The sequence below is a fragment of the Ostrinia nubilalis genome, chromosome 8, assembly GCF_963855985.1.
Source record: "Ostrinia nubilalis chromosome 8, ilOstNubi1.1, whole genome shotgun sequence".
Lineage (NCBI taxonomy): Eukaryota > Metazoa > Arthropoda > Insecta > Lepidoptera > Crambidae > Ostrinia > Ostrinia nubilalis.
Window position 1 is genome coordinate 944,165 of NC_087095.1, and position 144,179 is coordinate 1,088,343.

Below are 144,179 nucleotides of genomic sequence, written 5' to 3' on the forward strand. Positions count from 1 at the left end.
GTGCCTGAGCTAACTAGATGCAATTTAGTAAAAGGTTGTACTAGTCTATTTCTATGTCTTAAGTTTCTTTCTTGTGAATAAAGATCTTTTGCTTGGGCATATTCATGGAGATTTTTCCTGAGAAATTTACAAATTTCTAATATTTACATTGTACAAGTACATTGAAGCAAGTGTAAGAATATTTAGTTTTATGAAGTGAGATCTGCAACTTTCCCTATCTGTGATGTTAACAAGAATTCTAAGGCATCTCTTTTGCAAAATAAATAACTGACTTACTTCCGTACTGTTACCCCAAAGAATGATCCCGTAATTCAACCAAGCATTAGCGTAGGCATAATAGGCAATGGTAGCAGTTTTTAAGTCCGTGCATTTTTTTAACTCGTACAGTGCATAAGTAAATTTTGAGAGTTTAGCGGCAATTTTTACTATATGTGGTTTCCAATTAATATTTGAATCTAATTCTATTCCTAATAGGGTACATGAGGTCACGAATTTTATGCTATTATTATTTAATGTAATATTTGTTTGGAGGGGTTGTTTTTGCCTTGGTTTAAATTGTATCAATGATGTCTTAGCTATATTAATTTCTAAGTTGTGGTCTTGTAACCATTCTAATATTTTGTCTATTGTACTATATAGTTGGTGTTGCAGGTCTTGGCTGTTGTTACATGGAAAAACTATAGATATATCATCAGCGTATATTATGCATTTCTTATCAATACAAGTTACCACGTCGTTGATATAGGATGACTACGAGTGTGAAAGTCACTGGTTGTAACTAAACTGCAAAGATTGCAAGCTCAGTTTCCAACATGGCGATGAAAAGCGTGGGGTTTGTAATTGGTTAGGCAGGCACGATATACCGGGAATGTCGGGACGACAGCAATCAGCCAAATTACAGGATCACACCTTCCATTGGCGGCGGTGAATGCGCTGATTGAGTACCTTGTGATTTTCCAGCGCCGGAGTTAGTGTAACCTAGCATTATCTGGCTGGTGATTACCTTGATCTTACCTACTGATGTTGTCCGTAATTAATGTTATTCAGTTATTCGAGGATCAAATGCGAATAGATTCCTTTTTTCCATCTCCTCAATAACATTAAGAGGGTAGGTATGTAAAATGAAAGGTATCATTATTTTAATTTTGCCAAAAGGACTCTAAATATAAATAAAAAACTTGCGTGAAATCTCAATGAGTTAGATACTGATACCACAGTTTATTACTAGCTGATACTTAACTAACACTATTATTACGCACAAAAAGTCTAGGTAAGCAATTGTTCACTCGAACAATAGTTTGGAGTGCACCAAGCTTGGTAATGAATTTCTTACTTACCTTTGAAAAGCAATAGGTATATAACTCTCCTCGTCTCCTGAACTTATTGCACCTAATCACCTGTTTTTACTTAAATGTTCAATTGTTTACTTCCGTAACACCTGTCCCCGTCGCTACAGGCCCCACAGCATCCACAAATCCCTTCAAGTGGGGTCCGGTGGAACGCACCCCAGGGGCACGTCAGGTGTACACGCACGCACGGAGTTACTTTCTTATCACCCGCCCTCTGGGAGTGCGGAGTTATAGGATAGTCGAGTTGGAACTTGATTGTTGGAAGTTCATGAAAAGTATTTTCGGAAAAGTTGTTTAGATGTGACTACTTAGAGGTAAGATCGTCCTGAAAATAGAACCCATTGACCCTTCAAAATAAGTAAACACTTTTCAAAAGCGCGTATCTTTAGCGTTCGTCATACATTATCTTGTTCAACATACGAATCGTTCCGGTCACTTCTCTTCAAAAACCTTTTAGCCTAGGCGCAGACCACCGACTTTTAGTTGTCCGATAGTTTTGTCGGTCTGTTAATCAGAATGATGGACATGTATGAAAGTGCGCACATTACACCGATTTGATATCGGCCGATTCTTCATACAAATTCATAAAATCGGTCCCAACTTTCGGCCGACTAAAATTCAGTGGTCTGCGCCTAGGCTCGGAGTAAAAAAATGCATCTCTTTAGGGATTATTTGAAATTGAAAGAGATCGAATTGATTAGAAAATGAATCTGTACCTCTAGCATGAACAACTTTCGTCTTCGAATCGTTTGCGTACTCGATAAAATTCGATACTCAATCTTCCAAAAAAACGATAACGTGACAATTTTGATTCTCAAAATAAGTTTCGTGCAACCACATCTCATACTAAGTTCACTTTACGACACGTTCACAAGGGCGCTGTTGTAGTTTTCTTACTAAATCTTTTGATGGCGATTCGAGTACGCAAACGATCTGAACTCGAAAGTTTTTCGTGCTAGCCGTACTGATCATGACTTAAAACTTCAATCTCGAAGAGTGCACTCGAAAAATCTGAAATACCTACCTACGTATGGCTAACGTGGCATTTTGTTCCACGCCAGCCGTACAACAAAACAGAAGGCCTAACCTAGCCCTACCTGTCCCAGTAACCCACTAAGCGCCCTAACGGCTAAAAGGTGGCTGAGGGCCGGCGCGTGCTCGATGGCCGATGTATCGAGCTTCCAGGTCAATCTGCCACTTACGCTAGAGCTGTGCCGGTGCTCTATAATTCGTCGATATCGTTAACCGAACGATATGTGAACTTTTAGAACACAACTTCGCATGCAAGTTACTGAATCAGAAGACGAAGACTTCAATGTTCTTACAGTGAAGTCTCTATCACTCTGTAACTGCATCTGTACTATTGAAGACCTAGTTTTTTACAGGGGAAAATAAGTCATTGGACCCGTAACGTGGTCACTCAGAAGGAAATAACTACAAGGTCCAACTTAAGGTTTAAAGGTGTAGATTGCTCTCATTTACTGTTGCATTGTATTATTGGCTTATTGTGTAACTTGAACTGATGTTCCTTTTGTAAGTTATAACTGTCTAAAACACTGGGTATCGTATCGATATTGTTGCGGTCCGCCCCTGTTGCACACGTGTCGAGAGACCAGCCGTCAGCGGTTCGCAAACGGGTTAAGAGCGCAGGTGCTTAGCGCCCTTCAGCGCTAAACTGCACTACGACTAACACGTTAAAAACGCTTTCTTTTTTTTTCTCTTTTGTTATTTTTGGAGTGCTTTCGTGTTACATTCGTGGTTATACAGTGACAGGGTCCGCTACGCTAGTCGCCTGAACGTATTAGATAGCTTCCAAGGTATACTAATTAAGTAATTCCAATCAGTTACTTACTTCAGTTACTTTGAATTAAATAAATAGCTAGTCAAATTGATGTATTGTAAATATCCTGGCAAACTTGTTTAAAAAACGTCATGTTTACGAACAACTTAAATCAATAAATCATATTATTTCATTACGTGATAAGGTAATTAAAATCGGTAAATAAATAAACATTTTATTTTAAGAGAACACGTGGCGCTACCAATTCAACTTAATTCTATTGACCTATAATGTTGGTATTCAAATAAAACAAGTGATTATTTATGGAAAATTTATTCGTGATTCCGAAGTAGTAAAATAAAAACTCTACTCTCAACACACTACGAGTCCGTGAGCGACCGTCGCCATAGCACGGATTAAGGCACGGGACCTTCGCGTTATGACGTCACGGGTACCATCACACTACAGGGCTGGTGCGAATGAAAACTATTAAAGAAAAAAAGTTAAACGCGACTATTATTTGTTATATTTTTTTCCGTTTTGTTTAATATTTTGCAAAAATTTCAACCTTGGAGTGTGACAGTACCCTACTAGGTCTTCGCTCATCTGACAACTTACCGCCTCGTTATTTTCGTTTCATGAAAGTTTATAGTCGTCACTTCATTTAGTACAACTCAAGCTGTCAGATGAGCAATGACCTTAAAATGGCCTAATTAGAGTACGATCCGTGGCGGAACAACTATAGAAATCTTTCATGAACATAATATACATAAAATTAGACCAATTTCATATAAGTACTTATTCTGGAATCTAATAACCTTTGTGTAATACATTGTTGCCGCCACGGGGTGTGCATATACAATAATAAACGATATAATATCTGTAACATTTTTTACCATTAACTGGAATACATTACGGCAAAAATTGTCACAGCTATGTAAGCTACATAATAAATATAAACTTATTAAAATACAAAGTATAAAATGTCTATAAGTAACACAAATATTTAGTGCGATACAAATAATAAATTGTCATTTCTTGATTGCTTCGAAATAAAATGATCACATCATTTCAAACAACAATCAGCATTTGTTTTGGACGGAGAAACAAAAAGAAAACTCACACAAACTTAAGATTAGCAGTCTAAATAAAAAACCATACAGAGATTCTAATGTGTCGTACAATCTAAATTACCTTAACACTAATTTGTAATTTATTGATGATCACGATTGTTCACCGCTGTCCGATGACATTCCACCTTGTCCAATGACAGTTTGCTGAACTTTAAAGTCGAGATCGAAATTTTATTTAATCCGTTGAAAAAATACGTCTACTCTGTCCTACGTAGTATGCAACAATTTGAAAGAGAAAGAAGCTGAATTTGAAATTACATACTTTTGGAAGCATTACAATAGTTGGATTAATTTAATAAAAGCAGCCGAATGGCACATTGTGGGAGAGGAATTTAGAGAGAGATAATGCTAGTCAGTTTGAGATGGTAAGAGAAAACGTTTAATGGTAAAGCCTGGTCCGTGAGCACGTAGAATCCCGTCCAATGACCCCAAGCTACCCACATCCCTATCGCTCGCGCGTAATTATGTTGCGGTCGCGCTCGCACACTCACTGCGGGTGCCCGTCGCACAGTCGCGACAGCACTATAATTACGCGCGAGCGATAAGGATGGGTAGCTTGGGGTCATTGGACAAAATTCTACGTGCTCACGGACCAGGCTTTATAATTTTTAAGTAATTTACCCAACTATGGATAATCAAATATCATATAACTGAATATTATACACTATTAAATAATTGCTCAAAAACTTTAAAATAAAAATAATTAAGTGGTTATACACTAAAAATAATAATATCTATGTGACTGATAAGTATAAGTATAGTGTGATCTTAAACTAAGTGGCTAATAGTTATTAGCACTCGAGTGAAGGGAAGTACATAGTTCATAATCACTAAGTAGGTACAATAATTCATGATATGGCAATGGGTTAAATGAAATGTCAGTTAAATAGGACATAAATGGGTTTAGGTGTGAACTTCCTTGGCGGATATAATATGGTTCACTTGATAGTATTCAAGATACACAGAAAGCTTAGACAAAATAAATTTATGTTGTGTAGAAATAACTATTTTGGACGAGTTGTTCTTGTTGTATTGCTTTCAGGAACATTATTGTTTTAGTGTCAATATTTTTAAATTTATCTTTGGGCACTTGTGTGATCTGCGTATTATGTATAATTATTACTATCTACTATAGTAATTTATAAGCATATACAGGATTGATACTTCAGAAACAAAGAGAATAATGTATGTGTAGGCAATTCATTGGGTGATTCATTTTGCGCGCATTGAGCATATTGTCTGGCATCAAGATATAATTTATGTATGATGCATTTCCATACATCTTAGTAGTGATGATGTTATTTAGTGGAACACAGTGCAACTAGCACATGGAATACAATGCAACTAGCACTGATTCTGTAAGTGCATATTTTTAACTTACAATAAGTTGCGCGCACTTTATTCGGATGAAAAACTAATTGTGTATTTTGTCGTTATTAAAATTCATGAGTCGTATGCCCCCAGTAGGGACGTATTTTGAAATTTTTGAAGCTACCAGTGTAGTAGCAGAGTAAATACAAATGAGTAGATCATCTGCATAGAAATGCACCGAGCGCAGTTTGTATGCGGCGCGCACGCACACACTGACAAAATTTAGCGTGGATACGCGCATACGTGTTGGCGCGCTCACAAGCCACGCCCGTGCGTTTCTATGAAGATGACCTACTCATTTGTATTTACTCTGGTAGTAGTGAGTGTTGGCTCGCTAGCGGCGCGATCCTAGGTTGTAGGTGTGTGGGCGCTAGATGAAGAACTCGCGGCGCTTGGTGACATTTTTGACTTACAATAAGTTGCGCGCACTTTTTTTGGATGCAAAACTAATTGTGTATTTTGTTACTGGTCATTAAAGTCGTATGCTCCCAGTGGGGTCGTATGAAGCTACCAGTGTAGTAGTGAGTGTTGGCTCGCTAGCGGCCCGACCCTAGGAGGGTGTATGTAGGTATGTGTGTAGGTAGGTGTTTTGTGGCCGCTAGATGAAGAACTCGCGGCGCACTTTATGTGTTTGAAAAACTAATTGTGTATTTTGTCGTTATTGAGATGTATGATTCGTATGCCCCCAGTAGGGGCGTATTTTGAAAGTTTTGTAGCTACCGGTGTAGTAGTGAGTGTTGGCTCACTAGCGTTACGACCCTAGGAGGGTGATAGGTGTGTGGCCGCTAGATGAAGAACTCGCGGCGCTTGGTGACGTCTTTGACTTACAATAAGTTGCGCGCACTTTATTTGGATGCAAAACTAATTGTGTATTTTGTTACTAGTCATTATTAAGATTCATGAGTCGTATTTAAGCTACCGGTGTAGTAGTGAGTGTTGGCTCATTAGCAGCGCGACCCTAGGAGGGTGTAGGTAGGTGTTGTGTGGCCGCTAGATGAAGAACTCGCGGCGCACTTTATGTGTTTGAAAAACTAATTGTGTATTTTGTCGTTATTGAGATGTATGATTCGTATGCCCCCAGTAGGGGCGTATTTTGAAATTTTTGTGGCTACCGGTGTAGTAGTGAGTGTTGGCTCACTAGTGGTGCGACCTTAAGAGGGTGATAAGTGTGTGGCCGCTAGATGAAGAACTCGCGTCGCTTGGTGACGCGCGGTCCCGTAGCGGCCGCCAGCGCCGCGGCGTCGGGGTCGGCCGCGCCGTCTGCGCCGCGCTCCTCCTAAAGACGCCATAATTGTTAGATTGTTAAAGCCTGGTCCGTGAGCACGTACAATTTTGTCCAATGACCCCAAGCTACCCATCCTTATCGCTCGCGTGTAATTATATTGCTGTCGCGACTGTGCGACGGGCGCCCGCAGTGAGTGTGCGAGCGCGACAGCAACATAATTACGCGCGAACGATAAGGATGGGTAGCTTGGGGTAATTGGACTAAATTCTACGTGCTCACGGACCAGGCTTTAGATAGATATCACAGTCGTGAACTTAGCATGATAGAATGGCACTTGCAGCGTTATAGTCTGCTCACAGACCGGGCTATAGATAATGGGTTGTCGTAATCTAGCTAAGCAATGGTGTTTTAGGGGCTAGTAACTATTGATTATCTTCAATCATTAAATAAATTTTTCCAATCTAAATTATGGTGAGTCGTGTAAGATCACAGAATAATAATAAGTACTACGTACAGAAGTTTTACTTCGCGAAGGTATTTAAAAAGATGTATGCTCAATGTCATTAACAATATGGTGTAATTTAGCCTGTCTCAAGAGTCAAGCACCATTTTGTTGACAAACGTCAGTGATCGGCACTGCGCCGAAGCTATAGGGCTGACTTCGGTAAAATGATGTGACGTGAGGTGCCAAACTGCGGAAAATGGCGGAGAAAATACATGATTTAGCATGAATTATCATGAATAATATTAACTACTCATTTACCTCTCAGTGTCTTGAGGCAACTTAAAAAAGTACATTCTGTGTTTTTATTATTATTTAGGCACTTAAATACTGCACAGTATTTAGTACACCATTTTCTTTATTTTCTTCCCTCATACACAAGAATACGCGTGCGTGAGTCAATGTTCGCTCGTATGTGAGGCCTTGTCGAATAGTATCCTGTAGGTGGGCCATCGTGCGTGTTTTATTTTCGATGTAAACTCGCGGAGATGAACAGGCCTGGTAAGATGCCTTTTTTGAGTAAAATGAGTTTATTGAGAAATGAAAAAAAAAAACTCATTTAAATGGAGTTTTACAGTTTTGTTTTTCTTAAAATAACATATTATAAGATATAATTAGTATTTTTGTAATTCAAATAATGTACCTGCGTGAGATATTCTCCCTTGTGTCGCGATAGTGCGCGCACCAGCACCACGGCTACAATGACCAGTAGTAAGAAGATGAATGCCAGCACCGCTGCAAGACACAAATTCAAAATATTAAGATTATTTTGTTATAAAACTATGCATGATGCACGGGTTGCTTTCAATTTGACATGACCGCAGAACGTATCCAGTGTGGCAAATGCTATAACAATAAAACTTCTATTGTGTCTGGGTTACTCTATCGCGTAAAGAGTTTAGCCCTTTGTCGACAATTTTTTTTCGGAACGCGCAATGCGTTTGATATTATTATGCAGCAGTTTTTCAAGTTTAAAAGCACCGTTAGCAGCGTTCGTGTCTTTTTTATAAAAGTCGTATGATAGGTTCCTGAAGTATACAGTCAGTACAGTCAGGAGTTCATAACTATGTCGCACGGATAGCAACTGCCAAAAAATTTGCTGATATCGTGCCGCCGACAAAGTTTTCCAACTAGAACAAGATTGAAGTCTTGGGTTTGGTGTGTAGGCTGTATTATCACAGAATAATAATAAGTACTACGTACAAAAGGTTTGCTTCGCGAAGGTATTTAAAAAAATGTATGCTCAATGTCATTAACAATATGGTGTAATTTAGCTTGTCTCAAGAGTCAAGCACCATTTTGTTGACAAACGTCAGTGATCGGTACTGCGCCGAAGCCATATGGCTGACTTCGGTAAAATGATGTGTGACGTGAGGTGCCACACTGCAGAAAATGGCGGAGGAAATACATGATTAAGCATGAATTATCATGAATAATGTTAACCACTTATTTACCTCTCAGTGTCTTCAGGCAACTTAAAAAAGTACATTCTATGTTTTTATTATTATTTAGGCAGTTATATACTGCACAGTATTTAGTACACCATTTTCTTTATTTTTTTCCATTATACACAAGAATACGCGTGCGTGAGCCAATGCTCGCTCGTATGTGAGGCCTTGTCGAATAGTAATCCTGTAGGGGGCCATCGTGCTTGTTTTGTTTTCGATGTAAACTCGCTGAGATGAACAGGCCTGGTATTATGATTATTGAGAGGAGCACTCACTGCCGAGGATGGCCTCGTCGGTCTTGTGGTAGTCGCGCTCGGCCTGCAGGTCGGTCCGCGGCGGCGGGCGCGTCTCCATCGGCTCGGGCGGGTGCGTCACCGGCTCCACGCCGCAGAAGTCTTCGTGCAATACGCCGCCTGCGGGAAACAATATATATATATATATATATATGTGTGTGCATAACAAGGCAGGTATTTGACCACAATCGCACCTGATGATAAGTGGGATGCAGTCTAGGATGGTACATATCTGCCCTGTAAATGCTTATTCACTCTCGCCTTGAAGAGGCCCGGATTATAGTTTTCGGGAAAGACAGCAGCAGGCAACGAATTCCAGTCCCTAGCTGTTCGCATTATAAAAGAGTCATCGAAACGCTTAGTGCGAGCTGGTGGAATGATAAGAACTGAGCAGTGGCTGAGGGCCAGGGCTTCGTAAGAAGGCTTAAGCCCGTTTTCACTATCAATCCCTAATTTTTAAGTGACTACTATGAAAACAAAATTCCTGTTATGTGTTGCCATAGGGGTCACTTAAAAATGAGGAATTTATTGTAAAAACATGTAAATGATTTTCATGTAATTACTTTGTGTGTTAGTCAGTGGCGGATTAACGTATAAGCACTACAAGCACGTGCTTGGGGCCCCTGTTCTCCAGGGGCCTCCATCCTCTGCTGGCGCGCCAGCGCCAGGCGTTTCATTTCATACCTACATTTTATAGAGATTTAGCCTATGTTACTCGTAAGTAATGTAGCTTTCAAATGGTGAAAGAATTTTTAAAAACGGTCCAGTAGTTTTTGAGCCTATTCATTACAACCAAACAAACAAAGTTTTCCTCTTTATAATATTATAGTGTAGATAAAGTAAAGCGCGTTTTCCCAAATATACAAGTGGCGTTTAAAGAAAGAAAGAAAGAAAAATTTATTACGATGAACATCACATACATGACAGAGAAAAAGACAGAAATGGCACATAAATATTACAAGGAAATAAAAAGTGAACTGAGCAGTGAGCAGTGCTATCCTGTCGCAACAGCGATGCCCATCGCAATGGGATTCCACTCAGCATATGCCGTGGCCCACGGTGGGGAAGGCCACGACGCTGGTTTTCAGTGGGCCCCATGCCGAGTGGAAGTCACGGACACTAACCTAAACTGCATATCAACAAGGCCGTTTAAATCCTACTAATATTATAAATGCGAAAGTTTGGATGTCATGATGTCTGGATGTTTGGACGTTTGTTACTCTTTCACGCAAAAACTACTGAACGGATTTTGTTGAAACTTTACAGTATTACTGTTTATAACCCAGATTAACATATAGGCTATAATTTATGACGATCTGTGACATACTAAATTTCACGCGGGTGAAACCGCGGGCAAAAGCTAGTATAAATATATAACAATAATAATAATGTGCAAACATTTGTTGAATAAACATAATTATAGTAAATTAATCCTTCAAGGCCCGCGAATAGACACAATAGATAATCAATTGTTATGACATTAATTAATGCCGTCTGGGCACAGAATAAGTAATAGTACAGGTACAGAAGGATTACTCCGCAAGACGATTTAAATAAATGCAAGTCTTGCTACGACGCGATACAGTGGAATTCAGCTCGCACAGCACTACGTACCTACAATTTTATTCACCTACAAGTTTTGTCTCTTTCTATCGCGTGCCTCTGAACTCTTCTTACGCTGTTAGGGTTGCTGTCTAGTGAAAAAATAATTAATCTACTTATTTGTAATGAGGTACGTATGTAGGTAAGTACGCATTCATTATGGAAAACCTTGGGGGAGGCCTTTGTCCAGCAGTGGACGTCATTTGGCTGAAACGAACGAACGCATTCTGAGCAGTAGTCATAGTAGGTTAGGTTCCTATACTATCCTAAGAATTATTGATTACCTACATGGCCAACATACCTTTCAGCATCTTTGGGAAGCGAAATAAAAGATGAATCCGGTAGATTACTTTTCGAATTTAAACACCCGAACGCCGCACAATATTTCTTTCTCTTTATGTCCATTTTTAAATAATACTTCGATCATAGAATTATAATCATACTACAACGCACGCCAGCGTCCTGATGAGCGCGCGCGTGACACTCGACTGATATAATACCCGCCGGCGGGGCGCTTCGCTGTAGGTAATTATCGGATGTACCGCGCGGAGTGAGCCAGGCCTGGTCTGGGACTCAAGCGGTTAAAGATGCTACATAATAAAATAATACCCGTATTAAAATAATAATAATTGTGTATACAGGGTGTCCCGTAATGCAACGTCAAGCCGTAACTGGGTGTTGAGGCAAGTTATGCTGGTTATCAGAAAAATATAAAAAACAATCTATGTGGCATTTTGTCAAAGTAATAGGCATTAAAAAAAAACAAGAAAATCTACTCCCGGTGACGGTCTTTTTACTCGTGTTGCCACAAATCTTCACTTTTTCCAAAATTTTTTGTTTGTTAAGTAACCCTGAATAATGCTTCTCTAAATTGTTATCAAAATTACGAAACCAGCTTCTCCAGCTTGGATGAAAAAAATACATTATTCCCAAAAAAAAATTCAAAATAAACATTTTGCCTAGTTTAAACTGACTGTACTGAAATAAAATTGTACTACGCGAGTATGGCAAGTGAAGTCATAATTTGGCGCATTTAGTAAGGATTCCAAAATGGTATAACACTTGGTAAATTCTTGCTGTAATTGTCGACAATTTTGTTTTTTTGGAAATAATCCCGTTTTTAACTTTATCTACCTTGGTTAAATATTATTATTCTAATGTGCCCAAAATTAAAGTTTCTGGCTTAAGTGAGGTGGAGAAGCCATTTTAAAAGGTATGAGCGGAACGGAGAGGGCCATCTTACCAAGCAGGGATGTTATGGATATCCGTAACCGTAACCGATACTATCGGATATCCGAAATAAAAAAATATCCATAACCGTAACCGAAACTGATTCAAAAGTTACGGATAGTTTCGGATAAAGGCGGAGTCTTAAGGGTACAATAAATTCCAAACAGAAGCATTATTCAGGGTTACATAAAAAAAAATTAGAAAAAGTGAAGATTTGTGGCAACACGAGTAAAAAGACCGTCACCGGGAGTAATTTTTTTGTTTTTTTTTTAAATGCCTATTATTTTGACAAAATGACACATATTTTTTTTTTGATAACCAGCATAACTTGCCTCAACACCCAGTTCCGGCTTGACGTTGCATTACGGGACACCCTGTATGTGTATATATTTATAAATATACATATTAAAATAAACATGCGATGTGAAAAAAGAAGAGAAACAAAAGAAGTGTGCTAGTGTAAGACTAATATCATTGTGGTTGCGTTTAGAATCTTTCACAGCTTAATGATTACTAACTGCTTTGCTGAACGATCCTTCTCACAACTAAAAAGGTTAAAAAACCCGCAAAGAACAAAAATCCGTCCAGACAAGCTTAATTATTTAGCATTAATGTGTATTGAGGCAGACATACTTCGTCGGATAAATTTCGACGATGTAATCTCGGAGTTTGCTCTGATTAAGGCAAGGAAAATAATGTTTTAAGTTTTACATTTTACCTACTACACTTTCTATTTTGATGAACTTTCATTTTATACTTTATACCTTCCATTCCATTCCTTCCATTTCCATTTAAGCAATAGAGGGCCTACACAGGCTCTGTGCTTAAGGCCTCGGATACTCTTAATCCGCCACTGGTGTTAGTTAATGTTGTTGGTATACCTCAATAAATTAAAACAGGCATTTGGGCTTCCGCTAAAACTCACGCGAGCGTCCGCGCTTGTTTGTATTGAAAATCAGTATGAGCAGTACTTCCATTTCCCACATAAACCGCTCCCGCACCGTGCTCCCACGCGAATTTTTTAGCGCAGTCTCTTCAAAGGACGATGGAGCGAATTATGCTCAGTTTCCCTGCATGATCGACTCAAATGTGGAAATCCACAGGAAAACCAAAGTGAAGGCAATAGCCCGTAGACTTGCCAAACTTAAGTGGCAATCGGCGAAGCACAGCACGTAGAACTGATGGCCGTTGGGCAAAAAGTTTGTAATATAGGCAGTCGCTCACTCGGCAAATTAAGGATCTGGTGAAGGTCGAGGGAAATACCTAGATGCGGGCAGTGCAGGACCGCTCGTTGTGGAAATCCTTGGGGGAAACCTTTGTCTAGCAGTAGACGTCATTTGGCTGACACGAACGAACGAATCTAATGTCAGGCCTGCCATAACCATCATGAAAATGGATGGTATACTCGGTTGGCCTCTGATGAATTAAGAGGTGAACTGAATAATGCTTCTGGTGAGTTGAGAGGGTTGTACTCCAGCAATGGAGATTGAAGACCTGATGGTGCCTCGGTAGATGTCGTCGAACTCGACGCGGGACACGCGGCCCAGGAACACTGCTGACGACGATGATGACGCGTCTCACCTCCAAGGCTGCGCACATTGGGCGGCGGGTCCTGCTGGAACAGCAGCTTGAGCGGGTAGATGTCGTCGAACTCGACGCGGGACACGCGGCCCAGGAACACTGCTGACGATGACGATGACGCGCCTCACCTCCGAGGCTTCGCACGTTGGGCGGTGGGTCCTGCTGGAACAGCAGCTTGAGCGGGTAGATGTCGTCGAACTCGACGCGGGACACGCGGCCCAGGAACACTGCTGACGACGATGATGACGCGTCTCACCTCCGAGGCTTCGCACGTTGGGCGGCGGGTCCTGCTGGAACAGCAGCTTGAGCGGGTAGATGTCGTCGAACTCGACGCGGGACACGCGGCCCAGGAACACTGCTGACGACGATGATGACGCGTCTCACCTCCGAGGCTTCGCACGTTGGGCGGCGGGTCCTGCTGGAACAGCAGCTTGAGCGGGTAGATGTCGTCGAACTCGACGCGGGACACGCGGCCCAGGAACACTGCTGACGATGACGATGACGCGCCTCACCTCCGAGGCTTCGCACGTTGGGCGGTGGGTCCTGCTGGAACAGCAGCTTGAGCGGGTAGATGTCGTCGAACTCGACGCGGGACACGCGGCCCAGGAACACTGCTGACGACGATGATGACGCGTCTCACCTCCGAGGCTTCGCACGTTGGGCGGCGGGTCCTGCTGGAACAGCAGCTTGAGCGGGTAGATGTCGTCGAACTCGACGCGGGACACGCGGCCCAGGAACACTGCTGACGACGATGATGACGCGTCTCACCTCCGAGGCTTCGCACGTTGGGCGGCGGGTCCTGCTGGAACAGCAGCTTGAGCGGGTAGATGTCGTCGAACTCGACGCGGGACACGCGGCCCAGGAACACTGCTGACGATGACGATGACGCGCCTCACCTCCGAGGCTTCGCACGTTGGGCGGTGGGTCCTGCTGGAACAGCAGCTTGAGCGGGTAGATGTCGTCGAACTCGACGCGGGACACGCGGCCCAGGAACACTGCTGACGATGACGATGACGCGTCTCACCTCCGAGGCTTCGCACGTTGGGCGGTGGGTCCTGCTGGAACAGCAGCTTGAGCGGGTAGATGTCGTCGAACTCGACGCGGGACACGCGGCCCAGGAACACTGCTGACGACGATGATGACGCGTCTCACCTCCGAGGCTTCTCACGTTGGGCGGTGGGTCCTGCTGGAACAGCAGCTTGAGCGGGTAGATGTCGTCGAACTCGACGCGGGACACGCGGCCCAGGAACACTGCTGACGACGATGATGACGCGTCTCACCTCCGAGGCTTCGCACGTTGGGCGGTGGGTCCTGCTGGAACAGCAGCTTGAGCGGGTAGATGTCGTCGAACTCGACGCGGGACACGCGGCCCAGGAACACTGCTGACGACGATGATGACGCGTCTCACCTCCGAGGCTTCGCACGTTGGGCGGTGGGTCCTGCTGGAACAGCAGCTTGAGCGGGTAGATGTCGTCGAACTCGACGCGGGACACGCGGCCCAGGAACACTGCTGACGATGACGATGACGCGTCTCACCTCCGAGGCTTCGCACGTTGGGCGGTGGGTCCTGCTGGAACAGCAGCTTGAGCGGGTAGATGTCGTCGAACTCGACGCGGGACACGCGGCCCAGGAACACTGCTGACGATGACGATGACGCGTCTCACCTCCGAGGCTTCGCACGTTGGGCGGCGGGTCCTGCTGGAACAGCAGCTTGAGCGGGTAGATGTCGTCGAACTCGACGCGGGACACGCGGCCCAGGAACACTGCTGACGATGACGATGACGCGTCTCACCTCCGAGGCTTCGCACGTTGGGCGGTGGGTCCTGCTGGAACAGCAGCTTGAGCGGGTAGATGTCGTCGAACTCGACGCGGGACACGCGGCCCAGGAACACTGCTGACGACGATGATGACGCGTCTCACCTCCGAGGCTTCGCACGTTGGGCGGCGGGTCCTGCTGGAACAGCAGCTTGAGCGGGTAGATGTCGTCGAACTCGACGCGGGACACGCGGCCCAGGAACACTGCTGACGACGATGATGACGCGTCTCACCTCCAAGGCTGCGCACGTTGGGCGGCGGGTCCTGCTGGAACAGCAGCTTGAGCGGGTAGATGTCGTCGAACTCGACGCGGGACACGCGGCCCAGGAACACTGCTGACGACGATGATGACGCGTCTCACCTCCAAGGCTGCGCACATTGGGCGGTGGGTCCTGCTGGAACAGCAGCTTGAGCGGGTAGATGTCGTCGAACTCGACGCGGGACACGCAGCCCACGAAGCCTTCCGCCATAGACTCGTTGCGGCCGACGTACATGTACTGGATGTTGTTGAACTGCGCGTCCGCAGACTCCTTGATGTTGAAGCGGTATTCTTGCGTCTCGTAGTTGTCCACCTGCGGACAAACAATGAGTCGTGTACTAATTCTGGAAAGGGTCTCGTGCGCATGTTACTAACATAAAACGTAAGCGCAAACATGTTTAGCAACTCTTTGATGTTAACGCGGCACTCTTGCGTCTCATAGTTGTTCACTAACCGTGCATTATTGAGTGTTAGTTTTCTAACAGTTTTGTGCGCGTCTCACGGCCGAATACTGAAACGCCATTTAAATATTTGACGGCTTCTCAAATAGTTAAGCAGCTCCTAAACTTACATTTCGCATACTCAAAACAATATCTGAGCAGTTCTCAATTTTTAAGCACCTCTCAAATTAAGTTGCACTCAAACGCCACTTAAATGAATTTTCGCATACTGAAACGCCATTCAACGCTAAGCATTACTCAAACAACTGTCAAATCGTCTTAAGCAGCTGTTAAATTTGAGAGTGCTTGCGCGGTATCTTAAATCCTATTGTTATACCTAAAACGACCTAAATAGTGGTAAATAATGTGTGTCATCGTTATCATTTCTTTCGAGCCTCGAGGAAATACCTAGATCTAATCGCAGGAACGCAATAAGGCTGAACGCTATTGAAAAATATTATTATAATGACATGCAATTCCGAGCGAGGTTCCGCGTCTCTAAAGAAACGGTGTTGTTTCTGGATTCATAATTTGGAAGCTCTTTTAAACCCCTCACCAAACGCCATACAACCAGTGGACCAAATACTTATTATAACCCAACGCAACGGGAAGTTATGAACGTGTACTAGGTGATATCTTCCACATCTAACAGCCAACTGTGCATCGTATAGTGCACGAAGTAACAACCAAAATAGCTGCTATGAAATCGCTTTACATAAACATGCCTATTTCTGAGGATTAAGGGGACATCGCATAGCAGCATTTCCAAGAGTTGTTGATTTGTCAATTTGATGCTCTGTCAACAATGATAAATGTCAATTGTGGTTACGTTTCGGTCCACGATCGCCACTTAATAGATTTCAACAATAAAAAGTATCATATTTAAAATTATTTTTTTAATTAAATAAAAATGCAAGCATTATTATTTTTATATGATAAAACGAGATTTATATATAATAGAAACTAAAAATAAACTGTTCTATGTTAAGTTGATTGAGTATATTTCCATAAAAGACAATACATAACCAAACGATGCTGCGTGTAAAAGACGTAAAGTTATCATTTGTGTAAATGAAAACATACTTTTTTTGGTAAATGTTGCCATTATGTAAACATTTGAGAGCTGCTTAGCTGATCACGGCTTCAAATCCGTTGAGTAGCGTTTGAGAATACCATTTAAAATTGAAGGATACTTAAATTTAGGAGCCCGTTAGCTGAGTGACAGATTTGAGTAGTGTTTCAGTATTCGGCCGTCAGGCACGTAAATGGGGAAGTTTCGGCTATTGCAAAGTTGCATTCCTAATGTTGGCAAGTCACCGTTGTCGTTACATTAGTGAGTGACATCCCACATGTTCTGAAGCTAGCGTTGTGACCACAGTCACAGTTGTGTTAAATTGTCAGTGATATCCCGTTCAGAAACCTTGTTTATATCTTAGAAACATCCCAAGCGTTCGGGAGCCGGCATTGAGACATTAATGACATTTCACATGATTGCTGGCCACATTGTGACTTAAATGAAACCCGGGATGGGAAGCGTTTAGGGATCTTAATGATATCCCATGACATCAGAAGTCAGCGTTGCGACTTTAATGACATCCCACATCTTATCTAGAAGCCAGTTTTATAACCCAAACATCACAAAAAAGAGGTAACGACTAACCTGTAACACCATAGTGGCACCACTGTCCTTCCTCGAGAGCCGCACGTCGTGGTACTGGCCGAGCCCGAAGTGCTTGCCTTGGAAGATGATCTCCTGCCGCTCGAAGCCGAAGTCGAACACCACTCGCAAATGACCTGCGCAATACATTTGAAGGTTAATAAGGTTAATTGCACCGTGATACGAAACGTTATAAGACCAAGCTAAAACACGGTCTGTGAGCACGTAGAACTTTGTCCAATGACCCCAAGCTACCCATCCTTATCGCTCGCTCGTAATTATATTCCTGTCGCGCTCGCACACTCACTGCGGGCGCCCGTCACACAGTCGCGACAGCAATATAATTACGCGCGAGCGATAAGGATGGGTAGCTTGAGGTCATTGGACAAAATTCTACGTGATCACAGACCAGACTATAGTTGATTATCTAACTGGAATATGTACAAACCTTTGGACTCGCCCCTATTTCAAGTACTTAAGATGCTACAGTACAGTGTTTAGCTTGACGAACCGTAGTCTTAAAGACAATTTGTAAGAGTATAGGATGACAATGATGACATTATGTATTGGAAGGGTTTCATTCTTTCTAGTATCAAGAACGCATAAGGAAATGGCTTGGCTCGTACTTGTCTTATCAATTGGTCATGAAAAATTAGTCTAATGATCCGTGAAGACGAGTGAAGAAATGAATTAAGACTAGACTGAGTTTTTTGGTAAGCAGTTTTATCGACATGATTGGCAACAGTCGTGAATATTTTTTATGGCAGTTCTCAATGTTCAAAGTTTTGATAAATGATAAATAGTTCAACGAACACTCACCTGAATTAGACACCATGAGCGTGAGATACTCGGCAGAGATATTCGAGTAGAAGCCGAGCAGGAAGCCCTTGGGGTTGGTGGTGGTGAAGCCCACGCGGATCTTCTCGGCGATGGTCGATCTCCAGGAGCCGAGGAAATCGTACTTCACCATGGAGTTGGGCCGGAGGTTCACGCCGATTTCTGGGAAAAAAAGTATGACAATTATTACGAACACATGATTTCAAAATGTTTCTGTATTTCAGTTTGTGAATAAACAATTAATCTTTGTCTAAACGCTATAAAAAGATAAAGTGCATGAATCAAAATATTGCGGCGTAAAAATAACGTTTATTTTAAACTAGCTGACCCGGCGAACTTTGTTCCGCCTTAATGGCAATAAATAACGGGATAAAAAGTATCCTATGTCCTTCTCCTGGCTCTAAACTACCTCCCTGACAATTTTCAGCTAAATCGGTTCAGCCGTTCTTGAGTTATAAGCGAAGTAACTAACACGACTTTCTTTTATATATATAGATTTTTCAGTGTGTTTAGTGTGAGTTTGCAATTAATGTCGTCACTAGCAAGTGTGTCAAAAAAATCTATGAAAATTTTAGTTATTGAAAGTATCCGCTAGAGACGCTGTCATACAATCTGTCATACATTAAATGTATTTTTTTTACAGTCGCTAGCGAAGACGTAAGCCTCGACGTAATGAGACCACTACTTCACGTGATATAATGACACAATGTCATGACATTCGACTACGTAAGCCACAATTTTTCTAAACAACTACTTGATATTTTCACATCGGGGTCGCGTCGCCTTTATCGCGTCGCCGCGTTTATCGTGCACCTAAGACAACGGGTTAACTTTAACCAGCGACATGACACTCACCGTCGGCGCAGATGGGCCCCTTGAAGGCGGTCCAGCGGCAGTCGCAGGAGTAGGAGTCGTAGCCCTCCAGGCACGTGCCGTTGTTGAGGCACGGCGACGAGCCGCACTTGCCCACGCAGCCCAGCGAGATGCCGTACAGACCTGAAATAAGGTACAAATGTGACCATGATTCATGAACACAACACAAGTATTAAATTATTAATTTAATTTTACATTGACATTTTCTTAATTATTTGACATTTATATTATTGAATCCTGTAATTTTTGCACGTCTGCGAGCAGACTAAACACATGATCCTATTTTAATATTGTCACACTGTATTACTGTGTTTTTGGCAAATAAACGTTTTGAATTTGAATTTGAATTTATGGGCTTGAATAATATGAACATCCAAAAAATTATTTTTATTCAGTGCTTTGTAGAGCACGTCAAGCCTTCAAGGTTTGTTGAATTGATGTATGTTATATGTCAATGGTGGTTTATTAAATTAGAAAACTGGGTTAGGACATGAATGTAGAGATCGATAAATTGAGCTTGAAAATTAGAAATTATCGACAGTTATTAGGCATCTCTAACGGTCGTTTTCGTGCATAATCAACGCGTTCATTGTGATCATTCAACATTACTGAACGTATTGATTTGGTTGTAGGTTTAATAGTTTTTATATTTTTAGTTCATTTAAAAAAAAACAAACGACAGAAACGCGTCGTAAAAAGTGATGTTGGAAAGCCTCTCGGTGGAACGACAGTCTAATGAAGGTTGCGGTAAGCACCTAGATACCCGGGCAGCGCAGGACTGGTCGTTGTGGAAAACCGTGGGGCCTTTGTCCGGCAGTGGAGTTCCGCCGCCAGGTTTCGCGCGCCCTGGGTCTTGAAGCTCAGGTCCTGTCATTGTGACGTCACTGTGTGTTACCCCTGCGAGCGTGGGCTGCCAGGTCGACGGGCCGGCCGTTGAGTAGCAGAGCCCGCATGCAGCCCACGAAGCCGCCGCTGCGGTCCAGCGCCGCGCCCAGTACCAAAGCCGATGTCAGTCGCAGCTCAGTATGACGTCACTGTGTAGTTACGGGGCGTGGATATGGCCGCATGACGTCACAGTATAGTTACCCCTGCGAGCGTGGGCCGCCAGGTCGACGGGTACCAGTGCCGTTGTTAGTCGCAGCGCGCGCGCCGGGTCTTAGAACTCGGATCCCGTCAGTATGACGTCCCTGTGTAAAGCCTGGTCCGTGAGCACGTAGAATCCCGTCCAATGACCCCAAGCTACCCATCCTTATCTCTCGCGCGTAATTATGTTTCTATCGCGCTCGCACACTCACTGCGGGCGCCCGTCGCACAGTCGCGACAGCAATATAATTACGCGCGAGCGATAAGGATGGGTAGCTAGGGGTCATTGGACAAAATTCTACGTGCTCAAGGACCGGGCTTTAGTTGGAATCTCTCTTTATCTCTATGGACGTCACAGTATATTACCCCTGCGAGCGTGGGCCGCCAGGTCGACGGGCCGGCCGTTGAGCAGCAGAGCCCGCATGCAGCCCACGAAGCCGCCGCTGCGGTCCAGCGCCGCGCCCAGTACCAAAGCCGTTGTCAGTCGCAGCGCGCGCGCCGGGTCGGCTGGTGCTCGGATCTCGTTCTTTAGGGCTCCGTCCACTACTACTCGTGCCTCTTTCCTGATGGAATAACATGAAGAAAGTCAGATCTAATCAACATTACTCCAAAACTTCAATTTACTCATGCGCAAGAGTGCAAGCGTGCAATTTTGTTCTTTAGCGCGCTGTCGACTACTACGCAAGTATTACTGGTGGAATTGAAAACAAATTGTCAAAAGAAATATCGAAACAAGGTTATTGAACTAACGCGCAGGATTTTGCGAGCACGCAATTTCGTTCTCTAGAGCACCGTTCACTACCACTTACACTTCTGTGATTAGTCACAAAATACATAGATTCAGAACATCTAAGTTGGTCTTTCCGATGATGGACAGCTTGAAATGAAACCTTAACACGAGAGCCACAAGTACCTGATTCGCTCGACGAAGACGCCAAGCTGCGTGTAGCCTACTTGAAACTGGAACTGAGCTGGTCTCTTCGATGATGGACAGCTTGAAATGAAACCTTAACACGAGAGCTACAAGTACCTGTTTCGCTCGACGTAGACGCCGAGCGGTGTGTCGCCTACTTGAAACTAGAACTGAGCTGGTCTCCACTAATGATGGACAGCTTAGAATGGAACCTTAACACGAGGGCCACAAGTACCTGTTTCGCTCGACGAAGACGCCAAGCGGTGTGTCACCCTCTTGTAACTGGAACTGAGCTGCTCTCTGCTAATGGACAGCTTGAAATGAAACCTTAACACTAAAGCCTCAAGTACCTGTTTCGCTCGATGGAGACGGAGTGCCAGTTGTTGTCGGCGAGGCGGCTGGAGGTCTCGACGTAGACGCCGAGCGGTGTGTCGCCCACTTGGAACTGGAACTGAGCTGGTCTCTGCTAATGGACAGCTTGAAATGGAACCTTAACACGAGGGCCACAAGTACCTGTTTCGCTCGATGGAGACGGAATGCCAGTTGTTGTCGGCGAGGCGGCTGGAGGTCTCAACGGAGACGCCTAGCGGTGTGTCTCCTACTTGAAACTGGAACTGGAGTTGGTCTCCGCCAATGATCGACAGCTTTATGTAGTCTTGCGGGCCCTGGGAACATACAAACATGTCTACATAAGAAGAAAATTCTTATAGTGAAGAGAAACTCATAGATATAATTTGTGTCTATGAGCTTCACAGTTCTGAAGATTACGGCAGTTATGGAATTTGTCGCAACTGTCATTTGTTGTTCAAAACGAGCCACCATAAAGGCAAACTGAAACGGCAAAAGCAACAGAAGATTTAAGAACACACCTATTTATTGTGAACTAGCTTTCCGCCCGCGGCTTCGCGCGCGTGGACTACATTATCAACATATTTTACGGAACCCTATTTTTTTCCAAAATAAAATTTAACCTATGTTACTCGTGGATAATGTAGCTTTCGAATGCTGAAAGAATTTTTAAAAACGGTCCAGTAGTTTTTGACTTTTTGAGCCTATTCATTACAACCAAACAAACAAGCAAACAAAGTTTTCCTCTTTATAATATTAGTGTAGATAAAAATTGTGTATTATTTAAATCATATTATTTTTAACATCATTAAAGACTGATACAATTTAAATTGGTTACCTTTGAATGAAGCAACACAGCGTTCTCCTTAGTGGTCCTGAACTCGAAGTAGATGTCGCCACTGTGGCCTAAGTCGAATGTTGGCAGGGAAATGATGGCATCCGATACGCGGAACGTCACGGTGTTGCTGAATAGATCTAGATAACAAACAAATTACCCTTAATTAATGAAAAAGTATACGGTCCGCCATTTTGCTCCTAAATGTTTACAAAACCACACTGTTACTTTTACACAAAGACTGCAATCGTGAACTTAAAGTAAACGATAAGTTTTTTGTGCCGAAGGGAGTAGCAGGCCCAAAGGATCCTTACTCCCTCTTCTAGCCTTAAATTTGAAAATTTGAGTACAATTTTCTGTTGCTGTGATACAAAAAAAATATAACAACCGAATTGAGAACCTCCTCCTTTTGTGAAAGTCGGTTAAAAAAGGATTAAGACACAGCAAAAAGTTTTCTGCGGTCCTTACACCGGCGCTTACAACCAAAGTAGGTATCTTAAAATAAAAAACTTACCGTCTCCTTCACACAGAAGCGGGCCGAGAGTGTACCGTCCCTCTTTCTCGTCGAGATGGCTGCCCGTGTCTCCGAAGCGAAGCTGCTTCACTGGCAGGAACTCTTTGTCAGTGATGTCCCCTCCGTCGGATTGGAATTCTGTCATAACGATAGTAATGTTATTTTTCTGCTAATTGATTGATGATTTTTCCAGTAGACAATGTAGATAGGTAGAAAACATTCTGTAAGAAAAGTTGTTTTGATCATTAAAAGATTCAATATAAAACTTGAGGCCTTATTGACAATAGTGACTGTGTTTCTTGCGCGCTGCTTCTTTTCATCAATGGTCCATTACTGTCCCGAAGCAGTGGTAGGGATGTGTAAAAGTGCTCTTTAGGAATTTACTTGCAAATAAATAATTATGAAATGAATCTCGAAAATAGATTCAAAGTATAACACTAAGCTCGTGGTTGGTATTGTATCTGTTTTTATGTGTATTGATAACATGTATAGCCTGACCAGGAACATAAAAACCCTGGCATAGAGGCGCGTCAATTGCATTTGATAGTGCAACACTGAGTACAGTCGTACATGTGTTAAATTAAAATAGGCTAAATTTATGTATGGATTCAGGATTAGGGGCTAATCTGATATTTTCATAAATTAACGAAAAAATATTATTAAAGGTTTAAATAAATTAAATGAAACCATCAATCTAGCTAGTAGGATTTATTTTATTATTCATCAATAATCAAATTCAGAACTTGAATATTCAACTGCAATGTTTGCTCATTAACGCTTCAAACTCGGTACTTCTTTCCCAATTCCATAAAATTCAAAACTTAGAAAGTGACAAAAAACTTTAAAATAGGTAGTTGAAACAGACTACAGCTAATTTTCATAGTGGACTGTACTATACGATAAACATGTCAGTCAATTTGACAACCTTTGTCGGAAACATTAATCAATGAAAATATTGTCCGAACCCTTAGTATTTCTCTTCGACAAATACATTAACACATTGTGAACCACTTTTCTTTCACGACTATAAAAATATTTTAGCAATTTAATTCACAAAATCAATTGCACACATTTAAAATAAAGTTTGTTTACACTTTGACAACAATAGACTGACATGCAAGGTGACATGTCAATGAAGTTTTCAGTAACTGTTGCCATTAAAAGAAATTAGTACCATTAGTTTTCCGCAACATGGCGAGGGTTTTTATGTTCCTGGTCAGGCTATATGCTATTTGCTATTTTAATCAGGCTATGTAGACGCGGGACTTGACTGGCATGTTCAAATTGAAAAAACTACGGAAAGAGTTCGGAAACTTATATACATTTTTAAAAATCTTCGCAATTCAGCTGACCGAAGCACACTTTTCACCGTCTACCTTGGATTATGCCAGTCAGTCATCTCATACTGTGTTCCTGTATGGGGCGGTGCTGACAAAACTGCACTGATAAAACTTGAACGTGCTCAACGTGCTGTCCTCAAGGTCATGACCCGGAAGAAGCGTATGTTCCCAACCAAAGAACTGTACGCCGATTGTAAAGTTCTCACAGTGCGGCAACTTGCTATTCTCCGTTTGGTTCTGCGCCGACACCGGACTCTGCCGTTCAACCGCCTGATCGCAGCACGGCGAAAGGGAGCAATGAGAGCGTGCCCCCTGATTCGGTGCCGTACGTCGTGGGCAAAAAGACAGCACAAAGCCTTAAGCTCTAAATTGTATAATACAATTAATAACTCTACGAACATTTATTCCCTGACCACACACGAGGTCAAACGAGTAGTAAAGGAACTATTACTTGCTCTAAATTACAATGAGACTGAAAATCTTGTAATATAAATACAACACAACAATAACACATTCCCAAACCCACTTCTACCTTGACTCAGACACACACACACACAGACACACACACACACACACACACACACACACACACACACACACACACACACACACACACACACACACACACACACACACACACACACACACACACACACACACACACACACACACACACACACACACACACACACACACACACACACACACACACACACACACACACACACACACACACACACACACACACACACACACACACACACACACACACACACACACACACACACACACACACACACACACACACACACACACACACACACACACACACACACACACACACACACACACACACACACACACACACACACACACACACACACACACACACACACACACACACACACACACACACACACACACACACACACACACACACACACACACACACACACACACACACACACACACACACACACACACACACACACACACACACACACACACACACACACACACACACACACACACACACACACACACACACACACACACACACACACACACACACACACATAGTGAGCAGCAAGCATAACATAAAAGCCACATGTAAAATTAAATTTAAGTAATTACAATGTCTCCAGAGGAATCACTGTTCTCTAAGATACAGGATCTATCCTAGTTTAGAGGACAGGGGCATGCCATTCTACCGACTTGTACCTACTGTACTAAAATACTTATGTATTAAGTTCTGTTAACACTGTGTACATATTTCTGATATGGTGAATAAAATTTTTTATTATTATTATTATTATATAATGTACAAAACGCTTAACGCTTTACGGAACTAACTATTCATTTCGCCTCATGGACATTTTTTACGTATACCCCTGATTTTGAGGCTGCACAAGTGAAATAATTGTATTAGCTGCAATCTTAGGTTACAAATTAGGTGTAGACTTACTCTGTTATGTACTTGTATCAGAAGATGTCGCTCTTCCATAGCTCAATACATTGTACAAAACCTTGGTAAAGGGAAGTTCCTCTATCAAGGTTCCCTTGGAAGCGCGGGGTGCGGGGAGTTTGATCCGGGCAATCCGAGCGTCATTATTGTAGTGTGCGTATGCACTCATGGATAATTTTAGCGTGTACTGATAACACTCAAACTTTCGCGGAAGAATGGTGGGGCGCGTCTTCGTGGATGAATCTAAATATATAAAAGGAGAAAGTGACTGACATATCAACGCACAGCCTAAACGGCTAAACGTAGGCACTTGAAATTTGGAAGGGACGTAGCTTAGGTACCGTAGAGGTGCACTAAGAAAGGAATTCCCGAAATTCCCACGGGAGCGGGAATTAGCGGGAAAATCCTTTTGTATGAAAAATCTGCGCCGCTTAAGTTAGACGCTTGAAATTTGGCATGCAGGTACCTTAGTAAGCTTAAAGTTTAGTTACAACAGGATATTGCAAAATTCCCACGGGAACGGGAGTTAGCGGGAAAAAAGCATTTGTATGAAAAAATCTAAACCGCGTAAGATAGATGAAGGGGGTAAAACGGGATCCACGCGTACGAAGTCGCGGGCGGCCGCTAGTCGATCTAACTTGTCCCATACCTGCGGGGCTGAGCGGCGCGTGCTCGGCGTCGCAGTTGCACCACTTGGTGCTGTCGACGCAGGCGCCGAGCACGCCGCAGCGACACATGCGCGAGCCGGCCGGCGCGCCCGCCCAGTAGTCCATGCGCTGCCCGTGAGACACCCGCCACTAGTCACGTACCTGCGGGGCTGAGCGGCGCGTGCTCGGCGTCGCAGTTGCACCACTTGGTGCTGTCGACGCAGGCGCCGAGCACGCCGCAGCGACACATGCGCGAGCCGGCCGGCGCGCCCGCCCAGTAGTCCATGCGCTGCCCGTGAGACACCCGCCACTAGTCACGTACCTGCGGGGCTGAGCGGCGCGTGCTCGGCGTCGCAGTTGCACCACTTGGTGCTGTCGACGCAGGCGCCGAGCACGCCGCAGCGACACATGCGCGAGCCGGCCGGCGCGCCCGCCCAGTAGTCCATGCGCTGCCCGTGAGACACCCGCCACTAGTCACGTACCTGCGGGGCTGAGCGGCGCGTGCTCGGCGTCGCAGTTGCACCACTTGGTGCTGTCGACGCAGGCGCCGAGCACGCCGCAGCGACACATGCGCGAGCCGGCCGGCGCGCCCGCCCAGTAGTCCATGCGCTGCCCGTGAGACACCCGCCACTAGTCACGTACCTGCGGGGCTGAGCGGCGCGTGCTCGGCGTCGCAGTTGCACCACTTGGTGCTGTCGACGCAGGCGCCGAGCACGCCGCAGCGACACATGCGCGAGCCGGCCGGCGCGCCCGCCCAGTAGTCCATGCGCTGCCCGTGAGACACCCGCCACTAGTCACGTACCTGCGGGGCTGAGCGGCGCGTGCTCGGCGTCGCAGTTGCACCACTTGGTGCTGTCGACGCAGGCGCCGAGCACGCCGCAGCGACACATGCGCGAGCCGGCCGGCGCGCCCGCCCAGTAGTCCATGCGCTGCCCGTGAGACACCCGCCACTAGTCACGTACCTGCGGGGCTGAGCGGCGCGTGCTCGGCGTCGCAGTTGCACCACTTGGTGCTGTCGACGCAGGCGCCGAGCACGCCGCAGCGACACATGCGCGAGCCGGCCGGCGCGCCCGCCCAGTAGTCCATGCGCTGCCCGTGAGACACCCGCCACTAGTCACGTACCTGCGGGGCTGAGCGGCGCGTGCTCGGCGTCGCAGTTGCACCACTTGGTGCTGTCGACGCAGGCGCCGAGCACGCCGCAGCGACACATGCGCGAGCCGGCCGGCGCGCCCGCCCAGTAGTCCATGCGCTGCCCGTGAGACACCCGCCACTAGTCACGTACCTGCGGGGCTGAGCGGCGCGTGCTCGGCGTCGCAGTTGCACCACTTGGTGCTGTCGACGCAGGCGCCGAGCACGCCGCAGCGACACATGCGCGAGCCGGCCGGCGCGCCCGCCCAGTAGTCCATGCGCTGCCCGTGAGACACCCGCCACTAGTCACGTACCTGCGGGGCTGAGCGGCGCGTGCTCGGCGTCGCAGTTGCACCACTTGGTGCTGTCGACGCAGGCGCCGAGCACGCCGCAGCGACACATGCGCGAGCCGGCCGGCGCGCCCGCCCAGTAGTCCATGCGCTGCCCTGTGCGCGACACCCACCACGCGTAAGGGTGGAACGAGCTCTCGTCGCCTGCAACACAAGACGTTAAAATTTATTTATTTATTTATTTTATGGAAAACAAACAGCATATATGTATTATTAATAGATGAGGCGGTTAAGATAAAAAATGCCTTACATAGTTTTCACATAGCATATCAAGATACAATCCAAAACAAAACCATTTAGCATGCAGTATAACTACAATATATGAAAAAAGTTACAACAATACAGAAAATACCTACTAAAGCCATACCAAAATAGCAGAATATTAAGCAGTAAACAGATACTTCAACTTTTTACCGGGAGAGTGCTAAGTAGTGTCACCAAAGAATTCTCTATTACTTTGATTTTTGAAGTAGTTTGGTCTCACAATATGAAAAAGGTCAACATTTTCAGAATAATTGCTGTTAAAAGTTTTGAAAACTCTGTTAAAGAAGGAATTGCGTCCATAATTAGTGGTACATGCATCAACGTGAAGTCTAAGATAATTTCTCCTGACATTGGCACGAGTTGGCACCTGTAACTTGATTCGCGAAAGAAGCTCACTGCAGATGGTATGATTATTCCGTCATTGTTGTTGTGCTGAAATGGTGGTGGTGAGATTCGTAAACGTACTATTGTCGCTGACATAGACCGACGGATTGACCAGCGTAAGTGGCTGTTAGCAAGGCACATAGCAGAACTGACAACCGATGGGACAGCATGGTTCTGGAGTACACAAGATAGTCAACGACTTTTACGAGGACGTCGAAAGGCAGCGCTGGATGCAGGCAACTACCAACCGGGAGATATGAAAATCATTGGGGGATCATGTTCAGCAGTGGACGTCCTGCGTCTGAAATGATGATGATGGTGAAGTGGTGGTAGAACCAGTTATTTGAGACGTGTATAAGTTCCCTGAAAACGGCCTACGTGTTAAGAGTTTGAATGATTAGCGATTCCGTGTTAGGCGTGTGCATTGCGCCAGGGTTGCGACATCTGAACATGACACGTGACACACAGTGCGCTAAAACATTAACACACTCACTGGGCGAATTGAGCAGGCGCGAATGTCGGCAGCGATACTCGAGGCGTTGCGAGCAGGAGCGACTCCGGTTGAGCAGCGCCTCGAGCTGTGCGCGGTCGGCGTCGTACGTGATGTCCTGACGGAAGCTACCCGGCTCCTGGTGCCCGTCCACCACGCTGCTGGACAGCGACTCGTGCCGGACCGACGTCAGCACGCGCCCGTCCGCTGTGGAGGAAACGTAATGAGGGCTATCGTTTTAGCGCTCACCAGTTTGCGCCACTGTAGAGTAAGGTCCTGTCACTTGCTAGTAGCGAAGACAGTGGCACCAACAGGTGAGAGCTAAAGTGGTAGCAGGACTATCGCATTTGCACTCATCAAGATGGCGCCGCTGTAGAGTAAGGTCCTGTCTGCCAGGGGTGCCAACTGTTAAGTATAAAAACGATAGCCCTCATTGGATGCAACTCTCAAAAAAGGCGGTGCCCTGAGTCAGCGACGCGCGACTCAACACTTTACGACTCGATGATACGTCGCTTGATCGCAGATCTGACTGTCAAGAAAGGCTTGAATGGTGTCCTGGATCGCGTAAGAGCGTGTCTTGACGCTGTGCGACGCGATGATACGTCGCTTACCGCAAGTAAAGGATGCCTTTAGTTTGATAGCGCTCGTCACGCTTGCCGCGTCGCATCGCTCTCGAAGCTGACTTAGGACACCGCGAAAGAAGTCTATATTAAACATTTTCCTTTACATATACTCGTATTGTTTAAGAGTCGATATTCTTCTCAGGATCCTGGAAGACAAGTCTTTAGAATATGCTGTATTACTGTCACTTGAGATTTAAGACGGCTGAGATTCAGATAAATATGCAAAAAAACTATAAGAAGGTAAATTCAATAAATGACATTAAAAAATCCATAGCTTCCTTTTCTGCTCAAGTCAACACTACCAAGTTATCTTCCTGTACATACCGTTACGTCATAGCGTTAAGAATAACCGCATCCACTCACATAGGAACTCGCAGGTGACTGGAAAGGCGGGCAGCGGGCCGGAGCCGTCCACGTCGATGTGCAGGTCCACGGAGCGCGACACCGACATCACGTTCTTGTAGGCCTGGCACGACAGGGGGTGCACCGCTGGGGGACCATAGGGTATTCATATTTACACACACAAGGCTAGGAGATTTTTTAAACAAATAGACACATAAATAAAAAGGAATAAAAAAGACAGTTAAGTCAGAGTAAATACAAATGAGTAGGTCATCTTCATAGAAACGCACCAAGCGTGGTGTTTGTATGTGAGCGCGCCAATACGTAAGCAGCGCGCACGCACACACTGACAAAATTTAGCGTGGATTAACGGGGAGTTGCGCCGAGATGGGCTAGGAGAATTTTCACACAATAGACACATAATTAAAAAAGAATAAAACAAACTGTCTTTTTTGCACGAGGGATCCGTATCCTCACAAATCTACAACCTCTTTGGCTTGCGTCGAAAGCGTGGGCGTCTAGCGAAGCAGTTGCAGCGAAGACCAAATGATCTAATGATGGTGATCCTCGCTCATTTCTTTGCATATTTTTTTGAGTCTAATGTGAATGATGTAAGAGGGATCTTACATGGTTTATAGAGCTACTGACCTGCGTCCGAAGTCTATTTAAAAGATTTTTATGTAGGCCAGGGGAGCTCATGTCCAGGCGGAGGACTCTCAGACATAGGGACAAAAGGGCAGGGAAGATCAGCTCTCTCACGCCATAACCTGCATCTCTCTTGCAATTTACATATAGGTACGTTCTTCCATACTTCCTAACTGAACATTTCAGTTTTTTGTAATAACCAAATTGTGTCGTACTCCTTTTCCGTATCGACCTTTCTCCGTTTAGATTTTATTGCGAATATAATTTAGTTTATTATATTTTAGTTCTCTGAATAAAGAAAAATAATAATAATCGAATACGGATATGACTGAAATAGACGATGAAGCGTGTGTAACACAAGATGTATTGCAATAATTGATAAAGCCCGGTCCGTGAGCACGTAGAATTTTTTCCAATGACCCCTAGCTACCCATCCTTATCGCTCGCGCGTAATTATGTTGCTGTCGCGACTGTGCGACTGGCACCCGCAATGAGTGTGCGAGCGCGATAGCAACATAATTGCGCGCGAGCAATAAGGATGGGTAGCTTGGGGTCATTGGACAAAATTCTACGTGCTCACGGACCAGACTATAGTGTGAAACATACACGTGTGGCAGACGGCGCCCGCGTAGCCGGTGCCGTGGCAGTCGCACGTGAACTCCTCCGCTGTTTGCGTGCACTCGCCGTTGTGCTCGCACGGGTTCGGGTTGCATCTGCAAAATAAATCATTCTTAGGACGCGATTGTGTTACAAACTTTTTGGTCACTTTGGATGTCACGAACTATTTAATGCTGACTATAATAACTTTAGTTAGTCTAGACTCTAGGATGTGAGGCACGATTATAATCTTGAAAATTATAAATAACTTGAAAAAATCGAACTGCCTAAGGCGGGAATTGAACCCACGACCTTCCGCTTGCCGGGCGACTGCTCTTCCAACTGAGCTACTTAAACACTGGATGAACCCGTCGAAATTTTCAAGTGTAATACGCTGTTACGATTATAATCTTGTCGATTTTTGACGACAAATGTATGGATTTGTCATCTAGGATAAAAAGTCTCGATAAGACGATATAATAGCGCGTATACCAGGCAGGTAGGATAGGCGATATCTTACGAGGGGGTGTAAAGTACGGCCAACGAGAAGCGATACCAAATGTAAACAAACCTAATGTCATGGGTGAACCCGTCTGACTTTGACATATTTGGCGGGGGAGAACGAGACATTACGACAAATACACAAGATGGGAAGAGACAGAATATATTGTCAACTCGACAGTCGTATCGACCTTTTGTATCGCTGCTAGTTGGCCGTACTTTACTTTACATAACGTTATGAAGGCAATTTTATCGATTAGTTTGGTGATATTCAAACTGATCTATATCAACTTCCAGGATGACTGTTTTCTGCTAAGGGTCTATGTAAGCGCCCCTGATATGTTCTGATCTTGTTGCTATGTGAGAGCTAAATAATCGCAGTTTGGGCACCAAGGGTGAAATCAAAACGAATTTAGGGCCGTAAGAGACTTTAGTACGGATGGGACATTCTAAAGGCCGCCGAAAAGCCTCTAATGTGAGAGTTTGTGAGTTGCATTTATGTCCACTAAACTGTATTACTTACCTGTCGATCATCTGGCAGGCGTCGAAGACGACCTCGTTGGGGCAGCAGTACTCGTCCTTCTTCCAGTCGGTGGGCTGGCGGTAGTTGCCGTCCACCGCGATGCGCCGCATGCAGCCCACGAAGCCGCGCGGCGGAGCCTTGCCGCCTGGGGACACGAGGACAATTAAATTATAAGGTTTTTGATTTTTAGGCCTAGTTTAGACACGGCGGAATCCACAAGGTTGCTGGGGAGTTCTCGAACAGTTTGCACCGAACCGTAACCGCACGGTCTTCACCTCAGTGCCTCTCCAATGAGAACCACCCATAAACCTCGCGGTGTCTGAACAAGGCAAGGCCTTAGAGAATGGGTTTAGTAGAGGGGTCAGGGGTAGAGGGATTGCGCGCTTGGTGGGAACTAACGGGATTCCAATGGATATTGTAGATCTTTTCTATAGAGTAGTGTAGTAGCTGGACTGTCTCGAGTGCAATTCTCAAAAGGATTTTACATTTGTTTTGGTAATTGCAGGCTTGAATAAACGTTCTACAACCCGATCTAGTTAACTGCTCACCTGGCAGTCGTAAAGTCAAGTCGACGGTCTGGTATGGACGGGGCGAACGCGGGGAAGTGTGCGGGTGAGTAGGAGGGAAAGTCGCATTCCAACCAGGTGCGCAGTTAGCTCGATCGGGTTGTAAAAGTTGTCAGGCTTGTCAGATCAAACAGTCTGTTAAAGTCTAAGCTTAAGATTTCCGTTGATACAAGATCATTGTCATGACTAGAGATGGGTTTGTAGCCAGCTAGTTTGGATAATAACTGATTATTATCTATTAATAGCCATTATTAGCCATCCATTGGCTAGTAACCCTGCTATTAATAGTTTCTTACGTTTTTTCTTCCACCTTTAAAATCAAATCAATATTAAAATCAAATATTACTCAAAGAAACAAAAAAGAACTAAAATATTAAAAAACATCAATGTAATTTATATAAACGACATTGTAGTTAAAAAAGAACATAATATATTTTATAAAAGGAGACTGACTGACTTAGTGACAGATCAACGCACAGCCTAAACGGCTAAACGTAGGCACTTGAAATTTGGAAGGGACGTAGCTTAAATACCGTAGAGGTGCAATAAGAAAGGAATTACCGAAATTCCCAAGGGAACGGGAATTAGCGGGAAAATATTTTTGTATGATAAATCTAAACCGCTTAAGTTAGACGCTTGAAATTTGGCATGTAGGTACATTAGTAAACTTAAAGCTTAGTTACAACAAGGAATTTCCGAAATTCCCACGGGAACGGGAATTATCGGGAAAATCCTTTTGTATGAAAAATCTAAACCGCTTAAGTCAGACGCTTGAAATTTGGCATGTAGGTACATTAGTAAACTTATAGCTTAGTTACAACAAGGAATTCCCGAAATTCCCACGGTAACTGGAATTAGCTGGAAAATCCTTTTGTATGAAAAAAGTAAACCGCTTAAGTTAGACGCTTGAAATGTGGCATGTAGTTGTAGGTACCTTAGTAAACTGAAAGCTTAGTTACAACAAGAAATTCCCGAAATTCCCACGGGAACGGGAATGAGCGGGAAAATCCTTTTGTATGCAAAATCTAAACCGCTTAAGTTAGACGCTTGAAATTTGGCATGCAGGTACCTTAGTAAACTTAAAGCTTAGTTACAACAGGATTTTCCAAAATTCCCACGGGAACGGGAGTTAGGAAAAAACATTTGTATGAAAAAATCTAAACCGCGTAAGATAGATGAAGGGGGTAAAACGGGATCCACGCGTACGAAGTCGTGGGCGGCCGCTAGTGCTTAATAACAGGCGATACTAAAAAAATACATAAAATACCCAGAAAAATGTCAATAAATCATAAAAACTCAGATGTTATTTGACTTTTTTTGTCGATAAAAATAGGTTTAGTAGTTCCGCATATTTTCATATGTGCACTTTCTCAAGACTCATACTGTACTAGAGGCCGCCCGCGACTTCGTTCGCGTGGATTCCGTTTTACCCCCTTCATCTATCTTACGCGGTTTAGATTTTTTCATACAAATGTTTTTTCCCGCTAACTCTTGTTCCCGTGGGAATTTTGCAATATCCTGTTGTAACTAAGCTTTAAGTTTACTAAGGTACCTGCATGCCAAATTTCAAGCGTCTAACTTAGGCGGTTTAGATTTTTCATACAAAAGGATTTTCCCGATAATTCCCGTTCCCGTGGGAATTTCGGGAATTCCTTGTTGTAACTAAGCTTTCAGTTTACTAAGGTACCTACATGCCAAATTTCAAGCGTCTATCTTACGCGGTTTAGATTTTTCATACAAAAGGATTTTCCCGATAATTCCCGTTCCCGTGGGAATTTCAGGAATTCCTTGTTGTAACTAAGCTTTCAGTTTACTAAGGTACCTGCATGCCAAATTTCAAGCGTCTAACTTAAGCGGTTTAGATTTTTCATACAAAAGGATTTTCCCGCTAATTCCCGTTCCCGTTAGAATTTCGGGAATTCCTTTCTTAGTGCACCTCTACGGTACCTAAGCTACGTCCCTTCCAAATTTCAAGTGCATACGTTTAGCCGTTTAGGCTGTGCGTTGATATGTCACTAAGTCAGTCAGTTTCTCCTTTTATACAATATTTAGACTAGCGGCCGCCCGCGACTTCGTACGCGTGGATCCCGTTTTACCCCCTACATCTATCTCACGCGGTTTAGATTTTTTCAAACAAATGTTTTTTCCCGCTAACTCCCGTTCCCGTGGGAATTTTGCAATATCCTCTTGTAACTAAGCTTTGAGTTTACTAAGGTACCTGCATGCCAAATTTCAAGCGTCTATCTTACGTGGTTTAGATTTTTTCATACAAATGTTTTTTCCCGCTAACTCCCGTTCCCGTGGGAATTTTGCAATATCCTCTTGTAACTAAGCTTTGACTTTACTAAGGTACTTGCATGCCAAATTTCAAGCGTCTATCTTACGTGGTTTAGATTTTTTCATACAAATGTTTTTTTCCCGCTAACTCCCGTTCCCGTGGGAATTTTGCAATATCCTCTTGTAACTAAGCTTTAAGTTTACTAAGGTACCTGCATGCCAAATTTCAAGCGTCTAACTTAAGCGGTTTAGATTTTTCATACAAAAGGATTTTCCCGCTAATTCCCGTGCCCGTGGGAATTTCGGGTATTCCTTTCTTAATGCACCTCTACGGTACCTAAGCTACGTCCCTTCTAAATTTCAAGTGCTAAATTTGTAAACTATGAAGGGATATGTTTAATCATTAGTATAACATTAATAGCAGGGTTACCATCTGAAATCGGCTATTATTGGCTATTAATGGCTAATAACTGCTTTTAATCCGTTATTAGCCAATTGCTATTAATCGGATTATTAGCACTTACCCATCTCTAGTCATGACCCATACAAGCCCCATTGGAGTCTCTAGGACAGTACCTGCGCGATGTAGTAGGTGCCTCCAGTCAGGAAGCGCAGGCGCTTGGTGGTTCGCACGGGCCGCTTGTCCACAGCTAACACAAGACTGTCGGGGCCCATAGTGAGCGGCCGTCGTTGAAGGTTAAGGTAGTCTTAGTTGATCTGAGTCCAGTGTCATGGCCTATAAGCCCCTATGGAGCCTCGGTGACAAGTTACCAGCGATATAGTAGGTGCCTCCGGTAAGGAAGCGCAGACGCTTGGTGGTGCGCACGGGCCGCTTGTCCACAGCTAGCACCAGACTGTCAGGCCCCATGGTAAGTGACAGCGCGCGCCAGCGGCCGTCGTTGAAGGTCAAGGTGATCTTAGTTGATCTGAGTCCATTGTCATGGCCTACAAGCCCCTATGGAGCCTCGGTGGCAAGTTACCAGCGATATAGTAGGTGCCTCCGGTAAGGAAGCGCAGACGCTTGGTGGTGCGCACGGGCCGCTTGTCTACAGCTAGCACCAGACTGTCAGGCCCCATGGTAAGTGACAGCGCGCGCCAGCGGCCGTCGTTGAAGGTCAAGGTAGTCTTAGTTGATCTGAGTCCATTGTCATGGCATACAAGCCCCAATGGAGCCTCGGTGACAAGTTACCTGCAATGTAGTAGGTGCCGCCAGTCAGGAACCGCAGGCGCTTGGTGGTGCGCACGGGCCGCTTGTCCACAGCTAGCACCAGACTGTCGGGCCCCATAGTGAGTGACAGCGCGCGCCAGCGGCCGTCGTTGAAGGTCAAGGTAGTCTTAGTTGATCTGAGTCCATTATCATGGCATACAAGCCCCTATGGAGCCTCGGTAGCAAGTTACCTGCGATGTAGTAGGTGCCGCCGGTAAGGAAGCGCAGGCGCTTGGTGGTGCGCACGGGCCGCTTGTCCACAGCTAAAGCCTGGTCCGTGAGCACGTAGAATCCCGTCTAATGACCCCAAGCTACCCATCCTTATCGCTCGCGCGTAATTATATTGCTGTCGCGACTGTGCGACGCGCGCCCGCAGTGAGTGTGCGAGCGCGACAGCAACATAATTACGTGCGAGCTACAAGGTTGGACAGCTTGGGGTCATTGGACGGGATTCTACGTGCTCACGGACCAGGCTTTAGCACCAGGCTGTCAGGCCCCATAGTGAGCGACAGTGGTAGTCTTAGTTGATCTGAGTCCATTGTCATAGCCTACAAGCCCCTATAGAGCCACTAGGACAGGTTAAGTTACCTGCGATATAGTAGGTGCCTCCGGTAAGGAAGCGCAGGCGCTTGGTGGTGCGCACGGGCCGCTTGTCCACAGCAAGCACCAGACTGTCAGGCCCCATGGTGAGTGACAGCGCGCGCCAGCGGCCGTCGTTGAAGGTCAAGGTAGTCTTATGCCCATTTTCACCATCAATCCCCAATTTCTAAGTGACCCCTATGGTAACACTTAGCAGGCATTTTGTATGAATAGGGGTCACTTTAAAATTAGGTATTAATGGTGAAAACGGACATTAGTTGATCTGAGTCCAGTGTCATGGCCTACAAGCCCCTATAGAGCCTCGGTGGCAAGTTACCTGCGATGTAGTAGGTGCCGCCGGTAAGGAAGCGCAGGCGCTTGGTGGTGCGCACAGGCCGCTTGTCCACAGCTAAAACCTGGTCCGTGAGCACGTAGAATCCCGTCTAATGACCCCAAGCTACCCATCCTTATCGCTCGCGCGTAATTATATTGCTGTCGCGACTGTGCGACGCGCGCCCGCAGTGAGTGTGCGAGCGCGACAGCAACATAATTACGTGCGAGCGACAAGGTTGGACAGCTTGGGGTCATTGGACGGGATTCTACGTGCTCACGAACCAGGCTTTAGCACCAGGCTGTCAGGCCCCATAGTGAGCGACAGTCGTTTAAGGCCAAGGTAGTCTTAGTTGATCTGAGTCCAGTGTCATGGCCTATACAAACCCCTGTAGTCACTAGGACAGGTTAAGTTACCTGCGATGTAGTAGGTGCCGCCAGTCAAGAAGCGAAGACGCTTGGTGGTGCGCACGGGCCGCTTGTCCACAGCTAACACAAGACTGTCAGGCCCCATGGTAAGTGATAGCGCGCGCCAGCGGCCGTCGTTGAAGGTCAATGTGATCTTAGTTGATCTGAGTCCATTGTGATGGCCTACAAGCCCCTATGGAGCCTCGGTGGCAAGTAACCTGCGATGTAGTAGGTGCCGCCAGTCAAGAAGCGCAGGCGCTTGGTGGTGCGCACAGGCCGCTTGTCCACAGCTAAAGCCTGGTCCGTGAGCACGTAGAATCCCGTCTAATGACCCCAAGCTACCCATCCTTATCGCTCGCGCGTAATTATATTGCTGTCGCGACTGTGCGACGCGCGCCCGCAGTGAGTGTGCGAGCGCGACAGCAACATAATTACGTGCGAGCGACAAGGTTGGACAGCTTGGGGTCATTGGACGGGATTCTACGTGCTCACGGACAAGGCTTTAGCACCAGGCTGTCAGGCCCCATAGTGAGCGACAGTCGTTGAAGGCCAAGGTGATCTTAGTTGAATCTGAGTCCAGTGTCATGGCCTATACAAGCCCCTGTAGATCCACTAGGACAAGTTAGGTTACCTGCGATGTAGTAGGTGCCTCCGGTAAGGAAGCGCAGGCGCTTGGTGGTGCGCACGGGCCGCTTGTCCACAGCTAGCACCAGACTGTCAGGCCCCATAGTGAGCGACAGCGCGCGCCAGCGGCCGTCGTTGAAGGTCAAGGTGATCTTAGTTGATCTGAGTCCATTATCATGGCCTACAAGCCCCTATAGAGCCACTAGGACAGGTTAAGTTACCTGCGATGTAGTAGGTGCCTCCGGTAAGGAAGCGCAGTCGCTTGGTGGTGCGCACGGGCCGCTTGTCCACAGCTAGCACCAGACTGTCAGGCCCCATAGTGAGCGACAGCGCGCGCCAGCGGCCGTCGTTGAAGGTCAATGTGATCTTAGTTGATCCGAGTCCACTGTCATGGCCTATAAGCCCCATTGGAGCCACTAGGACAGGTTAAGTTACCTGCGATATAGTAGGTGCCTCCGGTAAGGAAGCGCAGACGCTTGGTGGTGCGCACAGGCCGCTTGTCCACAGCTAAAGCCTGGTCTGTGAGCACGTAGAATCCCGTCTAATGACCCCAAGCTACCCATCCTTATCGCTCGCGCGTAATTATATTGCTGTCGCGACTGTGCGACGGGCGCCCGCAGTGTGTGCGAGCGCGACAGCAACATAATTACGTGCGAGCGACAAGGTTGGACAGCTTGGGGTCATTGGACGGGATTCTACGTGCTCACGGACCAGGCTTTAGCACCAGGCTGTCAGGCCCCATAGTGAGCGACAGTCGTTGAAGGTCAAGGTAGTCTTAGTTGATCTGAGTCCATTGTGATGATCTATACAAGCCCCTATAGAGCCACTAGGACAGGTTAAGTTACCTGCGATGTAGTAGGTGCCGCCAGTCAAGAAGCGAAGACGCTTGGTGGTGCGCACAGGCCGCTTGTCCACAGCTAGAACCAGACTGTCGGGCCCCATAGTGAGCGACAGCGCGCGCCAGCGGCCGTCGTTGAAGGTATCCGCGTAGTTGTCAAGCTTCACGCGTGGCGCGCCTGGCGTGTCAAGTTCCACTTTGATCTTGCCCTCTTCTAGGAACACCTGGAAAATAGAAAGTTGAATAGCGGAATGTGTTTGAGCCTTACAATGAAGGCTACATAAGAAGTGCAACACCATTGAAAAACGACTCGCGATTACCAAAGTCATTTGTCTATTGCCAACTTCACCAGCCGAGCTAGGATGCGCGCCTTATTTTTGTTCTTTTTTTTAGAAGTCAGAATGTATGGGCTTATCGCGTAAAATCGATAGAATGACGCGATAAACGGTTGTCGCAATCGATATCCTAGGCCTACAGGACGACGAGAACGAAATGACGGCAAATAACGATGCTTGCTTCAACTATGGCCACCCGCTGATCGCCGTCATCGCTTCAGGCGAATCGAGTACTACGCGAGTGCTCCAATCCCAAGACTATGACGAAACACACCTTATGCAGTTGTAATAGACTATACAGGGTGTTAGGTAAATGGGTATAATTATGAGCCGACACTAGCCCATGTTAACATGGTCATATAAATGGTATGGTGAAGTCAGAAAATTGATATCTTCATTTAAATTATTTTATTTTTCATACAAATTGGATTTTATAAAATTAATTTTGTATGAAAATAAAAAAAAAATGATATAAAATTTCTGACTTCACCATACCATTTATAATATGCCCATGTTAACATGGGCTAGTGTCGGCTCATATACCCATTTACCTAACACCTTGTATTTTACAACAGTCTATAATTACCTTGACGTGTCCCTCGGTCTTGAACTTGTGGTAGATGAGCAGGCCGTGGTTCTCGTAGGTGCGGAATTCCAGCGAGATGTTGAGCGTGTTGGCTCCTGAGTATCCACGCAGTTTCGCGTACGAGCCTTCTTTCAGGAACGTCACCGGGACTATTATTGGCTCCTGAAAACAACATTCAAATTCTAATTCTTTATCACTTAGATGTCTACTAAGTGGCTATTGATATGCAACGGGGCTGGCAATGGAGGAATAGTTGTGTCAAGTTGAACAAACTAGAGTGCGAATATCGATTCAGTGCTTAACAGGCTGTGTGGATCTGCTGTCTCGTAATATTGAAGAAGATTTTCAACAAATTGACAGCCACCAGACTAGGTGGTTCACGTTCTGATTCTGAACTGTGCATGCACATAATCTTGGATCAATGCTTGACACTTGATAGCATTCTTCTTCTTTTCAACTAAAATAGTAAGACACGGGTCTTAGCGCGGCGTTTATTAATGAGTTACATTATGTACTCACGGCTTGACGTTTCGGATGCGATGCTGCAGCCGTGGTCACAAGGAAATGGAACGCGAAAGTTTAAAATCTTATAAGTTCTTTTATTTTCAGCCGGAAAACTGGACGAAGGTGGAAGATCGACCAGAGATTACCACAGCAATTTGTCCTGCGCTGCCAGAATTCAGGCGTAATCTAATCCAGGTAAAATTTCCTCGGATATTTATTTATTACTAAAGTATTGTACTGACCGACATAGCTCGCAGAATTGCTAAAATCAAGTGGCAGTGGGCGGGGCACATAGCTCGTAGAGACGATGGCCGTTGGGGCAGGAAAGTTCTCGAGTGGCGACCACGGGCTGGAAGACGTAGCGTGGGCAGGCCTCCTACTAGGTGGACCGACGATCTGGTGAAGGTCGCGGGAAGAGCCTGGATGCGGGCAGCGCAGGACCGTTCATTGTGGAAAACCTTGGGGGAGGCCTTTGTCCAGCAGTGGACGTCATTTGGCTGAAACGATGATTGTACTGACCGGGCAGGCGTAGAGCGTGTTGACCTTCTGGTACTTGAAGGGCTCGCCGGCCTCGAGCCCGCCCTTGACCTGCTGGATGACGTTGGTGGCGTTGAGGTACAGGTTTTCGATGCAGCCCGTGAAGTTCTGGTTCACCACTAAACCGTCTTGGAAGTTGGGCACGCCGCCGATGAAGAACTGAAAAGGATTTGGAAAATAATATTATGTTTAGTTTTATTTTTATTTGCAATCAGCCCAGCGGCTTTAATCAGATTTGATGTTGATTGATAATTCGACTTTTGGGGAGTGCACGTCCTGTGATGTGTCATCTGTCATCCCTGCTCTTTTTCTTCCTGAGAAGTTTTATATGGAAGCCAATCGCATTCTTTTTAACCGAAACAGGCAGTTGTTTGTATTCACGAGCTGTGTAGCCAGATGGTTGCTATGTCGTTCAAGGCGTTGCTTGTAGGATACAGAAGAACTTTCTATTTCCCCCCTAACTGTAGGGATTTCTAGGTACTCGTGTACTTCCGTGTTCCGTGTGATCCATGGGGCATTGATCAGGATCTTTAACACTTTATTCTGGTAGCGCTGCAGGATTTCAACATTTGAGTGACTAGCTGACCCCCAGAGTTGTATGCCATATGTCCAAATCGGTTTCAGGATAGACTTGTAAATTAGGACTTTGGTTTCCAGTTTTAGCGTTGACTGTCTGCCTAGCAGCCAGTATATTATGTTTAGTGAAGATAGAAACGTTATAACCGAAGGTTCTCTCAACAGCTCACAATATCTAACAACCACTTTTTGAGCTGATGAATCAGACCACTTGCAACTATTTTCAAGCGCTTAACTCAGTAGTGCCTTAAGTATGGGAGCGGCTCGGTGGTGTTTTTGAAACTTCAAACGTCAGTGAGACTTTAGATAATGCTTCAGAGTTGTATGCTCTGTCACGTCATAATAATTAGGTCACTTCATAATAATAGCAAAAGATACATTTCGTTTGTTTCGAAACTTTGTATCTTTCCTGTAAAATACATGTATTTTTCGAAAAAGAAAACAAATGGGAGGTTCGTCTGAAAAAAACAAATTCGTAGTAATCTTATACCCGTTTTCACCATCAATCCCTAATTTTTAAGTGACCCCTTTGAAAACAAAATTCCTGTAAGTACCACCATTAGGTGTCACTTAAAAATTAGGGATTGATGGTGAAAACGGGCATTAGTATCACTTCTCTAGTTGGTGCATTCTGAGACACTTACCGCCCGATTCAAATTAAGCCTCGAGAACTCGCCCTTGATGCGGTCCTGCACGACCACTCGGTCGACGGAGAACAAAACTTCCCTCCTATTGCGTGAGATCACCACGTCGTGCCAGATGTTATCGTCTAGGAGACTGCCAACCGCCATTGAGGTGGGGGTGCCAGAACCTGGAGGAAGAAAATTAAATCAATATCCATTAAAACCATTAAAAGTCAGCGTACACAGAGGCGGGAAGGGCGGTTAAAAGCGATCCGCCGTATCGCGCTGGGAAGCGTCCACTTTCTATGTGACTGATTTTATACAAACTAGATCATTACAAAAAATATCGTCCCGGATCGCCACCGCTTTCCCGCGCTTCCCAGCTCTGTGTGTGCTGAGCTTTAGGACTTTAAACTTTAGATTGGTTGGTACAGCCGACAGCACATTCATCATCAGACTGTATTGTTGTATCTATTGTAAAATGCAAAGTATTAGCTTGATGTGGTGTCATGTGTAAATCATTGGAGAAATATTATGTCATTGTAGTGTACAGTGTCAACAGTACAAGTCGCAAATAGAGCACAGGACTGCACTGAGGTTCAGTTTTCCAAACCCAAGGGTTCAATATCGAGGCGCACAATATTAAAGATTGCGAGCACTGTGTTAGTTGCTGATATTTATTTAGCAGTAAAAATACGAGGAGGCTACAGCTTTCTTAGGGGTAGGTTTGCCCTCCTTTAAGCCTCTTGACGACCTTTAAAAATCTTTCTGAAATTAAAAAAATACTCACCTAAGTCTATATTCAGCACCAGCCTGTTATCTCTCAGCTGCAACGCAATATAGTCGCCCTGCGTGCCCCTAGAGTAAAGCAAGGCCCCTGACGCGGTACTGGTCTTGAATCGGAACCGCACCACCTCTCGTGACGCTGAGATAGGGTCTCGAAGCAGGTCGACTTTAATGAGCGATGTGCCGTTGAAGTAGAGGGTGTCGGCGACTGGAAAATAAAACGTAATTCTACTAAAGCTACAATTTTAGGACTACAATTTTCCCCTACAGGGTATAGGAATTCAGAAAGCTACAATTCTATCGAACGGAGTATTTTTATTTTACTGCTTGTTCCGACATTGTCCTGTTTTGTATGCCTAATAAAATAAATATCCCTATGATGACCAGACCCATCAGATAACAATAGACCAAAACATATAAGGGACATTGGACAGCAGAGCCTGTTAACTATTTATAGGTGCCGGTTCATTAAGTGAAAGTTTTCATTGACCACCCGGTAAAAACACTAAGCAAATGTAAGCTGTATTGTAACGAAATACGTACCATAATCGCATCCATACACCTCCACCCTCATCGAAATCTTGTCGCGCCATCGCATGGGGTTGACGCGCAAGTACTGCGCTATGATGGGCACCTCGAATTCGTTCTTGTGTTCTGTGTTTCCGTCTTGGTTGCCTTCGAACATCTGCGGACATGTCCAAAACAATGAGAATTACTTTGCTAATATAAGGCCCTCAAAACAGTGGGATCTTTGTAATTTATGATATTTTGCAATTTGGATCATCTATAGGTACTTCAGATTTATTATGATTCATGACATAAAGACTGTCTCATTGCATTGCATTAGCAGAGGTAATAAAAGAAGCTTTGAACTTTCAGTAAACAAATCTTATTCAACATTATCTGTTGTTGAGTTAGAGTAGGCGGCTAGGCGCACACCGTTGATTTTTCGTCGGCCGATAGTTTAGTCGGGCAGTTAATCAGTATGGGCATGTATGGGAGTGCGCACACTACGCCGATTCGATTTGGCCGATTCTTCATACAAATTAAAATCGGGCACAACTATCGGCCAACTAAAAATCAACGGTGTGCGCCTACTCTTAATCTGTGATCATCTCGAAGGAAAATTAGATGTTTGGTCTGTTTACCGTCAGATTCAACACGGATCGATGTAAACAAATATCTTGCCGATATCTGTTTACAAATGAAGATTTTACGACTGCTATTTATGGCAGCAAGAAAAATGTTTGCGATCACTTCAACAGGAAGCAAAATACAGTGCGCTATAAATCAAATTTATTTCAGTAAAACTGGATGAATATTTGATTTATTATACTTCGAAAAAGCAACTATTTTCTACCTTGGTCAACCAGTAACTCAATATAACAATTTTAACACAATGCAACTGGTTAACGTTGACCTACATAGGAGTCGAATAACCGCTAATCTTCTTTTAATCCCTTCACTTCGGTCTACAACAACAAAAGGGGAAGGGGTGGGGTGCATTTGCAACCCCACACATTTAGGCAGTAAATTGGAATGAACTTTGTAAAACAAATTACAAAAACCATATTCAGCTTCGCCGGCGGCTTTATGCATGAGATACAGGGTGTTAGCCAAAGACAGTCAAATACGAAAAGTGAGAAAGATTAGCCTAACTCACATTACAAAACACTTTTGTAAGCATTTGAAAAGGAGTCTGACAATAGTGACTGAGTCCTTGCGCTGCTTCTTTTCAGCACCTGCCCTCTTTATTGACCCACTAGTAGGGTCTAACTGGGACGTGTAAAAGTGCCTAATTCCAAGAAATAATTGACTTTTATTAAAAAAAACTCATAAAGGTAGCGGGAAGGCGCTGGATGCAGGCCGCCACCAACCAGCCATTGTGGAAATCATTGGGGTAGGCCTATGTTCACCAGTGGACGTCCTATGGCTGAAATGATGATTATGATTAAAAAAGCCAGTCATTTAGATATTTCCTTGGAATAATACAGACCTGTGTATATCCATCGGCGGTAGGTATAGCTCGCCAGCTCTCGCCATTGTCAGAATACTGGAGCATATACTCCGTGACGTATTCGTCGGTAGCGTAGCGCCCCCTGGTGACGATTCCGCGAAGCTCCATGCGTTTGCGCAGGTTTATGGTCAGGTGCTGGTAGTACGAGCTCTCTTGCGACGTCCAACTTGAGGTCCCTTCACCGTTATTGTTAGTTAGTGCTGTACAGTTAGTCCGAATCTACTGGGTATTGAGTATTTGTGTCGTCAAGTTGTAGAGTTATAATTTTACGAGAATCAAATTAAATTGAATAATAATAAAGCCTGGTCCGTGAGCACGTAGAATCCCGTCCAATGACCCCAACCTACCCATCCTTATCGCTCGCGCGTAATTATATTGCTGTCGCGACTGTGCGACGCGCGCCCGCAGTGAGTGTGCGAGCGCGACAGCAACATAATTACGTGCGAGCGACAAGGATGGGCAACTTGGGGTCATTGGACGGGATTCTACGTGCTCACGGATCAGGCTTTAGAAAAATACAGTGTTACTTTCAAATCCCTTAAGATTTAGTGAGAACAAATAATTATCAGTAGGGCCAACCCAACTTTAAATTAAATATTTGAAAAATGAACTTTATTCAGTCTTCAGAAACACAAACAAGAAGCTATGCACTTAATGCAATTAACTAGACGACACAAATAATCGTAAGCTGTTTTGTATAAGTAGACTTGAACCACCTTGTGAATTAGTAGAGAAAACTTGTTATTGATGAAGTACCAAACATTATATTTTAGTAGTGATAGTATTTGAGAATGGTATTTACATAAATATTTGTAATTCTATTGAAATGGGAGCATTATCGATCATTGCTTTGTTCAATAATTTAACAATGGATTTTGCAAAGTAGATTTCTAATTACTTACATAATTTACTTACTTTAGAAATCAAGGTAGGATTTTGATAAAATAAAATAATATACTAATGGAATGAGATTTATAAATGAATAGTGTGTAGGTATGACTATACTACAATACAATACTACAATAAAAAAACAATTTTGTAGTAAAAATGAGTTATTATGATTATTAATTAAAAAGTCCAAGGTTATTAATAGATAGTGAACTGATAACCCGTGAATCCCCAAACTATCTACAAAGCGTGAAGCACACTACTGCCAAAACGTGCAAGTCTGCCTACAAGCCCAAGCCATCACCACCCTTCACCTGAGCTAATTTCAGAGTTCACAACGCACCCTGAAATGAGCGTGAACCTTGTTACGTCCCTATAGCGTCGACTTTACCTTGACTTCGCCTTCCGCCGCCTTGTACTGCACATAATCGAGTCCGTTCGACCCGTAGCTGATGCGGTACTCCTGTACATACTCTCGCGAGTGCGCACGGCCCTGCGTAGCGATGCGAGTGATGTTCTTCACCGACCCGAAGTCGATGACGAACTGCTGGTCGAAGTCGTTCTCCGACGCCGTCCACGCGTTCAAACCTTACACCGAAACTCACATTCAAGGCGTTGCCAGCGGCACAGCGACGTGTTAGTACTCTGATGGTATGTTAGCGGAAATGAATGGTCGGTTCGGTTTTACTGTTTATTTCTCAAACATGCCTATGACAATGCTTGTGATATAGCTTAAGCCTAGTTTTAAACATCGATACATCCCAGCCGCGCCACAACACTTAACAACAACTAAAAACCCCATTATCCCATTTGTAATAATAAAATAAAATGTAGTATTTCTTAAATTAAACACTTCTATCAGTATTTAAACTTCTTCTTCATAAAGTCTCTGCTAAAGTCTGAGTCACTTTCATGTAAAGGTTTATTTTCCTTGATGATATCTTCAAAGGTCAGTTGTGTAAAGGGCACAACAGGAAGCTCAGGATCCTTCCCCATTTGAATAGACACCGCTACAGCATGTGATTCATCCAGTAATGTCTCCTCAAACACCCAATCTTGCTTCAAAATCCCCCTCACATATAAACTTGTATCTTTAACAAACTTCCCAACTTCTAACTTCATTGTCTTCACATCAAAACTTATTTCGTGAAGGGGAACAGTAATGCCAAAACCTGTGTTCTTCACGTAACTCTCTTTCAAACACCACAGGCGATAAAAACATGCAACTTGCTCTATCTCTGTTGTAAAACTTTTGATAGTTTTCCACTCTTGGTGGGAGAACTGTTTATTCATCAAACGAAAGAACTCTGGAACATCTTTGTTGGTTGGTGGCTCTATTCTCATGATGTCAACACCAACATTATGATTGCCACAGCCAGCCAACACCACATAGTCACCTTGATGTGACACATTGAAGCTCAATGGCATTTCTCCTGCACCCATCAGATAAGGCTTCCCATGACCATCTCTGCCCAGTTTAATATCCTCATATGGTATTGAAGTAGACAAATGCACAAACTTCCTCATCATAAGGCGACCAATCAGAGATGACTTAGCATCATCTTGGAAGAAAAACCTTGATATTCTCTGTTTTTCTTCAGGCTGTACACAGCTTGAAGCCAGGAGGATGTCTTGTTCGTTTGGCTTCCATGCTGAAGCATTAAATGCCCATCTTACGTTGTATGCTTTCAGCATTTTGAAGTTGTTTTTTATTCTAGTAAAGAGATTATGTCTCCAAATATTACTTATGGTCCAAATGCTCACTTTATTAGATACTTTGTGGACCTGTTGAGGAATTAATTAACAGCATTAATTCCTCATTTATAATCCCTCCATATTTTTCAATACATTTTGTGAAAAAGCACTAAATTATTTTGACACACCTAGAAGCTTCTAGACAGCAAAATTCTAGCAACTATAGAAAACACTGTCTTTGTTCTATTTACATGCAAATCAAAAACTTATTTACAATCTAATCCAAACGCATATTGTCTTTCTTTTTAATGTCCAAGAGTTTGAGCTACTAGTTATCATTTGGACTAAAGTTTTAACAAACAAAGTTAAACTTTGGACATGAAAAAGATTACTGAAATTGCAAATTAAAAAGTGAAAAATATTTTGCCATTAAGCTCAACTGTGTTTAAAATACAAGAAACTTTACCAAACTATTTGTGTAACAAATGAACACTTACCATACAGTTTAGCATTTTCTGGCCCTCTGTCCCTGAGACTGGATGTGGCGGTCAACTTAGCATTTGCTACCAATGGCTCGTTGCATTCATAGTCGAAATAGTATCTTACGGAGTCTGTAATCATAAAATTTATAATGATGTCTTTACAGAAACTATCATTCTGATCTCCACTTCCATTAAATTCAGTAACTTAAGTATTTTGTGATTACTATATGGAGAGATAGGAATGGGAATAATGACAATAGAAACCAGGGGTACCCTTGGTTACGACGCTAACACCGTAACATTCTTAATTTCAGAAAAAGTACTTGTGAACTTGTGAGTCTTTTGATCAACACATATTATGACGCTAAAAAATAATACTCTTACTTAGTCCATGACACAGAAAATATAATTAATTCTTCAATAAGTAAAATTCCAACTGAGAGAACTACAAAATACAGCCAGAAATTACTTCAAAAATTGAAATAAATAACGTACAACTAACCTGCATATAGATTTGAAGTGCCATAGCAAAGCAACACAACTAAATAACACACAAAATTACTCATCATAATTTCATTATTGTTTCAACCAAAAGCAAGAAACAGAAACAACCGAATCAGAGAAGAAAATTAATAAAATTGTTTGATCATTACGTTAGCGTTGTCACAAAACTCATCAAGCCGGACAACACCCTATTAAAGTCTGTTTTTTTCAACGAATATTCAAATGGAAATTTTACAACTGTCAGATTAACGAAATAGCATTGGTTGATAGAAAAGTCATGGAATTAGCAGCCAATCACAAATAAGTATACCGAAATTTAAAATTTGACTTTTTCAAGGAAAACAGCCTTCATAAAAATCTGCTCAAATACTAAAATATGTTCCAATTGGTGCAAAAATATTTATTTGCTTTATTTTCATTTATCATATTGTATAAATTATACTATCTTTTTTTTTTTTGTTTTTTAGTCGATAAATTTTATAATAATACATTACATTAACTTAAAATGACTTAAAAACTAAAATTTAAAAATTACTAATGATAAAAACTATTTACAAAAATAAAGTTATTAATAACAAGTTTAATGCAATATTAAAAATGTGCACGTAAATGAAATTTAATGCGTAATTTAAAATCTAAAAATAAGCGTAAAAATTATTTTGTAGACTTTTGAACGTTTTCGTAACAAGTGTTTCCATGTTAAAACTATTAGACGATTTGGTAGAATTTATTAAAACTGAACAAACAAAAACAAAATGAAATGAGACGAGAGTGAAAAAATCAGCAAAGGGTACCTCAAGTTTTGGCTTTTTTTTTATTTTTAGAATTATAGGGCGCTTTTATTTTTGAAGAATTATTGATTGAGTAGAAATGATCAAAAACTAGTGGTAGCAACCTAGCAACACCGTAATTTTCTTCCAACTTCCATTATTTTTTTTTTACAAAAGGAAATGTCCAATTGATTGATTGTGTACCTGCTTCGACTTTCTCCGGTTTTCCAAGTTTTTCTGAAACTGTATTGGCACAAATCTGCCACGAACTAACTGTAATAGAATCACATAAAGTGTGTTTCGTGAATTCTTCAAACTCCTGTATAAAGTTCCTGTCGATTACCCCTCCTAATTCCCGTTATCCCTAAGTATATTTTCTGCCACGTTCTGCTGGTGTTCTTGAGGATGTGAAATGTTTTTGTAACATCTTACAATAACAGAGAAAGGTGAGTAATAAGATGCTTAAATAAAGTGAATTTTAATGTGAATCATAGATCGAGATCGATCAGTGAAATGATGACATCAGACTGGAAGACATCGCATCGCATACATTCTTGACATCTTCCATGTAAGGAACAATCAAATCAATGTATTATTCCAACACAGGTGTGTTGCAGTTTTAAATATTATTAATAATACTACACCACGAATTATAGTCTTTTTCACCTAAGATGATCCGTATGACGTTTCGAGTTTGAAAGATTTAGAGATGTCACATAACTAAACCATAGCGATTTGTCTATCGATTTTTTTCGAAGAGTTAGTAAAACCTACTTTTAGAGAAATATTTTGTATAGGTGTTATTTAACAAAAAAACATGTTTTTTTTTTAATTACAAATATTATTGTAACAATTTTTTATTGATAATATTCAAATTTCATGGTTCGTGTTAAAAAAACGATTCCTAAAAAGTACTGGTTCTGTTTCTTTAAATTAAAAACTTTAATTTATTTTCAATGCGTTTATTAAAGTCAATAATCGAAAAATATAGTTGATTTTTGTGATGTTTTTAATAACTAAGTATTCACTGCAATCGATTAATGAACCGCGGAAATAATCGATTTTATTATACATGAAATACCCCAGCACTAAATCTATTCCGTTTCACACATTGCGTACATTAAATAAAAAATATTTTTACATCGTATTTAATGAAAATATAATCAATAGACTCAGATTTTACTATATATTTCAAGACAAGTAGTAATTTTTTTTTTATTATATTGCTAATAAAATACAAATATTTTTTCAAAAATATTCTGCATATGTAGTATGCGTAATATGGATAACCTTGAAGTGTCATACGGATCATCTTACGTGAAAAAGACTATAGGTGCTGAGACTAGGCAAAAATAAAGTTGGTTATTTTTTTATCTTTGCTCGCGGTGCGCTCGGCTCCGCCTGTAATGTTTGTTTTTCGAATTATTGTTATTTCCTTTCTATTCAAATGGTTTCAAAGATTACCTTGTGCCATAAAGTATAAACTATTCAAAATCACACAAATCAGCTGGAGTTTGATAAAGTTATTGTTTATTTTAGTTTCCTACCTGCTCACTTTGGAAAAATACATCTTTTTGTTGTTTATTTACTCTGACAAACAAATGCAATTGAAAACTGAATTCCTTGCATTATCAGTGTAATATTATAATAATATGTAAACATTGAGGAGACAAAATCTAACTTTAATGTTTTATATTCTTAGTATTTATAATATTTATTGATCATAATTTACACACGATTTGCAGAAGCAACCATGTCAAGCATGTCAGACAGAAAGGCGGAGCTGGAGCGCAAGAAGGCCAAGCTCCAGGCTCTCCGCGAAGAGAAGGATCGCCGTCGGAGGGAAAAAGAACAGAAAGATGCAGAAGAGGCCTTGGTAAGTGTGAGAAATGAATGAAATTATGCATTTCATTAATTCGCTTGTTTCAGTGATGTCCACTGCTGGTCAAAGGATTACCACAATGACTGGTTCTTTACTGATTGCATCGAAGCACTCTAGTGGGAATGTGAAATGTTTTTATCCTAATTTTTTGTTAGTATTCTAAATAAATGATCAGCTAAAAAATGTTTCAATATTTTGTAAATCGTAATAATATCGGTATAACCTCTATCAGTAATATTATGCAGCTGCTTAATTGCTTATTAACTTACATCAACTATAAATACAAAACTTTCACACATGTATAAAATTAAATAAATGTTACATTTAACATTTAATTTAGAATAGAATAGAAAACTTTTTATTTGCAAGAAAGGTATACAAGCAGGTAAGACATAGATTAAAACAGAGAGAAATAAACAAGTGGACAATTAACTGCTTGTGCCCCTCTGACAAATTAAAAGGCACCCGCTCAGCGTACATCAAGACCGCTAGGGCTTGTCTTGAAACTGATTTTCAGCGGGGCCCTAATAATTTAGTTATGCTATGACAATTTAAACTGAAACCACTTTGAAAATCTATTATCCTTTTGTAATAATCTTAATAAGTGTCCTCAATGTAATAATCTTACTAGGTATTTTGCTTTTGCAGTACCTTTAAAAAAAAAGATAAATTTTTATTTGTTTCAGCAAAGAGCATCGGCCGCATCCAGCTTGGACAGCCGTCGCGACCTGGACGAGATGCTGTCCTCGCTGGGAGTGGCTCCGGTGAAGGACGTGCTGTCGTCACTGTCCTCCATGACGTCACTGACGCCGCCGCAGACCGTCTCGCCTGACGCTAGCCTGCCGCACACCGATAAGTCCAGCCTGCCGTCGCACGGGTCAGTACTTTGTTTCTTCAGCAAAGAGCTTCAGCCGCATCCAGCCTGGACAGCCGCCGCGACCTGGACGAGATGCTGTCCTCGCTGGGAGTGGCTCCGGTGAAGGACGTGCTGTCGTCACTGTCCTCCATGACGTCACTGACGCCGCCGCAGACCGCGTCGCCCGATGCCAGCTTGCCGCACACCGATAAGTCCAGCCTGCCATCGCATGGGTCAGTACTTTGTTTCTTCAGCAAAGAGCATCAGCCGCATCCAGCCTGGACAGCCGCCGGGACCTGGACGAGATGCTGTCCTCGCTGGGAGTGGCTCCAGTCAAGGACGTGCTGTCGTCGCTGTCCTCCATGACGTCACTGACGCCGCCGCAGACCGTCTCGCCTGACGCTAGCCTGCCGCACACCGATAAGTCCAGCCTGCCGTCGCACGGGTCAGTACTTTGTTTCTTCAGCAAAGAGCATCGGCTGCATCCAGCCTGGACAGCCGTCGCGACCTGGACGAGATGCTGTCGTCGCTGGGAGTTGCTCCGGTGAAGGACGTGCTGTCGTCACTGTCCTCCATGACGTCACTGACGCCGCCGCAGACCGCCTCGCCTGACGCCAGCCTGCCGCACACTGATAAGTCCAGCCTGCCGTCGCATGGGTCAGTATTTTGTTTCTTCAGCAAAGAGCATCGGCCGCATCCAGCCGCCGGGACCTGCGGGGCTACTCCGAAACACCGTTTACGTTCTTTCGGATCTATCTGTTACCGTCGCTCACGCTGGCATATCGCTTTGCGTAAGAGGGATAGCAACATGCGAAAGTTCGGATAACGTTTTTCGGAGTAACCCCGCTGGACGAGATGCTGTCGTCGGAATCCGGAGGAGCTGTCGTCGTCGAGCTGAGCCACCTGGGCGTGGCTCCGGTGAAGGACGTGCTGTCGCACACCGATAAGTCCAGCCATGCTGTCGCATGGTTCAGTATTTTAAACACTAGTAGTTCCTTCAGATTTCGAGCGCTCCATTGAGGACTATTGTTAGAGTTGGCATTATTTTGATATGGAGCCTAGCCTAAGGATGAATGCGAAAGTAACTGTCTGTCCGTCTTATGTGGCTTTCACGCCTAAACCACTGAACCGATTTTGATGAAATTTGGCATAGAGATAGTGTGAGTCCCGTGAAAGAACAAAGGATAGTTTTTATCCCGGTTTTTGAAACAGGGACACGCGCGGTAAAGTTTTTCTGTGACGGACAAAATGTCACGCGGGCTAAGCAGCGGGCGGAAATCTAGTAAATTATACGTACACGTTTTTTTGTAGGTTTGGTTTGGTAGGTTTTGTCAACTTTCAACATGTCTTTTACAGTGGTGTGAAGAAGCCCAACCTGTTGCAAGTCGTGTCTGTCCAGTCCACGGACATTCCTCCTAAAGAGAATGTCACGTACGCCAAGCAGACTCAGACCACTGCCTCCGGTGTCACCGAGCTCAGAGATGGTAAGTTTGAATTTTACTATTACCCTAGAATTTCAATGAAATATTTCTCATTAAACTATGTTAAAAAATTGGGATTTAAAAGACCAGAGGATTTTAACATATCCATACTTATAAACTTAAAACTGACAGGAGCTTGGTTATTCTACATGCTCCTTATTTAGATTTAAAAGTAGTCCTGCTTTTAAAAGTACAGTAGAATCCCGATTATCCGGATCAATTAAAACCAGGGGTGTTCCGGATAATCGAAAATCCGGATAATCGATTTCAAAGTAAAATCAAACAATTATGAACATTCTTCAATAGAAAGGGTTTCCAAAACATCATTTTAGAGTCTATAAATCTAAATTTTACACTATTGGATGAATCCATTTCTTTTAACAATGAACTAAGACGACGTTCGTACCGTGTTACGGTGGCGGACCTTCGGTTTTTATGGGTCCAGAACCTAAATCGGTAATTAGAAACCGTGAAGAATGAGTCCGGATAATCGGATATCCGGATAATCGAAGTCCGGATAATCGAGATTCTACTGTATAATAATCTTCTCTTATGTTTTAGATTTTTGATAAGCATGAAAAACCCAAGTTCCTTTCTAGTTTAAACAAAGACTGTAAACATTTGTAAAAAGAGAGAATGTCCTTTTGTGGATTTATAAAATTGACCATCCCCTTTGCAATTTAATAAAATAAAATGATTGTGCAAATTCTCATAATATTGAAAAATTTGGTTACAAATCTTATGGTTAACAATATTATAACTTAAATTATATGCACTGTCTGTTTTCATGTGTGGAACTAATTTATTATATTTTTATCTTATGTAGAATTTTATTGTTTTCCAGACTTATATTTCGACAATCACATATATTATTGTATGTTTTTGTGTTCTTTTTCTTTATGATTTGAGAATTTGCATTTACACTGTGAAGTTTATAACCTCGTGTTTAACTGTGATGTCTGGGTGCTGGTTAACCGTGTCATTTGCAAACTATGTGGATTAGATATTGTTTACAAAAACATGTGTCTAACATTTTTTCTAACTTAAACAATATCTGAACCATCACTATCCTAAAACTATTGAAAATCAACTTTTTTGTTTATAAGTTTACAATTTCAAAGTAACATGATCATGTGTGGATTTTATTTGATAAAAGATATTCTAATGAAATGGAGTTCTCAGTGTGATTTGCAAATGATTTGACTCATTGTAACCAACGACATCTGTAGTTATTGCAGTATTTACTTTTCATTCACGTTTTATTTTATTTGGCCTTCGGCTTGTTGCCTGAATTGACTAACTAACACAACTAACTTCACACACATATTGTTAAAAAATAAAATTAAAAATGTACAGCGTGTTTGTTTTCTTTGTGATAGTTTAGCTTTAGATTTAGATAATATTATCTATAACTTTTTTGACTTTTTCCTACTTATTTATTAAAAAAGAAAATTAGTAAGCTTCACAGCACAATATCTTTCTATCTTGCTGTTACGAAATAGTTTTCGCGCGTTGTGCGCTTCTGAAAATTATATGAAAACTAGTAAAAGCGCGCCCCAGTGGCGCCACTGCAGCGCTTCCTATGGCCTCTAATTTGAAAGCGAGCCAAGCGATTATTGATTTACTGTTCCGAGCGTAATAATAAAATTAAATCCGTCAGGAATCGATTTTAATTACGATATGAATATTGTTAGAATCATCAAGGTATCCAATAAAAAGAAACACGCTACATTCATTCGATTCAGGCCGCAGCCTCCTTAGATGCGAAGTTTAGTTTCTGTCAGCTTATACCGTGCTGTCTCTCACTTCGTGCTGTCCACCTCACGATTGATAACAAAAGTAAATACTGTATGAGTTTCGGTGCAATGTTTGTGTTCGTGCTACCATAAAAAAGGCTGCTCTTCCAATGCCTCACCGCTTGCAGGATACATGGAGGACTGGTGGCGGCCGCGCAAAGGTAAAACAACTCATTAACTTATTTATATCCATGTTTTTTGCGACCACGAACAAGGTACAGCTTAAAAATAGATGCTAAATTGTTCAATTGTTTTATGACGTCATTATTTCAATTTATTCCGTTTCCTTTTTGTTTTAATTATCTTTTACGATTTATTCTTTTCTTATGCGTATTTTAGACTTCGGAAAAAATAAGTTCATTCATTAATTTCATTTTAAATTATATTTATGTTTACATAAAAAACTGATATGGTTTCCATTTCGTACTTTGTTCGTGGTAGCCATCAAAATTTTGTCCATATCATAAAATCACATTAAAACTTTTTATTAATCTGAAGGACAATCATTTCAAAATGCTTAGCCAATCCGTGTTAAAAAGAGAAAATTGTTTATTTAATAGTTTATTTCATTCTAGTCTATTCATACATAAAAATGTATAAAAGTCTAAATGTTAGTGTGAAAATGTCTGACAGGTTTGGCTAGGCATAGAAATATTAAAATTGCATGCGTTTTTTAAATAACAAACACTTATTAATTATTTACGTGGGGTTGAAATTTTGGATTCATTGATTGGTCCAAGCATGTTTCATTATTAACGCACACGAGAAACATTCGCATGGGCTCATGAAAATAAATAACAAAACCTCATTGTTAATATCACTCCGTTTGTTTTGTTGTATATGGGTATAATAAGTATCTGTGTAAATATAATTTATATTTGAAAAGAGATGTTCACTTGGGATTTATTAAGACACAATATTTTTAGCAGTCTCCTATGTATACACGTCGCTGAATCACAATTGTTGACTGACGTAATGTTTTTATTTTTTGTCCTTTTTTAGCACACGCAACCGACTACTACGGTAAGTCATTATTCCTCCCGGTCGCTTTCTGTCGTTTTCTTAACGTTAACTATCTTTCATGTCGTGATTAACTGGTGTCGGTTGTAATATATCCCTCATATCGGTTTAGACCTGTACATAGACAATCCTTTCTTTCACGCTTCTAGTTATTTCTTACTAACAAGGTCTAGGCGCGATTAGTCACAGTCATAGACAAATAGATGTCACGATATCATACATCATACAGTTGTTTATCAAGAAATCTGGAATAGGTTGTCTTGACTTGCGGGGGTTGAGTGACACGCAGATTAATACTCTAGTTTGTTGTGATGTCCATTTAATATAAAAAAAAAATATAATGTGGCCTTCCAGAGTTCTCCACGGGGCTTCCCAAGCCCGCAGATATGGCCGCAAATTATTTTAAAAGAAGAAAAATAATATAGAATATAATAATTATATTGTGTATATCGTTTATGGTGGTAGTATGGGGTTCGCCATATCATCTCACGCTGACTTACCCTTCCAATTCTACTAACAAACACTGCACAGGTCTTAACACATCAGCTCGGGACTGGTGGAACTCGTAGACTTGTGAGGACCGCTGAGAAATTAATTTGCTTTCATTTGAAATGTGGATATACGATAATGTCTCTGTCGTCTTTCCAATGGTCAAGATAAAAGCAAAAGCGTTTTTCAGTGATCTATAAAGTAGAGACGTATTTTTGAAGCATTCGAACTGTATTTCGCACACGCGTTCGCACACATTGCATATGTATTCCTGTATGTATTGTGCAAATGATTAGGCGAATTGTAATTCGTACTATTCAAAAATAGGCCTCATGGTTGACGAGCAGTCGTTTGACTCTTTGCTTCAAGTCCAAAGTTCCACAAGCGAGCCACGTTAGGTCATGCTGTAAATGAGAGCACTGTGGATATGCTAATCTATGTATAGTCTGAATATTTTTTATATATATAATGGTCAAAAAATACTGACATATTTTTGTTTTTCCTCCCTTTTTCAAGATGAGTACAATCTAAACCCGGGTTTAGAGTGGGAGGACGAGTTCACAGGTAGGTTTCAAATCCGAAACATAATCAATCATTATTGAACTAAATTTGCCCTTGTAGAGCCTGTGCCACTGTCACTTAGCATGTTTTTGTTTGGTTACTTACCTTATTCTTCATATATGTAACGCTATTTATGAGTATAATAGCTAACAACAACATTTAACTCTAGCACATACAGTATCTAATATATTCGGATCGTATACAGGTTGATGAGAAAGTCTTTATATTTTGAAACTTGTAAATCTTAATTAATAATAATGGAACAGCCTGTATACGGTCCAGTTATTTAATGTAGCCCTGACAAGTACCATTTTATTTCATACATTACATACGACTAATATTTGAGCTAAAATGACCTTGTCAGCCCCGTTATAATTTTATAGTTTTGAGACATTGTGCATGTGACAGAAATTATTTTCATGTGTTGCATGAAAGTCCGTCATATTGTTTTTAATTATTTGAAAATGGTTATATTTTATTATGGTTATATTTATTTTTATTATAGTGAGACATGTATCTCTCTAGTGGAGAGCTCGGGAAGTTGTGATTTTTTGCATATTTTTTTTAAGTAATTCAAAGCTTTCTGTCACTTAATAATTGACGCTTAATTTAATTATTTGTGTGATGAGTTGCAAACGCAGTAATGAACTTGTAGATTAGACCAGACTGAGTTCAAGGTGATATTAAAATCCATCGCTGATTTAACTGTAAGGTTACATAGTAATACCAGATTTCGATATTGCTTTTATTAATTGTAGGACAACCGTACACAACTTTCAGTTTTCCGTTGCTGTCAGTAGCATCAGTAGCTTGGTTACTTTTAAGTTAAATTTTGCCTTTTTATTACGGCTTCTGAAAACTGAAATAATGATTCATGAGAGTATAGTTACAGTAATGCTTTCTCGTTTAATGCTGCTAACATAGAAGGTACACAAGAACGTGGTATGAGTCCGCTTCGGTCGGTCAGCGCTGCATGGACGTAGTTCTCACAGTAGATTAGTCGTCATCTAAACGCGCTTTATTAATTGGTTTTAATGTGTTTTAGAACTAAGATTCGCTAGATTTTTACAAAAGATGTTTTCATTTTATCATATTTAGAAATAGCCTAAGTTTACAGCCAAGTAGGTAGTTGATTGAACGGTTAATTAATTTAACGTTTATTAAATGTCTGTATTCAATTGTATTTCTAAGCTAGAAGTAAACTAGAATCATACACCGCTTAATTATTTGCCTGTTTGAATTGTAGATAGGCCTTTTACTGTTGAGTGATTCGTATTTAGTTAATTATTTGGCCACTTGGAGCGCTAGTAGTCATTATAACAACATTACTCGATGTTCTGTCTTGTTTAAAATTATTAAACTGCGCAAAATTTAATAAAATATTGAATTCAAAAACTGAGTTATCATCTTCAGCACTTCCGTTCATCTCTGAAACAAAAAAGTTTTTATTGATATAGTAAATCTTAACTCTTACTAACTAAATTGCGTGAAAAAGCACACGCAGTAAATGGTTCTGTAGAGTTCCGCAGTAAATGGCTATAAAAATAGAAAGTGCTAAACATACAAAATACTCTGTTTGCAGAATTACAGATCTTGAAAAACTTTTATCAAAATGGCTGTGAAAATGTGTAGAACTAAAGTATTCTCGAGTTACGACGGAACCCTTAAAGCCCATTAAATGCTGAGATTTTTACTGTAACTATCAATCTCATCATACATTGACACTACATACAAACTTTCGCTTCATTCGCATTAAATATGTTGTGGTCTGTCAAGTTGTTTTGATATCTGATAAAGTCAAAGTACTGATTTTAAATATGAAAAGAAAATATCATAGTTAAAAGTAAAAAAGTACTTACAATTACATATTTCCAAAAGATGTCACAAAATGTACGATCTTAGACTAGCGGTCTCTGCACTAAGCATATGCTTGTATCGCAGTGGCCAGAAATTGAACAGAATGTTTGAAATTTAGCGCGAAACGAATCACCAATAAACCAGCAGGCATATTGATCTTTAGACCCTGGCTATGAGGCTAGTAAAAAAATAAGAAAAGATTCCAGCCTGCGAGTAGTTTCTTTCTTCTCTTGACCGACCACAACGGTTCGTTAGCAGTCGTGTGTGTCATGTGAAACCTCGCGCTTAAGTTGTGCTAATATTTCCGACCATAGTCTAATACACTCGATCATCATCACCCATGAACACGTAGTTATCATGGTTTGCTTAATATGTAAGCAGTTTGTTGCATTATACATTCCTACTTGTGATAATAATCTTTGGATTTTTAATTTTTGCATTACATTTGCTAGCCTATCAATTTACATTAATATTTCCATTTACAATACTTATTTTAGTGCTACTGATCCATTTTTTAATCTGTATCTCCATGCCATTAATCTGACACTAACTTGCCAACTGCTTACGTATTACCGAACTAAATCATCTAGTTAGGGCACAAAAGTAGTTATCATGTAGTGCAACGATTGATTTTACACGATCTATTTTCATGAAGTTCTCAAAACCTTTTAATTAACGTTTATCAGGAGCCTTACCATTTCAATTATCCACTCAAAAACAAAATATAACTTCCTATACAGGGTGTTAGGTAAATGGGTATATGAGCCGACACTAGCCTATGTTAACATGGGCATATAAATGGCATGGTGAAGTCAGACAATTGATATCTTCATTTTAATTATTTTAATTTTCATACAAATCGGATTTTATAAAATTTATTTTGTATGAAAATTTATTTTTTATTTTATTTATTTAATAGGACAACCAACAAGACATACACTGGAAGACAATCAATATTTACAACATTTAAAAAATTAAAATGATAAGATCAAATTTCTGACTTCACCATGCCATTTATATGCCCATGTTAACATAGGCTAGTGTCGGCTCATATACCCATTTTACCTCACACCCTGTATATCCATGAATTGTCCTACAAGAGATAGAATTTGACCAAATATCTGTCTCTAATAGAGCATCGTGGATAGTTTGGCCGTTAAAGGTAAAAATGAGTAACTTCATGGAATTAAATTCTTTATTACGCACGGCCGATTTACGCAAACGTAAACTAATTCTGATTGGAGCCTCCACCGTATGAAATTAGCAAGCATTCTGCAGTTGTCAACATAAATTAATTGAGGCCTGTTTCCACCAAAGTAAAGTAACATATCGTCAAGATAACCGTTGATTAGTAAATCAGCCGTGCGCAACAGGCTGTAGCTTCCCGCGCGCGCGGCAAGGGCCATTCTTATTCACCGTCCAGTGCTTACATTCGACGGCGACGGCGCGCGGCAAGGCGACGACGAGGAGGCGGCGTTCCACGGCAAACTGCCGCCCGGCATCCTGCCGCACGGCCTGCCCACCGTCAAGGAGGTGCAGCCAGCTGTTACCGCCGCGCCGGTGGAGAAAAAAGAAGAGGAGAAGGAGAAAAAAGGTGCGTTATTATTTAATTATAGTTTTAGGCTGGTTTTAGAGTCACGCTGACCGTCAGCGCTGACAGCCGAAATGTATGAAGCGTCGGCGCCGAGCGATCAGCGTCACTCAGGAACGTTCCCTTCAATTATATACATATTGATCTGTCAGCGCCGACGATCAGCGAGCGGTCAGCGCGATTCTAAAACCCGCCTTAGGCTCGATTTTCCACCAAGGCGAAGCTGAGTGTTTTGAATAACCAATTAGATTTCAATATTCAGGAAACTAGGAAATCTGATTGGTAATTCACAACACTTCTCCAGTCTGCCATGGTGGAAACCAAACCTTAGGAAATTTACGTGCGGCGTAGCCCGCGTGGGTTTCGTTAATTTATAGCCTACCTATGTCACCTATGTGCTATTCTGATGTACATTAAGTTATCACATTGACTAGTTTAATTGCTTTCATAATCTTAACCTAACGATTTCGACTCGCGGCTCTTTGATGGTAATCCCTTCTCCACCCCTGTTTTTACCTCGCGGCATACCAATCGAAACAAGGGAGTATGCGTAGGTACTTTAGGGTAAATGTCAAAATGCAAAGCCACTATGTGTATGAACACAGCCAGAACGCACACAGTAACGTAGGCATGTTTTCCAGTGCGCGAGCTGAGCGTGGATGAGAAGCAGACGATCATGCTGTCAGCGGAATTCCAGCGGTTCATCAGCCGCGCCGGCCGCGTCATCGAGCGCGCGCTGGCCGAGTCCGTCGACATCTACACCGACTACACCGGCGGCGGCGACGCCGAGAACGCGCTGTGAGTTATAGTTCCAGTGACATAGTTCCAGCGAGTCATCAGACGCGCCGGCCGCGTCATCGAGCGCGCGCTGGCCGAGTCCGTCGACATCTACACCGACTACACCGGCGGCGGCGACGCCGAGAACGCGCTGTGAGTTATAGTTTTAGTTCCATAGTTCCAGTGAGTCATCAGACGCGCCGGCTGCGTCATGAAGTCGACATAATCCGTAAACCAGATGGTGTTTGAGAACGGCCCACCCCTAGCCACCTCAATCCAATGGCTTTGACGCAGATCGTCCCATTCGAAAATGGGTCACACTCAAATAAAAGTTGTTTAACATTTTCTACCTACAAGTATCTGAGTGTAACCATTTTGCGGTCTGCTTCAAACCCAATCCAATGTCTCTAAATAATAATTACTCTTTTGTTTTTCAGGGACGACAAGTCCGACGCCCGCCTATCCCTCGTCCGCACATTCTACGACGAGCGCTGGTCTCGCGGACGTTGCGTCACGTGCCTGGACTGGTCGGCGGCTCATCCCGAACTCATGCTGGCGTCCTACCACAACAGCGACGACGCGCCGCACGACCCCGACGGCGTGTGCCTCGTGTGGAACACCAAGTTCAAGAAGAACACGCCCGAGGACATCTTCCACTGCCAGTCGCCCGTCATGAGCGCCACCTTCGCTAGGTGAGTGCCACACTAGGCACACCCGGGCCCATGCTGGCGTCCTATCACACAGAGATCATGTGACGTTTAGAGACAAGATTACATTGTGATCTAATGAACAGTATTTATTGATTTGTTCTTCAATCAGTTCTAAACAATCATTCCTGGATGCAGAAATACATCTGAATCAGTCACCAGAATAAAATCATGTTAAGACAATTTGTCACAAAAAACGCATGTCCTACGATCGAGAACACTTTATTTCTTATCGAAAGTATAAATTGTTTTATTCTTACGTAATAAGTGAAGGCATAATCTATCTATATCTATATATCTATCTATATAAATAAATATGAATTGATGTTCGTTAGTCTGATTAAAACTCGAGAACGGCTGGGCCGATTGATTGATGTTTGTCGTAGTCCAGGGTAGGTCTAAACGGTGAGCAAATACGCGCGCGATATTGTTTTTCTGTGACAGACAAAATTCCACGCGGGCGAAGCCGCGGGCGGAAAGCTAGTATCATTTAAAAAAATCATAACTCTTGTAGCCAGCCCCCTAAGCTAAACTAAGCTAACTAGCTAAACTCCTTACCAAAATTGCTTCAAAGTTTCCACCAACCCCACCCGAGTCGCAAACTACTTACAGACTAGCGAATAATGATTCGATTGATGTCAGGTTCCACCCGAACCTGGTCCCGAATGAACAATGGTTCTGTCGTTGGCAGGTTCCACCCGAACCTGATCCTGGGCGGCACGTACTCGGGGCAGATCGTGCTGTGGGACAACCGCGTGCAGAAACGCACGCCTGTACAGCGCACGCCGCTCTCCTCGCTCGCGCACACGGTAACTATACAAGTGCACTGCTGTTTTCGTTCGTTCGTTCGTTGCAGCCAAATGACGTCCACTGCTGGACAAAGGCCTCCTCCAAGGTTTTCCACTATGCACGGTCCTGCGCTGCCCGCATCCAGGCTCTTCCCGCGACCTTTACCAGATCGTCGGTCCACCTAGTAGGAGGCCTGCCCACGCTACGTCTTCCAGCCCGTGGTCGCCACTCGAGAACTTTTCTGCCCCAACGGCCATCGTCTACGAGCTATGTGCTCCGCCCACTGCCACTTGATTTTAGCAATTCTGCGAGCTATGTCGGTCACTTTGGTTCTCCTGCGGATCTCCTCATTTCTGATTCGATCACGCAGGGAAACTCCAAGCATGGCCCGCTCCATCGCTGCTATTTTACATCCAACGATATTTATGCCTTGATCACACGTACCGAGCAAACGGGCGAGACAGTACTCTCGGCCGAGTACTCGGTATGTATGAACAATATGCCGAGTGCTCGGCTGAGCGCTCGAGTATGTGACTCGCTCACCCAACTGTCTCGACCTAGTAAACATTTTATTGTCTCGCCCGTTTACTCGGTACGTGTGATCAAGGCTTTAGGCTGAGTTGCACCTCCTAAGTTTAACGATAACCGGTGTTTTTTTGTATGAAGTTTGACAGATTTTTGACGTCTGTAAAAGTTAAAGTAAGATGGTGCAAGCCAGCTATAATAACTTGTAAAGATAGCTTTAGATATACTCGTAGATGTGTTTCTAGCTGAGTGGAATAAGACCACTTCCACTCTTTCAGTAGTTGTTACAAGGGGTCTCGAATCGGTCTAGCTAACTCGGATGTAGGCCAAATCCTCAATTTACTTTTGGGAAAAAAAAAGGGTCCTGTTGCTCGTGCTTCTGTAGTGGAGACTAAATGACTTGATGATAATGACCAAAAGAAATCATTCCCGTGTCTTTGTATTTACAGGTTTAAAATTTTACGACGCCTTTTTGCGTAGCATTGATCTTTTTCGACCTAAAGGATAAAGAATTATCCTAGAAATATTCGAAGTCCTATCAATAAGCTATACTTAAGGTCGAGCCACCTTTTATACGTCCCATAATATGATGTGTGTGGGGCGACGTGCAGCGCTATTCAAATGCGCCATTTAATTGTCTTTGCTATTCCCGCAGCACCCAGTATACTGCCTCTCAGTGGTAGGCAGCCAGAACGCGCACAACCTCATCTCGGTGTCCACCGACGGCCGCATGTGCACTTGGTCGCTGGACATGCTGTCCGCGCCGCAAGAGACGCTGGAGCTACAGCACCGCCAGAGCAAGGCCGTGGCCGTCACCTGCATGGGCTTCCCGCACGGGGACGTCAACAACTTCGTGCTGGGCAGCGAGGACGGGAATATGTACACCGGTGAGGATACCCAATACTCAGATATGACACTGAAGCTTCGTATAGTTACGTCAAGAACTTCGTGCTGGGCAGCGAGGACGGCAACATGTACACCGGTGAGGATACTCAATACTTTATTATTTATGGCATCCATAATGTTTCAGAGGTAAAGCCTGATCCGTGAGCACGTAGAATTTTGTCCAATGACCCCAAGCTACCCATCCTTATCGTTTGCGTGTAAAATTATATTGCTGTCGCAACTGTGCGACGGGCGGCCGCAGTGAGTGTGCGAGCGCGACAGCAACATAATTACGCGCGAGCGATAAGGATGGGTAGCTTGGGGTCATTGGACAAAATTCTACGTGCTCACGGAAGTCACGGACCAGGCTTTAGAAAGATCCTAATTAAGAGATACGCAGGCGCCGCCGAATAGTGTCTCACATCTCGTTTCCATACACCAGTCAGTGGATCCTGTTGCAGAGATGCGCAGTGCGCAGGCAAATAGGCTAAACTCGAATCTCGTTTTCACCACTGAAGCTTCGTATAGTTACGTTACAACTTCGTATTAGGCAGCGAGGACGGCAACATGTACACCGGTGAGTTATCCTGCCCTAGAGATGCGCAGGCGAGGCTAATCTCAAATCAAGTTATCACCGCTGAAACTTCATATAGCCACGTCAATAATTTCGTGCTGGGCTGCGAGGACGGGAACATGTATACCGGTGAGTGGCTGCTGTTGGGACACGCTCTCCGCGCCGCAAGAGACGTTAGAGCTGCAGCACCGCCAGAGCAAGGCCGTGGCCGTCACCTGCATGGGCTTCCCGCACGGGGACGTCAACAACTTCGTGCTGGGCAGCGAGGACGGGAACATGTACACCGGTGAGGATACTCAACACTCAATTGTTTATCGCATCCATAATATTACAGAGGTAGAGAGATCCGCAGTCGTAGCCGAATAGCGTTTCACAGTCATCTCGTTTCCATACACCAGCCAGTGGATCCTGTTTCAGAGATGCGCAGACACAGCTCAATAGCATCTCACATCTAAAGCCTGGTCCGTGAGCACGTAGAATTTTGTCCAATGACCCCAAGCTACCCATCCTTATCGCTCGCGCGTAATTATGTTGCTATCGCGCTCGCACACTCACTGCGGGTGCCAGTCGCACAGTCGCGACAGCAATATAATTACACGCCAGCGATAAGGATGGGTATCTTGGGGTCATTGGACAAAATTTTTGACATTGGACTTTAGCTACGTCAATAACTTCATGCTAGGCAGCGAGAACGGCAACATACCTGCATGGGCTTCCCGCACGGAAACGTCAACAACTTCGTGCTGGGCAGCGAGGACGGCAACATGTACACCGGTGAGGATACCCAATACTCAGATATTTTGTTCGTTTCAGCCAAATGACGTCCACTGCTGGACAAAGGCCTCCCCCAAGGTTTTCCATAATGAACGCTCTAATTCAGATATTTATTGTATCCCTAATGTTACAGAAGTAAAGTACGGCCAACTAGCAGCGGTACAAAAGGTCAATTCGACTGTCGAACTGACAATCTATTCTGTCTCTTCTCATCTCGTGTATTTGTAGTAATGTTTCGTTCTCCCGCCAAAATATGTCAAAGTCAAACTCCTGCTATTCTAAATGACCATGACATTGGGTTTGTTTACATTTGGTATCCTAACTAAGCCAAACAGCGTTTCACATCTCGTTTCCATACACCAGTCAGTGAATCCTGTTTCAGAGATGCGCAGACGCAGCTCAATAGCATCTCACATCTAGTTTGTTCCAACAAAACTCTTGTCCTGTAGCTAATATGTTCAGTTACAGGCAACCAATAAAGGTTAAGTGGTTGCCTGATTGCTGTCTTGAAACGCGTAGCTAAAGAATATAGTAACGTAGGTGTCGAAGTTTTTGCAACATTGCCCTCTAATGTATTCAAAGCTTTATGAAGGCAGGCCACTGCTACACTAGTGTCTTTCAAACGTCTTTAGTCGACGCTTACACTGAGCAGAGCAAGATGAAGGGGTTGCGTTACTTGTCCGAAAAAAGTTGAGTTAGATCCACGCGATCGTGACGCCAAAATTGCGTCACACCGCGACAATGTTGCGCGGGCGCTGGTCAAACGATATTGCTCAAAAGACGCTAGTCGGTCCCATAATATGAAACCTATGACTTCAAAATGTAATATAAATAAACCCTGTTTATTCCCAGGGAGCCTGTACGGCCAACGCGCAGGCGTGTCAGAATGCATCGAGGCCCACGCGGGCCCGGTGACGGCGCTGTCGTGGCACGCCGCGCCCGCCGCCGCCGACCTGGCGCACCTCTACCTCACCGCGTCCGTCGACTGGAGCGTCAAGCTGTGGAGCTCCAAGGTCAGTGCGGTAGTAAGGCTGGGTCGGTGTAGTGTGATGAAGGGCCCGGTGACGGCGCTGTAGTGTGATGAAGGGCCCGGTGACGGCGCTGTCGTGTGATGAAGGGCCCGGTGACGGCGCTGTAGTGTGATGAAGGGCCCGGTGACGGCGCTGTAGTGTGATGAAGGGCCCGGTGACGGCGCTGTAGTGTGATGAAGGGCCCGGTGACGGCGCTGTAGTGTGATGAAGGGCCCGGTGACGGCGCTGTAGTGTGATGAAGGGCCCGGTGACGGCGCTGTAGTGTGATGAAGTGCCCGGTGACGGCGCTGTAGTGTGATGAAGGGCCCGGTGACGGCGCTGTAGTGTGATGAAGGGCCCGGTGACGGCGCTGTAGTGTGATGAAGGGCCCGGTGACGGCGCTGTAGTGTGATGAAGGGCCCGGTGACGGCGCTGTAGTGTGATGAAGGGCCCGGTGACGGCGCTGTAGTGTGATGAAGGGCCCGGTGACGGCGCTGTCGTGTGATGAAGGGCCCGGTGACGGCGCTGTAGTGTGATGAAGGGCCCGGTGACGGCGCTGTAGTGTGATGAAGGGCCCGGTGACGGCGCTGTCGTGTGATGAAGGGCCCGGTGACGGCGCTGTAGTGTGATGAAGGGCCCGGTGACGGCGCTGTAGTGTGATAAAGGGCCCGGTGACGGCGCTGTCGTGTGATGAAGGGCCCGGTGACGGCGCTGTAGTGTGATGAAGGGCCCGGTGACGGCGCTGTAGTGTGATGAAGGGCCCGGTGACGGCGCTGTCGTGTGATGAAGGGCCCGGTGACGGCGCTGTAGTGTGATGAAGGGCCCGGTGACGGCGCTGTAGTGTGATGAAGGGCCCGGTGACGGCGCTGTCGTGTGATGAAGGGCCCGGTGACGGCGCTGTAGTGTGATGAAGGGCCCGGTGACGGCGCTGTCGTGGCACGCCGCGCCCGCCGCCGCCGACCTGGCACACCTCTACCTCACCGCGTCCGTCGACTGGAGCGTCAAGCTGTGGAGCTCCAAGGTACAAATCCCACCACCACCAATAATAAATTCATTTATTTATTTCCTAAGTTATATTAAATCTTAACTAGATAGCACTTGGCTTTGGCCCGTGCTATCCGGAATACCAGCTACCTATTGGCTGAGATAAAAAAAATATATAAAAAAATAATAATAATAATGGATCTGTATCCCCACGCAAGCCTTATAAAGGACCGGGCCACTTTTGACCCGTGAGCTGCAAAGCGTACAAACATAATAATAATAAAGGAGATAATAATAATAATAATTTATTTAATAACCAAGAAGATGATGATTTACAATATTGTACAATGTATTAATTACTTAAACTACGATTGACAATCGTGTTAATCTTAAGATATGTCCCTGCCAACTAAACTAGGATTAAACCTGTATCTTAGATGACAGTGATTCCTCCAGGGTGAAGAAAGTAATGTAAGAAGTGAATCAAAGGAAGTTTAAAGTAAGTTTACAATTATTAAGGTTAACGGACAATAAGTACTTAATAAGCTACCCATGGTTCTTCCTGCCTCACGGCGTACGAACCGAATCTCGGGAGAGCGCGCGGGTACTTGCTCTGGGCTCTTTCCCCGGGCGCTTTGCTTGACTCCCTACAAAAGACAATGCCGGAAATTGGCGTCTTTTTTTTTCGCGCGGCCATCGACCAAACTTTGTTTTTTGATTACAAAATAGTGTAATAAACCAAACTTACTATGACATGTATACCTCTAAACTCAGTCTGAACTGAGTTACGAGCATTAGAAGTTTGATGATTTTCATACTAGATTTGCTTTTTGCGCGCAAAGTTTTGTAAGAAATTGCAACAAAATAGTGAGATTGTTTAATACCATAAAGTAATAAAAAAGAAGAAAATGTCATGTCATCAACAGTGTCACGGGAGAATTGTTTTTTGTGAAACTAAATCAAAATAAAGGATATTTTATCATCAAATACATTGTTGGACTTTATTCATGGTCATTCGAGCCGATAATAATGATGAAGAAACTAGTGAGAAGTCAAAACGAAATCTTCAACCGAATATTCAAATCCAAAATAAATTTTGCCAAGTCTCCAAGTGTCAGAATAACAACTAGTTACATCGAAACAAAATTAGAAAATTTATCGGAATTGTGGCAAAACTTCAACAAAACTCACGATACAATTATTTGTGAAGTAAGCGATGCAAAGTACCAAGAATCAGAATATTTCACTGAAGACTTTTTCAGCAAGACCGAGGAATTATACACCGAATATAAGACCGAACTAAAAGAAAAATTGAAAAGGTGCATTCAGGTAGAAGTCAGACATCAGGAAACATCACAAAGTGAGGGGGAGCAAGTCAGAGTGCAGCTGCCCAAGATCTCCATACCCTGCTTTTCTGGGAAATATGCCGAATGGATCACATTTCGAGATCTTTTCTTGTCACTTGTCCACAACAACAGCTCCTTACAAAAGGTACAGAAACTTCATTACCTGAAAAGCTACCTAACTGGTGAAGCGGAGCAGTTGGTGCGTCATCTACCAATTACAAGTGACAATTATTCTGTGTGTTGGAGCCTTTTGGAAAGTAGATTCAACAATAAGAAGTATGTAACTAATTGCATTTTAAAAAGGTTTTTCAGTCAAAAGAATATTGCTCATGAAAATTCAACTGCGCTTAAAGATCTGTTTGATACAACTAATGAATGTCTAAATGCATTAGCTAACACAGGTGTAAAAACTGAAAATTGGGACATCATTCTTATATATATTTTGTCTTCAAAATTAGATAATGAATCTCGCAAACTGTGGGAAGCAAAAATTTGTGACCTTACCAATGATTTGCCAACATTAAAGCAATTTTTAGATTTCATAGAACATCGCTTTAGGTCTCTCGAATTTTTGGATCCCAAAGTCATGAAAAGTACCCAGTCCCATCATGTAGTAGAGAACAGCACTAGCAAAATATCGGTTTCTTGTTCTTATTGTTCTGACAACAACCATAAACTTGGCAATTGTAAGAAATTCGCAAATGAAACACTATCAGCTCGCCGTAACTTTGTTCAAACCAACAATTTTTGTTTTAACTGCTTAGGCCCGAATCATTCGGTTATGACTTGTCGTTTGCCTACTAGATGTAGAATCTGCAATAAGAAGCATCACTCTTTATTGCATTCAACCAATAACAACGTACCATCCAACAATGTTCAAACAACACAATCAATTAACCCATCAAGAACCAATCATGTTGTTGCGACAACAGCGACAACATCTGATGACATTGATCAGCAAACCAATATTACCACTTGTTTCTCTAACAACAAGAGTCAAGTTCTTTTAGCAACCGCGTTGGTAAAAGCTGAAACAAACAATGGATCGTTCATAACACTTAGGTCTTTATTGGACCAGGGATCACAGGCCTCGTTCGTGACGGAGTCTGCAGTCCAATTACTTGGGCTGAAGAAAGTAGCAAGCAGAAGTGTTATAACTGGGGTAGGGAGTGATTGTAACTCATCAGTCAACTCTAAACATGTAGTTAATATCAAACTGCAATCTATCTACGATCCGAACTTCACAATTACGGTGAAAGCTCACGTTCTTACCAAACTTACCACATTTCTTCCTGAACGACAGGTTGATTTGAAACTTTGGTCACACATGCCTGAAATGAAGTTGGCTGATCCAAAGTTTAATGTTCCAAACAAAATAGACTTGCTGTTAGGTGCAGAGGTGTATTGTCAGATATTATCTGAGGGACTAGTTAAGGGTCCAATAGGGTGTCCTATAGCTCAAAACACCAGACTCGGCTGGATATTATCTGGTCAAGTATCTGAAGACAGGAAAACTGAACAAAGCTGTAGAAACATCATAACAACATTACACACTCAAGTTGTCGAAGAAGAGTTTGATCTTAAACGCTTTTGGGAAATAGAATCTGATCAGTGTCTTCTCAATAAACATCAACACACACCTGAAGAACAAAAATGCGAAGAATTTTTCAAACACACTACCACAAGAGACCCTTCTGGACGTTACATAGTGAAACTGCCATTTAAAGAAGAAAATCCAAACTGTAAATCAGGCAATTCGCGAGAAATTGCAGTAAGCAGATTTTTAATGCAAGAAAGACGTCTATCAAAATCACCAAGATCTCTATTCCGATGTTATTGCAGAGTATCTGGAGCTGGGTCACATGGAAAAAGTACCAAACGACGAGATCGACAAATCAGAAAGTGTGTACTTACCTCATCACGCAGTAGTGAAGCTCAACAGAACAACAACCAAACTGAGAGTGGTTTTTGATGCTTCATGTCGAGACAAGAATGGTGTATCGCTCAACAGCGAATTGTTGGTAGGCCCAAGGCTTCAATCAGATCTTCGTCATTTAGCGATGAGGTGGAGACTGCATCCTATTTGCTTGGTGGCTGATATAGTCAAAATGTATCGCCAAATAAAAGTTGCTAGCGAAGATGTAGATTATCAACGATTAGTCTGGCGAACCAAGCCGCAAGAAGATATCGAACATCTGCGATTGTTGCGAGTCACGTTTGGCACTGCCTCAGCCCCATATCTTGCAGTCAGAGCACTGCATCAAGTCGCGTATGATGAAGGTGAACAGTTTCCATTGGCAGCTGAAAGAGTCCTAAATGATTTTTATGTGGATGATCTACTTACTGGATGTGATACAGTTCTGGAAGGTAAACAAATATTTCAACAAATGAATGAGTTGCTAAGCAAAGGGGGATTTGAACTTCAAAAATGGTCAAGCAACAATGAAACACTGTTAAAGGAAATAAGCAAGGATTCAGACACAACAACAAGCAATTTGGAACTCAAAGTAGATGAAATTATCAAAATTCTTGGACTTACCTGGAATATGATACACTTCCTCTCTGGAAAAGTGGACCTGCATGGTTAAAAAACATAACCATAGAACACGACAGAACGGACATAAAGGACACGAACTTAGAAGAGAAAGAAAAGAAAGCTTACCATGTAACCAAGGAAAATCGACAAAACACCATTTGAAGCGAGTGATTACCTATGAAGAAATATCTACGTTGTTATACCAAATTGAAGCGTGTCTCACTCAACTCAAGGCCGTTATCACAGATCAGTACCAATTCACAAGATCCAACACCTCTCACACCAGGTCATTTTATCATCGGTGAACCTTTAGTACTTGTGCCCGATAACAATTATGAAACGTCAACAATATCATCTTTGAAACGCTGGCAGCTAACCCAACAAATGCTCCAGGTCTTTTGGCGTAGGTGGTCAAACGAATATTTAACTCAGTTTTTGCAGCGGTACAAATGGGCAAATAAAACACCAGAGCCTAGAATTGGGGATGTAGTTTTAGTTAAAGAAGACGATCTTCCTCCTACGAAGTGGTTAATGGGCATAATTACCGAAAAGCACAAAGGTTTGGACAACCTTACGAGAGTTGTTAGTATAAAATGTAGGGATACTTACCATTATTAAAAGGCCTGTTGTAAAGTTGTGTGTTTTGCCAGTCGCTGAATAGAGCTATTTTATTTTTTATATCATGTTTAAGTGATGAGTTTTGTGGTTTTCGTTTTGGTTAACCACTTTGTGAACAATTAGGTTGTTAAGTTATCTTAGAATAATATCTTTGTATACCTATCCATTTATGAGGTTAAACTCTAACTATTGTTTTGTCATCTAGTCACCATGATTTAACCAATTTAAATTTCAATTTAAATAATGTTTTGTTTTGTTTTTTACCTAACTATACAGTCCACTCTTTCGTTGGTGGTTAATCATGGTGGGCGGAATTATGACCATTCCGGTCATGGTGGGCGGAATGTTTAATACCATAAAGTAATAAAAAAGAAGAAAATGTCATGTCATCAACAGTGTCACGGGAGAATTGTTTTTTGTGAAACTAAATCAAAATAAAGGATATTTTATCATCAAATACATTGTTGGACTTTATTCAGAGATTGTATGTGTAAACAAACAATACCATCCATTAAAGGCTCCAGACATCAGTATGGAGCAGAATCAGCTCAATAAAAAAATAGCGCAATATTTTGTTGCAATTTCTTACAAAACTTGCGCGCAAAAAGCAAATCTAGTATGTAAATCATCAAACTTCTAACGCTCGTAACTCAGTTCAGACTGAGTTTAGAGGTATACATGCCATAGTAAGTTTGGTTTATTACACTATTTTGTAATCAAAAAACAAAGTTTGGTCGATGGCCGCGCAAAAAAAAAAGACGCCAATTTCCGGCATTGTCTTTTCTCTTATCCTTGTCCCTTCTCATTGTCAATTCTCCCCCTTCTGGGGCTTGACACCACAAATACGGTACTTCGCGTCGGGCTGCTAGCGTTAATGAATGTCATCACTTCTTCTCGTAACTTCGCCTGATTGTGTGCCAGGAGTGCGCGAACTCGCGCAGCGCGATCCAATTACTACGACTACTCGTGAGGTCCTGGTGATAAACAGGTCCTTGCTCGGCTCTCCGTATCGCATCCAGCATCTTCTGTGAGCTTCGTCATATAGGTTACATTCCCAAAGCGCGTGGTCGCGGCTCTCTTCGACTTCCTCGCCGCATGGGCATAGTGCAGACTCGCACAGCGTCATCTTATGTAGGCGCTGCCTGAAGCACCCGTATAGCTCCAAGGTCAGTGCGGTAGTAAGGCTGGGTAGGGTGTAGTGTGATGAAGGGCCCGGTGACGGCGCTGTCGTGGCACGCCGCGCCCGCCGCCGCCGACCTGGCGCACGAAGACGTCAACAACTTCGTACACCGGTGAGGATACTCAACACTCCATTATTTATTGCATCCATAATGTTATAGAAGTAGAAAGATCCTAATTAAGAGATGCGCAGGCGCAGCCGAATAACGTCACACATCTCGTTACCATACACCAGTCAGTGGATCCTGTTGCAGAGATGCGCAGGCGAATAGGCTAAACTGGAATCTCGTTTTCACCGCTGAAGCTTCATATAGCCACGTCAATAATTTCATGCTGGGCAGCGAGGACGGCAACATGTACACCGGTGAGGATACTCAACACTCAATTATTTATTGCATCCATAATGTTACAGAGGTAGAGAGTGTGATAAATACAGGGCGATGGAGCGTGCCGACCGGGCAACATGGAATGCACCGGAAAACGTAGTGTGGATAGACCTTCCACTAAATAAACAGCAGTACAGGGACCGGTTATTGTGGAAATCCTTAGGAGGCTTTTGGCCAGCAGTGAATGTCATTTGACTGAATTTCATTTCACATTCCTAGTATCGAATACAGTGCGGACGCACGCGGCATTGATCACTCGTTCGCCCGGATCACGCTATAAATCACACGTAGCTAAAAGAGTGCAATCAGCCGCTGGATGCTTGCAACTTCCAATCGGCCATTGTGATCGGATCAATCATTGGGAAGTCCTGTGGCTAAAATTATGATAATAATGAATCCTAATGAAGTTTGGAATAGTGTTTTTGTAGGTAGTACGGTATATGATTATAATAATTAACGTGACTTTCTAATTCTTTAGGAGAACAAGGCGCTGTACTCGTTCGAGGACTCCGGCGACTACGTGTCGGACGTGCGCTGGTCGCCCGCGCACCCGGCGCTGTTCGCCGCCGTGGACGCGGCCGGCCGCCTCGACCTGTGGAACCTCAACCGCGACACCGAGGTGAGGCCTGTGTGAGCGAGCACTGTCGCTGTAGCAGGGGACAGATGATGACTAGCGCTGTGCTCGCTCGAGGACTACGTGTCGGACGTGCGCTGGTCGCCGCCGTGGACGCGGCCGGCCGCCTCGACCTGTGGAACCTCAACCGCGACACCGAGGTGAGGCCTGTGTGAGCGAGCACTGTCGCTGTAGCAGGGGACAGATGATGACTAGCGCTGTGCTCGCTCGAGGACTACGTGTCGGACGTGCGCTGGTCGCCGCCGTGGACGCGGCCGGCCGCCTCGACCTGTGGAACCTCAACCGCGACACCGAGGTGAGGCCTGTGTGAGCGAGCACTGTCGCTGTAGCAGGGGACAGATGATGACTAGCGCTGTGCTCGCTCGAGGACTACGTGTCGGACGTGCGCTGGTCGCCGCCGTGGACGCGGCCGGCCGCCTCGACCTGTGGAACCTCAACCGCGACACCGAGGTGAGGCCTGTGTGAGCGAGCACTGTCGCTGTAGTAGGGGACAGATGATGACTAGCGCTGTGCTCGCTCGAGGACTACGTGTCGGACGTGCGCTGGTCGCCGCCGTGGACGCGGCCGGCCGCCTCGACCTGTGGAACCTCAACCGCGACACCGAGGTGAGGCCTGTGTGAGCGAGCACTGTCGCTGTAGTAGGGGACAGATGATGACTAGCGCTGTGCTCGCTCGAGGACTACGTGTCGGACGTGCGCTGGTCGCCGCCGTGGACGCGGCCGGCCGCCTCGACCTGTGGAACCTCAACCGCGACACCGAGGTGAGGCCTGAGATCAGTGCTCTCTGGATGTTGAACACTAGCGGACAGCTAGGTATTTACTAACCCTGTGCTTGCTCGACCAATGCGAGGCAAGAATTGTACTCGCTAGACGGTGAACAGTAGCGACAGAACAACATTTATGACTAGCGCTGTGCTCACTCGACTACAATGAGGCGAGAATTCGCTCGATTGAGCGTGAGCTTACGTATCTTGAGCAGCTTAGAACAGCGGTTCCCGAATGGTGGTTGGAATGGACCCTGGGGTTCCGTGGAAAGGCCGCAAGGGTTCCGTAAAAAATATTATCCCATGTTTTGTGACCGACGTTGTTCGCTCGCACCGACTTGTTTACGCACAAGGGAGGGGCAGGGCGTGCGGGCGGAGTAGTACGGGGGTTCCGCTAGGGAAAGTATAATCAATTGGGGTTCCTTGGCAAAAAAAAATTGGGAAACCCTGGCTTAGAGGACAGCAAGGTAATGACAAGCGATGTTCATCCACTTCGTGAAGTGAGATTTAGTGCTGTGCTTGTTTGACGACAACGGGTGTGATCCACCTTTTGTGCCTTTTGTAATATAGCTGGGCTACTCTGAAAAACGAATGTTGTTAAATGAGCGATGGTGACAAATACACCTGAAACTACGTAAACGCCGTTTCGGAGAAGCTCTACTGATATCATTAGGGGTCTGCAATCAGCAGAACAGCAAATCACTTATGACACCTGCCAACGCAACATCAATTAATTTCTCCATCAACGTCCGCAGGTGCCGATCGCGTCGATCCAAGCAGAAGGCGGCGTAGCGTTCAACCGCGTGTCGTGGACGCCGGCCGGCACGCACGTCACCGCCGGCGACGACGCCGGCAAGATATGGGTCTACGAGCTGGCTGAGGTACGCACTATACAGTTCACCAATGTGTTAATTAAGGGTACAATGAGGGCTATCGTTTTTATACTTAACAGTTGGCACCCCTGGCGATTGACAGGACCAGTAAGGTCCAGTCCTACAGTGGCGCCATCTTGATGAGTGCAAATGCGATAGTCCTCCTACCACTTTAGCGCTCACCAGTTGGCGCCACTGTCTTCGCTACTAGCAAGTGACAGGACCTTACTCTACAGTGGCGCCATCTTGATGAGTGCAAATACGATAGTCCTGCTACCACTTTAGCTCTCACCAGTTGGCGCCACTGTCTTCGCTACTAGCAAGTGACAGGACCTTACTCTACAGTGGCGCTAACTGGTGAGCGCTAAAACGATAGCCCTCATTCTCAACTGCAAACTCTATGAAATCTGCAGCGCGGCATTGCAGCTGCGGCGCGCGCCACGCTGCAGATTTCATAGTTTTGCAGTTTGCGGTCTGCGGCCCGTCTTGGAATTGTACCTTAAACCTGTTAACTGCTTTTTTGCTACGGGCACTCTGAGTACATTTCCAAGATTCCATCATCTAATTCTAACTAAGAGGACCCTGGCTGGTAAAATAAAATTACAGTAACCTAACTTGTGAATAGTATCTAGCAACTTTTCGCGCAAACTACCGATTGCACTCATGTCTTTTTGAGCAAGTGTCCATCCACGCAAATCGCTTTTCGCGCTTGTGTCTTTCGCACAAGTGTACCAGAACAAAAAAAAAAGGATCCTTTTTCTTGATCTTTGAATGCCCAAGACTTTAGATAGCAGTGACTGTTAATAAAATACTAACAACAAGGTATCGTTCCAGCACGTAGCCCAACCGCGGCACGACGAGTGGACCAAGTTCGTGTACACGTTACAAGAGCTACGCAACAACCAGGCGGACGAGGAGAGCGACCGCCTCAGCCTGGCCGCCTCCGGCCCGCCGTCGCTCACGTCGCTCACATCGCTCGCCAGCAACCCGCTGCGGTAGGCGGGCCCACTAGAGATGACCGGCTATCGATAGTTTTGATAACGATAGATTTTTGACTCCGATAATCGTTTAGTGGTGTAGATGTCTGCACTAAACCAAAATCGTATAAAATGGCACGGATGTCCTACACTGAACCAAAAACGTATAAAGTGGCATACATGTCCTAACCGTCCCACCCGTGACCCGTTGAATGGGGGCGCCACCGTCAATACCGGATCGCTGGTTCCGATTTTAACCACTGCTTTTTTTTGCCACTTGACGTTTCAGAATCGTGCGACTATAATTAATTACATGTGTGTGTGTGCTTCAAATTTGCACCATTGAAGCCATTAGACAAAATAATAATAATTATTACTATTGTACGTCATATTTTGCATAGTTACACACTATATCGATATTGTTAGAAGCTATCGAGCGGCATCTCTACACGCAAAACTATATTATTCCAATTTGGTTCCTCAATTGGAACCCTGCTGAGAACACTTTTTTACCATGAAAATGCTCTTTCTTACTTCACTTGCCAGTTATTTTGGGCTGGAAAACCAATAGTTAAACTTATCAGAATTGGTGACACCCCTAAGAATATCTCATTAAAATTATATTATCAATGTTACAGTGTAAAAAGGGTAGTAAGTGTTGGATGAAATTGATCTCAAAAGATCATGTTATGCTTGCTGATTACAGCGAGGCAAGAAAGATAAAATAGGTGCCCTGAAAAGGGCCTAATGAATTTGAAGAATACTTGGAAGCTTGATGACTTGTGCTATCCAGTCATCTATCTCACTAAACTAACCAACAAGAATTAGTAACTAATCTGCAATCGAAAATTGTTATGAGATGAAGAGTTGGAGATGAATTTGTTGTTTGATTAGTGATGGACTAATAAGATGTTATTCTGGAATTATTGGTTGATTCTGCAGGATTGACATAAAAATTAGGATGGTGGTATGATAAGGTGAAATGAATTTACTGTTTCGGTATACTATATCAAACATACCATAACTTTTTATTCAGAACTTTTATAATGTTTATGTAGGTAGATAGAACCAACTATTAAATTATAATCACTATAAACTTTATAATAGCACAGATATAACAACATAAATTTTAGATCAAATAGATATTATTTTAAAACATTTAAATATCTCAAATATTATCATAGGTATCTCTGTTTGGACACTATCAACATAGCTCTAATAGAAAAAGGTGATAAGATGTTGTCTCCTTAGAAACATTTGATTCATAGTTACTGATTTTTTCTGCTTAACATATTATTGCAGCTATATTATAAGGAAAATTTTCAGTCACGGTACTATTTTGCAGAAATACTAGATTGTAGGCTCATTATTTTTGTACTGAATTACATAGCTAACTTAAAACCTGTTAGTTATCAATGTTTCCAATTGCTATCCTTGTAAAAGTGCTAAATAATTTTATTAAAAGACAGGTAATTTAAAGTATAATTATTGTAAAGCAGGTATTTATATATTTATGCAGTTATGCTTTAACAAGATGTAATACTTGAATAAATTATGCTTTAAAATATTTGACCTTTTCTTTTATGAATAGGGTCAGCTTATGCACCTATGTTTCAATGAATACAATTTATTATGTAGATTGCTAATTTTTATTCAGGGTTGAATGGTATTACAACTTTTCCCTTAGACAGGTTGACTTCCTCCCAGCAAGCGCATGTCAGGGTCCTTCGCTCCATCAGGTCCGTGAACATCTTTCCGTCTAGATGGTCCATCTCATGCTGCGCGATCCTAGCTGGCCAGAGTTTGAACACGCGAGTTGCACTCTCGCCATTTTCGTCATACCCTGAAACAAGATTTTTCTTACGTTATTTATTGTACAAAACATACAAGACATCAAAATTAACTGATAATGATTCTTACCTGTTACTTCTACTTCTCTGTATCTAGGCACCTCTGCTGAATACCCTTGTACACTCTCGCATCCTTCCATATAAATTACCTTTTGATAGTCAACCACCTTTATCTTTGGATTTATGAACACCTAAAAAAAGATGGAATTTGAATAGACATAATTCCAATTTAAAATTATTGAATTAAACAATACTTACTTACAGTGATCGGTACGACTGACATACCCTTCGACTTTGCTATTTCAGGAGGTACTGCGGAGATTTGTTTGGCTGTATGTCTCATCACAAACATTCTCATATTCACTCCTATTTGTGGTGCCGACATACCGACGCTGCCGTATCTATGCAGAACGAGTCGGAGCTTATTTATCACTTTCTGAACTTCCTCACTTTTAATTTTATCAACTGGAACTGTATCAGATACTTTACGTAACCTAGGGTCTCCAATTTGAACGACATGCTCATATGGAGGCGATGTTTTCCCTCGGCTGGGAGACAAGCGAGCATACCAGTTTAGAACTTTCCTCATAACACCCATTTTAAACGTTTATTAACGTAGCGTAATTATTTATTTCATTAATGAATCATAAAATGTTTTTAAATTTGAGGATTTGAGGTTATGCAGTCAGCTGGAAGCAAATGTCAATGTCAATTTTTGTGACAAAATAGTGATGCCATATTTAGCTTTTATTCGATTAGTAGGCATTGATAGTACGAAATGCCTTGCGTTTGCGTTTCTTTTTTCGGATGTAACTGCGCGAAAAGCGCGTGATATTCTTTTACGCATGTGTTTTTCGCGAATCCGTTTATCAAAGCAAGTGTCCGAGTGCGCATGTGACTGCGTGCAAGTGCACGTCGTGCACATACGTGCACGTGCACCTGCGTATATACCTGCACTTAGACAGAATCATAGTCGATGTAATCGATTACCAAACATCTGGACTCTGTTGCAACCCTATTGCTTATTTGTCAACTGTCAGATGAGCTGTCATTTTTTACTTTGGAATCGCTCCGCGAGGCCTACCGGTTTTCGATTTTTTTATTTTATTAGCCTTTACTAACTTTAATCGTATGCAGTAAAGTTATTTACATATTAGTGAATGTTTAGTTAGAATCACTGTGCCCATCATAAGTGTTTTGTGTATAATTAATTAGCTCCGAACAATCGAGGTAAGTAGTGACGAAATTTACACAGAAGGTAAAGCTGTTGAATATTACTATTCAGTGTGTTTTTACATAGTGAGGATGTTTGTGTAACTGCTGCTTGGTATGTTTTAGCTAATAGTATTCAAGGTCGCGATACAAGACTTATTCAAACGATCTTGTTATCTTATCAGTGGAGTTCGCGATTTCAGGCGTCCGAAACCTTTGAACTTATAATTTAATGATCGTTGCTACTTCATTGTAGTTACTCAATGCAACCATGATGCAAACTATGTTAAAAAGCAATAATAATCGCACATGGGATAATTCAAGTTGGGAACTTTTAATAAAAATAAAATTTTTTGTTTCAGATGTTTAAACTAAGCATAAACCTAACTAGAAGTACTTCTTTAGCTCTTAAACGCACAATGTCTTCCCAAGAATCTGATGTTCTATTTGAAACACTGAATAATGCTGGCATTGTCACACTAAACCGACCAAAAGCCTTGAACTCATTGAACACGTCCATGGTAACAAAGTTGCTGCCTCAGCTACAGCAATGGGAGAAGCAAAAAACACTAGTTATAGTTAAAGGTGCCGGGGAGAAAGCCTTCTGTGCTGGCGGAGACGTTAAAGCAGCAATCGATAAAGTAGAGGGTCCCAGATTCTTCAGAACTGAATATAATGTAAATTATGTGATTGGTAACTATAAGATCCCTTATGTAGCGATTATCAATGGCATCACAATGGGAGGAGGCTTGGGGATGTCTGTCCACGGGAGATACAGGGTGGCAACTGAGAAGACGGTGATAGCGATGCCTGAGACGAAGATTGGCCTGTTCCCTGATGTGGGTGGCTCATACTTCCTGCCACGGTTGCAGGTCAACCTTGGGTTATACTTAGGATTAACTGGTTTGTATTCTTCCAATTCACAATGTAAATATAAAAGAATTTGATGAGAATTTAAAACTTTTTTCCATTTTAAATTATAGGTGACAGATTAAAAGGCAGTGATGTGGTGAAAGCCGGCATTGCCACTCACTACGTTCCAAGCAGACGTCTACATGAGTTAGAAATGCTGTTGTCTCGATGCACCAATGAGATGGAGGTGGACTCGTTAATCAACAAGTTCCACGAACCCCTGGAAGAGTTCTCCCTGGCCCCACATATCAAACACATCAACTACTGCTTCGCGGCATCAACCATTGAAGAAATAATTGAGAGGCTTGAGAAGGTCCAGAATGACTGGTCGGTGAAAACATTGAAGGTTAGTTAGTTACTGCTCCATTCCATAATTATAATGTGTTTTTTTTTATTTAAAAGTAATGCTTTGGATTTTTTGTTGATAATAAATTATCAAGAAGCATTATCATTTCTTATTGAATAATTGAATACCATTCAGATTTTATTGATAAGATGAGCTATGTAATCTTCTTATAGTATAATTAAATTATGTTTTTTACCAAACTGACCAACATTTTATCTGAGTGTCCAAGCAACTATTCTTGGACCCCGCCGCGTCACTGTCACACAACGCAAAGCTGCATACTTAGAAGCACATGCAAGATGAGTTCTTAAACAATATGTTATTTGGCGATAACTTGTGTTTTTTGGCCACAGGGCAGGGGTACTCTGACATGTGTTTTGTCTCCATGATTTAAAATATGTGTAGTAAACACTATATTCTCTTCTGCCCGCAGACACTGCATCAAATGTGTCCTGGCTCGCTGAAGATAACGCTGCGAGCGTTACAGCGCGGCGCACAGCTGGAGCTGGGCCAGTGTCTGCGCATGGAGTACCGCCTCGCCTGCCGCGCCACCATGAACCACGACTTCCCCGAGGGTGAGTGTAGAACAGGGCCGCGTGTCTCGTGTCCAGGTGTCGCACCAGATGTGTCCTGGCTCGCTGAAGATAACGCTGCGAGCGTTACAGCGCGGCGCACAGCTGGAGCTGGGCCAGTGTCTGCGCATGGAGTACCGCCTCGCCTGCCGCGCCACCATGAACCACGACTTCCCCGAGGGTGAGTGTAGAACAGGGCCGCGTGTCTGAAGTCCAGGTGTCGCACCAGATGTGCCCCGGCTCGCTGAAGATAACGCTGCGAGCGTTACAGCGCGGCGCACAGCTGGAGCTGGGCCAGTGTTTGCGCATGGAGTTCCGCCTCGCCTGCCTCGCCACCATGAACCACGACTTCCCCGAGGGTAGGTCAAAATACGGCCATTTTGCTGTTCAGAACACCAGGTTGAGTGTTTTCGTGACGCAGTGAACTCTTTACTTATCCTAGGTTTCCTGAGACCCTAGATTTTGTTTAAACTTGATATTTTTTAAATTTACGCCTTGCCCTGTTTTTGTGACGTGTGAACACTTTTCCCTAGCTTTTCGGTTTCAACTCGAAATTTTTCAAAACTTACCCTTATGCCACAGAATTAGTAATAGTATCATGCTTACGCCTTGTCCTGTAAACTATAAAAAATCATTGGCTTAAAAGTTAACGAGGGAAGAAGCTGGTGGCGTAGGGTAGAAGAGAGTAAAACTATACTATGATTCAATAGAATCTGATAACTATTAGACAAATATTAAATGACGCGTGCACATCAGACTAGATTTTTGTTGCAAAATTATTACATTAAAATGTCTCACAGTGTTTGGCTTAATATTTGATTCCTGTACAAGAGATTCTTCCGAATAACTTAAAAATTGCATGGAAAGCATTGGGGGAGAGGCCTATGTTCAACTGATTTTTTAGATTTTTCACTATCACATTTTTCCTCAACAGGCGTTCGCGCACTCCTCATCGACAAGGACAACGCGCCCAAGTGGCAGCACAAGACCCTGGCAGAAGTGGACGACGACTACGTGGAGAGCTACTTCAAGAAGCTGCCGCAAGACCAGGAGCTCGTCTTCCACGACGCCAAGCTGTGAGCCAGTTTCACGTTACGGGCGGGTGCATTTAGTACGTTGTCTCGCAAGAACTGACTGAACCGTCGTTTGTTTTCATTTGAGTCATGAAATAACGTGATAGAACAAACTACACTCGCGAGCAAAAATATGGAATCATCCTATTTGTTTCGAGCTATCACAAAAACTAAATGACTAATAGAAGACAAATAAAAATGGTACCATTTTAAAGATAATATTATAAACTTTAAATTGATACCACAGATACATGCATAGTCATTAAGTTCTTAAGATCGCTCGGAACAAAACACAAGGTGGTGATTCCATATTTTAGCTCGTAAGTAATATTTGGCACTTGTAAAGTGCTTTGAATTTGAATCAAACTAACCGCATATTATGATGCGTATTTTTGAAGCAATCGAACCGCACTTCGCACACAAAATTGGACCATTCCTATTGAAATTCTTCCAATTGGAATCACATAGGTCACGAATTGTGGTAGTAAGTATAGGGTCACAGTGACGCTTTTAGTTTCATTTGTCCTAATCAACCATTCGACTAAATAGGACGTCAGATCAGAGGAGGTATCATGTCAGATCTTGTGAAACAACTTGATGTAATGATTGGTGCATTGTAGTTTAGAAATAAGTAGAAAAATTAACTACTTTCTCATACAATTGAAGTAAAAAGTATATTTTGAAATCAATTTTCGTACTTATAATGTAATGATTTGAATTTATACATTATTTACTTCATAGATTGCTATTTACGTTTAGCAAAAAAAATATGATTCGTAAAAATTAAATGTTCCATATAAACAACACAGTGTCGTGTCGTATAGCATTACGTCTATGATAATAATATTAGTGTAATAAAATATGATTGTAGTTAGCATCACAGTTGGCAATTAGTTAAATGAAATGAAGAAGTATGCCCTCGCAACTATTTAAACTGTTTACGTGTCAAATAACCGGTAGATTTACATCGTCATTGGTTAAAGAACCTGGAATTGGCCTATTTGAGACAAAGGGATTTTATCTTTAATTAGTAGTATAGCTTAGTCTTTGGTGGTGGTCATTGGTATGGTTCAGGTTGCATTATGCTGTTATGTGCCATTACTTTTTTAATTATTACCTACATAAATATATCTCATGATGACAATTTGTATGCTACCATATAGGTAGAAAATACCCAAGGGTACCCCTAAATGCTTGTACGCGTCTTACTCGATTCTTGATATTGATAGCAATTTAGCTGTATCTAATTACATTTATATCAAAATCGTGGATCGAATAGTATCGACAGTTTCGACAGAAATGAATACTCATAATACAAAGTGCAGCCTGGACCAAAGCATGTGAATAATAAATTCAAATTAATCTATTTTTCGCGACATCGTAATATGTGCGAAGGATTGCTATTCACGAACCGGAATATGTCAATTTACATACATTCGCTCTTCTAGTCTTCATCGGTCTTGGTACTGTCACAACTGTTTTATTGCAAAACTTATATTATTATGAAAACTTATCATAGACTCATAACGACACACCGCGTTGTATAGAGATAGTGTGAATGAGCCTTTGCATTAAGTTACATCTTCCCTAGAACTAAGTGCAATTCTTTTTATAGATTTATTCAATTAAATATTTTATGCGAGTGCCTGTAGTTAATGTCAACGCAGACAAGACAATAAACAAGATGCATTTATTTTTATGAACTTTTGTAGATATCTACGTCATACTTTGTGTATGTAGATATTTTATAAATAGCGGTGAGTGTCTCGATGCTGTTTTGATACTGGAAATGTTATTTAATAGAAAAATTGCGTAAAATTGTTATAGCTGAAAGATGATGAAAAAATGTGATATTTTTATTGAGTAAATTGAGTTGGCAATGTTGAATGAATAAACAACGTTTATAATGTGTATACGGATTTATTATTTTACTATTACGAACTACTATAGAACTTCAGCTATAATTACAACTACATAGTAACACCTTCTACTCGTATTTTACTACCAGTAAAATTATTAAAACAGTAGGTACGGAGAAAGAATACTGAATAAGATAATTTAACAATCTGAAACCAAAAATAATTAAAAATGAAGGTACCTATAAACTGTTGACATTTAAAAGTAAACCGATTATAATATCCGGCTCGAAGGACCATAAGTAAGCGCCCAAACACGTTCCTTTACTAAGGAGGTGTACAGAAGACAGCACATCAATCTAAGCATACTACATTTCTGTTGCAAAATCACCTCTAAAGTACTTACTGAGAACATAAAAAACCACTGTGCATTTAGAATTTTCGACCCATCATCGGAATCTTGTGTGACTCGGACTTTCAATCGTCGCTCAACAATATCAATGCGCGCTTGTCCCTCCTTCAGGAACCGGGATAAAAACTATCTAAACTAGCAGCGATTCCATACGGATTGGAGACGTGATTGCTTACTATATGGGTTTCATGAGAAGGCTCAAGGTCCCCCATAGGGTGATAGAGCGTGCTATGTTCGGAGTTTCCCTGCGTGATCGAATCTGAAATGAGCTGATAACTATTGGGGCCAAAAAAGTTGTCAAGTGGTGTCCATAGACCGGAAAACGCAATAAGGGCAGGCCTCCCACTAAGTGGACCAACGATCTGTCTGGTGAAGGTCGCGAGAAGCACCTGGATGCGGTGCAGGACTCTTTGTGGAAATCCTGATGGCCAGCATTGAACGTTTGGCTAAAACGATTCGACGATAAAAACTCTTTACCTATCTCGCCGATGTTTGACTGTGCCGTTAAGCTGGCGGGGTAGATTGTAGTCTTTTTAGGTAGGGTAGACATATGTATAAATGACATCATTTTATTTAGGTAATTAGTTTACAGTTTAGGATAACTGCAGCTCCTAACTTCTAAGACCTTCTATTTTTTCGGTACGTAACCCTTCCGTTATTCAAAAGAAGCATCTAAGATAATTACTAAATAATTTTGCTTGTTTAATTGCTATAGCGTCCTTAATAACGTCAATTTACCATTTATCCCCTATCTGAGCCAATTTACAGTAACTACTTCGTAACAATTAGAAAATAGTTATCCAATTTGTCACTTGATCACGATGTTTGATTGCTTAATAAGGGCAAATTAAGCAAATTTCCCGTATTAAGTAATCAACCCCTTTTCGCTGTTGAATTACGTTACGTGTTACTATATTTTGCCTGCTGCTTCACTCGGATGAAATCTGATTGTCACAGAAATAACGTTACAATGAGAAACAGTTTTATTTCAGAAATGTTGTAATCTACTATAAAATAACATAAATGAAGAGGTTTTTCTTATTTTTCTCATTAATTTTCAGTATAGAACTGAAAAAACGGAGTATGCTGATTTCACGATCTGAAATGAAATTGAAAACGTTTATGTAATGCAGGTTAACAATACGAAAACCTAAATGCATCGAAGTTTATGATACCTACCGAAAGGTAAGCGGGATAAGAAATTGTTATCACCCCAAGACCTTTGATCATCACGGGCCTCTGTAAAAAAAACAATGATAGGAAATTCTGAGTGGGGAATTTTGGTACAAAAACTTGTTTTTTTACAAATTTTGGAGGTAGAACTTCACTGTAGAGGGCATCATCATTCATAATTATCAAAAAGCAAGTAAATTACCTGTGCTTGCAGCATGGCAAGTGCCAGCAGCTTTCGAGTGCCAGTGGTGGAGGCTTGGCAGTTCTGCCAACCGGACCAGTACATGTCCGTAGACAGACTTGCTGCCTGAAAGCAAAAGCACAGTTTATCTTAACGTCACCAACATTCCAGTCTTGTTTTAAGTTCAGGGACCTAGACGTGTGGCACTTCTTGATCGCTCCGAAAATCGAATTCCTTCACGGAGCAAAGAATTCCATAAAAAACGCCTTTTTCGCCTCTTAACAGGGGGCAGAACTGCTGCGGGCATCGAGATAATAGGCTAGTTTCCTAAAAAAATTTTTTTAGCCCGTCATGTTTAATATCAAAAAATATTGGATACATATATTTTTATTTGTCAATCTAACAAATAATTACATAGTTATGGTGCGTTGAAGTTCCGCACGACGTCACAACGTGCGGCACTTTTATGCACGCATTGACGTCACGGGCCTCTTCTTATGAACTTTGGCGCGCTTTATCTCTTTAAATTTTCATTAGTTTGAAAAAGTGAAAAATACGTGTAGAGTATTTTTTGATAAGTTAATTGACGGACTAATTAAAAGTCTTGCTTTTTGACCCAGGAAACGTCCCTAATACCTCGATAGTGATGTCTCCGCCAGACCACATGAGGAAACCAGTGCTGAGTAGCATCGCAAGTCCAGTGAAGATCGTCGCCAAAACATTCCCCAGTGTTCGCTCGGAGCTCTGAGGAACAGTAAAGCTAATGACATATTGGGTACCGACTGCTCAGGTAATTTGAAGGACCAAAATGATCCCTGAAGAAATATGCCAAATAAAAAAAATGTTTATCTACTCGCAAACTGTAGGTACACTTACCACCATCTGGAACAATAATAGGACTATGACGTATGTGTTCAATATTATTTGGGCCCCGAAAATTGGACCGAATGAGGCTTGGGCTAGTTCGATGCACCTGAAAGACATCAAGTGTTTGATTTATATTAAACTTTCATGTTACATTTCTTACTAAATTCTCAATATTAATTATAATATCGTCTGAGGTCGTTTAAAAGAAACCCGAACACTGTTACTGTAGTTTGTACGACTGACTGTACCACGGACAAAAATATTGTGCAAATGCGGGTGGGTGAAGAAACTTCATCGCGCCCGAGCAGACAACGCCGCATCTCTTCAGCATCTTCAGTCTGCCCGCAACCATCAACCATCACTCGTGCAACAACCGAGTCGAACGAGATATCGGGAAGGAAATACCTTTTTATCTTTTTTAAAAGTCCTTGTGTGTTTTCAAAGTTGTCAAATCCCGTAATAGTGAGAATTTAGTGTTTGTTTTATTTGTTGTAGCTAGTTATGGCCACTCCTTACGCTAACTAACGGTACTTTTTTAATACTTGCGTACTTGAGAGTCTTCGCGTGAAGTTGGATCCCAACTTTAAGAGATTCTTCATATTTTTTTTCCTTCTCCGTTGGACTCAAGTTTTGTTCGAAGACCTTACTGAGGTTACGGAAGTAGTTTCCCAAGTTCTTATACTGGTGTTCAAGTGCGACTATGATGCTTATCATAATTATGTAGACTCCAAACACTCGGGACATGAAGATCCACCAAATGACGTAGAACATGATCCGTGCCATACCAGCCAGCGTGCTTCTGTCTCCTACATCAGGCCACGCAGTAACCACCGTCGTGAACGTTGCATCTGAAATAAACAACTTTCCATGTAGGTATTGTGACCAATTTAGGTAAGTAGGCATGCTAATTTTGAGTTCTATAAAAGTACGAAAATTGCCCCTTAAGTAATAAATGTAGCTTTGCAAAAACTTGCAGGCAATTTAGGTTTCTGTAGATAACATTTGTCTGAATATGAGTTCAGTCAGTCGGTAAATTCGCGTTCAGAGGAAAGTTTCAAAAGTGATTTTATACGGTAAAACGGGCCGTATTGTATTGTATTGTATGAGTATTAAATATAGTATTTAATGGTCATAGCTAACTGTGCAGGATATATCCTTTGTAGTAAAATAATAAAGTAAATCTTTACCTGACGAAATTAAATTAGCGAATGCGTCAATCCCGTAAGATACAACGGATATGATACATAGACCTACTAATGCAGTCGCATAAATTATGGCTTTTCTAATAGTGTCTTTCTCAATTTTTTCGTCATTGACTTTTTCTTTAAGGTCCAAGCAGAGTAGATACACCAGTTCTTTTAACTTTTCCCCGTGGTGAGTCAGGATCAACCGGTACGTGGCTAATATAGGATGAGAGATACAAAATACCAGCCTATCGGAATGCTGCTTCTCATTCAGATTCTGCTGGGTATAAAACGCCCCCCATTCCGTAACCACAAATACGTAAGTCGTTACGTTCATTATTTTCGTGAAGGAGTCGTAAAAAGTAATGAATGATTTGGAAAATATGAAATCCTTTGACCAAAAGTTTGGTAATCCGAGGAGGTATATTAGCCGACAGACTTGAAAAAAGAATCTTGAGATTTTGTTTGTCTCGTCGGAAGTTCCTGGGTTCTCCATTGCACGTGAAATTAGTGCTACTCACAGTAGTTGATAGCCGCGTATGGCAGCGCTAGATGTTGTATTTCAATAATTATTTAACCCTATCAAAACCGTCGATTAGATAGGTAGAGTTAGATAATTGTTCTTATTATTTAACTGGTAGACAGGGTCGAATCGTTGAAACAAACTACTTTAATATTTATTACGTAAAACCTAGTGTCTGCCCGAGACTTTGCTCGTGTGGATTTAGATTTTCATAACGATTTTCTGAGACTTTCTTCTCTACTACTTAAATCTTCTTAGGATTGAGTGAGCTTCTTCTACGTAGGTAAATATTTTTTTTAAAGATCTCCTTTACTGGGTATTAAATTGACTTGATTATTATAATATTTACTTGACAATGATTTCATGCAAACTGCACGAAGCCCTAGCATCTAAAATGAAAGAACAACGGTCTGTGACTGTGACACTTTCTCTTGGCAGCAAAAGGGAAATGCAGATTCGGAATATGTGGGTAGTTGAACGGAAAGCATGGTCGATCTATAGTACTTTAGTGTATAAATCTGGTGTTATTTTGTGTTTTAAAGTGCAGTGAGGTGATAAATATATTACATCATGGAAACTTTGCTCTGTGATGGAAACACTTCGAATTATAGCGCGCATTGAGTGTGAAATGGGCTGTCGTATGAACAACCCGCTTTGGTTGGACCTGATGGGGTCTTGAATCTTGTTTACGGGCACTACCTACTTACTTATAGGTACTCCGTACTCCACGAAAAGCAATAGAACTAAAGCACCTAGGTATGTTCTATTGTTTCTATTAAATCAAAACTCAAAAAGCTTATACCCAGAGCCGTAAAATATCTCATTAAAAAAAAACCTTGATAAAAAAACGAAAAAAGGCTGTCATATAAATGTCAAACTTTCTTTGGCTAATTTTTAATTTACCCACAAAAATTTGCCAATAAACGTTTCAAATTAAAATAAAATTATAAATCATTCCGTAGGTTTTAATGAATTACATTATTTGTGATTATGTACAGACTTAGATATCAACATATCCAATACCTTAGATCGAGGTTATGATTGGGACCTTCCAGTGGTTGTTTATCGACTGAACTTTGTTTTTTTGCTAAAATGCGAACGTATTCGCGCAAGCGGCCTGTCTACCAGGCGATCAAGGGTGTGTCGGAACTGTGTCGGCTGTGCCTGGGCCGAGACGAGGTGTCGGTGCCGATCTTCGACGACGCGGACCAGCTTTGCGCCGCCCTGTCGCTGCGGATCATGATCTGTGTGGGGCTGGAGGTGAGGCTATCATAAGTAAGCACCAGATTATTACCAATTTTCTTGGTGTTTAGTCTAGTCTGTAGTCATAGTTGTGTAAATAGCCAGTGCTTTTTTGTGTTAATTTTGCATGAGTAACTTTTTTAACTTTGTAGATTGGACATAGATTGTATTATCAGTAAAATTTTTACTCTAAAGCAAACATACATTCTTATAAGAGGTGAATTTTACCCATTTGAAAGTAGCAACGTTCATCATTGACTCAATTAATTAAAAATAAATTCTCCTTCTTTTGTCTTTGGAATTGCCAGGGCCAATAAGTTAATTGATTGAGCATTCAGTAGTGATTACAGTAAACTTTTTGAGATAAATGTTTACGTTTAGCATTAGTTATCCTAGATCGAATACCTGAATATAATTTAATATTTTAGATGACTCGTGACAGCGATCTACCTAATGCAATATGCGTAGAATGTTATAAACAATTGGAACAGTGCTATACATTCCGTAAAAAGTGTGAAGTGACGTATCAAAAGCTGAAGGCTCATGTGTTGGCTATGAAAGGGAGACATTTAAACCCCACGGCCATGAAGACTACGGAAGCAGCTGACAGCGAGCCTTCTCCAGTTGAGAGCAACGAGCAGGAACAATTAGTTTTGACCTACGACGAAGCCCAGCAGATGCAATTACTCAATCTAGTCAATTCCAATAGTGTGCAGTTAGATACAACTGAGGTAAGGTCTATTTTGTAAACAAGTACTCATTTTTATCTGTAAACATGTATAGTAGACTTTAACAATCTTGCTTTATCCCCAGAACATATATGACACAGCAACGTTGGAAGTTTTATCAAATGAATTAGAGAAATCAACATGTGATGAAGTAAATGTATGTATGTTTTATTTTCATTTATAACATTGTTTTTAGTGTAACATTTTGTTGTTAGACTAACCTTTTTGTTCATTCTCCAGACTATTACAGTTGATGAATCGATACCGAACCCCAGTACAACTCCGTTAGAAATAGAAGAGAGCACCTCTGACCTCTCCCTGATAATGTCCACGATGCTGCTGGAGCTAGGCGTTCTCGGGCAAGAGGGCGAGGGCCTGATCCTCGCAGACAAGGACCTCAGGACTGTGGAGCTGGAAGGAGCAGATAACACCAAGGTCATACTGCAACTAGTAGAAGAAGACGAGGTTAGTCAGCAAGTCAGTTAGGTAGTTACAAATTGGCAGAAACATTATACGAGTAATTATAAAATATGTATAGAAAAAGATTGGGTATTCTCTGAAGGAGAATATATTTATCTACCCACATAATTGCAAATATCATAATTCAACTATCACAATGCTAACCATAGAATTGGAAGTCATTATTTACAGTTGTAATATTTTAAGAAATCAATATTTTAATTTGATAAGAAATCAAGAGATATTGTGTAATATACTTGTTTGAGTGGTGATCATCTTTAAAGCTAATGTATGTAATCGAATTTCTTTTCAGGAAGAAAAAGATGTACCTGTAGAGATTAATAAAAAAACCATAGAAGTTGAACCTTTATATACCTTAACTTTATTAAAGGAGGGTATAATAAAATCGAACAAACCAAGACAGCAAGCAAGCAAGACAAGTAAGACAAGCAAAGAAAAAGGGACTAAGGGAGAGTAAGTTACTGTAATGTTCAAATGAATTCTTCTTTTTACTGGCGAGATGCTTTAATGTGTATTTTTTTAAAACCTTTCTTCATCGTTCATCTTGAATTTTATTTTCCTACCCACCTTGTTGTCTTGCGTCTTATGCCAAATAAAGTTATTATTATTTCTCTTTGCATGCACTTTTCTAGTACGTGATTGATAGTTATTTTATTTTTAATTAAAAAAAAGACCGTTGCCAGTGCCTGATTTGCATATGAAGGTGAAGGCGATCTTAGAGCCTTGCCACACTGGCGAATTGCAAGCGTTTTCAAAGCGGAGCGGCGACACAGCGAACACGTAACGTTTCCGTCTAGAGTTTTCGTCGCGTCGCCGCTCCGCTTTGAAATCGCTTGCAATTCGCCAGTGTGGCAAGGCTCTTAGTGTCAGTGCAAATGGGCCACCGACCACAGCCACCGGTGCACGGTGGCGACCACGTGAATGCGACGATTTTGTATAGACGCGTCACACACGTGTATCCGGCCGCCACGTGTACAGTAGTGTCCGCAACTCGCCACTATACAAAAAGTGTGTTAAGTCGGCGTCGCTGGCCACCGGTGGCTGTGGTCGGTGGCCCATTTGCGTCGAGCCTTAGGGCGTCGAGTAGTGATAAGTTTTCGGCCGTTTGGTGTAGTGGTTTGAAACGGACTACTATTCCGGAGGTAGCGGGTTCGATTCTCGCACTGTACAAACATTTGTGTGCATGAACATATGTTTGTATTGGACTGTGTGTTTTCTATGTATAATATTATGTATGTATTTACAAAAAAAAAGTATTTAAGTATGTTTATATTCGTTGTCTAGTACCCATAGTATAAGCTTTGAATGCTTAGTTTGGCGATTATCACACTGCACCGCGCTCCGCCGCGGTACGCGGGACGACAAATTTAATAATTGAATGCAAGTTCAGTTTGTATAGAAAACATGCGCGGCACAACACACTGACAACGCGTCTGCGCGCCGGATTCTTTATATGTAGCCACGCGGACCGCGGTGCAGTGTGATAATCGTCTTTGGGACTAGAAGCGCAATGTAAAATGTCGTCGGATATTTATTTATTATTGATTAACGTCGGCGTGCCCCCAGCACGACGTGCCGCGTGTGCGCGAAGCGGTTCACGTCGCGCAGCGTGCTGGCGCGTCACGCGCGCGTGCACTCGGGCGCGCGGCCGCACGCGTGCGCCACGTGCGGCCGCCGCTTCGCGCAGCGCGCCGTGCTCAAGCGACACGAGCTCGTGCATCGCGGTACGTACTTTGTTTCATTATTTATTTTGATAAATAGGTGAATAACAAGTTATTTATTTTATTTATTTAAAGACTTTATTGCACACACAACAATGTTCCGTACAAAAAGGCGAGCTTAATGCCATACGTCATTCTCTGCCAGCTGACCTTGAGCAAAACAGATAAAAGTTAGCAACATGTAAACATTTATAGATTCTCAGAGGTAACTTATGTACATACTTTTTATTGTGTTTTAACTCACCTTTAATGTGGGGTGGGTAGGTGGTTAAGTATTGAAGCAGAAAAGGACAATTTTAATCTGCCATACACCTTTGATTGTTGGCTGAAATCTGTATTCATGATATTATTTTTCTGTTTGTAATTGTAAAGTTTTTTTCTACCACAGTGCTTCTACCTACAGTTAGCGCGCGCGAACACGTGCCAGTAGAGAGGATATTTAGGCTGAGTTGTACCACCTAACATTGACGATAACCGGTGTTTTTGTACTATGGAGTTTGACAGATTTTTGACGTTTGTCAAAGTTAAAGTAAGATGGTGCAACCCAGCCTTAGATAGCAGAATTCTGCACATAATAACAGCACGTTTTCATGCTCCCTTTTAAAAACGAATTCGAAAATCAATCTGTCATGAATGTAAGTCAGGCCACAGAATAATAATAAGTACCTACTACGTACAGAAGTTTTACTTCGCGAAGGTATTTAAAAAAATGTATGCTCAATGTCATTAACAATATGGTGTAATTGAGGAGTGTCTATTCAAAAGGGGATATTTACATTTTTATTATTTATTAAACTGAGTATGCAGTCTTGTTCTTAGTGCTGAATACTCACTTTCGTCACTTGAATCTTAATCAAAACGGGATATTCTCCCAAGTAAAGCAGCTTCAAATATGAGTGTTCATTTCAGAACAGGATATTTACACTTACAAAATTTAAAAAATAATAGTTATTTTTCATTTCATAACAAGAGAGGATATTTACAATACAAATATTTACACTATACCAATTAGCCGTTTCAAAACGGGATATTTACTTTTACATAGTGTTTTATTTCCTTTAACTTTATGCTTTAGGATTTATTTTTAGACATTTTACTCTGTAGAACGGAACGCAAAATTAACGTAAAACGGAATCTATGTTGTGTGATTGTCTGACACCTGATATTGGACAAATCAGGATTTGAATGTCTAATAATAAAAAAAATATAATTCTGTTCAGTAGCGTCTTTAATTTTGGTCATTATTATTATTAAAAAAAAAGAATAATCTGTGTTTTATCAGGCCTGTTCATCTCCGCGAGTTTACATCGAAAACAAAACACGCACGATGGCCCACCTACAGGATACTATTCGACAAGGCCTCACATACGAGCGAACTTTGACTTACGCACGCGTATTCTTGTGTATGACGGAAGAAAATAAATAAAATGGTACTAAATACTGTGCAGTATTTATCTGCCTAAATAATAATAAAAACACAGAATGTACATTTTTAAGTTGCCTCAAGACACTGAGAGGTAAATAAGTAGTTAATATTATTCATGATAATTCATGCTAAATCATGTATTTCCTCCGCCATTTTCCACAGTTTGGCACCTCACGTCACATCATTTTACCGAAGTCAGCCCTATAGCTTCGGCGCAGTGCCGATCACTGACGTTTGTCAACAAAATGGTGCTTGACTCTTGAGACCAGCTAAATTACACCATATTGTTAATGACATTGAGCATAATTTTTTTTAAATACCTTCGCGAAGTAAAACTTCTGTACGTAGTACTTATTATTATTCTGTGGTTTTATTATCATTTAAAATCTTGAGATGTACAATACAAAAGAGGATATTTACAAAATAGTAGGCTCAACTAAAGGGGATATTTACAGTAAGTACAGAACAAAGGGGGATATTATAAAAGATCCGTGTCAAAAGAGGATATTATGATTTTTCTGAACTCTGTAACTTTAAATTAACAAGTCATATTTTTTGGCAAAAAGTGTAGTTAGAACACTGTAATGAAATAGTTTCATAACAGAAATAATGCTTTTCGGTAGGTCTGTAAATATTTCCCATATAAGTTTTTCCCATTTTGTGAAAAATAAGATAGAATGTAGGTATCCCCTTTTGAAAAGACACTCCTCAATTTAGCCTGTCTCAAGAGTCAAGCACCATTTTGTTGATAAACGTCAGTGATCGGCACTGCGCCGAAGCTATAGGGCTGACTTCGGTAAAATGATGTGACGTGAGGTGCCAAACTGCGGAAAATGGCGGAGGAAATACATGATTTAGCCTCAGGATTTAGCATGAATTATCATGAATAATATTAACTACTTATTTACCTCTCAGTGTCTTGAGGCAACTTAAAAAAAGTACATTCTGTGTTTTTATTATTATATTTAGGCAGTTAAATACTGCACAGTATTTAGTACACCATTTTCTTTATTTTCTTCCATCATACACAAGAATACGCGTCAATGTTCGCTCGTATGTGAGGCCTTGTCGAATAGTATCCTGTAGGTGGGCCATCGTGCGTGTTTTGTTTTCGATGTAAACTCGCGGAGATGAACAGGCCTGGTCAGGCTATTAAAGGGTCCCGTGGTTGCAGAGAAGCGTCCATTCGCGTGCACGCAATGCCCGAAGAGCTTCACGCAGCGCGGCGCGCTCGAGCAGCACGCGCGCAAGCACGCGCCGCCGCACGCGCGCGCGCTCGCGTTACACAGCTGCCCCGCCTGCGACAAAGTCTTCCTCTACGCCTCCGGTGAGTTATCTATGCTTTCATCATCATCCGGCTTTTTTTACCCGTGGTCCCCCCAACATGTCCCCCTGTGTGGGTCCACGGGTATTTTTTTCTACCCGTTGTCCCACCGTTCTGAACAGTGTTTGCCAGTGGGTCTACGGGTAATTTATTTTAACCATGGTTCCACCGCACTAAGTGGCAAACATTGCATGTCACCTAGGTATCTATAATATTATAAAAAATCTATAATTAATTATAGAAAATAATTATAGGTAGGTACGGCACCATCATAGATTTATGACTTAATTCCTATGTTCATATTTATTTGAGAATAAAGGATACATCGAAATTAATAATTGCAAGAACATTTTTTATAATATCTTCACATCACACATGTGGGTTAAAGTCACTCATATCCTACTAGGCAATGTTTGCCACTTAGTGCGGTGGGACCATGGTTAAAATAAATTACCCGTAGACCCACTGGCAAACACTGTTCAGAACGGTGGGACAACGGGTAAAAAAAATTACCCGTGGACCCACCAGGGGGACATGTTGGGGGGACCACGGGTAAAAGCCGTCATCATCATCATTTCGGCCACAGGACGTCCACTGCTGAACATTGGCATATCTTTTCTTCGGTTACTAAACCTTTGTTTGTCACCTGTCATCCGCTTTGCAATGGAGGGAAGTTGAACCTTAACTTCGAACTTCTTCTATGTTCTTCTGATTAATTTCGTTGCGGGTCCAATGACAGTTTAACTTTCCCCCGGGACAAACTTGACTTTCAATGGTTGGGTTTTTATTGGCGGTCAAGCTGTAGATCCTGGATACGCAGGAGTTGCAGCGGTGGGAACGTGAGGTGGGAATAATCCCGTCCCATAGGCCTCCCCTAATGCCAGTCTTCGTTTCAATCAAGTGATGGAGGGTAGACTAAGATTTTCAGAAGGGAAGAATCCTCCTCCAGTCAAAATAGAGTCTTTATCACGTTTCCTTGATAATGTTGAAAGAATAATGAATTACTGCGATGATCTTGTAATTCTTGGGGACTTCAACCTTGGATTTATTCAGTGGGAGCCTAAGCAGAGTCACCCTCAAATGTTTCCAACCAATTATAACAACCCTTTGGGCTATAAAATGGTCGACTTTATTTCCTGTAACAATCTTTATCAATTGAATTGTATAAGAAACGACGATGGAAAATATCTCGATCTCATTTTGTGTAATTTTCAGAATGCTTCTGTGTCGGGTCCTTTATGCAGCCTGAGCAAGTGTAACAGATACCACCCTAGTTTATTATTGATATTATACAACGATAGTATTAATTATTTGCGACCAAAGACAGATACTAGGTATAATTACTATAAGGCAGATTACGAAGCGATTTTTCTGAAACTGAAGTCTATTGATTGGATCAGTGAACTTACTTGTTGCGCGGATGTTGATGAAATGGTAGCGAAGCTTTACAAGTACTTAAATAATGCCATTGAGGAGTTTGTGCCGAGAAAAAGACCTACTAGGCCTGGTTATCCGTGCTGGTTTAATACATCTCTTATTAAAATGCTATCTGAAAAAAATAAAATTCGCAAAAGATATCTTAAATTTGGAAACCCGCGTGATAAGCTGGAATTCGAACTTCTTCGAAGACGATCTCACAAGCTTCACAACACATGTCTTCGAGACTACAAAAACTTAATACAATCACACATGCATATTAATCCAAAGGCATTTTGGAGTTATGTTAAGAGCAAAAGGGGTGGCCTCTCAACAATACCTACAAATATGGAGTTAAATGGTGCAATTGCACAATCTGGTGCCGATGTAGCCAACTTTTTTGCTCAGCACTTCTGTTCTGTTTATTCAGAACCGGTGCCTTCACCAACTGTCGATCCCTCTGCCCTCGGTTATGAATTGCCCTTGAACGATAAACATATCGCTTCACTAAGCTTCACTGAGAGACAAGTACTCAATGCGATTAAAAGGTTGGACGCATTCAAAGGGGCTGGCCCAGACGCTATACCTCCCCTATTCATCAAGCGCTGTGGCCCTGATCTAGCATTGCCACTGTCAATTATCTTTAACTGCTCGCTTCGAACAGGTGTTTTCCCCAGTACATGGAAGGAGGCTCCAGTCATACCAGTCTTCAAAAAAGGTCGGCAAGACGATATTAAGAACTATCGTCCTATCTCAATACTCTCATGTTTCCCAAAGATATTCGAGTCTGTGCTATGTCCAATCGTGTCAGCCTTTGTCGATGACATGCTATCGGATCATCAGCATGGTTTCCGGGCTGGTCGTTCTACACTGACGAATCTCATACCTTTTATATCCGATCTATGTGAGGAAGTAGATAGAGGCTCCCAAGTAGATGCAGTATACACTGATTTTAGCAGCGCATTTGATAAGGTCGATCATAGGCTTCTCTTGGAAAAACTGAGTGTACTTGGTGTGAGTGGTTCTCTGCTGAACTGGTTTAGGTCATACTTGACACACAGGCACCAACGTGTTGCAGTTAATGGCTATGACTCGGACACATATCTGTCTAAGTCTGGAGTTCCCCAGGGTTCACACCTGGGCCCGGTCCTCTTCTTAATTTTTATCAACGACCTAACAGCTCAAATCAAACATTGCAAAATATCCATGTTCGCCGATGATCTTAAGGTTTACAGAACTGTTGGGTCCCTTGCTGACTCCAACCTTATACAAATAGATCTAAACAAAATAAAAGATTGGTGTGACGCCAACAATATGACCCTGAATCCTACTAAATGCTTTCACATTAAATATGCCAGAAAAAGAAAGGCGCTTGCTACCACCTATAGGATCGATAACGTAGTCAGTGGCGGCGTAAGGCGTAGGCGACGTGGGCCACCGCCTACGGCCTCGCGGAACAAGGGGCCTCGCGCATCAAAAATTTTGCTCACATGTCAAATTCAACTTTTAAATACTATTAAATACTAGCTTTTGCCCGCGGTTTCACCCGCGTGAAATTTAGTAGGTATGTCACAGATCGTCATAAATTATAGCCTATATGTTAATCTGGGTTATAAACCGTAATACTGTAAAGTTTCAACAAAATCCGTTCAGTAGTTTTTGCGTGAAAAAGTAACAAACATCCAGACATCCAAACATCCAGACATCATGACATCCAAACTTTCGCATTTATAATATTAGTAGGATAAATTATTGATAGCTAAACAATGCAGTTAAAAAATTTTTTTTCCAAACAAATTCAGCCATAATCAGACACAAAATTAAGCAACAACACGGTTTTAAGTGACTAACATTATTCCTTGGCGCAAAATTCCTTTAAAAATAATCACTGAATCAAGAAATCAGAAACTGTCAATGAATAGACCATTGACCCGTTTTTTTTATTATTTCATAAAATCCGTCTTCAGGTCGCCACAGAACAAGGCCTCGCGAAATCTGTCTTGCCCACATCAAATTTAGGTCTTGCCCCGCCACTGAACGTAGTACTTGGTGAAGTTGGGGAAATTCGGGATCTGGGCGTTGTCATCGACAGCAAGTTAACTTTTATCTCTCATGTTGATAAGACGGTCACTAAGGCTGCCCGTATGCTTGGCTTTCTAAAACGAAATAGTAAAGGTTTTAAGCAGAGCACTAAAATCATCCTCTATAATGCACTGGTGCGCAGTAACCTAGAGTATGCTTCCACATCATGGAATCCATATTACGCCATACACTCTCAGAGGGTGGAAAGTGTTCAGCGAGCTTTCACCAGACATCTTGCCTTCTGCTCTAGCGAATTTTCCCATAGAGCTCCCTATACACAGCGCCTCGACAAGCTCAAAATGTCTTCTCTCAGCGACCGTAGACTTCTTTTAAGCATGTGTTTTTTGCACAAACTTTTGAATGGTCAGGTGAGGTGTAGCAGTCTCCTTCAGCGTATCTGCCTCTCCATACCATACAGATATCCTAGACACATAATCACCAAGATTTTCAAGATACCGGCTACGAAAACCAATTTGGGTCGTCAATCTCCTATGTACAGACTCCTTAATGACTACAACACACTACAGAGCAAGGTTCGGGATTTAGATGTATTTTACGATAAGCACCCTAAATTTAAAGATAAATTGCATAAGCACTTAAGTTCTGCGATGTAGGGCACGCTTTTTTTTTCTTGTTATTACTTATTAGTTTTCTTTTTTTGGTTTGGCGAGTCGCTTTTGTATTCGTTTTAAATCTCCGTCTGAATGTTGTGCTTACCCTTAAGTGACATATATATCAGAAATGTTATGTTCATAAATGTTAATCATAAGAGTATAATATATATGTTGTTGGTATGCCATATAAATAAATAAATAAAATAAATAAATAAATAAAAGAAGGGCGGTTACTTTTCCACTGCGCCTACAGTACGCCCCTGCCCGTCAGTATTGATTTCTATGTTCCATATTGTTAAATCAATAAACTGAAAAAGTACCCAACTACCCACCCACTTATAACATCTAATAAAAGCGGAAACCGCGCTATCTCCGCGCGACACTGAATGCGCCTTTATTTTAAGTCTTATATTAAAGAGTTAAAGTTCAAAATCTATTTTGAGGTAGTTCTAGTGGTGTACTAAAGCCTGGTCCGTGAGCACGTAGAATTTTGTCCAATAACCCCCAGCTACCCATCCTTATCGCTCGCGCGTAATTATGTTGCTATCGCGCTCGCACACTCACTGCGGGTGCCAGTCGAACAGTCGCGACAGCAATATAATTACGCGCGAGCGATAAGGATGGGTAGCTAGGGGTCATTGGACAAAATTTTACGTGCTCACGGACCGGGCTTTACATTTTGAGGGGTAGTTACTTTTCCTCTGCCACCTGCCGCCCTTTCTACTTTCCCTTCTGTTAAATCAATAATAGTAGGGCGTTGATATAACTTCTGTAGCGCGTTGCAAATGCGACTAACGCGCGTTAGTAGCGATGCTGTCGCTCGTTAGCGAAACGCGCGACAGCATTACAAAAAGTCTCCGTGACAGGATCTAAACCAGCGGTTCCCAAACTTATTTTGCCTACTGCCCACTTTGAGAATAAATTCTTTTTAGCGCCCCCATTTGTAGTCGAGTGTCGAGTGCTCAGTCGGTGTCTAAGAGTCTAGTAAATGACGCCTCCCAAGCCTCTACACAAGGTCCCGATTTTTTTTCTGGGTCTCTTACCGCCCCCCTTTAAGCCTGAAGCGCCCACAAGGGGGCGTTATCGCCCACTTTGGGAAAGACTGATCTAAACCTAAGCCATCTCCCTCAGGCCTGAGCCGGCACATGCCGGTGCACACAGGGCGGCGCTACCACTGTGCTACCTGTGGCCGCGCATACTCCGATCCTAGCGCGTTGCGACGACACGCGCGGAGACACCACACCCTCCCCGGGGAGACCACGCCCCCTCCGCCGCAGGACTGAGGCGTATACGAAGCTCAGAGGTACACCAACAACCTCGGCCTTCGACGCCCGCGCAGGACTAAGGCAGGAGGCTGAATGCAAACCGAGAGGTATGGACATTATTGGACATCGCGCATGCATCATGTTTGAGCATCACCTCGCCGCCGCAGGACTGAGACAGGCGTATAAGAAGCTCAGAGGTACACCAGTCGCCCCCTCCCCGCCCCTGTCTCAGTCCCCGCCGCCGCAGGACTAAGGTGACAGGCGCCAAACGGAACCTAGAGGTACACCAACAATCTCGGACTTCGACGCCCGCGCAGGACTAAGGCAGGGGTCTGAATGCAAACCGAGAGGTATGGACATCGCGCAGGCACCATGTTTGAGCATCATAACATCGCCGCCGTAGAACTGAGGCAGGCGCCGAACGAAGCTCAGAAGTACACCAGCCGCTCAGAAGTACGCAGTATTGAGGCAGGAGGCTGAATGCAAACTGAGAGGTATGGACATCGCGCAGGCACCATGTTTGAGCATCACCTCGCTGCCGCAGGACTGAGACAGGCGCCAAACGAAGCACAGAGGTACACCAACCGCCCTCGCTACCGCCGCAGTATTGACAGAGTAAATACAAACGAGTAGGTCATCTTCATAGAAACGCACCGTATGTGAGCGCACCAATATACGTATGCGGCGCGCACGCACACACTGACAAAATTCGGCGCAACCACGACTGGCTCCCCGCTATTCCCCGCTAAATTTTGTCAGTTTGTGCGTGCGCGCCGCATACGTGTTGGCGCGCTCACATACAAACCGCGCCCGTGCGTTTCTATGAAGATGACCTACTCATTTGTATTTACTCTGGTATTGAGGCAGTATGGACATCGCGCAGACACCATGTTTGAGCAACATTACATCGCCGCCGCAGGACTGAGGCAGGCGCCAAACGAAGCTCAGAGTTACACCAACCGCCCTCGCTACCGTCGCAGTATTGAGGCAGGAGGCTGAATGCAAACTGAGAGGTATAGACATCGCGCAGGCACCATGTCTGAGCATCACATCGCAGCCGGAGGACTAAGGTGACAGGCGCCAAACGGAACCTAGAGGTACACCAACTACCTCGGCCTTCGACGCCGGCGCAGGACTAAGGCAGGGGTCCGAATGCAAACGGAGAGGTATGGACATCGCGCATGCACCATGTTTGAGCATCACATCGCAGCCGGAGGACTGAAACAGGCGTATACGAAGCTCAGAGGTACACCACCCGCCCCCTCCCTGTCTCAGTCCCCGCCGCCGCAGGACTAAGGTGACAGGCGCCAAACGAAACCTAGAGGTACACCAACAACCTCGGCCTTCGACGCCCGCGCAAGACTAAGGCAGGGGTCTGAATGCAAACTGAGAGGTATTGACATCGCGCAGGCACCATGTTTGAGCATCACATCGCAGCCGCAGGACTGAGGCAGGCGTATAAGAAGCTCAAAGGTACACCAACCGCCCTCGCTACCGCCGCAGTATTGAGGCAAGAGGCTGAATGTAAACTGAGAGGTATGGACATCGCGTATGCACCATGTTTGAGCATCACCTCGCCGCCGCAGGACTGAGACAGGCGTATAAGAAGCTCAGAGGTACACCAGCTGCCAACGCTATCGCCACAGTATTGAGGCAGGAGGTTGAATGCAAACTGAGAGCTATGGACATCGCGCAGGCACCATGTTTGAGCATCACATCGCAGCCGGAGAACTGAGGCGCGTACCGAAACCGAAGTACACCAGCCGCCCCGGCCAAGAAGGCGCCCCCTCCCATCCCTACCTCAGCCCCCACCAGCGTAGGACTGAGGCGGGAGTTTGTGTTCGTCCCTACCGCCGCAGGACTGAGGCGAAAGACGCCAAACGAAGCTCAATAGTGTTGCCGATCGATAGTCGACTATTGATAGTCTATCGATAGTCAAACTATCGCAAGACTATCGATTGGCCTATCGATAGTATCGATACTGTCGATACTATCGATAGCTCAAAATGAGGCAATACTATTGAATATGTGCAATACTATCGATAGTATTATTGCTCGTGAAGAATAAACTATCGATAGTATTGTCGCTTTTGAATAAAAAGCTATCAAAAGCGATAGTATCGACAGTATTGATACTATCGATAGGCCTATCGATGGAGAAGGCTTTTTCGAATGAAAACTATCGATAGTTCGGCAACACTAAAGCTCAAAGATACACCACCCGCCCTGGCCGTCGGCGCCCCTATCTCAGTCCCCGCCGCAGGATTGAGGCTAGAAGACTGAATGTGAAACCGACAGGTATTTCAGCGTGCTAATTGCTGTGCTCTTTGAAGAATGACTAGAGGGACACTGCTATGCTCTCTGCTGGTTGACATACAATGTGATTGACATCTGTGGAATGACAACCTATGTGATCACGTCTGGCATGAAAATTGTGTTCTAAAAGAAAAACCACTGATACTGACTCAAGAAAGTCAAGGATATGAATTTTGCGAATTAATGCATTTTATTTTTTCAAACACAAGGATCATCGTGTTCGCACAGTCAATGTGTTACCGTGTGCACAATTTTTAATGTGCGAGTGCAAACAGAGCACAGTGCATTTTAATGAAATTTTAACATGTATGTTATTTTCATAGAATAATTACTGAAGATATATAACGAAGGTTATGGATTCAAGAACATAAAATGATCAATGTAAGTCTAATCAATTTCTTCACCTACAATTTATATTTCTATTATAGCTAAATGTGAAAATACTATATCAATTGATAAAAACCTCAAATGTCTAATAGCTAGAAATTTATTTATTATAAAAGAAAATTAAATCCCGTTTAGAAAATATGAAGTATAATATTAGCAAATGAATTTCAAATGTAGATCAATAAGTGTTAATGTAATGTTATAAGTATTATTTTTATTTGAAAAGTTATTTGTACAAAGGTAGCATAACGTCATAGAAAATAAAACACAATTTGTATTCACTTAAACATTTTATTGGAAAAAAATTTCATCCTAAAATTTGAAAGGCAACATGGTATTGTATATTTTAGAAAATAATGACAAGATAAATACGTCAATACTGTTGTAAGGTCCAGGACAATACTGGGCCCCTGCGCGTGCGTGACGTCACGGGCCCGCGCATGACGTCACGGGCGCGCGTGACGTCACGGCCCGGGGGCTCGCTGGACTCAGACGGGGACATGCGACGGATGGCACTTATGTTTATGTCAAAACAAAACGCAAACAAGTTATTGCAACTATTTTTAATTTTCATCGAAATCAAGTAAACGCCACCGCTCAGTAACTTATGGAATGCCTTTTATTTCACTTAAAAATTAAATCATACACTTTCTTTAAGCATACAATCGAATAGTCTCAGTAACTATTTAAAATTTTGTTCAAGAGTTAAGTGGGGACAGAATCGTAGGCCGATCGTTTGCGAATCCAACCCGCGGCGGCCGGGCGACCGAGCCGACTGCATATATACTCGCGTATCATACATAACATAATATCAGCGCACATTTACAGAACATCAAGTGGTGAACAACAAATCTGTCTGAAACGATAATTACACTCGAAGCTCTAATTCAACTCCTATATCTAAAATATAAATGATTATAAAAATAAATAAGGGGCGACGCCCCCACCTTTCACCCGCGCTTCCGAAGCGCTCTCAGCGCTCCCGTCATCCTCGGCCACACGACCACTAAAATAAATCAACAGGCCAACTATAATAAAACGAATCTACCATCAACTCGAAGCGCACAGCTCTCTAATTTATGACTCGCATCCGTCCGATACAAATACAACATAATAGGTTATAGAATAAAATCCGAATCGCTTAAAAATAAATTACAATAATAATAAAAACAATCTGCGCGCCCGTCGATTCGATTGCGGGCGGCGGTAAAATATATACGAAATATCGAGGGACGACGTATACATTACTCGGTTATAGCACATTATGGTCTAAAATAAAATTACTATTAAGTAATAATCAATATTTACATTGCAGTCCCGACTGCGGCGCGGCGTGCCTGGACCCACAGCACTAGGGGACGGGACAATACTATGTTTTGATTTGTATCAATTAAGTTTCGCCTCGTCGAAAGGGGAATCCCCTTGAAGAGGTATTTTAAATGCAACTAAAATGCAGTTTGGTTAGTAATTGCCAATGCAATGTCGATATTTTTCGATTGAATGCGGTGGATCCACGCTAAAGTTCGGGGTTGCCGCGCGCCACACAATTATAACCTTTAAACCTCAACTGTAAAGACTACAATTGTATCCTTAGCCTACTCCTAGTGCCGGCTCGCGGCGAGCGGGAGCGGTGACAGTTCCTGTCGTTTGCTTTGAGATTGTAAAAATATACTTTTGGCACTTAAATATAGACCTATCTAGATTTACAAGCCAAGTACACTATTCATAATAATGAATTGACTCCGTACGAGTTGCGTTTATAGTTTCAGTGACGTCAAATAAATCAATTAATGTTTAGTGCAATAGGACTCGATATGTGGTGCTTTGGAAGCGCACGATAAGTCACGCTACATTTGGACCGCCAAACTATTGTTGAATCTTCCGACTCCCGGTTTAATAGAAGTCGAATTCAATAGGACAGGTGACACATAATGTATTAATTAACAATGTGAGGTTTTTAAAAGTATTATTCGTTACTCAAAATATCCGAAATCAATTTGATGAATTGACTTCGAAACGCGACAGTTAGGCCCAGAACACACGGTGAAACGCAATTGCAACGAAACTGCAACTTCTAGTTACTTTTGAGTTGCATCTAAGTTTCTGCCATAGATTCCGTTGGGAGACACATGACGCGACCAATTTGAAACGTGTTGCAATGTGTGGTCTCTCAACGGTCGCTAGAAAGTCAAAAGTAACTAGAAGTTGCAGTTTCGTTGCAATTGCGTTTCACCGTGTGTTCTAGGCCTTAAAAGTGACGTTATCGTCCATAATCGTATAAAATCCTACATAGAATTATCAAAAGTAGTCCGTGTCAAGTGTCCGATCGTTCAGCAGTAGTTGGGCATAGCACCAGGCACACAGCAAACGGCCACCGCCCCAGAGCGTCGGGCCCCTACATGTTCTCGAATTGGTCGACGCGCCGCTTGGTGTTCCCCTTGCGGATCTCACGCAGCGTCTTGTACTTGTCGCGGCCTTGGCGCACGTTTTCGCGGTGGATTTTGTCCATCGCCGTCTCTTTCGTCTCGTCGCGGGACTGCGCTAAGTCTTGTTTCAGGGCCTGCAGAGGAAATGAGGATTGAGTCGGGTTTATTAGATCTGTGGTTCTAGCAGAGTACTAACTCTCCCGAATCCGCAAGCAGCCGAGGGGAGTGTACGTTAAATCTTTTTTTTTTGCTGTGGTAAATGAGGTGTCACTGCACTGGCTAATGACTAGTGGTGACGTAGCATGGGTTAGCAGTTGGCACCCGGGGCGATTGACCCAACCGTCATAAGTCCATACTTTAAATTGGGTATACATATAGCAGGGGCCTAAGGCACCCCAGAATGGTCTGGCCCCCCAGGATTTTTGGGTTACCGATTCGAAGTACGAATGAGCTATATGATACCAATCGCCCCCTGATGCTTTGCTTGCACTCGGGGCGAATTGTAAGCGCGCGCACAAGCGTCTTTTGTCGCCGTCGTGACTGTCTCGTCATTCTCATAGAGATGTATGGAGGCGACAAAAAAGTTTCTGCCACTGTCACGTCATTACGTTCACGCACCCCCATGGACCGGCCGAGCCCGCGCTCGTAGTGCTCGTACTCACATTGAGCTGGCTGTGCAGGCGCTCGGAGCGCTCGGCGAGCGTGCGGCGGTCGGCGACGGGGTCGACGAGGTCGTCGGGCAGCCGGAGCCCGCTGGTAGTGCTCGCTGTACTGGTAGTGCTTATTATTATTCTGTGGCTGTACTCACGTTGGTTTTAGCAATTCTGCGAGCTATGTCGGTCACTTTGGTTCTCCTGCGGATCTCCTCATTTCTGATTCGATCACGCAGGGAGACTCCGAGCATAGCCCGCTCCATCGCCCTTTGGGTGACCTTGAGCCTTGTTATGAGGCCCATAGTAAGCGACCACGTTTCAGATCCATAAATCAACACTGGCAGCACACACTGCTCGAAGACTTTTGTCTTGAGACACTGCGGTATTTCAGACGTGAGTATATTGCGTAGCTTCCCGAACGCTGGGCACATAGCTCGTAGAGACGATGGCCGTTGGGGCAGAAAAGTTCTCGAGTGGCGACCACGGGCTGGAAGACGTAGCGTGGGCAGGCCTCCTACTAGGTGGACCGACGATCTCGTAAAGGTCGCGGGAAGAGCCTGGATGCAGGCAGCGCAGGACCGTGCATTGTGGAAAACCTTGGAGGAGGCCTTTGTCCAGCAGTGGACGTCATTTGGCTGAAACGAACGAACGAACTCACGTTGAGCTGGCTGTGCAGGCGCTCGGAGCGCTCGGCGAGCGTGCGGCGGTCGGCGACGGGGTCGACGAGGTTGTCTGGTCCTCGTACGAGGTCGCCGGTAGTGCTCGCTGTACTCACATTGAGCTGGCTGTGCAGCCGCTCGGAGCGCTCGGCGAGCGTGCGGCGGTCGGCGACGGGGTCGACGAGGTTGTCTGGTCCTCGTACGAGGTCGCCGGTAGTGCTCGCTGTACTCACATTGAGCTGGCTGTGCAGCCGCTCGGAGCGCTCGGCGAGCGTGCGGCGGTCGGCGACGGGGTCGACGAGGTTGTCTGGTCCTCGTACGAGGTCGCCGGTAGTGCTCGCTGTACTCACATTGAGCTGGCTGTGCAGCCGCTCGGAGCGCTCGGCGAGCGTGCGGCGGTCGGCGACGGGGTCGACGAGGTTGTCTGGTCCTCGTACGAGGTCGCCGGTAGTGCTCGCTGTACTCACATTGAGCTGGCTGTGCAGCCGCTCGGAGCGCTCGGCGAGCGTGCGGCGGTCGGCGACGGGGTCGACGAGGTTGTCTGGTCCTCGTACGAGGTCGCCGGTAGTGCTCGCTGTACTCACATTGAGCTGGCTGTGCAGCCGCTCGGAGCGCTCGGCGAGCGTGCGGCGGTCGGCGACGGGGTCGACGAGGTTGTCTGGTCCTCGTACGAGGTCGCCGGTAGTGCTCGCTGTACTCACATTGAGCTGGCTGTGCAGCCGCTCGGAGCGCTCGGCGAGCGTGCGGCGGTCGGCGACGGGGTCGACGAGGTTGTCTGGTCCTCGTACGAGGTCGCCGGTAGTGCTCGCTGTACTCACATTGAGCTGGCTGTGCAGCCGCTCGGAGCGCTCGGCGAGCGTGCGGCGGTCGGCGACGGGGTCGACGAGGTTGTCTGGTCCTCGTACGAGGTCGCCGGTAGTGCTCGCTGTACTCACATTGAGCTGGCTGTGCAGCCGCTCGGAGCGCTCGGCGAGCGTGCGGCGGTCGGCGACGGGGTCGACGAGGTTGTCTGGTCCTCGTACGAGGTCGCCGGTAGTGCTCGCTGTACTCACATTGAGCTGGCTGTGCAGGCGCTCGGAGCGCTCGGCGAGCGTGCGGCGGTCGGCGACGGGGTCGACGAGGTTGTCTGGCCCTCGTACGAGGTCGCCGCCGCCGGACTCGGAGCCGGCGTCGGAGCCGCCGTCCTCGGCCGCGGAGCCCTCCTCGCCGCCGCGTTGCTCCGCCACGTGGTGGTGCGTCGGCGTCGTGGCCGCTGCTAACATGGCCGCCGCCTCGTCCTGTAACACCAAGTACTCATTTAACATTTTGTACTCGAAGAATCTACTGATACCTCAGATTATAGAAGGGAATAGATGTGAAACGGGGGCGTGGCGCGTGTCTCCGCGATATGCCCAGAAACGAACATCGGCCGCGACGCCAGCTTAGTCGCGATTCAGTCGTACTGAGGAAATGTTCTCCGATATTGTTGGATAATGCGTCGTTACGTGCAATAACACAAGTGAAACGAAGAACTACAGGAACTATGGAGTCATTTACCACATGTAAGTATTGCAAATCCATTGGTATTTTGCTTTTAAATAAAAAAAAACTAATCATTTTTACGAACGAATTCAGTGCCGTGACAGTTACTGCGATATCGAAATTAGTGGTGATAAAAATTCAAACACGTTGTACATTGACGATTTAGTTAGCAACCACTTTATGTCATGCTTAACTACTGCGCAATGTATTTCATTTCTTCCGATATCCACTGACGCGTGAAAATACACAGTACGGCCGCATGTGCCGGTCGTAACATAGTGCAAGGCTCGTGTTCTAATGCGGTTTCCTATTATCGATAAATAGAAGTAAATTATTATTTTCTATTTTCTAATTTTGAATGGAAAAATCATGAGTTGCTTGCGATTTTTAGGTATTTACAAAAATCTACTATTATTATTTAAAAAAAAAAAAAATAGTAGAAGGGATTAGTAACTGTCAACCATGTAATTACTATAAGAGCTAGTTGAAAGCCTAATATAGGCATTATTTTTGATAAACATAGGCGGTACGAATTTCGCCATAATTAAAAAGTTAATGCGCGATAGTAATTAATAATAATTATAATGATCCTGTTATTATTATTAAAGTAAATAATAATATATTACCAATATTGTAAATACTGGTAAAAATCACAACTACCTACTTAACCCATGACCTTTCATACAAACTTTGTCAGTCTATAACTTCTATACTCCATTGAGCTTTGGTTAGGGAAAAATGTGAAATATAAGGTATAGATGAACTACACTGAAATGTCCCACCGACGACATTGACAGAAGGGCGCCACCATCTATGGTATCTCATATGGTTTCCACCGTGGCAAAAGTCGGAACTAGCGATCCGCTATTGACGGTGGCCCCCCTGTCAGTGTCAAATAAAGGACAGTTCAGTGTAGTTCATCTATAACTACATTTAGTCTCAATAATTGATTCTGAGTTTTTGTCCATTGTCTACTCACGGACATTGCCCGCGGGCGGCGTGACCGGAGGGAGCGGCGAGCGTTCGGCGAACGAACGAGAAATGTTCGGTTCGCGAGCGAACATCTAAGAAGACGATCCTGACGCACTCTCTTCAACGACTTTGGACTAAACGGTCTTAATATCATTGTTAATTTGTACCGAATAGACAATTAATTGTATACAGTCCACTCTTTCATTTTATTAACTTCCACTACACTCACTATCGAAGTAACATCCATACAAAATGGAACTGACTCCTTTATGCAAAAATCGTTAAAGAACATAATAATAACGTATAATAATAAAAAGATTTTCATACATAAGTATTTTTCAAACCAATTTCGAGCCTTGCCCCCAAGATTTAAAGTATCGATATCTTATCGACTCCATTTTATCTTTCTTCTCTCTAATTGCTTTTTTCAAAGTGTGCGTGACGTGCCTTATGGCCAATCACAGCACTTTTAAGCCTCTTGCACATGTTGTCGTAGACTCTCAGTCGCTTTGTTTTTACACAGTTGAATGTGTGTGTGGGAGCTGTGGTGGGGGAAATGTGGGGACACTGGTTCTCGTTGTATTTACGCACGAGTTCATATCTATTCCCTTTCTATGATCTGAGACTGATACGGAGCAAGGATATACACTAGTATAGTTATGTATAACCTACTACCGGAAGAACTTAAAGTACTCCAAGGCCCTATATTTAAAAGCAGATTGACTTGCTGGCTTTTGGACAAATGTTTTTATAGTTATAAGGAATATTTTAATTGGCGACATTGATATTATTTATTTAATTTTACATTGACATTTTCTTAATTACCTATTTGACATTTATATTATTGAATCTTGTAATTTTTGCACGTCTGCGAGCAGACTAAACACATGATCCTATTTTAATATTGTTACTGTGTTTTTGGCAAATAAACGTTTTGAATTTGAAGGAATGCGATTTTTTGACTCGGCCAGAGATATCCGTAGGGTTGGTATAGCTATGAAAAGGTAGGGGTATGTCACAGGGATGTAACTTGAGCCGGTGTAATGGGTAGAGTGTTAGCTCTGTTGTCAGCGCGTGCGGGCGGAGTGTCAGCTTCCTAATGTGGGTGAAGTGTCAGCTTCCTAATGTGGGCGAAATGTCAGCTTGTTGTAGACGGAGTGTCAGCTGATGTGGGTGAAGTCTGGAATGTCAGTTGCCTTAAAGACAGGGTGTATTACCTGCTTGCGGCGCGCCTCCTCGACCTCCTCCTGCAGACGGCGCGTCTCGGAGTCCTTGGCCTCCACCTCGGTCTGGATGCGAGCCACTTCCTCCTGTTTGGCGCGGATTTCCTCTTCTAGCTTCGCGCGCTCCACTGCTTCCATGTTCTGGGGATAGATAGTCATGCAAATAAGAACGCTGAAGGTATGTGGTAAGATTCAAATTACAGATTTGTTACAAGACGATAGACATTCTTTTACCAACGACATTGAAGAAAGAAGGACTATCAGCACACGAATCTCCCATAGATTCTGTTTTCGTCAACTCACTCAATCAAGTTCTTAAAAAATAACACCAATGTAAGTCAAGATTTACAATGGTATTTTTTTTTTCCAGAAATTGTGCCCAAAAATGATTGGTTATTAAATTAGCAAATTGTTACTTTGGTCCTAATGGGGGGTGGGAATACCTAGATCAAATTTTTTATTCTGTTCTTTTTGATTGACGAAGATAGAAGTACGCACTTCTATCTTCGTCAATGAACTACCGAATCATTAGTGGTGGGGTGAACATTACCTTGGTCTCCTCGAGGCGCTGCATCATGGCGTGCAGCTCGCCCTGACGGCGCTCCAGCTCGTCCTTGGCGGCCTGCAGCTGCTTCAGCTGCTCCTCCAGCCGCCGGATCATGTCCTGAGCTTCGAGCAGGTTCGCCTGGGGGACGGTATGTTACATTAGCCTGTCTCTTGAGACGTCTGCATGCAAGATGGTCCGCTATTTTATAGGGTACAACGTCAGCAGACAAAATAGTGTACTTTACAGGATACAACGTCAGCAGACACGATGGTTTGTTACTTTACAAGGTACAATGTCAGCACACAAAATAGTGTTACTTTACAGGATACAACGTCAGCAGACACGATGGTTTGTTACTTTACAGGGTATAATGTCAGCACACAAAATAGTGTTACTTTACAGGGTACAACGTCAGCACACAAAATTGTGTTACTTTACAGGGTACAACGTCAGCACAAAAAATTGTGTTACATTACAGGGTACAACGTCAGCACATAAAATAGTGTTACATTACAGGGTACAATGTCAGCACATAAAATAGTGTTACAATACAGGGTATAACGTCAGCACATAAAATAGTGTTACTTTACAGAATACAACACCAGCACACAAAATAGTGTTACATTACAGGGTACAATGTCAGCACACAAAATAGTGTTATTTTACAAAGAGAATATCAGTAAACACGGTTACTTTACGGGGTACAATTCCAGTACACACGATGGTTTGTGACTTTACAGGGTACAACCTCAGCAGATACGGTCTGTTACTTTAGGGTACAATATCAGCAGACACGATAGTCTTTACTTTGCAGGGTACAATGTCAGCCGACACGATGGTCTGTTACTTTACAGAGTACGACGTCAGCAAACACTATGGTTTTGTTTTGCTGGTATTATGCCCGTTTTCACCATCAATCCCTAATTTTTAGGTGACCCCTATGGTAACATATAACAGGAATTTTGTTTTAATAGAGGTCACTTAAAATGAAGGGATTGATGGTGAAAACGGGCAATAGTACACTTGTTACTTCATTGATTGTTACATAGACGATATTGGGCTAGAAAGTAGGCAGAGAGAGAATGGTATGTCACCTGCGAGCGCTCCATCTCTTCTTGCATGTGACGCAAGCGGTCCTCATACTCCTGCTGCTTTTTCTCAGCACGCTCGCGCGCCGCGATCTCCAGCTGCAATTTCTCCCTGAAATGACGACAAAAATCAGTATGAATCACTGTCACGTACTATGAGGGAGTTCAACATAATCCGTGACTCATGAGTGCCTTTGCAGACCGCAAAACTAGTAATCGTTGGCTGAAGAGTTTCCCATAAGGGTCTCTCTGGCTGCACTTGTGGCTTGTAAACCTCGCTATCTTATTTGGTTTATTGAGAATCGGCAGTAAGGCGGCACACGGGAGGGCGAGTCCAGGAGGTCTCCGTGTGCAGTTTGCTCTGCCTTCTGACGCGCCTCCGGGTTTCGGGTAGAGGCTGGAGGAGGGGATTGGGGGTCCCCTCCAAGCCGGACATAGCCTGAGACGGAGCTGCGGACTCAAGAAGTCCAAGATTCAAGTTAATAACTCGCTGTTCCGTTTCATTGGGCTCCGGTGGAAACATTCAGGTAGTATAGTCTGTAGGCCCCGCTCTCCAGTTCAACCTTTATTGGGCAGGCCTTGACCTCACTTGCTGAAGACCAGTGCTGAGCGGGCACAAAAACACCTTAATAACGACTATGCGACGGGCGCCCGCAGTGAGTGTGCGAGCGCGACAGCAACATAATTACGCGCGAGTGATAAGGATGGGTAGCTAGGGGTCATGGGACAAAATGCTACGTGCTCACGGACCAGGCTTTATGTTATTATATTTTCTTGTTTTTCTCTTTATATTTTGTCAAATAAAGTTTTTCTTTTGCTCACCTCTGAGCCTGCTTGGCCAGCTTCTCCTCGCGCGCCTGCGCCTTCATCTGCTGCACGTCAATGGTGTCTGGCTTGCGGCGCCGCATATACAGCTCGTGGTTGCCCATGCACAGCGCCAGGATGCGTTTGTTGACGCGCACGCGAGGCGCGAAGAACACGAAGTCCGGCGCCTTCTTGTCGATCGGCTTGATGATGAACTTGCGGTCGTTGAACGATATGTTGCGGATCTCCGACCACGGGAAGCCGATCTTTGGCGTTAGTCTGCGGATGGAGGATAGTATTGTTAATATACAACAGTTTTTTTTGCTTATACGGTGTAGGTTTTTTTTTTAATCTCCAGCCGTAATTACCGGAGTTTGGTTTTTATAAGGTAATACAATTGAAATATGCAGACAAATTAATGTATATTTTAGAGAGTGCTGGTAGCTTCTCGCCAATTTATACGAGCAAACTTGTAGGCTCCATACTTTACACACATTTACGAGTATGTACAAGGTTTAAAATTTACAAAATAAGTAAGATATATTTTTACAGTAGTTTTTTTTTTCCGTTTTGTATTTTAGTAACTGGTAACTGAAATGTATAACTGGTAACTAATATGATCGATTGTATATTTTTGCACTCCACTTTTTCTTTGGAAGTGACAAATGATTTTAATACTGCAAAAAACATTAGGAACACTTATGCCCCAGTGTAGGTGGAGGTCAAACTAATGTCAAAGACGCACTTAAAGCTCATATTTTAGTGTATTTAGATTAATTTGCCGAAAAATTTTAAGTCTGTGACTTAGGCTGAGTTGCACCATCTAACTTTGACCGTAACTATAATGATAACCGGTGCTTTTTGTATGGAGTTTGACAGATTTTTGACGTTTGTCAAATTTAAAGTAAGATGGTGCAACTCAGCCTTAGAAGATTTCACCAACCCAAGAACAGTCACTTGTCATCCTTCTCGTAGATGTTTAACCCGAGCGCGTCGACGCCCAGCCAGAGCTCGGTGTTCTTCATGTTGCGGATCTCGAAGTAGTTGACGTCTAACATCTTGACCAGGAAACCAAGAACAACCAGCACTCACTGGAGGGAAGTCGAACCTTAACTTCGAACTCCTATGTTCTTCTGATTAATTTCGTTGGGGGTTCAATGACAGTTTAACTTTCTCCCGGGACAAACTTGACCTTCATTGGTTGGGTTTTTTTATGGCGGTCAAGCTGTAGTGTGATCCTGGCTACACAGGAGTTGCAGCGGTGGGAACGAGAGGTGGGAATAGTCCCGTAACCAGCACTCACTTGTCGTCCTTCTCGTAGATGTTTAGCCCGAGCGCGTCGACACCCAACCAGAGTTCCGTGTTCTTCTTGTTGCGGATCTCGAAGTAGTTGTCGCCGTGCATCAAACCATGCTAAACCAACCAGACCACTCAAGAACACCCAGCACTCACTGGAGAGGTGGGAATAGTCCCGTAACCAGCACTCACTTGTCGTCCTTCTCGTAGATGTTGAGTCCAAGCGCGTCGACACCCAGCCAGAGTTCCGTGTTCTTCTTGTTGCGGATCTCGAAGTAGTTGACGCCGTACATCAGACCATGCTAAACCAACCAGACCACTCAAGAACACCCAGCACTCACTTGTCGTCCTTTTCATAGATGTTGAGTCCAAGCGCGTCGACGCCCAGCCAGAGTTCCGTGTTCTTCTTGTTGCGGATCTCAAAGTAGTTGACACCTTACATCAGACCACGCTAAACCAACCAGACCACTCAAGAACAACCAGCACTCACTTGTCGTCCTTTTCATAGATGTTGAGTCCGAGCGCGTCGACACCCAGCCAGAGCTCGGTGTTCTTCTTGTTGCGGATCTCGAAGTAGTTGACACCTTACATCAGACCACGCTAAACCAACCAGACCACTCAAGAACACCCAGCACTCACTGGAGAGGTGGGAATAGTCCCGTAACCAGCACTCACTTGTCATCCTTTTCATAGATGTTTAACCCGAGCGCGTCGACGCCCAGCCAGAGTTCCGTGTTCTTCTTGTTGCGGATCTCGAAGCAGTTGACTTCTAACATCTTGACTAGGAAACCAAGAACAACCAGCACTCACTTGTCATCCTTTTCGTAGATATTGAGTCCAAGCGCGTCGACGCCCAGCCAGAGTTCCGTGTTCTTCTTGTTGCGGATCTCGAAGTAGTTGACGTCTAACATCTTGACCAGGAAACCAAGAACAACCAGCACTCACTGGAGGGAAGTCGAACCTTAACTTCGAACTCCTATGTTCTTCTGATTAATTTCGTTGGGGGTCCAATGACAGTTTAACTTTCTCCCGGGACAAACTTGACCTTCATTGGTTGGGTTATTTTATGGCGGTCAAGCTGTAGTGCGATCCTGGCTACACAGGAGTTGCAGCGGTGGGAACGAGAGGTGGGAATAGTCCTGTAACCAGCACTCACTTGTCGTCCTTTTCATAGATGTTGAGTCCGAGCGCGTCGACACCCAGCCAGAGTTCCGTGTTCTTCTTGTTGCGGATCTTGAAGTAGTTGACTTCTAACATCTTGACCAGGAAACCAAGAACAACCAGCACTCACTTGTCATCCTTTTCATAGATGTTGAGCCCGAGCGCGTCGACGCCCAGCCAGAGTTCCGTGTTCTTCTTGTTGCGGATCTCGAAGTAGTTGACTTCTAACATCTTGACCAGGAAACCAAGAACAACCAGCACTCACTTGTCATCCTTTTCATAGATGTTGAGTCCAAGTGCGTCGACGCCCAGCCAGAGTTCCGTGTTCTTCTTGTTGCGGATCTCGAAGTAGTTGACTTCTACCATCTTGACCAGGAAACCAAGAACAACCAGCACTCACTTGTCGTCCTTTTCATAGATGTTGAGTCCAAGCGCGTCGACTCCCAGCCAGAGCTCCGTGTTCTTCTTGTTGCGGATCTCGAAGTAGTTGACTTCTAACATCTTGACCAGGAAACCAAGAACAACAAGCACTCACTTGTCGTCCTTCTCGTAGATGTTGAGTCCAAGCGCGTCGACGCCCAGCCAGAGTTCCGTGTTCTTCTTGTTGCGGATCTCGAAGTAGTTGACGCCGTACATTTCCAGGTCCTGCGCGATCTTGAGGTACTCCATCATGGCGTCCTCGCGAAGCATGCCGCGGTGCTCCTGCCACCAGTTCGTGATACTCTGCTCCCACTCCTCGCGGGACATCTGGGGGGAAGCGAAGACAAAGGTTAAAGAGAGTTCTTTCCAGTTTGGTTAGTAGTTAATTGTTCGAAAGGAGAGATAATTCGAAACGAAGACTTGGTTTAATAATAATAATATTTTATTAAAGACATTAAAAGATCCATACACTATAGAGAAATAGTTAAAAGCCAAAAACAGTCAGCCTTTACACCATAAAAATAAAAACTATGAATTTTACACATGCAGCCGAACCCACTGCGTGATAAATGGACAGTCTATTCGACCAGCTATAACGAGCAGAATGTCGTTGGAACTCCCACGCACACGGCTCAGCATAGAAGCTGCCCTTTTCTGAAAAATGGCATGGAAGCCTCAGTATGTGTTTCGGCACACAAAGGAAGTTCTTTCCACTTTGGTTCCACTTGTAACAACAAGAAGAGATATCAAACTCTATAGCAGCTCATAAAGGCTGACACCATGATTGTCAGACAAAATGATGTTCAGAAATTGTAATTTGTTAAATTGAGAACAGATTCAATGGTTAACGAACTCAATTAAAAACTACTTTATTATACACTATTTTAGTTTGTAGATAATAATATGATAGGTACTAAAGCCTGGTCCGTGAGCACGTAGAATTTTGTCCAATGACCCCAAGCTACCCATCCTTATTGCTCGCGCGTATTTATGTTGCTGTCGCGCTCGCACACTCACTGCGGGCTCCCGTCGCACAGTCGCGACAGCAATATAATTACGCGCGAGCGATAAGGATGGGTAGCTTGGGGTCATTGGACAAAATTCTACGTGCTCACGGACCAAGCTTTAGGTATATATTGTTTTTTGTTTCAACAACTTGAGTATTGAGATTTTTTAAACATTTTCCCTTTGAATATGTAACTATGTAAATTAATATTATTCACACTTCCACTAGGTACTTTAACTACCTGTGATTTGAATTTGAATGTATAATATCCTTGTTGAATTTGAATGTACATTTCTTGCCAGTGCTCGTTGTTGTAATTAACCAGGTGATATCAAAGTGGATCGCACAATAGAAATTTAATAAACTTGACTTAATGAATAATTAAATTACGGAACAAGCCTGCATGCTGCATCTTAGATTTCTACGCTTTGAAGAAACTGCAAATTTTCTCTGTTATTCGAGAGGGTTGTGCACCTGCGGTGAAGACTAAACGACTAGCCGGGCTAGGATGCGCGCCGTCACATACTTTATCGATGTCAAAATCGATAATAAATTACTTGTCATTAAGCTTGCCTTTTTGTACGGAACATTCTTATGTGTGTGCAATAAAGTCTTTAAATAAAATAAAATAAAATGGCGTGATAACCGTTTATCGCGGCGCGCATCCTCGGCCTAATGATGACGTCATACCTTGTGCTGGTCGGTGACGCGCTGCGGCAGCAGGCGGTCGTTGGCGAGGAAGCCGGGCCCGTGCAGGGCGGGGTTGTGGTCGCGTGGTGTGACGTCATACCTTGTGCTGGTCGGTGACGCGCTGCGGCAGCAGGCGGTCGTTGGCGAGGAAGCCGGGCCCGTGCAGGGCGGGGTTGTGGTCGCGTGGTGTGACGTCATACCTTGTGCTGGTCGGTGACGCGCTGCGGCAGCAGGCGGTCGTTGGCGAGGAAGCCGGGCCCGTGCAGGGCGGGGTTGTGGTCGCGTGGTGTGACGTCATACCTTGTGCTGGTCGGTGACGCGCTGCGGCAGCAGGCGGTCGTTGGCGAGGAAGCCGGGCCCGTGCAGGGCGGGGTTGTGGTCGCCGTGTCGCGCCTGCACCGCGTACGAGGCCAGGAGCACCGACGTCTCCGGCGGGCAGTAGATCTCGTCGGATAAGATCGCATTTTTCACCTGGCAACATATTTTCTACTTAGAACACTGCTAATGATTTCTAAAGAAACGTCATAGGAGAATAATTGACATGGACAGATGATAAAAGATGATGCAGAGAGAATGAAATAGAAATGGTGAGAACTAGTAATCGGTAGATCGCATTTTTCACTTGGCAACATATTTTCAACTTAGAACATCGCCTAGGTTTCTGAAGAGAGGTGGCAAAGGGAATGATGGATGAATGAATGATGCTGTGGAGTAGAAATGGTGAGAACTATTTAGTCGGTAAAGGGGGAGGAATCTTCTCTAGCAGACAGTAGATCTCGTTGGATAAGATCGCATTTTCTATCTGAAGTTGTGATTTCTAGAAGAGGAGTCGCAATGGAGAATGATGAACAGAAAAATAGAAATGATGAGAGAACTAGTAATCGACAACTTGTTGAGGAGAAGGTTTACACTGAATGACACTTTTACGACATGGTATAAAAGTTACACACCTTTGCTACACATAGTAGTCAGCGTATGGAAAGTTAGACAGTTGCGTCTGACCACGATACATAACACTGAGAAAAATAATGATACTTAAAGTTGGAGATTTTCATATGGATTACAATTAGGGCATGAATATCGGAATCTCGGAATCTCGTAATATCGGAATCTCGGACTGCGAGATCCGATATTTCAATTCCGATATTGAGCGACCCAATATCGTAATATCGGAATCAGATAAAAGTTTTAATTGAGATTTTAAACAAAGCGTTTAAACTCGCCACAACCTGCCACAAAGCCCAAAGTGCATGGTTGGCAAAGACCAATGATTTTCTCATGTCTCTCACCATCACTTTTTGTTCCACTGCAAATATTTTAATATCTTTACTATTTATGGTTAATTTAATTTGTTCTAAATCAATTTTAGCATTTGCCATAGGTACTTGGTCAACAAAGAACGACGTCTCAACTCCCTTTCAAACATTAATTTTACTGGACTATGGACCGTCAGTTCTGCGTACTATGTGCCCTGCCCATTGCCACTTCAGCTTGCTAATCCGTCGGACTACGTCAGCGACCTTAGTTGGTTTACGGAGCTCCTCATTTCTGATTAGATCTCGTAAAGAAACACCAAGCTTATCCCTCTCCATAGCACGTTGTGCCCTATATTCAAAGGCCACGTTTTCGAGCCGTATATCATCACTGGTAACACACACTAATTGAAGACTTTCGTCTTCGTATTCGACGATTTACCTCTTTCTCGAAATTACATCTAACTACCTGGCTGATCGTTTGTCTGAGATAGACATACTTACTTGTCAACAATCTCGAGAATCGAGCTCCTAACCGAAACAGGGTAAGGAGCAACATGGACATTCGACATAAGCTTCGTTTTTTCCATATTCATCCGAAGGCCTACCTGTTGGGAAACTCGATTAAGGTCTTCAAGCATTGTGATAAGGTCTTCCAACGGTTCTGCCTTAGTACGCAAAACAGACGGACGATGAGGCAGCAAGATTCTGAAGTGGAGGCCACGTACCGGAAAGCGCAGTGTAGGACTCATAACCACAAGGTGGACCGACGACCTCATAAAGGTAGCAGGAAGGCGCTGGATGCAGGCCGCCACCAACCGGCCATTGTGAAAATCAGCATCGGAGCCTGTGTTCAGTCCTATGGCTGACGTGATGATGATGATGGCTCGTGGTTTTGTGAGTTGTACATCGATAAATCAAAAAGGAACAAATTACAAGCATATTCAAGTTTTTTACCACTCTCTACAATTTTTGTAACACGTGATTTGTATGACTCTAAAATTCGTTCCGCCAACATAAAACAGGGTAATATAATGAAGGAGTAAAAGTTTGTTTGATACCTGTGATTTTACAAAAACACTTTAATTATTTGCTAGTCCATATAGGCTCATTATCAGTAACCATTCATTATCAGGTGATCCGTCTGCTCGTTTGCCTCTTGTCACATAAAAAACCAAATACAATGGATACCCATAATGTAAAAATGGTTTTAAAATACTTCAATTTTATGAAGTACTGTTTTGTACCAAATTAAAGATTTTGATTAAAATCATTATTTTATTGTAAACTATCCAGAATTCTTACGAATATAACCAAATATTAATTTTATAGCACATGAACTCAATTCCGATATTAATATCGGAATTCCGATATTGAGATCTAATATCGGAATCCAATATCGGAATTGAAAACCTTCCGATATTACATGCCCTAATTACAATGCATAAACACCTGAGAACTGCGTCACTTGCTTTAGTTTTCAAAGTTATTTTAATACGTTATTGCATCTAATTCATATGCAGTGAATTTTCTCCGAGACACTGAAAAATAACGCTTCTTTAGATGCGCATAATAATAAGTAAATCAATCAAATGTTTTTCCCGCTGTAAGAACATGTATAGGTAAATAGGTAAACTAAAAAACCACATGCTAAGTGAAACTAATATTCTTGGAAAAACCCGTCATGTTTTCAAGATTATAACTGACTAAACCGAATAGGAAAAGGTGTTATTGCATTATCCGACGGAGACGCTTAAGATAAACGATGCAGTTTCATCTCGAGCGCTCGCCTATCGCGGCCAATCTCCGGAGATACGTGGAATTACTTTCTTGGGACTAATGGGGTGGTTGCCTTGCCTTTCGTTTTCACACATCGGCGATATCGCCGTGTTATACAATGTGCTGGTGATAAATGATGTCGGGCGAATGGTATGGGAATGTATCATTGAAATGTAATTTGTATCCCATTGAGTCGATTCACAAAGGTGGTCGACTTGAAATAGGGACACAAATACTTCTGTAGCATGTTCTTAGAAGACGCGTGACTATAAAAGTGCACCGTCTGTGGAACCATGCATATGAGGATTTGTACCTTATATTTTCAGTTTTTAAAATTAGCAACAAAATTACCTATTTACCAATTTCGCCTTTATAGCATTGACTTATTGACTTAAAGTTGAACTTACTTGCAGGTAGAAGAGTTTGAGTGTGATCTCCTGGATGAGCTCGTCGGCAACGTCTTCGGGGTAGAATTTGGCGCGGAACTTGAACTGAAGGGGGTTCTCCTTCTTTACGTCCTGTTGCATCACCTGCAAAGAGAACGACACAGTTTTAACAAGGTTCACCATATTTCAGACCTAATACTACCAACTACACTACAACTAGACAGGCTGTCTTGAGCTAAGATATTGGAGAAGTCTGTGATTGCTATCACAAACTCATTTGTAGATGGCGACGAGCGAGGGGAGATGTGCCGCGAGGCCCGTGAAGATTGTTATTGACAAATTAACATTCGCTTTATTAAATGTGGTCAGTAGAAAACATCATTATTTACATGCTCATTTTATTTACATTTGAAGTTATTTGAGGCAACGTCAATCTGTACAGCTTGTTCGAAGTCTGATACTACCACACAAAATGATGTAGTCTTTTGGATATGTTTAAAATAACACATATCTTCTTTTCTTAAAATTTTAATTGGTTTACACACAAATCTTACCCATCTGGAGAACGGTAGCGACCCTGACTTCGTGGTGTGCCGACCAAGTGATCCAGGGGAGCGTTAAAAAGGCAACAATTAATTACAATTCAGCCACAGATTCTGGCCAACTCATGTTGATCAACACTAGCCAAACATTAACTTAGCTTCTAAAAATAATGACGCAAAGGTTGAAAAGAACTTAAAAATAAGTATTCACCCTTACAAGGTCATTGTTAAAATAAAAATATTAATATTCATCTTAAATAATAATTTAGCATACTACATACTACTCACTGAGCTAACTACAAAATAAGAGAAACCGTTAGGCATTTATTGACGATTTTTACATGTAGACTTGTACGTACAGGAAGTGTTCGTTGAAACTGAAGACAAATTTTTAAAATGTAAGCAAGTCTACAAGACCAACTCGCCATCGAAGGATTGACAGAGAAATGGTGTCTAGTTACCACAGGTCGTAATCCCTGATGGAACTAACTCGGTCATTCGTGCCGAATGAAATAAAATGTGAACATGTTCAATCAGAAGCCAAACAAACGGATGATGTCACAGGCGATGTTAACGGCTTTATTGACTGAATTGTAAAACCCCATTAGGCCAGTTGTCGTCAAATTAGTCGAAATTACTCTTGAGGAGGGCGCGGTAATTATACGTACTATAAACTCATTTCGTGCTGCCGGTAATCGACACTGTACAAATGTGTGTCACAATTTATGACTGTTTCCCCGAGGAAATAAAGCATTACGTACTATAATATCTAGCTTTTGTCATTAGCCTAAAATTCAGGAGTTTTAATTAATCATACATAATTAATGAAGCGTATCTGACAGAACGCAAATGGTGATCTACGGCATGTATGTAACAATCAATTTAAATAGTTAAACCAATCGAAGGCTTGAATTTACTATACGTCGTCGTGTCTTCATAATACGGATCTAGATGTTTCTTTACGTTTATGTAAATTATTTTACCGTAAATATTTACATATAGTATTTTTCTACTAGCAAATCTCAAAGTTCTCTAAAGGTAAGTTAATTCAAGTTAATAAGCATAATGATTAATACAACTGCGGGGGCTTCACGCGTCGCGGCGCTTCAGTCAACCGCTCCTAGCTGTACAACCGCCACAAGAGCACCTGACCCTTACTGCATTGAACACAAGGATCTGTTTAGCATCACCTGTTTCCATTGTAGTAACCACGCAAGGTCGCTCCAACGAGAGATTACGTGTACACATGACGATTTGACTTTAATCGAAGGTTAATTTCAATGAATATGCAGTTGTCTTGTACTACCTACTAAAAGTTGATGGGTGCGTTGTCGGAACAAGGTTATCCATTAAGAGTAAGTACACTTGACAGCACATCGGACTTATGTATTTTTGTACGAGTACATAAGATGTTTAGTTTAATATGCTGTTCTCCATACTTGTAAGCCATCGTTACTGGGTCTCTAAGAAGTTGTCGATGCTAAGAGGAAACCAAATCTTTTGGTAATGTTCCAGCGATTTCACGCACACAATAAGTCCAACTAGAAATGCGTGTGTATTTGTTTGACACACATCCAGAGTTTTGGTAATATCATGTTACGCGCTGCTTATTATTTCCAATAGTGGTTTGTGAATTCGGTGATAAGAGAGAAAGCGTGAAATGATTGTCGCTGTGGAGCGGTGTTTGGGAACATTGTGTAATGGCGAAACTGTGAGATGGCGATAAGATAAGCATGGACGCTGATATGGCGACCGACGAGTCGGGGCCGCCTGAAATATTAAGTTATCAATCAAAATATTAAACTAGTATAATGGGCAGATTCCCTGATGCGGACATGTAGATAAAATGCAATTGAATATTTTCAATTTTATTAAGGTTCTTTTTGTTACGTATTGTTAGTCCACAAAAAATGGGTTTTTCCATACATCCTGAAATCTTATTTCAAGTACAACAATATCTTTAAAATAATGATCAAAAGTTTACAAACAAACAAAAACTCGTATCTGCTTACGTCATTTCTTGTAAAATTTATCTTATCACATCTGTAGACGAGTTATATTCTACGAGATGTGAAATAAATTAACTGGCAAACAATGATTTCAAGAACCGTAGAGAATGGGCACCCGAAACGTGTCGAATCGTCTTTCTGTACATACAAATTAAGAATACGAGCAAATTGTTGACTTTGGTATGCTAATATGACATTCAACTGCAGTCAATAATAGAACAGTTGTCACCACTTTAGGCACCTACTTTCTTTCCTTCATACCTTGACCTTCCTTTAAATTACTTTCATTCAGTTTCTTGTTACATAACACACTTTCTACATTATCATACTCGTTATTTCTGAAATTTTTATCGTTAGCTTCTACAAATCACGCTTCTAGCGTATCTACTTCTGGTCTAGCTTCAAAAACATCAGGCCCGGGCCTTACCAGGTCATCACCCCTATCATAAGCAGCTTCTTCATCGTCTTCTTCGGGAGTGGAGAATTTCTTCACCGTGCTTGTGATGAACCTTGTGGTCTTTTCCACAATAGAGTCAGGCTTAGAGAGATAAAGATAATACAAATGCTTAATTCAACTTTGGAATACTTTTCAACATTCATTCAATTAATTAACGATCACAAACCACAAAAACATTTCTTACTTATTTATTTCTTTAGTTCCATGAATTTACGATACGATATCGATTCATAGAACTGGCGAATGGAAAATTTACATGCTCACGAATATGATGGATTTTATTGAAAAAAGTGGAACGACTCGGACCGCTGCGCAGCCGAGCGTATAGAATGAACATTTGACCAAACACACATTTACTTTTGTCTTGATATTAAGACTTATGGAGTTGATTGAAATAGATAAATTCTAAAGACGCTAGACATGAGACATGAATTAGCAGTGTTAGAGGCCTCACAACTAGGATTGAGCAACGCAGCAGTCAGCCGTGGGAGCGGCGAAAGTACGGGCGTTGACCCCGCGCCCGCGCTGCACAATCAGCTGTTCTTGTTTGCACATACGCAGAATATGCGCTTCTATCCTGGATACATACTTTTGATGCGTTGGAATTTCTAAAAACTACCTTTAAAGATTCTTTCCGGTATGCAATCTTAAGGCGATTAGAGTCCTCAATCCGCGCCAAATGGGCATTTTGTAAAGCCTACTCCTCTTTTACTGCTGGACAGAAATAGTTGAAAAAAATATATGTTATACAACAGTTCAAGGACTACATTTGTGACGTTTGAATTTTCGCTACGTCTCTTTGTTTTGGATTAAAAAAATAAATACGGGACATCGATTTTTTACTTAAATTCCCTACTCCTCCAAAACGGCTATGTCAATTTAAAAGATTTTTGCACGAATAGATTAGGAATTCTTTAATCTTTAAATGACACGTTGCGTTTTTCAATCGAACATTACTTTCATTCATAAATTTTACTTTTGATAAATTCCGAACGTTTTGCTGTTGAGGGGGCCTTCGCGGGGTGCGGGCGGCAGTCGGCCGCTGGCCTTCAGACGGGGAGGTTGTGTCACTCGCTGCAAACTGACATTAGCGATCAAAATGAATTTTTTCTTTGGCTGAGTTGCACCACCTGACGTGACCTAACTTTGACCGTAGCTTTGGCGATAACCGGTGTTTTTTGTATGGAGTTAGACAGACTTTTGACGCTTGTCAAAGTTGAAGTAAGATGGTGCAACCCAGCTTTTGTTCGACAATAGATTTTATGTCAGAATTGTTCATAGAGTACGTGCAGTCAGACGATACAATTGAATTATGACGCGCTCAGACGCTATTTTCTACCTGAATAGAATCTATTAGTGTAAAAAAACTATAACTGACTCCAAAACAACTGCACTAGATAAATACAAGTAGAAAAATTATTACGTTATTTATTTACTAGGCCTTTGCAATCAGTATCCAAATTAGGAGCTACTCAGAATCTGTAACTTAATCGATTTACGTGAAGAAAATAATTTATATTTTTCATACTTATTAGAATTGGATACTGATTACAAAATTAGCCATTTTCGGAGTCGGTGGCAGCCTACCTTTTGGTGATTCGTTTTGGAGTTGGTTTTAATTTTTAGTGAAATTAATCTATTTCATGCCTTTAGTAGACTATAGGTACTCAGTAGACCTTGTTGTTGCCACTGAAGGTGCATAGGTACTCAGTACATTGATACCATATTTTTCATGTAAAGTGCAAATAAACTTCCCTAAATTACCAAACCATGAAACGTACCTATATTATTAAAAAGTTTCGCAGATAAAAACTGAAATCCTCTTATAAGGTGATGAATTTTAGGAGCATGTCATGAAACGTCATGAAATGTCATGTTGTTTTAAAAAAAATCTTTTTATTTATGATGGGGAATTTACTGCGGCGTAGTAGCAGAGATTTTCCGTTTGTAGATCGTAATAATTTCGAAGAATAGGGATGTTTCGTGGATAAAGCAAGAGTTTGAATTAGTCCGTCGGCGAACTTACCAAAAAAAAAAACTCTAAATGTATTTTTCACTTTTTTAAACTTATGAAAATTTAAAGAAATGAAGCGCACCAAAGTTCAGAAGATGAGGCACATGACGTCAAGGCATGCTTAAAAATGTGGCGATTTGTGTCGTCGCGCGGAATTTCATCGCATCATATCTTCGTAATTACTTGTTTAATTGACAAATAAAAATATCCTGTGTCCAATATTTTTTGATAATGTAAAATTGACGGACCAAAAGTCTTTTTTTAAGAAACTAGCCTATTCCTATGGCCACATTCCAGCTCCATCATCAGACCCTGCAGTTTACCTTAGAGAATTGGAGACTCATGATTTTCAAAGTAGCGTACTTACATAACATTAGGTACTTGCTTATACAGGGTGTCCCAAAAACAATGGATAACCCTTCAACCATTGATAGGCCTCGCCATGGTCTCCCTAACGTCCAATTTTGACCCCAGTAAAAATATCACCGTTTTCAAGAGTTTTAAGTTTTTGTGCATTTTTAGAAAATTGTAATGAAATTATTTAGGTATAATAATAAATAAATGCAAATCAAACGAGCCTAAACTCGATGGAATCGTTTAATCCCGGAGTTGCTATGGGGCCACTGGCATTCCAGCTCTACCATCAGATCAGCTCCATGTCATCACAATATTGAATTGTCACCCGAATTACATGTATATCCGAAATTTTAACTCAATCAATTGATGAAGGATTTCTAATAAAAAGACAAATACATTTTCAGTTTATTCTTCATAAGTGACACAGAGAGAATGACAATAGACAAAAGCAGAAACTTTTGGTTTTTTAGGCCATAGACAATACTAGGTACTAATGCGTTCCAATAGGGATAATGACTGGGTAATGAAATCGAAATTCTATTTAGTCCGTCAGACAGATAATTAGAAAATATTAGACTCATATTTTTTATTTTTTTCCATAATCGAATAATTACAGTATTATATTGAGTTGAAATGTCGCGTGACGTCACATTTGAGTAAAAATTCTACTCAAGTGTGACGTATCGCGCCATTTCAACTCGATGTAGCACTGTTATTATTTAATTATGAAAGAAAATAAAAAATATGAGTCTAATATTTTCTAATTATCTGTTTGACGGACAAATAATTGAAATTTTGTCATCTAGCCTAGTTGTCGTCAGGAAGTTCGTCTAACTAATTCAGCTTGCAAGATTCCACCCGAACAAACATTTATGTAATTACCTACATAGGTACATCATAAATTGCATGCTAAATAAAAGCTTGTAATAAAGTCGGCTTTGTTCAAATTTCGAGAACGACTGAACCGACAAAAGCATTAGAAAATTTACAAAAATAAAATAAAATTTTATCCCGTACAAAATGTTCATGGATTTTGTTATTTTTATTAAATACCTTTACGCCTGAGTTAAATGACAAAGACATCAAGGTTCATCAATTTAAGTTTAAAATAATAGGCAGTAATGTATGAAGAAAGAGCTTCTATTCTGTATCTACCTATGCCCGTGTATTTTTGATCGGTGTCAAATCGGAGTTTTTGGTGCGGGGTACGCGGGTGTTGCTCGCGGCGTGAAGGTCAAACGCCCAAGGTCATTGAGGACTCTAATCGCCTTAAGTCTAAGATTGCATACCGGAAAGAATCTTTAATGATACAAATCGAATACCACTCGCAATTTCCAGTTCTGTCTTAATGCGTGGAGCGTCAATTTATTTCTAAAGCAGAAATATCATATTCAATGCAATGTTTCAAAATGCATCTTCCGATCGTTTTGCAGATTTCAACGTCATAACTTGGCTTAATGATGGTGATTTATCTGATTTACGCGCTGTGGGAAAGGAGCTGGGCTTGTAAATTGTGTGAACGCATACATGTGGTGGAACGCAAATTCTTTGAGGTGCGTACGTGATTGCATCAATTTAGATTGGGTGAAACGCAGAGACATTTCTCTTCGCTATCAGCCGCCGCACCGGCGCACACGCATGGTGGGTTATACCTGTCGCGTTGCGTCTTTCTCGGCGACCGATGATGCCGTCTCGTTCTGCGGTAACCTAGTTTGCGGACGACGCCATGGCATCTCGCTTGACCCTTCTCCGACTCGCTACTTAGCTACAATTATACAAATTATGTGACTAATTTTGAGTCTTTAAACGCTAGCAATTTTGTTTACGTATGAAGGAAAACGTTTTGAGCTGTTGTTTTCCTTATCAGTAAATAACGTATCATCCATCTAAACACCGCAACCTGTTTCGAGTACGTCCAGGTCGTGACATGAAGCCGTATCGGGGGGATTACATGAGGAACAGGGGATATCCGAGTGAGATTTGTTACGCATTGAATAGGCAAGGTCGTCGCGTAGCAACACCACTTTCACCCGTCTGTGGTAGAGATGCCACTCCTAAGCTGCCGCAACTTAGCCTAAATTGCTGAGTCGCGGCGGTGATAAACGTCATTCAATAAGGTTATTCGTCTCGTAATTCAGCTCCACATTTAATTGAAAGTTTTAGTTGTTAGTGCCAAATTGTATGGAGTAGATAATTCTGGACCATCTGTTTGGATTATGGTAATGCACTCGATTAGCGTTATTCAAGTTCGAGTGTTTGTGTACCAGTGCCTGGCGTCAGTCAAAGGTTTGATTGCTATGATGATTTGTTTCGGCCGCGTCAAGGACGCGCGCATTGTCTGCCGGGAGAGGTCGCCCGCACCTGGCCTGGGCGCGTGGGAACGAGGTCACGCGGGCGCATCGCCGCGCTTCGCTGCTCCACCATCGTGTGTCGATTTGGACGGCAGATAAATATATCCATCTTCGTCCTTGTGAGTTCATAGGTAAATTAGCTAATGACTGTTTGATGTTTGCTGCACGCATTATGTTTCACTGTAAATGCAAACCACATTTACAAAAGACTAAGGTACAGCACATCACAGGTTTTAGATATAACACCGGAAGAATGACACGATATCATATATCCGTTGCCAATGTGTTCAGAACATCTCGTCAGGTGCCTAATAGTTCACTACATGTAACATTTAGTGATCGCCTGCAGGCAGGTAATCACGTTTTGCGAAATCAATAAACGTTCATGTAACCGCCGATGACCACACTAGTGTCGGTCAAGTGTGCCGTCCGCGCTTCGTTCGACGCTCTGTCCTCGGGTAACCGTTTATGTAAGTCTATTTGCACGTGATCATTTTCGTCAATTAATGCGATATGTTTGATCGGTTTTGATATATTGGTTTTACTTTCAAATTGCATGTTTGGTTCAATAAAGTTGATATGATTTCCTTGGACTTTGGTCTCTGTTGATTTCACTTTTGAGCTAATTGATAAAGATAAGCGTTATGGTATGCAAGTTCTAGTCTGCAAATAATGATGTCATCGATATACACATTTAGATTCCGAAGTGATGTTAAACGTGATGCAAGCGCCGCAGCCGCAGCGCAGTCGCAGGTGCCGCGAATCGGGGCCGCCCCGTGCTCGTACGGTAACCGCGCGACAAAAAGCGACATTCCGCGCGCGCCCGCAACTCTCGCGTGCGACCAGCTCTCGGCGTTGGGGACCGACATACATCGCAACTTTTTGCTGCCTAATGTCTTTTTACTGGGCTTAACATGTGTTTCTAGTCGCTAAAGTACAATGGGACATTACTGCACAAATCGGTCAGCCTTATTAGAGAATCCCGTGAAGGAACATCATGACTGCGGAGGTGGTATCGTGTCCACCGATTCGATTCGTAAGCAAAATGGATAGAACGTTCGATGCCATAAATGGTTGTATAAGTCCCAAGAATGTTAATCGAACTGTTTAAGCACCAGTGTTCAGCTAATTCTGATATGAACCTGATATGATTCTGATTCATTGTTGTTAAGTAGACTTGTGTTCATAAATAACTAACTTAAAGTTAATCGTTAGCTCAGAAGCTATTTTTATCTTTACCACAACAAAGTTACCTCAAGTATCACCATTATCTAATAATTATTATTATTACTATGTCTTCATTTTACAGTAAAACCTATACTTTGTAGTGTGCAATTACAATCGGATAATTAAAGAAGCTTGACCCGTTAAGGTCTGCGGTTGTTAACTAGACGAGTTGGAAATAAAACGCATCTATTTTGGTGCTCCACGCCGACTATTGTAGCGGCAAACATGTCCGTCCCATATAATACTGGTCTGCTAGTTGAATGGGCGGCTAACTGGAGCGCAGCCAGCAAAATGCACTACATAATACGTTCAAGTTTGTGAATTGTTAATCTTTACATTTGTACGTGTTCAGAAATTTCTTAGCTTTACACATGTATCTGATAGGTCTCAGCTGAAATGGGACATTGCCATTGCCAGTTTAAGTTTTAACCTTCATTCTGTGTAGGATCTAATACCTTAACCTGTTCAGCGTACTTAGGGGATCATCGCAGCAACTTGAAAATGCAATTTACAGACTTTAGTCACTGTAATTCATTATGCTTTGGTAAAGTGTTCGTGAGTTTCCAAATGAGTAATCGATCACATGTTCATAACTAAATTTTCTACATGTTATTAAATGAAAATCATTATAACGTAGGTGGTGTACTAACTGCGTCCTAATTTTTTGTACAATTTAGAATAATGTTGGTAAATTATCTGCGGCGGGTTATTATTATAGTTATGTAAGTACATTTAAGTATGCTTAATCGTGCACAAAAAGGTTTGTCGTGTGGAAAGTTTCTCATGTGGCAAACACGAGTTCGGCTGTCGCATGGAATAGTTTCTAAATGAGAGTATAATTATGCAAAAGCGGCGCTTTGCATGTAGTTTTGAACAGTGTGATTATTACGTGAGAAAACTTGACAGGATTACTTTGGAGGCGAAAGGCGGGTAACTGAACTGCAACGCAGTTGGAAATGGCTACAAACTAGTGTAACTAACATTGAGCTGATGCCACAAAAGCTGGAAGAAATGGATGCAATCTGATCTAAACGACAAATAAGAAGGGATAAAGTTGATGATGATTTTGAACATCTATAAAAGGAATGATCTGCAAACATTTGAATGTCATGAAGGCAGGCTGGTCAAATATCAAAGAATCTAAACTCAATGCCAAGGTGATACTGCCGATTTTAGTTCGATTTTCATTCAAGAATCTAGAACAATGTGTAAGCTGAGGAGTCATTTTTTACAACCGTGATGTCACCACGTGGCCTAGACATGAGCAACCACTACATCATCGCGTACCGAACTTAAAATAAACAAGTTAATAGCACTTTACATAGGGAAACTGAAACATATTTGTGACGGTGGTTGAGTCACTATTTGCATTACCAGAAGTATCAAACTTCCGAGAAATTAATTTAATTTAATTCCTCATATCTTTTCGTACAAATAAAGTGTGTTTAGTCACTAGGCTCTCCATATTAAGAAAGCCATAAATAGCTCCAAGAAAGGTCTGCCTCATCACGATTATTACATAGTTCTTATATCATAATTCATAACTTTACACATTCAGTATTATTTGAATTATAAAAGGCTTAATTTTTTTATCTTTTAGGCCTAAAACGCTAGGTCACAATGGCGGAGCGGAGTTATTAAATTAACAACGTCATCATGACTAAACTTAAAAATGAATGGATATTAAACAAATTATTTTATATTCGTGCTGTTTGACTGAAACAAATATAATTTTTGATTTAAAATCTTTCCCCCACCTTTAAAATCCCCCCAGAGCCTTTAAAATCTTAATTCATCAATGATTTATTAATTAGGACGCAGGCCGCTACCAATCGATCAACATGGAAAGCATTGGGGGAGGCCTATGTTCAGCAGTGGACGTCCTGTGGCTGAAATGATGATGATGATTATTAATTTGATTTGACTGGCGACCTCAACAGTTATTCAGTGTCTGACTAAAAGTAAAAAGTTGACAAGCACCTAACACGGCGATACAAGCACTAGTTAGAGAACAGCTCGGCAGAAGTTCCACCACGCTTGATCGCCCTCGAGCTGCAGACAGCAACGTCACGAGCGCTGGACCATGGCATTTTCGCCTCACGCGGCCCATGAATGACTATCGGCATTAGCAATGCGCAAACACACTTGATACATGCGCACTACCTCTTTTTCAGCCGTGGGCGGCGGTCGTCGGCGATTGCCACAAAAACTTAGGTCGTCGGCATTTAATTGATTCCCAATCCACATGACTCACAGCTCTGTCATGTCTGTGACTTCGAAGACCCGAGTTTTGAATCTGATTACATTACAATAGCTGAGTTCACTGTCCATAATGGAAAATTATTACTTTCAATAACTTGTCCAATGATGGAAGCAAATATAAATATGCAAATTCTACATCAACTTGAAGAAAACTAACTAAGAATGACGAGAGCCTATGAAGCATGACATTCAAAGTATTTATCATTCTGTTATCTCTTGGCTAGTTAAATATCCACCGGATTGGATTCCAAACTTTGGAATTATCTCTTGCGAATAAGGATTATGTTGCTTTGAAGAGAACTAACGCGACATGAAAGGGGTCACCAACACTTGGCGTTTCGACTGCTGAAGGCACGCGTGACAGTGCAATCAGTGGCGGTGAAACTACAGCGGCTTTCCAACTCGGTAATGAACGCCGATGGCCAACGCTCTGGTCCTGGCCTCTGTGTCGATGATGAAAAGCATTTCACAGTGAAATTTTCACTTATGGTACGTGCATCCAAGTGACCTCTGCCAGTGAGGGATTTCTCGGAACTTTAATAGGAACCTATTGATAAGTAAACGGAAAGCTAATAGATTTCAGAAAGATTCTCAAATTTTAATGAGATTTATAGTATGTTTTTTTCTTCAAGCAAACGCTAAGATTCATGACACACAAAAGTGGCTTGATGTTTTAATGTAAGCATGTGTGTATCGGCATCATAATTCTTGGCAACTAAATGGACCTTACCATCATATTGGAGAGGAAAACGGTTGTAAAGTATGACGTAAGCCAATGATGTAAGCAACCGGGATTTATTTTATGTGGCAAGTTTTTCCAATATCATAAATCAATTTTGATTTAGTCATTCCGCCGGAAACTAGATAGAGATGAATCAAGTAAGCTACTATACCTTACTAAGTGTATTTAAGGTCATACGTGAATGCGCATATAATGCCATTCTAATATACATATAAATCGGTAATTTTAGAGACCGATCTATCCGTCGCGTTGTATCAAGCTTCCAGATAATTAACTTTGAATATAAATGAAAATAATTTGGATTACATTATTTAATAATCAAAAACCTGTCGTCGAGTACATTCAGGTGTAGGATTGTAAAATACGGAGTTCACTGATTCTCAAATAAGCGAAGATGCAAATGAGGAGAATAACGAGGTCAAGACAAGGTTAAGGACTCAAGATGACAATGGATGTTTCCGCAGGTACCGATCTGGGGTGACAACGACGGAGCGTCTCGTATAAAAACAATAAGTGAACAAGGTGGACTGTGCAGACAAGTCACGATCTGCCGATATATCCAAGAAAGGGTAGGGGTCCATTAGGAACAAGATTACTTAAAATATGCAGCTATGAATGCAGGAAACCAAAATAGGGCAAGGTCGCTGCAAAGACGGTGGAAGTAACGGCAGGTGACGACGCAACGTGACCACAAGACAGCGGGACATCTAATGTAGGCCGCGCCGAGACAACTCCCTTCGGCGAGTGCAGTTGGCAACAAGATGGACGATTTTAAGTGACACTGACACAGATACACAGAGTTGAAGACATGTGCGAATGGAAAGTGCAATATTTGTTACATTTGCAGAACTGGTGATATTGGTTAAGAAGTTAAATCATAGGTGATGAAAACTCTACATCAAGGCTTACCTACCCTTTAGACTGTGACAACAAACTAAATTAGGTTTTATCTTACAAATAAAAGAAGCTTCGTTCGTTTCAGCCAAATGACGTCCACTGCTGGAAGCTTATGTTAAGGAAAAAAAGAAGGAAAGATAAGAGAAAACGGAAATTTGATATCTAAGAAAACCCTCAACATTTGTGGAAAAAACAACCAAGTCGTGGTTTGAGGTTGTTCAAACCTAATCCAAGAACTCCCCTATACCTAACACATTTTCCGCTAAATGTATAAGTACATATTGAATCGTGAGGATAGTTGAAGGAAAGCGCACGGCGTTGCCTCGTAATGATTATCATACCGTGTCAGCGTTATGTAACCGTGGCAGGCACGCATCATGCTAGGAGCTACCCACACTACACCCGCCACGGGGACGGAGCGACGCGTCGGAAACCCATAATCAGTCGTGGGCCGATTGGGCTACACTTGTAATACCAATTAGCTATGGTAAGAGTTATCATGCTTTAAGTTCGCAGCAAAGCAAGTTAAAAGCTTTCGTAGGAACTTTACGTTGATGATAATTTACGCGTTTTGTCTATAGCTACAAAATTAATTGCGCTAACATAATTGTCACGGGAATGACTAAGATATGGATCATGTCAAATAGGCACTGTATCAAAATTACGCCATAAATTATTTTAATAGCTATTTCAAGTGAGTACATCGGTACATTTGAACACGACACGAGCGTCACTAAGTAACCTTGAGCAAGTACATGAGCAGTTCTATGAAGTTTCGCCTCTGACAACACTCGTCATTTTATATTTATGGCTGTACTGTAACCGACTAACATATTTAAGCAAATACTGACGCAATGATATGCGAATAAGAAATCTAAATACATGATCATTCATTACTAAGGCATAGTAACAGATGACACTTGAAGCTTAGTAGACTATGTATTTTTATACTGGAAAATTTTCTTGAAAGAAATACTTTTTGCTACGTCATGGTGTTAAAACGGTTTTCAGAAACTACAATTTTTTTTTACACAAAGTTTTTATGAAATATTTCAGACAAATATTAACAAAAACCAACGATCACACGGTTTACGGACGCGGGAGGTTCGACCGTTGCCGAAAATTTGTGATTCATTATCGCCGGTTGGTAGCCACATGTGATTAAAACTTTATAACGGTCGAGATAAAATGTAACTGCTGGCCACCACACGTGCTGGTAACGAGTGCACGGAAGCTGCTCGGCTCATTATTGAGGTTTAATAACGCTTTTTGACTTTGCTCCAATTTCTAAATTGTGGTGAGTGCAGTTCTGTATAGGTTTTAAGAGGATGGTTTGCGTGTTTCTGCAAATCTCTTGGTTAGAGCAACTCCATTTTGGCTTATCTAATCCAAATTTTCCGTCTAGCCAACAGCAGCCTTGGTAGCCAAGCTAAGTACACAGGGTATTAGACGCGTGAATCATTGGAGAAGGCACCGCTGTGAGGCCGCTGACAACAGCTCATGTTATCAGTGAAATGTGTGACACAACGGGCTATTCACACGCAATCGTCATGAAAATACACGAACACTAACAATGATAGACCGAAAACGAAATTGGTAACTACGAAAAAAAGTTTTTTATGCGATCATGAAACATTTATGCAATCTGAAATTGAGGATCTTTTCCGAGAAATAGGGTTATTTTTCTCATATAAAAACATGATGTGCGCTTTCAGAAAACATTAGGTCCTAATTTCAATTCCGATTCATTTCCGTCTTTCCGTGTAACCAGTAAAATATGTTGACTTATTTCGGACAGAATGTTAAATCGAGTTCTTTCGAAAAGGCAACACGCGAGCCGCTTGAAAGCAAAGCAGTTCGCGCTGACTCACCCCATTCGCGGCACAAATAGATTCTATAAATGGAATATAATATTACGGACATTGATATTGCAGTAACACTAGAGTGCACTCAGATAGAATAGAGCCTATTGGGAACTCCTATTTAGGAACAGAATCACTGTTCTCGGTGCTTCCCACATGTTTACAATAGCAATTTCTATGCACTTGATGCATCAAGTCGTTGTAAGCCTATTAGGCTTGCTACATTCCCATAAAAACCGGCCAGTTTATAGGATGTGCAAGTGTGCTCTATTTTATGCATATTAAACATCTTCATTTTATGTTGCCGGGCGGATATTGAGCATGTAAATCAGGGTTGTAAAAGTGTTGCATTAGTGCTGTAGTCCAGAGTGCTTTATGACTTTGTGCCGAAAGCGCAGGCTGGCCGGTTTATCAACACGGCTTGTTCGCTGGCAGTTTATCAAACTCTCTCAATGGCCGTGTTTACGGCCGGCACGTGGACAGTTGAAACCGCAAATGAAATCATCTGAATCAATGAGCGATTACACTGATACAACTCTTCGTATACAAGTGAAGGAATCTTTAGTAAAAATTTAATCTACCGTCTCAGCCTTGGTTCCCTTTCATTCATTAACAGCGCAAACGACACGTTCGTTTAAGTCGACTCGGCACGCAAAATATTCGATTAATTAAGTATTACGTAACCCACTTGATTTCTATTGGATGAATTATGTGCATAGCGATTACATTAGTCACATTGTTGCTATTTTAGTGTCGATTTGTAATTATTGCCAATGGTGACGTGTATCGACGATATCAATATGAAATTTTATTACTATGAGAATCAAAGTAGCAAAAACAATAATTGGAATAGTTTATTCAGCTCTGCAGATAATAGACACGTACATTTTATCGTTATTCGATACAGCGTATCTGAAAGCACGATTAGGTAACTTATCAATGATTGTGGAAAGAATTTTGCTGGCTCCAATATCGAGATTGTTATCGTGCGCGTCAACTTTATCAGTGGTTGCCGTGTTATTTTAATTTATTTTAAATGTACCTACTGTGTTGGCGTACTTTTCAGATCCAACTTACGCTTTTAATACGGTCAACGGTCTTCACGTCATCTGAAGATTCTGATAGTTACGAATGCGAAAACTATTTTTTGTTGCCAATTTCGATTTGAAATGATACGGAGTCCGGAGACAAATCCAAATTCATCAAACTATCTAGGTATAATATAGAATTGATAGAAACTGGTTTGACTAAGCCAGACGTTTTAGTAGAGACAATGAACTCTAAATATTTCAGTCCTCTTGGTTCAGAAAACGCCTTCATTTTAACAGGGAAATCTTATCATGGTGGCGAAACGCTGGCAGTGTAATTATTGTCCTATGATAAGATGTATGAGAAGATCCGGTTACACCTAGCCCAAATATATTGGTTCATGAATTTTAAACGAATATCCGATATTATGAATTATACAAGCGATACTTGAAAGTAATCATAACAACAGACAAGAGTTTTTATTTCCTTCAAAGTCAAAGTCAAAGTCAAAATTTCTTTATTTGTTTGGACTAATAAATAGTTCTTACAAATCGTCATTTTGCTCTTAAGGAGCCTCTACATGTCTCATAATCTTTTTACCCTACTAGCGCTTCGAGACCAACATTTGGCAAGTGCTGAGAAGAAGCGCCGCAACAAACTCAGTCACCACTGTCTGCCGGTTAATATAAATAAATAGAAATAGTATTAGTAGGTACATTCGATTCAGGAGCAGTTCACTGAATTTACCATGCATTCTTGTATGGTGTATCTTATAAGAATGGGTATACAAGATTGCGTGGTATATTAAACAAGGTAGTGACGTGCTAATATCTAGACTTACATATTAAGATACTAGTAGAAATGACTCGCATACATAAATTTGAATAACTTGGATTGACCAGTCCCCGAAAGCAGCGCCTGTTCACAGACATGACGAGTGAACCAGCCATCGCTTCACTCGACCATATTAGAGGGAATGTAACGACCCGCCTCACTACGCCACCACCCCAGAGACATTTTAGTGAGAATGACAATTCCAAGTTATCTCTTTAAAATAAAAAACTAATAATAAAGCTAAGTAACAGTCCAGATTGAGAAGCATGACACTATAACATTTGAGAAATTATTATGAGTTTATACATTACTTTTCATTTTAATTCTTTTTAGTGCGAGCATGAGAGGACCATAATCCTACTCCCAGGATGACTTATCATTAAGAAAATCTCGAGTTGTATAATAGGCTTTTTTAAGCATGTGATCTTTAACTATATCTTTAAATTTATTATACGGTAGCTCTTTATATTTATCAGGGACTTTGTTATAAAAATGGATACCTTGTCCCATAAAAGAGGCAAACACTTTATTAAGTCTAAAAGCGGGTATAGCCAATTTATTTTTATTTCTAGTGTTAATTTGGTGAATATCACTTTTCTTTTTGAATTCAGTAATATTTTTTTGAATAAATAGAATACAGTTTAAGATGTATTGTGAAGCGGCCGTGAGAATGCCAATTTCTTTAAACAATTCTCTAAGGGATGCTCTTGCTTTCATTTTATACAAGTATCTTATCGCACGTTTTTGCAAAATAAATATTGTTTCAAAATCTGCAGCTTTGCCCCATAGCATGATTCCATATGACATTAGGCTATGAAAGTAGCTAAAGTAGACTAAGCGAGCTGTTGAAACATCGGTTAATGACCGTATCCTTTTTATTGCAAAAGCCGCTGAGCTGAGCTTTCCCGCCAGAGTTTCTATATGGGGGCCCCACTGGAGTTTTGAATCCAGGGTAATTCCCAGAAATACAGTAGAGTCTACCAGATCGATTGCATTATTATTAAGTTCTATTTGAGTACTAACTGTTTTTACGTTAGGCAAAGAGAATTTTATACATTTTGTTTTCTTTGCATTGAGTTGTAAATTATTTGTAGTGAACCAACTTAAAACTCTTGTTAGTGCATTATTTACATCGTCAAAGTTATTTTTACTTCTGTCGATATTAAAAATCAAAGATGTGTCATCAGCAAATAACACGATTTCGCAAGAGTCCTTAACAAAATATGGTAGATCATTAATGTATATAAGAAACAAGAATGGACCCAGAATGGACCCCTGCGGAACTCCCATTTTCACAGGTGACCCAGAAGACAAAACACCATTTATGTCAACTTTTTGAACTCTAAAGTTTAAATAGGATTGTATTAAATCCAAAGCCGAGTCCTTTACCCCATAATAGTGCAGTTTGCGAATTAGCGTTTGATGTTCTACGCAGTCAAAAGCTTTTGAGAGATCACAGAAGACCCCTAGTGCATTTTGAGAATTCTCCCAAGCCTCGAAGATATGTTTAAGTAGTGCAACCCCAGCATCGGTGGTGGAACGACCCTTGGTGAAACCATATTGTTCACTATGAAATAGTTTATTAGAGCCAAAGTGAATCATAAGTTGCTCCTGTATGATTTTTTCAAAAATCTTGCTCAGAGCGGGCAAGATAGAAATGGGTCTATAATTGCCAGGGTCGGTTTTGCTACCAGACTTAAATAATGGCATTAGTCTACTATGTTTCATGAGGTCGGGGAAGATTCCCTTCTCTATGCAATTATTGAATATTATCGCTAACTGTGGGGAAATTATATCAATAATGTGTTTGACTATCTTGACAGAGATGCCCCAGATATCAGTTGTACTCTTTACGTTTAAAAGATTAAAAGTTTTAGTGATATCTAATGGAGTAATATGTTTAAAAGAGAAGTGCGAGTCACAGGGTGTCACGTGGGTTTTCAATATTTCTTCGGCCTCGGAGGGAGATGACTTTAAGTTGGCAGTTGTTGCTGAAGCTATATTACCAAAAAATTTGTCAAAAGCTTCCGCTACATCTTTATCTGCAGAAATCAAATTATCGTGAACTTTGAGAGAAAAGTCATTATCTTTTGGTTTTAGTTTACCAGTCTCTCGGTTGATAACATTCCAAGTTTCTTTTATTTTATTACTGGCGTTCCCTATCTTGTCCCGAATATAAAAAGACTTAGCCATGAAGCAAACTTTCTTAAAAATTTTTGAATACTTTTTTACATGCTCAAGAAAAGATATACTATTATTATACTTTTTCATGCCATAAAGTTCATATAACGTATTTCGACTTTTGTATATTCCCTTGGTAGCCCAGTCACTAAACTTTGATTTGGTATTTGGTTTTAATGGCTTTACCGTAAAAACTTTGTCATGTTCGGTTTTAATACATTCGAAAAGGTTATTGTAAAGAGCATCTGGGTCTCCCTGCACATACGGGACTAAATGCAATTTATTTTCAAGATTATTTTTAAAACGTTCTAGACGACTAATGGTTACAGGTCTACATACGGCATTTTTTTTACTTTTATTATTCAAATTATTACAAATAAATTCTACTTTAATACCACAGTGATCTGACGTAAGATTGTGTATGACAGCTTTATTGTCAGGGACACAGCTAGAGAAAATATTATCTAGACAAGTAGCTGTGGTTTCCGTAATTCTAGTTGGTTCCTTAAATTGACTAAACAAGTTAAATGACTGAAAAAGGGAAAGTAGTCTTACAGAATATGATGATGAGCTATCTAGTAAATTGACGTTAAAATCTCCACAAACTAAGACCTTTTTGTTGCTGTTACAAGTTTTATTAAGAGCATCCTCAATAGCCACTTCAAAAATACCAAAGTCCCCAGAAGGGGGTCTATACACACATACAATGATGTAACTCTCAAGCTCGACACATGAAATTTCGACAACACGCTCAACTGATAGCCCTACTACATCTTTGCGTTCTTTATATTTAATATTATTATTCACAAATATTAAGGAGCCTCCGTGAATGGCAGACTTCCTGAAAAACGCGCTACTTAGTTGATAATTATCTATATGAAAAGAGCTTTCATATTTCTTTAGCCAGTGTTCGGTAATACACATTACATTAATATCAAAACTTTTTAAGAATAGCTCTATTTCTAAGACTTTGCTGGCCAAGCCTTGAATATTTTGATGAACAATCTTGAATGTTCCGGGCTTGGCCTTTGTCGAGTGCCTCAGTTTAAACAACTAGTAGTAGGTACAGTCATAATATTGTTACTATTTACATACTGAGATATCAAATTATTAGTACCCTGACTATGATCAGTTTTATGAGTATAATTACATTTAATATTGTATGCAAACAATGAGGCTAATTTATTCTTAAATTTTGTAGAGAGATACATTGTATCTACAGTCAACTTAAAGCTAGAAATAAATTTATTTACGTCAAAAAGTAAAAGTGCGTCGCTATGACGATAAGTCAAGTTATACATAAGTATATTTAAATCAAATATGTTCTTGTTTATCTTATTTAGATTATACCCTGAATTTACATAGGGTAAAGTACACAAAATTATCTTAAATTTTAACCTATTTTGCAAATTTAATAGTTGGTCAATATTTTGAATTATACTCTTTTTATCTACAGAGTAACTATTACCATACATTATAATTACATTGGAGTTCTCATCTAATTCTTGGTTTTTACCAATTTCGTGAATTATCTCTGTCAGAAACCTGCCTGGATAGCAATAATTCAAGACCTGTGTATTCAAGTGCTCCCTGAGCATAGAACCTAACCCCTGACCAAGCTGATCAGAATAAATAAAGGTTTTGCCTCCATTACCGGTATCACTAATTTTTTTAAACAAGGCAGTTTCATTAGTTTGGGATTCAATGTCCTGCGCCGGCTCAGTTTGAATAGACTTTGGTATTATAGTGGGCTGAAGGCCATTAATACAGTTACAAGACTGTTTTTTTGATAAGGACTCAAAACGCTCAGTGTTGTAATTGCATAGGTCAACAAGTTTGGAAGTGGCCAGTACATGTTCATTGATTTGTTTCTGTGCAATTTCATATCGAGATTTGAACTGTTTAAGATAAAGTTCCAAGTCATCTATTTTCTCATGTAAGATTAGAGTATTATCATCGTACAACTTTTTGTTTTGTTCTATTTTTAAGTTGTATGATTTAAGCTTTTCTTTTAAAAGATTTTTTTCTTTCATTAGAATTGACTGTTTAGGTAAACTACGTTGAAATTTAATTAATTTTTTGCATTTTTTGATGAATTTCTTGATTTTAATATATTTTCTAAGTTTATTATTACTATTAAATTGATATTTTACTGCTGGACCGGAACAGGACACATCACAGGTCAAGTCTATTATGGGTATAGTTGGATTCTTCGATTCATGATCATTGTTCATCAATTCATTATACAGGCTAACGGTTGAGTTGAATTCTTGAGCCTGTTTTTCTTCCTCCATAGATTTTATGGTTTTATGTGACTCACATAGGCTCTTTTCGAGGTCATGGATGCGATCCAAAGCCTGCTCATGAGTGTTGTTGCATTCACTGAAGGAATTCACCGTTTGTTGCAATTTCAAACATTGTTCCGCGAGGTCCAGATATTTGCCATGAAGCTCGGCGAGCTCATTCTTCAGTTGTGAGTTCCTGTTTACAACTTTTTGAATCTCCTGTTCACTGTCTTCACGTTCCCGGAGAAGCTGGTCGCTGACCTCTCGTGAAGCTTTGAGGTCCAGGAGAGCCTGCCTCAACTTAACTTCCATGTCCTTCATGGTGGCCTTACGGGTCAACATCCTTGAAGCTTGTTGCAGTGAAGTTTACCAAAGGAAATAGGATTTTGTGTAGCGATCCCGATCGAAGAACCGAGAAAAAAAAATACAAAAAAAGGGTTTTAGTGATCTTAGCAATAACAGTAGGTGATAGACTATTAGGGATCTGTATTTGAATACTATCTTATTATCATTTAAAAGTCTTATTACAGAAAATAACCAATTTATAAAGTTAAGCTAAATTGTGTGGGTAGGATTTTTTGTCAAGGTTAAATAACTCTTCTACTTATATCCACTAAAATAAAATATATTTTACACGAATTGTGTTATTTTACAGATTAAAGTTTAAAACTGAGTAATTAAAAGGCAAAATATGAA

General features: G+C 42.3%; 7 protein-coding genes and 1 long non-coding RNA gene across 17 annotated transcripts; 4 read left to right on the plus strand and 4 right to left on the minus strand.

Annotated features, from left to right (window-relative positions):
* Nucleotides 1-3,446: 3,446 nt before the first annotated feature.
* LOC135073696 (neurexin-4) lies at nucleotides 3,447-48,932 on the minus strand. The gene is made up of 25 exons (XM_063967832.1): nucleotides 48,748-48,932; nucleotides 48,261-48,374; nucleotides 46,460-46,656; nucleotides 43,707-43,848; nucleotides 43,168-43,371; nucleotides 42,399-42,565; nucleotides 41,161-41,337; nucleotides 40,138-40,299; nucleotides 39,224-39,440; nucleotides 32,388-32,532; nucleotides 31,373-31,479; nucleotides 30,143-30,268; nucleotides 29,160-29,363; nucleotides 28,011-28,162; nucleotides 23,089-23,254; nucleotides 22,578-22,714; nucleotides 21,905-22,056; nucleotides 20,845-21,041; nucleotides 19,378-19,518; nucleotides 18,505-18,684; nucleotides 17,689-17,822; nucleotides 15,691-15,901; nucleotides 9,084-9,221; nucleotides 8,004-8,095; nucleotides 3,447-6,909 (listed from the first exon to the last, which is right to left on the minus strand). Exons 1-25 carry the CDS (start codon nucleotides 48,812-48,814, stop codon nucleotides 6,811-6,813), a joined length of 3,828 nt encoding a protein of 1,275 aa, XP_063823902.1. The 5' UTR covers nucleotides 48,815-48,932; the 3' UTR covers nucleotides 3,447-6,810.
* Nucleotides 48,933-49,675: 743 nt separating this feature from the next.
* On the plus strand, nucleotides 49,676-78,128 carry LOC135073697 (cytoplasmic dynein 1 intermediate chain). Its single transcript, XM_063967833.1, has 17 exons — nucleotides 49,676-49,965; nucleotides 51,265-51,395; nucleotides 52,300-52,469; nucleotides 52,582-52,603; nucleotides 53,624-53,741; nucleotides 55,663-55,695; nucleotides 56,537-56,557; nucleotides 57,560-57,607; nucleotides 60,918-61,055; nucleotides 61,694-61,850; nucleotides 62,267-62,521; nucleotides 63,228-63,345; nucleotides 64,506-64,737; nucleotides 66,936-67,096; nucleotides 74,621-74,761; nucleotides 76,295-76,420; nucleotides 77,246-78,128. The coding sequence occupies exons 2-17, from the start codon at nucleotides 51,273-51,275 to the stop codon at nucleotides 77,408-77,410; spliced, it is 2,028 nt and encodes a 675-aa protein (XP_063823903.1). The 5' UTR covers nucleotides 49,676-49,965; nucleotides 51,265-51,272; the 3' UTR covers nucleotides 77,411-78,128.
* An 830-nt stretch (nucleotides 78,129-78,958) lies between these two features.
* Nucleotides 78,959-79,943, minus strand: LOC135073695 (peptide deformylase, mitochondrial-like). The gene is made up of 3 exons (XM_063967831.1): nucleotides 79,501-79,943; nucleotides 79,309-79,429; nucleotides 78,959-79,231 (listed from the first exon to the last, which is right to left on the minus strand). The coding sequence occupies exons 1-3, from the start codon at nucleotides 79,834-79,836 to the stop codon at nucleotides 79,038-79,040; spliced, it is 651 nt and encodes a 216-aa protein (XP_063823901.1). The 5' UTR covers nucleotides 79,837-79,943; the 3' UTR covers nucleotides 78,959-79,037.
* A 326-nt stretch (nucleotides 79,944-80,269) lies between these two features.
* On the plus strand, nucleotides 80,270-83,528 carry LOC135073698 (3-hydroxyisobutyryl-CoA hydrolase, mitochondrial). 2 transcript variants are annotated; one of them, XM_063967834.1, is made up of 5 exons: nucleotides 80,270-80,468; nucleotides 80,813-81,353; nucleotides 81,434-81,708; nucleotides 82,142-82,461; nucleotides 83,215-83,528. In XM_063967834.1, exons 2-5 carry the CDS (start codon nucleotides 80,813-80,815, stop codon nucleotides 83,390-83,392), a joined length of 1,314 nt encoding a protein of 437 aa, XP_063823904.1. In that variant the 5' UTR covers nucleotides 80,270-80,468; the 3' UTR covers nucleotides 83,393-83,528. The 2 variants fall into 2 exon arrangements, with proteins under 2 accessions (XP_063823904.1, XP_063823905.1); XM_063967835.1 differs by having other exon boundaries at nucleotides 80,271-80,468; nucleotides 82,142-82,283.
* Nucleotides 83,529-86,625: 3,097 nt separating this feature from the next.
* Nucleotides 86,626-90,628, minus strand: LOC135073700 (odorant receptor 94b-like). Of its 2 annotated transcripts, none has more exons than XM_063967837.1 (7): nucleotides 90,573-90,628; nucleotides 88,393-88,690; nucleotides 87,852-87,948; nucleotides 87,612-87,719; nucleotides 86,997-87,101; nucleotides 86,801-86,860; nucleotides 86,626-86,720 (listed from the first exon to the last, which is right to left on the minus strand). In XM_063967837.1, the coding sequence occupies exons 2-7, from the start codon at nucleotides 88,623-88,625 to the stop codon at nucleotides 86,679-86,681; spliced, it is 645 nt and encodes a 214-aa protein (XP_063823907.1). In that variant the 5' UTR covers nucleotides 88,626-88,690; nucleotides 90,573-90,628; the 3' UTR covers nucleotides 86,626-86,678. The 2 variants fall into 2 exon arrangements, with proteins under 2 accessions (XP_063823907.1, XP_063823906.1); XM_063967836.1 differs by lacking the exon at nucleotides 90,573-90,628 and adding an exon at nucleotides 89,030-89,522.
* On the plus strand, nucleotides 90,616-101,865 carry LOC135074101 (zinc finger protein 200-like). Its single transcript, XM_063968409.1, has 8 exons — nucleotides 90,616-90,809; nucleotides 91,220-91,522; nucleotides 91,605-91,676; nucleotides 91,760-91,984; nucleotides 92,292-92,452; nucleotides 93,566-93,723; nucleotides 96,321-96,473; nucleotides 101,714-101,865. The coding sequence occupies exons 1-8, from the start codon at nucleotides 90,642-90,644 to the stop codon at nucleotides 101,863-101,865; spliced, it is 1,392 nt and encodes a 463-aa protein (XP_063824479.1). The 5' UTR covers nucleotides 90,616-90,641.
* A 372-nt stretch (nucleotides 101,866-102,237) lies between these two features.
* LOC135073713 (uncharacterized) lies at nucleotides 102,238-104,831 on the plus strand. The gene is made up of 2 exons (XR_010257697.1): nucleotides 102,238-102,710; nucleotides 102,835-104,831. It is a non-coding gene; the product is annotated as an uncharacterized LOC135073713 (long non-coding RNA).
* Nucleotides 104,822-119,288, minus strand: LOC135073702 (moesin/ezrin/radixin homolog 1-like). 8 transcript variants are annotated; one of them, XM_063967839.1, is made up of 8 exons: nucleotides 119,017-119,288; nucleotides 117,436-117,647; nucleotides 114,462-114,722; nucleotides 113,646-113,751; nucleotides 112,555-112,689; nucleotides 111,999-112,145; nucleotides 108,288-109,565; nucleotides 104,822-107,110 (listed from the first exon to the last, which is right to left on the minus strand). In XM_063967839.1, the coding sequence occupies exons 1-8, from the start codon at nucleotides 119,212-119,214 to the stop codon at nucleotides 106,946-106,948; spliced, it is 2,502 nt and encodes an 833-aa protein (XP_063823909.1). In that variant the 5' UTR covers nucleotides 119,215-119,288; the 3' UTR covers nucleotides 104,822-106,945. The 8 variants fall into 8 exon arrangements, with proteins under 8 accessions (XP_063823909.1, XP_063823913.1, XP_063823914.1 ...); XM_063967843.1 differs by lacking the exons at nucleotides 117,436-117,647; nucleotides 119,017-119,288 and adding an exon at nucleotides 117,166-117,205; XM_063967844.1 differs by lacking the exons at nucleotides 117,436-117,647; nucleotides 119,017-119,288 and adding an exon at nucleotides 117,031-117,116.
* Between the last annotated feature and the right edge of the window lie 24,891 nt (nucleotides 119,289-144,179).

Coding starts and splice junctions, on each gene's coding strand:
- LOC135073702 (XM_063967839.1), bottom strand. CDS start 119,214: ATGACGTCACACCACGCGACCACAACCCCGCCCTGCACGGGCCCGGCT. Junction 117,648..119,016: donor GCGTCACCGACCAGCACAAG/GTATGACGTCAT, acceptor GCTTCCCCCCAG/ATGTCCCGCGAGGAGTGGGA. Junction 112,146..112,554: donor AGCGCCTCGAGGAGACCAAG/GTAATGTTCACC, acceptor ATCTATCCCCAG/AACATGGAAGCAGTGGAGCG.
- LOC135073695 (XM_063967831.1), bottom strand. CDS start 79,836: ATGGGTGTTATGAGGAAAGTTCTAAACTGGTATGCTCGCTTGTCTCCC. Junction 79,430..79,500: donor TGTCAGTCGTACCGATCACT/GTAAGTAAGTAT, acceptor ATCTTTTTTTAG/GTGTTCATAAATCCAAAGAT. Junction 79,232..79,308: donor CAGAGAAGTAGAAGTAACAG/GTAAGAATCATT, acceptor ATCTTGTTTCAG/GGTATGACGAAAATGGCGAG.
- LOC135073698 (XM_063967834.1), top strand. CDS start 80,813: ATGTTTAAACTAAGCATAAACCTAACTAGAAGTACTTCTTTAGCTCTT. Junction 81,354..81,433: donor GTTATACTTAGGATTAACTG/GTTTGTATTCTT, acceptor TTTAAATTATAG/GTGACAGATTAAAAGGCAGT. Junction 81,709..82,141: donor GGTCGGTGAAAACATTGAAG/GTTAGTTAGTTA, acceptor TTCTGCCCGCAG/ACACTGCATCAAATGTGTCC.
- LOC135073700 (XM_063967836.1), bottom strand. CDS start 89,522: ATGGAGAACCCAGGAACTTCCGACGAGACAAACAAAATCTCAAGATTC. Junction 88,691..89,029: donor CGCTAATTTAATTTCGTCAG/GTAAAGATTTAC, acceptor TGTTTATTTCAG/ATGCAACGTTCACGACGGTG. Junction 87,102..87,611: donor GCGGAGACATCACTATCGAG/GTATTAGGGACG, acceptor TTTTGCTTTCAG/GCAGCAAGTCTGTCTACGGA.
- LOC135073696 (XM_063967832.1), bottom strand. CDS start 48,814: ATGATGAGTAATTTTGTGTGTTATTTAGTTGTGTTGCTTTGCTATGGC. Junction 43,849..46,459: donor CGGCGGAAGGCGAAGTCAAG/GTAAAGTCGACG, acceptor ACATGTCCGCAG/ATGTTCGAAGGCAACCAAGA. Junction 17,823..18,504: donor GCTCATGGTGTCTAATTCAG/GTGAGTGTTCGT, acceptor TGTATTGCGCAG/GTCATTTGCGAGTGGTGTTC.
- LOC135073697 (XM_063967833.1), top strand. CDS start 51,273: ATGTCAAGCATGTCAGACAGAAAGGCGGAGCTGGAGCGCAAGAAGGCC. Junction 55,696..56,536: donor CTGGTGGCGGCCGCGCAAAG/GTAAAACAACTC, acceptor GTCCTTTTTTAG/CACACGCAACCGACTACTAC. Junction 76,421..77,245: donor GGGTCTACGAGCTGGCTGAG/GTACGCACTATA, acceptor GTATCGTTCCAG/CACGTAGCCCAACCGCGGCA.
- LOC135074101 (XM_063968409.1), top strand. CDS start 90,642: ATGCGAACGTATTCGCGCAAGCGGCCTGTCTACCAGGCGATCAAGGGT. Junction 91,985..92,291: donor AACTAGTAGAAGAAGACGAG/GTTAGTCAGCAA, acceptor ATTTCTTTTCAG/GAAGAAAAAGATGTACCTGT. Junction 93,724..96,320: donor ACACGAGCTCGTGCATCGCG/GTACGTACTTTG, acceptor CCGTGGTTGCAG/AGAAGCGTCCATTCGCGTGC.